The following is a 142,256-nucleotide window of genomic DNA, read 5'->3' as shown; positions in this document are numbered from 1 at the left end:
CATAGTCAATGAAGCAGAAGTAGATGTCTTTCTGGAACTCTCTAGCTTTCTCCATAACCCAGCGCATGGTTGCAATTTGGTCTCTGGTTCCTCTGCCCCTTCGAAATCCAGCTTGCACTTCTGGGAGTTCTCGGTCCACATACTGCTTAAGCCTGCCTTGTAGAATTTTAAGCATAACCTTTCTAGCGTGTGAAATGAGTGCAATTGTGCGGTAGTTGGAGCATTCTTTGGCTCTGCCTTTCTTTGGGATTGGGATGTAGACTGATCTTCTCCAATCCTCTGGCCACTGCTGAGTTTTCCAAACTTGCTGGTATATTGAATGTAGAACCTTGACAGCATCATCGTTTAAGATTTTAAATAGTTCAGCTGGAATATCATCACTTCCACTGGCCTTGTTATTAGCAGTGCTTTCTAAGGCCCATTTGACTTCACTCTCCAGGATGTCTGGCTCAAGGTCAGCAACCACACTACCTGGGGTGTACGAGACATCCATATCTTTCTGGTATAATTCCTCTGTGTATTCTTGCCACCTCTTCTTGATGTCTTCTGCTTCTGTTAGGTCCTTTCCACTTTTGTCTTTTATTATGGTAATCTTTGTACGAAATGTTCCTTTCATATCTCCAATTTTCTTGAACAGATCTCTGGTTTTTCCCATTCTATTGTTTTCCTCTATTTCTTTGCATTGCTCGTTTAAGAAGGCCTTCTTGTCTCTCCTTGCTATTTTTTGGAAATCTGCATTCAATTTCCTGTATCTTTCACTATCTCCCTCGCATTTTGCTTGCCTTCTCTCCCCCGCTATTTGTAAGGCCTCGTTGGACAGCCACTTTGCTTTCTTGCATTTCCTTTTCATTGGGATGGTTTTAGTTGCTGCCTCCTGTATAATGTTACGAGCCTCCATCCATAGTTCTTCAGGCACTCTGTCCACCAAATCTAAATCCTTAAACCTGTTCCTCACTTCCACTGTGTATTCATAAGGGATTTGACTTAGATTGTATCTTACCGGCCCAGTGGTTTTTCCTACTTTGCTCTATGTTATGAACTGGTAAAGTTCATAACGGTAAAGTTTTTTAACTGTCTTCAAGGGCAGCCCAAGGGGCGATTTATTATAGTAATCAGGTTGAGAAGACACTGGGATATGCAAGCCAGGCAGGATTGTTGTTTTCCAGAAAGGGATGCAGGCAGAATATCAGGGCACATGATACAAGCAGTCATGTTGCTGAAGCTGAGCAGGTCTGGACCTGGTCCACGCTTTGATGGCGAGTTTGCCTGAGAACCCCATGAATGCTAACCTCGAGTTCCGTGATGAAAGAAAGGCAGGATATTGTACGCAGGGACAGCCATTATGGTGCCCTTCAGATGTTGCTGGACTCCCAACCCCACCAGCATGCCCAATAGGCAGTGGAAATTCAGTAGCATCTGGAGGGTACCATCCTGGATACCCCTGTATTAAAGGATAGTATCAGCTGAAAGAAGGTACATGTCAAACCACTATAGGTCACCTGGAGAAGGAAAAGCACAGGTCCAGGAGATTTTGCCTTTCCAACCTGTTATTCAGCTCTAAATCAGAATAAACATCATTCCACAGAAAACCCACTTGACTTTGATCTGGTCCAGAGGTAAAAAGTGGGTTCGCCCCTGGGGAAAGTGGTGGGTCAAGCGGATGATGTCTAAGTCAACCCTAAGTCATAAAGAGACTGATTCATTGCTCACTCAGCCATTTTAGCCAAAACTGTTGGACTTGAAACTGGTCCGTTTTCCAAAATCACCAAGTTGAGAGGAGGCTTCTTCAGTAAAGGTGTGACTACTGCCCCTCTCAGAACAGATTTCTTGCAATGTTCTTCTTGCAGAGAAGCACTGACCACAACCAAGATAGAAATCAAAATAATTTGTCTTGCAAGACAACACTATAATTCTAAATTTTAGGAGCTGCTTTGCTAGAGGTACTGATCCTGATTTTGGAGGCTGAACTTGCTTGGGGACTAGTAGTGCCTGGCTGGCTTTATTTCGTATGTGTGCATCCACCTTCTGCTTATTATGTTCATAACAGCTAACAACATAGCTATTTGCCTCTTACCTGCTCTGCCTGCCTGTTTTAAAATACTGTTTTCTGTGGGTAGAGTTATCAGTATGGGCTGCCCTGAGGCAATACTTGGCCAGAGCCTTGAACTTGACAAAAGAGAGTTAATAGCCCAGCAATGTGTTTCCATGGGAACTAATTATAAGGCCATTTTCCTTAAGACTTCTGAAATGCCTGAAAGCATATTAGACATCCCCACTTTATGGATGATGTAATCTAGGTGTCTGTGTACCAGGAGAACAATAGACTGCAGTGTTTGAAACCAAGAAAGAGAAAACTCTGGTACAAACTGTGTGTGATGCTAAATGTACCCCCAGCAACTATCTCAGTTTCCCCCAAAATTTAATAGCAGGTAGAGGCGCCGAGTTCCACCTGACATATGGGGAGGGGCTCGTTGTGCACATGCGTCAGGAGGAGGCCATGAGGCCCCACAAGGCTCACTGTTGCCATGCGGAGGCCCACCGCCACCATGGGGAGGCCTGGCAAGCCCCAGCCCCACATACTGTATGCCTGGAAGTCTGACCAGAGAAGTGGAGTGAGTGTCACAATACAGTTGCACCTTGGATCCCAAATGCCTTGGTACTCGGATGTTTTGGCTCTCGAACGCAGCAAACCCAGAAGTGAGTGTTGGTTTGCGAACATTCTTTGGAACCCGAAGGTCTGACGGGGCTTCCACGGTCTCCGATTGGTTGCAGAAGTTTCCTGCAGCCAGTCAAAAGCCGCAATTTGGGTTTCGAACGTTTTGGAAGTCGAACGGACTTCTGGAACGAATTCCGTTTGACTTCCAAGGTACAACTGTATAAGGTATTTCAAACTCTTCTCCATCATTCTCTTCTGTCTTGAACCAGTGAAACAAGGGGACTTGTGAATATTTTAGGATACGTAGTCTAAGATCAGACCTTTTAACATCACAGTAATCCAAGTTTATGCGCCAATTACCGGTGCTGAAGAAACTGAAATTGACCAATTCTATGACATCAAAAAAACTAAGATCATGGCCACTGGTCCCATCACCTCCTGGCAAATAGAAGTGGAAAAAATGGAGGCAGTGAGAGATTTTACTTTCTTGGGCTCCATGATCACTGCAGATGGTGACAGCAGTCACGAAATTAAAAGACACCTGCTTTTTGGGAGAAAAGCAATGACAAACCTAGACAGCATCTTAAAAAGCAGAGACATCACCTTGCTGACTAAGGTCCGTACAGTTAAAGCTATGGTTTTCCCAGTAGTGATGTATGGAAGTGAGAGCTGGACCATAAAGAAGGCTGATCGCCGAAGAATTGATGCTTTTGAATTATAGTGCTGGAGGAGACTCTTGAGAGTCCCATGGACTGCAAGAAGATCAAACTTATCCATTCTGAAGGAAATCAGCCCTGAGTGCTCACTGGAAGGACAGATTGTGAAGCTGAGGCTCCAATACTTTGGCCACTTCATGAGAAGAGAAGACTCCCTGGAAAAAACCCTGATGTTGGGAAAGATTGAGGGCACAAGGAGAAGGGGATGACAGAGGACGAGATGGTTGGATAGTGTTCTCGAAGCTACCAGCATGAATTTGACCAAGCTGCGGGAGGCAGTGGAAGACAGGAGTGCCTGGCGTGCTCTGGTCCATGGGGTCATGAAGAGTCGGACACGACTAAACGACTAAACAACAACAAGTCCAAGATAGTTGGTGGAAGAGATGGGGTTAGTCACTGCATCACTGTAGATAGATGGTGGAAGGACCATGAGTGAGAGAGGCAGGGAAGTGGAGTCTCAGGGTGAGAGACTTGGAGAGGACAGGAAAGCTCCCAGCTGGGAGCTGAAAGAGTTTGCTATTTTCTGCAGAGGTGGGGATTAAGAACTAGTTTTGTACAGAGAGAAGTAGAGGCACTTGCCCACTGTTTCTAAACTTTAGATATCCTGCAGCTGATTCCCCCCTCCTTTTATTTATTTTTTTAGCATGCTAATGTTAAAAGGGGTGGAATTCATAGTCGCAGAATGACAGCTTGCTTCCGTCAGCATAGCCATTTCAGCTTGTCAGATGGAAGCGTCTCCCTTCTCTTCCCCCTGTGTGCTGTTCTAGGGGTTCTCCTGACTCCCTGAGCCAAACTGAGGTGGAGCGGGGGGGGGGGCAGTAGAGGGGATGCACAGGGGCCGGGGGGGTAGGGGAGAGGGAAAAGTCCCATTGCACTAGCAGAAATTCTAGCACTGGCTCCCGCTAGCACAGCTGTTTAGTTGAATCTGGCCCTAGATGTATATCATGTTTTATCTTTCACCTGAGATAAGCAGGTAATCACTTAAGTTATGAGACACTGTTTTACAGGGGTTATTGCTGGGATGATCTTGAATATAATTAGACATTGCTGTTTATTATATTTTCATTACGTTTATTATGCATAATGTACAAGTATGTATTATGAACTATTTTGTATTATTATGTATTGTATTTATACAACTGTTTAATTATTATTTTTTGCATTGTATGGTTAGTATGTTGTGTAATGACATATATTGTTTATTATGTTCTATGTCGTAAACCGCCTTGTGATCTTTTGACAACGGGCAGTATATAAATGTTTAAAATAAATAAATAGTTTCAAGGGGGCGAACAAAGTTCAAGAGCCCTGTGTGTTGAATTATTTTAGAAATCCTATTAATCAATGCTCTTGGAGGGAAATCAGTGGGGTTTTCACTGGTAAGAAGGAAATTCCCTTGGACAACTTGCAGCTGCAGAAACATCACAATAACTTGACAATGAAAAAAACCAAAGGGTTTCTTTGGGGGGGGGGGGAATTAGAGAGAAGATTTTGGCCTTGATTATCAGCATTCTACCTACTGTTTCCAGGATTAGAAAACTCTATGGGAAATATTTCCCCCAGCATGCATCTGCTTGGAAATCTCTGCATAGAAATGTTAGCAATACTTCAAGGCCTTCATCAAATGGTAGAGCAGCTTCCTCCAGAGACTTATTCCTGCAGATCATCCCTCACCCTGCCTGCCATCCTTTCTTTTTTTGCATTGGCCAGCCTTGTAATGAAGGGGTTACTGTCTCGATGCAGTGTAATAGTCAGTGAGGGCTGACTTGGCTGGAACAGACGTTAACTTCCACAGTAAATCTGGCAGGAGCTGGTAATTATGGAAAAAGCAGCCAGGGGTCATGCCCAGCCAAAGCTTGGGAGTAACAGAGCAGAAAATCAAAACAGGGGGGAAGGGAAGTTACGCTCATCATCGCCTTGGGCCTTCCCTGCTCTCCTCTGAACTATCAGGGGCCTGTCATCGGTTTGTTATGCTTAGAAGCAGCCCCTGGAAGATGAGGTAATAATCATGTTAAACATTAACTGCCTTAGCACTCGCTGCACTGTAAACTCACCTTCATCTCTGCAGTTTGACCATGGAAAAGCTCTCTGCGGTGGCAGACGGAGTGTTTGTTCCTCTGGTTTTGTTCCGAGACCTGCTGTACCTTTGCACAGCCAATATGTTGCCCCTCAGGGTCTCATTCTGCAAATGATTAGCATTAGCACTCACTAACCAAACAGTAAAATGGCAGTGAATCAGCAAGCAGGCCTGCAGAAATCTGGAGTAACTGTCCACCGTTTGATTGTGTACTTTCTGTTTGATGGGTAAATATGTTCAGCATATAAATGTAACGTGTGTTTGGGGAGGGAGGGTGAACTCCAGCTGCACTTGATCCACATAACCCTTTCCCCGCTTCCTCACAGGTTAAACTGATCATCACCAAACATAGGAAGCTGCTTTATACCAAGTCAGACCATTGAATCATAGAATTGTAGAGTTGGAAGAGACACCAAGCTTCATCTAGTACAACTCTCTGCAATGCAGGAATTGGTCCATCTAGCGTAATATTGTCTCTGTTGACCATCCGTGGCTTTCCAGGGTCAGTCCTACCTGGAGACACCAGGGATTGAACCTGCAACCTTATGTGTGAAGAGCCTGTGCTCTTCCACTGAGCCATGGCCCTTCCCAACAGGCTGTGGTTGAGGCACATAAACAGTCACAATGTATAGGCTGAGGCAGCAGTAATGATCTAACTGGTATCCTTTATTGCAGATATTAATATTGGGCAGCATGAAGCAATTGGATGCATAAAAACGGAATCCATTTGGAATATAAATTGTCCAGACCCAATTTCAAGCTTTTTTGCAGGAATCTGGTTGGCCACTGTGAGAACAGGATGGTGGACTAGATACAGCAGGCTTACGGTATTTTATGTATCTTATAAGCTAATGGAGATTTTGTGATCCAGCAGGCTGTTCTTATATTCTCATGTTCACATGCATAAGTACTCCTTGCGACGACATTCTCATTCAGAGATGCACCACAGTCTCCTCTGAGCTGGAGACAAGCACAGGAGCCTTTTCGGCTGCCCAGCAGAGTCCCGTTTCAGGCTGAGTGGCCATGGATAAAGCTGAAGGGGGAAAGGGAGAAAGAGTGTTTACTCATTAAACCTTTAACAAGCTGCCCACCCTCTGCCTTGTCTAGTGCACTATAGGTTGTTTAATGAAGCAGATATACACTAAAACAGAAACTCCCTTATTAAGAAGCTCAGGGCCATGAACTAACTCAAAGGAAAGGGCTCAGCCTTAGCAGCAGCTGTGGGAAGGTCGAAGGCCACCCATAGGTTATGCCGAATGCTTTTGTCCGAGATTTGCAAGCTGCAGTGCCGTTTGCTGGCTCAGTTTACTTTGTACAAAATGTTGGTTTTGCAGATAAAGTGTCCCACACCTTGAGTTTCCATTGGCACATTCATGAGTGCAGTCGCTTTTCACGGCCTCTTCGAAGGGTAATTGGGCTTGTTGAATGTTCTCAGAGCCCCGTGCCAATGAAAGGGGGGCCCCTCCATATTGTGTATTCATTTTCCATATGTAGTTTTGTTCAATCAAAACATTGTTTGGAAGGCTTCCTAGATAAATGTCCAAACACATCCATTAAGTGCTTATTCTAGTCAATTGGTTGCGGGGGGGAGGCTATGCCTCTTCCACTGGATCAGAGCCAACTTTTAGCCTACATTTGCATCATAGATTGTCTACAGGTTGTAGCTTGTCAGATACTGAAATCACACATAGAATCATAGAGCTGGAAGGGACCCTTAGGATCATCTAGTCCAACCCCCTGCAATGCAGGAATATGCAGCTGTCCCATACGGGGCTTGAACTTGCCACCTTGGTATTATCAGCACCACGCTCTGATCCAGCTGAGCTATCCAGGCATACATTTTTTTAAGTGTCTATGACCACTTGGAGCATTCTCCTTCAGTCCACACAAACTAAGGCAGAGCAAGACTCCACATGATTATTTCGCATTAAAATGTCACATACACCCTCTAGCTAGGATAGGAGAAGACATCTCTCTGCGGCCCTATCCCAGGTGGTGGCTCACATTGCTTTTGACTAGAGGAAAACACTATCCTATCATGTCATGGATGCTTTAGCAGTGCAGGGAATTGGACTAGATGGCTCTTGGGGTCCCTTCCAACTATACAATTCAATGATTCTTTGATCATACTGTGATTGGTGCCATGCTGCTAGTGTGATAATTTGTCATAGAGATGTTGTTCTGAAGGCCGGCCCAAAATTGTTTGCCATATTTGCCCTGCCCTGATTTTCAGATGTTGCTACTTGCTAGGTTTAGATCAGAATAGATGAGACTAGAATGTGTGTGTGTGTGTGTGTGTGTGTGTGTGTGTGTGTGTGTGAGAGAGAGAGAGAGAGGGGGGGGGGCAAGCCTTAAAAAGGATTGTTTAGTTTTGGATAGAGAAAGGCAGCTGCTATAGATATAAGATTTGCAGCCTGCCACAGTTCAAATATAAGAGAGAAATCCAGAAAAGGAAAAGTAGATTGTTCTGATAATAGGAAACAGACCTTCCTCAATAGATCATCAGTTCTGATTGCAGCAAGTTTGGCCCTGATCTAATTAAATATCAGTGTGACAGCTGTTTACAGTTTTCACAGTATAGCCACCAATATCTGGACATGCCGAGGTACATGAAATTGCCTATGGCCATGCGACACCTGGGACATGGTGTATGTTGTGTGTTTGAGTATGTGTGTTGATTGTGTGCATAAAGCATGCCAGATACATAGTGGCATGAGTCGTAAAGTAGGCTGGATAAGTAAAAGGATTTCATTATGGAAACTTCCCATAAATAAATCTGTATGTGAAATGAGCGGTGGCTGTGGTCTCATCTCAGCTTGGAATTAATTACTTCAAAAATGTGGGGAAATGGTTATAGTTGCATCTATCATTCATATTAATTTCCCGGCCAATTAGGGATCAGCAGCAACAGCAGCCCAGCTGTATGATAGCTGTGTTCCTTTGAGGATGGCAGTGATGGAAGCATGTTCTTGAGCCCCTCAGCAGAATGTTAACTGGTTTCATGAATCAGATCACAGGATTCCTGAAACAAAAGAACATTCTTCATACAGCCTCTAAGTGTGGCAATCCTGAAAAGAAAAATCCAGTAAGAAGTTTGTTGCTAGTTTCATAAGTTTTAGTGTTTCATATTCACTATTGCCTCTTCATTTCTAGTTTTTCCTTGGCAGAGAAAAACACTCATACAGTATTTATTCTCTCTCTCTCTCTCTCTCTCTCTCTCTCTCTCTCTCTCTCTCTGTGTGTGTGTGAGAGTGAGAGAGAGAGAGAGAGAGAGAGAGAGAGAGTTATATGAGAAATCCCTACTCCCAGAGTAGTTATTTCTTAAAGATTACGCTAGAAGAAAGGACTTTGTTTCTACAGCTTGCTCTTTTTGAATTCACAAAAAAACCTGTCCCCTTGATTTTTAACAGAATTTGCTCCCAAATTCTGCTCTGCTGTAGGGTGCCACTGCCAGTTATTCATAACAATACATGAAGAGCAGTGGCCCAGTTAGGCTGTTCATTCTGATGGGTGTGGGGGCCCCAGGACTCCTGTCCCAGACTGATAGCACCACTGATGAAGAGCCCTAGTGGATCGGTCCAAAGTGCCATCCCACTTCCAACGGTGGTCAGAAAGATGTTCCTGGGAAGTTCACAACCAGGGCAAGGAATCATCACCTCCCTCCCAACCCAATCCCCCACATCTCCATCCACTCCAGTATTCAGAGGCGTTTAGGGACGTAAAGTTTAGCATTCACTTAGCCTGAAAGACCACCTGACCCTGTGATGACCTGTAAGATCACTTAGATCATCTGGAGGATCTAGCCTGAAAGACCACCTGACCCTGTGTTCTTTGCCATTGCCCCGACACATGGAATGCCATTCTCTCTGCAATATGGTTTGGTTTTTTTTATGGCTTGTACGAGGAACAAACCCACCTTCTGCCATACTTGAAGCAAAATCTGTCAGTTTCAGGTGTCCACTAAAGACATTAGCTTTTTGCTCAGGCTTTCCCTGGTCCCCCAAAAACCCTGTTCTTACTCAATTCCTGTTTTTATGTTGTGTTTTGTATGCTGCATGGAGATTTTAAAATATCAAGCAGCTTAGAAATGCTTTTAAATCAATCAATCAATCATGGCTAATAGCTGTTGATAGATGTATCTGCCCCAACCACTTGCCCTGAAGTTGTTAAATCCCCTCTTTAAAAGCTAAGTCACGAGTCAAATTTAAGAGTCACTTGTGTGCTGCATGAAAAGAAAAACATTATTTTATATTTTCTGAATCGAATGGCAATCAATTTGAGTTGTGTAACTCAAATTGGGTCTACTAGACCCCCCCCCCAAAAAAAATTAAGCAACATGGACTAAAGTTGCTTCTGGAGCCCCTCTGGGATTAGAGGCCCTGAAATTTAAGATTCATTAGTTTCATAGTAGATCCGCCCCTCTCCAGGATGGCTTAATATGTTACATTTTCCCTTACATAACTATACCCAAAATTCTGTGTACTGTCATTTGTTGGGAAGCATCAGCACACATAAGTGCCAGAGTAAACAGCTGTGTGGTTTTCACGCATGGTGACTGATGTATACAGGCGTGCGTGTCTCCCAACCACCCACATCCATGTAGGTAAATTCAAAGCTTATTTGGTGGACATGACTTCCACCAAAGAATCCTGGGATCTGTATTTTGGTAAGAATGCTGATAATTACAGTGGCAGAAGCTGTATGAGGCAGAAGCTACAGTTCCCAAGATTCTTTGAGAGAAGCCATGCACTTTAAATAGGTGTTAAATAAACTATGGTGTGGATTTGCCCCCCCCCCCCCAGTATCTGCAGCCTGCAGTTTGGCCTATAAAGGCTTCCCAGCAGCAGTGGCGTAGCGTGGGGGGTGCAGGGGGGGCCGGCCGCACCGGGCGCAACATCTGGGGTTAGGGCAAATCCATGGGCTAGGGGGCGCAAATCCACGGGTTAGGGGGCGCAAATCCACGGGTTAGGGGGCGCAAATTACTTGCCTTGCCCCGGGTGCTGACAACCCACGCTACGCCACTGCCCAGCAGCATCAACTAACAGCTTCAGCTTATTTAGGGTTACCATATTTCAAAAAGTGAATATCTGGACACAAAAGTTGTTGGGTCAAAGCTTGGGCTACATTTGCCAGATGCTCCTCTTGTACTGTAAGTCTTAATGAGCACCACAGTGCCATAGAACAGACTGGGCGTCCCTTATTTCAGATACCCCAAATGACCCTTTTGTGAACTTCTAATCTGGCAAATCTAGATGTCAGTAGTATGGGGCGGGGATCTTGTTATTATGTGGGAAAGACCAATTTAAAGCTATAAATACCTCGTCTCCAGCCACAGAGTTATCATGATTCATCATTTTTTTCCCTTTTGTAAATAATTTACAATACGATAGAAGAGAGATTTTTGTTTTGTTTTGTTTTGTGGGATGAAATTGAAGCTAGTTGTTGCAACATGAGGGCAACTGTTAGGTAAATTCTGATGAAACAGGTCAGCTTAATCCCACCGCTGAGGAAAAACAGTGTTCCATTAAGAAGAAAGAGAGGGAGAGGGAGAACGTGGGGTTGAGTCACTGTTTAATAAACTGAACATTACTCACTGGGGCTCAGATAATAAAAATAATGCCTAATACATTTATACTGAGTCTAGAGGAAGAGCCACAGAATCGTGTTTCTCCTGAGAAACTCTTTGCCACAGAGGAGCCATAAAAATGAACATTAACAAAAGACTCTAGATGAGTTGTTTATGTAACCTCCCTAACCTTCCCTTCTACTCCCGCACCAGCACCTAAGGCCTGCTAATATGCCGATTGCCAATTATGCGACCGATTCCCAGCATTGCTGGTTTTACATGCCCATTTTAGCCAGTCCTTTCCTTGTATTTGTATTAGTGGTCTTGAAGAACAGATGACAGAAACCATATCATTGCATTCCTGAAATGCTCTGTCTCCCAAAGGTCCACAGTTCAATTCCTGTCTGAAATCCTGGAGCAGTCAGGGGCAACAAAACTGATCAACAGTCCGACTTGGTTCTCACTACAGGCAACCAAAGACAACCAACCACACCCTAGGCCACCCCAACCACTCTCACTACCAAGGAAATACCACAAGTGAATAGTAAGAGAACCCACACAAGTGACGCTGACACAAAACCCCACACATACACTAAGCACAAGAACAGAAGCATAACCACCCCACCCCACTCACCATTCCCCCCCTTCCTTCCTAACCTAATACTGCATGCAACACTAATGTCTCACAACTGCTCTGTAGAAAACACAACTTGAAAAAAGAGACAATGCATGTATTTTTGTAAACTAAGAAATCTTTAATTAAAATCTTTTTAAACAGTCTGACTTGGTATAGGGCAACTTGCTATGTTCCCATGAAAAGACCACCGCTCTTCCAATGTTACTATTGCATTCTGCACCTTTCCTTCAAGGATACCAAAGTGGCCGAATAAATAAAATTGACTTCCGCACTCGGCATTTACTCCAGAATGGTTGTGCTTTTATTCACTTGCTTTTTATGAGGCAACTATATGATAGGGACATTCAATCATTCCCCGCCCCCCTCTGTGATTCTCCTGTCTTTTTTTATGGCTGTTCCAGATGACCTGTTAATTCATCATCCTGATTTGCTTGCACAAAACTTGCACTGGAGTTAGGTCCTGTCTTCATTGAGTATTTGTTCTGATCTGTTTACAGGGTGGTTATATGACAATGACCGTTCACCCTGGTTGGCTTGCATGGTCTTTGCACACCTTCCTATTCATCATTCATTCAACCCATACTTTTCACTGCATGTCCCCATCACAGTACTTTCCCAATCATAAAAAGTCCCCACACAATTTATTTGGTGCATTTTCATTATATTATGCTTCCCAGTGGCATCATTTTATCAGGGTCATGGTGTGCTGGCGTGAAATCGTGTGCAACTGAAACACCCCATTCCACCCCCAATCCGCCTTTTAGTGCCATCTTTTATGATGCTTCCAGGTCATTTCCGGGTTTGGCGCCGTGTGCACGATTATGCACATGTTGGTAACGCCTAAAATGGGGGTTGCTTGGGTATTCAGTTGCAGTTCAGTGTAGCTTACAGAGGAAGAGCAATGGGATAGCATTAACAGCCACCAGCCTGGAAGCACCAAAAGCCACCAGGAACCCTCTTGGGTACAGATAAGAGGCAGCTTCCCACCCTTTCCAGCAGAAATACAGTCCAAAGATTTGTTCCAGAAAACGTTACAGACTCCAGAGCAAACTCAAGCCTCAAAGCTCTTGATTTCTTTAGCAGCTGGGAATGTTACACCAGAGCTGCTGCAGTCCGCACTGTGGGAACTGATGCTGCTAAATGGTCCAAAAAGCATCCCCCCCGCCCTTCGTGCTAAAGCATGGCTCCTTCCAACATGTGGTTACATTTTCATAAATAGATTTTCTGCTATATCATCACATGTAGCATTTGCTACCTGGCACTGGAATCAGATTTAATTCAGGTGGCTTTGTTCCAAAAAGGAAAGAAATTCTGTCCCTTTAAGAGCTTTGAAGCAGAGCAACATCAGCCAAGGTGGGGATTTCCTGCCACTGCCACACTGTGATGGGAGAAGCTGCGCCTGTGGAACCTCCACCTGGCTTAGTGCCCTTAAAAGGCCAGTCGTCTTTGGAATATGCACAGCTCTGACTTTATGTGCCAGATCAATGGGCATTTCCAGTGTTCTTATCAATAGATATGTAGTGTGATTTGTGATGCAAAACTGTCTGGCAGAGTCTGAAAATACATTTCCCCCCTTTAAGACCACACACCCAATACTCCTTATCCTTTTGTCTGGCAAGCTTGAATGGTCCTCAGTGGACATTTTCATCACCCTTCTTTAGTTATTATGCTCCTTCTGGTACTCACATGAATAAGTCATTTAGTAATAATCTGTTCTCTTGACTCCTTGACCTTTGACCTGTTGCAGCCAAAGGTGGCCAATGATGAATGAAAGCCAGTATTTGCTTCAGGCATTTTCACAAGTGACCCTAAATTGTGTGTTTGGAACACATGGGTTTGGGTTCTTTTTCGTGTGAGAGCATGTATATGCACTGTTAATGTGGGGAGAGGAAGAAGAATTCAGAAGAGTAACTGAACGCAGTATAGTTTCCCGTTTGCGATAAGAGTTTAACACGAAGCCTTACGTGTGAAAATGCCCTTAGTCTTTCTCCTTCCCTTCTACAACCCGCACCTTGTAGCCATTGAAATGTTGCTCTTGGCAGGAACTAGGCCATGAGGGAGGTTACATTCATTGTTTTCTGAAATGTTTTTCTTAATGTCTCGGGAGGGAGGGGGGAAAGTGTGAGAAGTCAGGCTGAAAGGTCATTTGACCCCTTTGTTTGTTTTGGAATGCCAGATCCAAACGCTTCAGAAATGGTTCAGGCACCGGCACATTTCCATATATCCCACTTTAGATTTTCTCTGCCGTGTTGAGCTGCGCATAGCCCAGCAGAGTATCAAAAGAAGACATAAGGGAAAAAGCCGAAGGCATCTATGTTGAAAATAATAAAAGCATTTGTATGCCTGCTCACAAATGAGTGGAGGATTCAATGCTACAAACCTAAGTGTTGATACAGTGGTACCTCAGGTTAAGTACTTAATTCGTTCCAGAGGTCCATACTTAACCTGAAACTGTTCTTAACCTGAAGCACCACTTTAGCTAATGGGGCCTCCTGCTGCCGCTGCGCTGCCGGAGCACGATTTCTGTTCTCATCCTGAAGCAAAGTTCTTAACCTGAAGCACTATTTCTGGGTTAGCGGAGTCTGTAACCTGAAGCATATGTAACCCGAGGTACCACTGTACTTGAAAGTATATCCTGAAACATCAAAGAAAAGTGTGGGTGCATAGAGGGTATGTTGTAGGCATCCTGTAACATAAAACAGCCCATTCTTCTTCAGATGGTTAGATTCCAGGGAAGAAGTAAATCTGCTGGCAGGCACATTGCAGTGTATGGTACAGTGGCAGCTAGGCAGAAGTGTCTGGCATGGTGAGGCAGAGCAGTTTACCTGACCTCCCAGCAGATGTGTCTCTGCTGCTTACAGGAAGGGGCAAGGTCAGTGCAGTGCAACCGCTCCAGCCAAGCCACATTGACACGCTTGCATTTCATTGCCCTCCTCATCACCTCATCCCCCCTGCCCATGAGCAGCAGTGGCTCACCTGCTGGGAGGTCAGGTAAGCACCTTCATGCCATCAAGCTATCTGCTGGTGTAGCAAGGCCATATTGCACCACACGCTATGCAGGAGAGAGAACCCTGTGGAGATCTTCAGGAAAGGTTGATGGAGGAGATATGACAGGAAAGGTTGATGGAGGAGAAGAAAAGAGAGAAGATTAAGGGAAATCACGAGGAGGGTTAAAGTGGGGGAAAATAAAAGTAACAGTCTGGGGGTAGGAAATGGGAAACCGATGAGGAGTGTGGATTGTTTAATTAGAGAAAAGCTGAGCAAATGATGGCTAGATTCAGAAATGGTTGCTGTTTGGGTTCACAGATGTCCTGCATTTAAGGATTGGTTCAATGCCACGAATATCTTGGAAGTGGTGAAATCTCATGAAATCAGAGGGGTTTATAATATTTCCCTTCACTGATCTGATAGTAGAACCAAAGCTGGAAAAAAACCTGTTTCTCCTTTTAAAATATCTACTTTGGACAAATAATATATTGGGTGTGACAGACAACATATAAGACTTGGGCTGCAGTCCTCCATATATTATGATAATACAACTTCCTCCAGCCAGCATGGCCAGTGGTCAGCAATGGTGGGAACTGTGGCCCAGCAACATCTGGAGGGTTCATAGTCATACTCAGAGTAGGCTCCTTGAAATGAATGAACATGACTAACTGGGATTCATGACTTTCAGTGGTTTTGCTCTGAGTAGAACTTATCATGCAAACCTTATGTTGATTGTTTGACCAGAACTGATAATATTGATATTGCTATTAAAGGGTACAAAAACATAACCACGAAAAAATGTTTAGGATTAGCACATCCCTATGCATCTATGCGGGACGCGGGTGACGCTGTGGGTTAAACCACAGAGCCTAGGGCTTGCTGATCAGAAGGTTGGCGGTTTGAATCCCTGCGACAGGGTGAGCTCCCGTTGCTCGGTCCCTGCTCCTGCCAACCTAGCAGTTTGAAAGCACGTCAAAGTGCAAGTAGATAAATAGGTACCACTCCGGCGGGAAGGTAAACGACGTTTCCGTGCACTGCTCTGGTTCGCCCGAAGCGGCTTAGTCATGCTGGCCACATGACCCAGAAGCTGCATGCCGGCTCCCTTGGCGAATAAAGCGAGATGAGTGCCACAACCCCAGGGTCGGTCACGACTGGACCTAATGGTCAGGGGTCCCTTTACCTTTACCTTTATGCATCTATGCTTAGAAGGAAGCTTCGCTGAGTTCAACAGGTCTTATTCATTGGTTATGTGTGTACTGTATAGGATAGCAGCCATTGTCATGTAGCTGAATGTGTAATGTTGTCTTTGGTTGTGGGTTTTACTCTAGTTAGGTGCTAGACATTTTTGGTGGAAAGCCAGGAGATACAACTGTAACAAAGACAAATGCAATACAAATGACTTCATGATAAAGATGCAGCTGGAAGGACGTGGAAAAGAGCCGCAGGGCAACAGTTTCTGTCTTGCTCAGGTAATGTATGGCTTATCTCTTTATCATGCTACTAATCTGAGTCTATGCATACTTTAAAAAATAAAAACAAGAGTTCAGAGAGGCTTCTGAGAATGACAGAGTGCTGTTACGCTCATGCTCAGCTTTCAGGCTTTCTACAGGCAGAGGCCTACCTAGAGCAGTGGCGGAGCTTCATGCTGCAGCACTGGGGGGCAGAGAGCAGGTGAGGGCAGGGCTGGCACGTGTCCCAGGGGCGTGGCGCGCAGCCCACAGGGGCATGGTGCACGTTCTGGGGGGCAGCCTCGATGGCACCCCCCACATTCCTCTTCCTCCACCACTGACCTAGAGGTTGGCAAAACCAGCCACTGCTAGGGGTGAAGGCCAAGGGATGGCGCAAAAATCACCTATCAGACTCAGGAGCGTACAGTGGAACCTTGGGTTGTGAACGTGATCCTTGCAGGAGGCATGTTCAGAACCCGCAGCTTTCGCAGCCCACAGTGCCGCGTCTGCGCACGTGTGTGATGCGATTCGGCGCTTCTGCGCATGCGCAAAGAGCGATTTAGCGCTTCTGCGCATGTGCAAGCACCAAAACCCAGAAGTAACCCGTTCCGGTACTTCCGGGTTCGGCGCGCCCGTAACCCGAAAACACGCAACCTGCAGCGTTCGCAACCCAAGGTGTGACTGTATGGTGTTTATGTGTGTGGTGCCATGCCTCTGCTGTCACAGCAAGATCAAACACGGGAGGAGCTTCCTGTCCTCCTTGCGCTGTGGCACAAGGGTGTGTGAATCTTTTTGCCCTTCCTCCTCGCCTTTCCCTCACGTAAAATGTAATAATTTCTAATGCGGCTATTGCGGCAAGGTGGTTTCTTCGGGGGGGGGGGTGTGCGCACAGATACAACTCCTTGCCAAAGGAGCAAGGGACCCTATGTATGTCTCTGCCCACAGGCATCTGATCGGCCACTGTGGGAACAGATTTCTCGCCTAGATGGACCCTTGGTCTGATCCAGAAGGCTCTTCTCATGTTTTTATGTTGAATTCACTCAGGAGAAGGTACTTCTACTTCCTTTGGGTATTGATTTTTCATGCAGTTTTATTTAGAAACAAGCATCTATTTTGTACTGATACCGGCATTTTATGGGGAATATACTGGGGAAATAATTTGGCCACAAACAGGTTCCTAAATTCAGTTGCATTTTCAAATACGTGTGCCAGTTTTCTTTCTCCTCTCTCTCTGTGTGCTATGCATGTGTTCTGTTACGGCTCCTAATCTAGCCTCACTTTCTCCATATTTACGACTCCTCTTTGAAAGGGCCATGCCTTCTGGTGATCATTTTTCAGCGGTGGCAGGCAGGAAGTGCTCCTTTTTAAGGAGTCAGTGGACCACTGCAAATCAACAGAGTATCTTTCCTTTCCCAAGAGTTTAGGCCAGGTGCCGAGATTCCAACAATTCATGTCCCAGCCAGGGCCCAACAGAGGGAAAGGCTGTTCCCCATGTAACCTTTCATTATAAATACGGAACTTCATCACTTTTGTTTCACCGCAAAGAAAATAGAATCTAATGTTCCTCCAGCACAGCTGAGGGGTTATAGATTCTTTCTCTCCCAATATTCAACAGATAAAAATAGAATATTTTACAAGCTCATGGAATACAATCCACAGCCATGAAAACCAACGGATCTTTTGCCATGGATCTCAATTAGATGCAGATGATGGCCTCACACCTGCCAACTTTCCCACTTGGGCTAGAAGACTATCAATTTTTATGACAATATCTTTATCCTCACACTTTGTATTTTAATCTTCTAGACTCACCGCCTGTCTTTTTGCTAGGAGGCCTTTCCAGCTCTCTAACCGCTCTTGTTTTTAAACAGCACATTTATTTTCATTTATTTAATATTTTTTATCCCGCTTTTCAAGGAAAATCGGCTCACGAAACAGCAAATATGAATGTGCAAACTAAATAACATGTTCAGAATACCACAGTGTTTCCTTACATGTGGTGGCTATGCTGCTGAGACTGAAAAAATGGTGGGCAGTGTTAGGGAATAGGAGGATGGACTGTTTATTTTTACTTCTACCCTTATTTATCCTCCAAGGGGTTCAGTGCAGCATACATGGCTCTCTTTCCCCTTACAATAACCCTGCTAGGTAGGTTACGAGGCTTAAGGATGGTGGCTGCCCCAAGGTCTCCTGGTGAGCTTCATGGCTCGATAGGGATTTGAAACTTGGTCACCAAAGGCCCTAGTTCAATACTCCAACCATTATACCACACTGGCTCTATTTATATTAAGCTCTTAAGGACCATAACCATTATGCTAGGGGCAGTAGTGCAGAGGGCAGCGCACTGGAAGTTTTGAAATGGAAGAAACATAAGCCCCTGCTTTTATATACTTTTGATGAGTTGGCATGTATTGTAGCAAAGGTAACAGAATGGATGAGTTTCTCCATGGTGTTCTGTCACTGCTTCCTCCTCTAAATGTAGTGGATCTGTTCATTTCCATTGCCTTGCCCACCTGGTGTCCTGCAGATGTTTCGAACTACAAATTTGGTCAGGTTGGCAAAAGATGTGTTGCACTCTTGCAGCCCAGAGGGCCCTGCACACCTGATTTCCCTTTCTCCAAGTGAAAAGCTTCTCCAGCAATGTCCCCAAATTCCTTCTTTGCATGCTGCTCCCTCCAGAGTTTAAAGCAGCATGGGGCTTAGCATGGCAAGAGACAAAGGAGGCCAGGGTTCTGACGGCTGGCCTGCTCTATTTTGCTTGAATTCCTTCAAGATCTGTTTTATTAACTGCTTTGTTATTATTGTGCCTTATCTTGGTGTAAGTAGTTTAAACTTTCTCATGCAAGATTCTCATTCCCACCATAAGGAAGAAGGACTGTGTCCAGGGTCAGACAAGCAGCTTGCTTCCAAACGCCAGTCGCTGGGAAGCACACAAGAGAGGAGAGTGCTGTTGCGCTCTGGTCCTGCCGTTGAATATAACATAACAAACAACACAAGCAACACGAAGACCAGTATACTAGATAGCACTGTAATTATCATTGCATAATAAACGTGATCTAGTACAACAAAACAAAATGTGTACCCTTGTAAATTCTCTAATATATTTGAAAACAAATGAACACACCTCTGTCAATCTTTGAAAGTCCGTAGAAGTATAAGTCTATGGTTGAAACAAAGTAATAGATGCTATCCTGTGGGCTAAGCGGTAAAACTTTTTAGGCGTTCATGGTGCCGAAGTAGTAAGTGGATAACAACGTAGGACAGTGATCCCGGATAATCTGACTGTTTCGCTGGAATCTTCTTCAGCACAACTACAAAAGAATTCAAATATGAAACAATGACCTGTGTACATGGAAGCTATATAAACTTCACACATTACAACTCATATACTACAACTACAATAAGAAGGACAAAGGTACTGTTATGTACTGAGTTGAATAGGATCCAAACTGCAGCAGTCTGATTGGTCCTAGAACAATAGGATCCAAAAGGCAGCAGTCTGATTGGTCCTAGAACAATAGGATTCAGAATGCAGCAGTCTGATTGGTCCTAGAACAATGCAGCAGTATGATTGGTTGGCAGGAACCACCCAATCATGCTCCAGATAGAAGTGAATCCACAACCTGATTGGCTTACAGTAGAATTCTGGAATTAGCCAATCATGTGCAGCCCATTGTGTAAATAATGTATATAAAGCAGATACTTTGAGGGGACTTTCATTTCATTCCTCCTCACCACTATGAGCTGAATAAAGAGCATGAAATCACTTTGCGACTCTGAGTATATTTCAGGTACATACCCCATAGATTAGAAAAATGCACAAGGAGCAGTGGTCATGAGGATATGTATCCACTGCTACCAGTTGCCTGAAACATGAAGCATAAGTAACCATTCCCAGGTGACACTCATTACAGGGAGACTGTTGTTCTGTATTGAATATAACATAGGCATCTGGTTAGACACTGTGGAGGTGGAATTGATGGGCCATTGGTTAAACCACAATCTTCAGTGTGGTTTAAAAACACAGGTGACTGTGTAGGTTTGGAAAGCTGCTGCTCAAACTCCCTCACAAAGGCAGTTGCACGTCCCGAGGGCTGCTTGTCTGCTGCAAATCACCCTTGAAAGAAGGCTTTTTGCCATGGAGAAATGGCAAGTTGTATGCTTAACCCTTTCCCAATGTGGGCAAGATTCAGCTAAATTGTTGCTTGTGCAACAAGACTCCCCTGCCCTCTGCCAGAGAGGGTGTTTTTGGTGTGTGTTTTTTTGCAGGGGAACCCAGAACAAGTTTGTGGGAGCAGTGGGGAAGGCAAAGTCTGTTGCACAAGTGGACCTTGTTTCCTTCCTGCACACCCCACTTAGTGCTACACTAAATTCCACACCCTGTGTGTGTGTGCCATGCACCCCCTCAGCTAGGGTTGTTTAGCTTTTTGGGGAAAGTTGTTGAGCTTATTTTGGGGGAAACAAATGGGAAAATCTGGATGTATGGCAACCCTACCTAAACTAGCCCACTGTCCTCAGGTGCATGGAAAGATTGTCAGCGCTGAAGTGAGTTTCAACCGCCTTCCCAGCCAGCGTCTGTACATGAAATCGGGAATGCTGTCTTGTCCTTGGCCAGCCCTGGAGGGTACACTGAAAATTACACTTAAAAAAATAAAGGTAATGTCCACATTGTTCGTTTAATATCGATTCTCCCTGGGAAAATTGGGAGTGCCAGAGTTAACATACCTGCACTTGAAACCAAACTGCATCACCTGAGAACTGCAAAGCGTACCTTGGCAAGCCTTTCCAAGGTTACTTAGTAAACCAGAGATAAATTGCTGGTGTAAGCACCCTGTGGTGTTTGGAAGAACAGATCCCTTTCCTTTTGAAAAAAGAAAATCACTGCTTGTTACAGGCTGTACTGTTGCATGTTACGAAGGTAATGTGTGCGTGCGGCTGTGAGCTTCAGAAACAGAATTTTGACCCTCTCTTCAGGCACAATGGCCAACACCCTGGCAGCTCACTGAGCGCTCCGACTCTGTTACCTAATCTCCAGCTGTGGGCCCTGTTTCGTGCCAAGTCTCCTTTGGCTCTGTCTAGTAATAATAGTTTCTGGAGTCCGGCCAGGGACTCCTGCCAGTTCCAGTCACACTCTGCTAATGCAAGAGGCAGAGTTTATTAATTCACCGCCAAGGCCCATTGTCTGGGACACTGCCTGGCTGTTTATTTACTCCAATATGGGCCGCATTTATGCAGAAACAGCAAGCGAGGGGACACTGTGTTGAAGACGGTGGACCCTTTTTCTGGAAGAGACGTGGGACCTTCTGCAGAGCTATAGAAAACATTCAGAAAAGAGGTCCGCTTTGCAAGAGCCTGTTTTTAGTGAACCATAGGGGGAAAGAGTAATAATCTTCCATCATATCCTCATCCCAAAGTGCCTTTGTTTTCTTTCAAGAGCAACAGACACACACACACACAAATAAATAAATAATAATGATCAGCATCAGTAGAAAGCAGAGATGCTAGAGTGTCTGTTTGAGAATAAAAGAAGGAAAAGCTGAAGACAGGGTTGTTTGGGAAATCTTTAACTGGCTCCAGAAATAGCAGGTCACATTAACATCAAGTGCCATGATACCACTTTAAACAGGCATGGCTTTCCCCAAAGAATTCTGGGACCTGTAGTTTATTAAGGGTTCTGGGAATTGTTAAGAGACCCCTATTCCTTTCTTAAAGCTACAATTTCCAGTGTTGCCTATGAAGAGGGATTAATTGTTAAAGCACTCTGAAAACTGTAGCTCCACACTGTACTAAATGCTTTTTTCTGGGGGTACCCAAGGGTACACAGTACAGTACTGACACTCCCCCCAACCCAATGTGAAAAGTGTGGCACTTACTGTAACAACTTCAAATGCCACACCTGTTCAACAGAGTGCATTCAAGTGTTCTGGTAATTTAAGCAGACTTTTAAAATAATAATAATAAATAAATTCACCCTTAATTGACTTACATTATTCATGTAAACAAATTGTCATGGGGTGGGGGGGTGGGATGCGGTTTGCAGAACCTGTGTTTGCCATTGTTTGGGTCAGTTTGAGTCTGATTCTTTTCTTGCTATTGTAACCTAGTTTTGTGTTTAATTTCCTGTGTTCGTAATTCCAGACACAGACTTCTAGTATTGCGTGTGAGCTGGTTGGTTTTTTGTTTTTTGGTTTTTTTTTGGAAATGAGCTTTCTGTGGCTCGAAGCTACGAGGATTTAAAAATAGCTCTTATCACTAGGCTCTTCCTGCTCACAAAGAGACTGCGAGGAAGAGCCGCAGGATATGCACCTTGCACAATAAGGAGCAGGAAGTGGGTTGTGATGGCAGCAGAAGGTCCAGGTTGCTCAGAGTATCTTTCCTTATCTTTGTCCCTTCCTGAGAGCATGGCTAGGCGTATGGGTATTAAGGGTGCCACCAGACTGCATGCGGCAGCAGATAAACTGGGAAAAATGAAATTGCAGAAACTGGAGCACACGCAACTCCAGTGTAAATGCAGGAGGCTCTTCTATAAAGCATAACTGAAGTTAAACTAACTGAACAGGAGTTGGGAACATGGCAAGCGGGTGGGGAGCTCACCAGTAGATTGGGTGGCTGTGTCTCCTACTTTACAGAGGACAGTCCTCTATTTGTAGGGTTGTCTGGTCAAAGTCCAGTTGCATCTTCTATGACATTGAAAAGGATCCTGTCTTAAGAACATAAGAAGAGTTCTGCTGGAACAGACCAAAGATCTATCCAGTCCAGAAAATGAGTGAACCCCACTGAACTCACTGGGACTTTCTTTTAATTAGACATGTACAGAATTGTGCCATTAGTGTGATTGCTGACCGGAAAAAAATCTTTCTGAAATATGGATATTTAATGTCACCTGCCACTTTCTACTTTCCCAGAGATACCGTATTGTTCTGGAACTTTTATTTGGTGTCTTAGCATTTCGTTTCACCAGCACTTTTTGACATTTCTCTGCTCACGCCCTTTTCAGAGCCTTTGACAAACTATGTCAAAACAAAACAAAAAGTGCATGTTCCTTCCTATAAAGATTTTGGGGCATTGCAAGCATTCTGACCAAATGCAGTGAAAGAACTGAGTGCACCAGAGAAGGCTGAATAACAGGTGGTGGAATGAACAGTTGATATGGGACGTCTTAGACTAAGCGCAGGCCAAGCATCTCACTGGGTTCCTTTAAACGACCAGAAGAGGTGTGAAACGTCTTCTGCTTTCTTGTTTGGTGTGCAGAAGCCAGTAGTTACTGGAAGTGAAACCTGGATTTTGTTGGTGTCCTTCTGGTGCAAAGACTGGAAACATGCCTTGCCCTTGTGTCCTTTCAGTGCAAAAAGAATTGAAGTATCTTAGAGTCATGTGGTATAAAAGATGGTGCTCTGAGGATAAAGATTCCATTCTGAAAGGGGGATAGGGACAGTCGCAACCCCCTGTTGACATGCTCAGAGATGTTGATCACTTCCAGATGACCTGTTTATTGAGCATTCATCCTGTTTGCAGGGAGATTAGACAACACCAGCTATTTATCTAACATTAATCCTGATTTGCTAGCAGGGAAGTTAGATGGCATTGCATTGAGGAAATGTTATCGCACATTTTCCAGTACATTTTGTCATCACTTTCCTTATTGCAAAAAGTCTTTTTTTTAGGGGGAGGGAGGGTATTCTGTCCCATTTTAGCAGCACCAAAAACAGTAACCAGGATGTAGACAGATGAAGAAGAAGAAGAGGAAGAGTTTGGATTTGATATCCCGCTTTATCACTACCCTAAGGAGTCTCAAAGCGGCTAACAGTCTCCTTTCCCTTCCTCCCCCACAACAAACACTCTGTGAGGTGAGTGAGACTGAGAGATTTCAGAGAAGTGTGACTAGCCCAAGGTCACCCAGCAGCTGCATGTGGAGGAGCGGGGAATCGAACCCGGTTCACCAGATTACGAGTCCACTGCTCTTAACCACTACACCACACTGGATTCTCAGTGGTTGGAGAGAACAAGAGTAGGGAGAGGCTTAGTCTTCACCCATAGTTAGAACCTAGGGACATCAGAACACAAGAACCTTCTGGATCAGACCAGTGATCTATCCTGTTCTCACAGTGGCCACCCAGGTGCCTTAAGCAGGACCCAAGCACAAGAGCACTCTCCTCTTCTGTGATTTCCAGCAACTGGGATTCAGAACCATTACTGCCTCTCACTGGAGGCAGAACATATCCATCATCACTAGGAGCCTTATCCTCCATGAATTTATATGATCCTCTTTTAAAGACATCCAAGTTGGTGGTGATCACTGCCTCCTGTGGGAACAAGGGCCATAATTCAACTAGGCACTGCATGAAGTAGTGTCTCTGAGAGTATGGTTGTTATTCAGGCCTGTGGAGAAAAGTAAAGATAGAGATCTTTTTGGAAATACTACTGCAAGGAAGGTAGTCACCCACCCTGACAGTGGGTGACTGTGCCCACACTGACAGGAATCCCTTTGCATGGCACAAGCCTTCTTTCCGCTCAAACGCCAGTCATAATAATGGTGGCTATTTTGCTCATACTTAACATTTTGGAGTGCCTCTTATCTTCACTGCCTTTCGTAATGGAGAACTAGAATGTTGGATTGGGAGAATGGAAAGATTCAATAACAATCTTTCCATTCTCCAAATCCAACTTTCTAGTCCTTGAAGGATTGCAAACTTCACTGATGTGACTGGGAATTGTAGCAGGATTCCCTCCTCGATCTTTTAAACTGGCACATACTCTCTTGCTATTTAACATAGGTAAATGCTGGCTCGGACAGAATAAAATATTATATCTGGGGTTGATTTCAGGGAAGCTCTTCTGTCTTCCTGTGGCTGACAGATCAAACCTTCAGAAATGAAAAATAGTCAGCAGCTGTAGATTTACCAAAGAAACTGGAAGAAATACAACCTAATGACACAATATATTAATCATGTTTGGGACTTTAAAAAATTAATGCAATGTGTGTGTGTGTGTGTGTGAGAGAGAGAGAGAGAGAGAGAGAGAGAGAGAGAGAGAGTGTTTTGGGAGTTGTTTTCAGGAGCACAACATTCAGCAGTATTGGTAGGGCTTGCCCTACGTCCCTATTATTGGTAAAAATAACTTCTTTCTCTGGTGTTAATTACAACACAGGGGAGTGACTCTTATCAATAATATGGATGAGGAGGACAACTGCTATTGCCCATGCCTCATATTTAATTTTTTTCAACCCATGATGTGATTACTAATCACATCATTAACATGTAGCTAGGTCCATACAGGACTTGTTTCCCTCCACTGGAATATTTTGATGTCCGTTTCCAGACTATATATATTTTTAAAAGCCTGTTTGGCCAGACAAAATCTAGTGCAGCATCCTTAACCCACCCAGTGGCTATCTCCATGCCTTGATAGGAAGCCCACCTGCGGGACATGAGCACAACAGCCCTCTCCCCCTATTTCCTCCCAGTGACTGGCATTTGTGTTTCAGATGCTGGGGGCAGTATAGGGCAGTATAGGGCAGGGGCAAAACTAGACTTTATTTCACTCGGGTCAAAGACCCAGTTTGGCACTCCTCCCCATGTGCATTTGTACACACACACACACACACACAGTCCAGGAGCCTCACTGGCACCCCTCTGGAGTCAGTAAAAAACCTGGCTAGCCCCACCTCCCACCCCGCCGTAGCTATGGCTCTGGTATATAGCCATTATGAGCCATAGTCACTGACAGCCTTATCCCCCATTAATGCAAGCCCCCTTTTAAACAGTGTAAATAATTGGTCAGGCATTTGCTTGAGCACACAGCGTTTAAAAATAGGGGCAGGAGGATGCACACAAGCCCTGCCTCCACCGTGTGCATTGCCTCCTCCTGGTCAGCCCATCACCTTCCAGTGCTGAGGGCGGAAGGTCTGCTAAGGGCTTTTTCTCCTCTTTGCTTGTGTGTGAGTAGATCCCTCAGCTTGATCGGGGTGGGGGGGCAGGCTGATAGAATATGCTCCCCAATAACCCAGATGTTTCGTGTGCCTTTTGTGCTCAACACCTGAAGCTCAGACCAAGGAATGTGGTGATGGACATGCTCAGGGGCACTGGAATTGTCCCAGCTAGCTCTGTGACCATTCAGGTTGCCCTTTTCTGCTGTGGTCTCTGAGCAGGCAGTCTGTTAGGATATTGACAAAGATGTTATCCTAAAGAAGGAAATTGGGCTGTACCAGAATTCCCTGAAACAGCCTGAGCTACCACTGCTAACAAGTGCAGGTGAATCCAAGAAGCCTAACCACCTTGCTCCAAAGGCAGTCCTGTTCTTGAGCTGCAGCTGACTGGGGAAAGGGGGGTACAATGGCAGGAGGAGATATTATCCAGCCATTCCTCTGGGTCATACATTCATCTGATCAAGAAGGATGCTCATTCCTTTTGTTAGGCAGGTTATTCTTAAGAACCCAGAATGACTGGTTGATGGGAACTAATGGCTACTTGTGAAACTTTCTGCATATGAATGAGAAACCCATCAGAGCTTGAGGTAAGGTATTGTGTTTGTGTGTGTTTGTGTGTAGTGCAGTTTGCAAGAAGCAGAAAGAGAGGGAGAGCAGGTGGATGAAGGGGTACAGTTCCTGCACAGCATGCAGGAAAGCATGTGATTTATGCTCTGCTTGTATATTTTTTGAGAAAGCAAATGTTGCCTAAATGGCTTAAGCATTCTATCTAGTCTTCTCCCATCCAACTCAACCTGTTAGCGCCAAGAACGCACTGCTAGAGAGAATAGCAAGTGTGTATCCATCAACACAATTCCAATTTTAATGAAGGAAAAGCCTGACCTGCAGGTAAAAAAAATTCTACAGACAGTTAGATAATATTGCCCATTAGAAAATTGATTTTTAAAAATATATATCCATATGACAAGCATTTCCATATTAATGCAGCATATTGTTTGATTTTTAACACAGTATGGTATATCTTAAAATTTCACCAGAAAGAAGGTCTTATGCTCTTGTTTTTTTCTCCAGCTAATATCTGGTCCTACTTTCTCTTTTTCCTTTCATTCAAGCAGTGGTTCCCAAATTTAAAGCACGGCATTTCAGGACCCTGCCAGATTGTCTAAGTTTTCTTAAATTCTCATTTCCTCTGGGCACTTGCTTCTTGCTTATAGTTACACTAACCGGCGGAGGGGGAGGGGGGAGGGAGGGAGAAGATTTCCAGATTGAAATTTCCACTCTGTAATCTTCATTTTTAATATTGTTTTATTCTCATGTTTCTGCGAGCTGCACATGTACCTGCTTGGGCTTGAAAATGTCAATTCACTTCAAAGCCTGATCCGTATTGGTCTCGTCTTCTGAAAATTTCCCTCGCTGTGCAGAGGCTTACATTTCTCTTTGTTGGTTTTTGCTGTTTATTTTGGTATTACGTGTTCCGTGGGCTTCCTAGGGTGCACCTCCTGCTCCGAAACTCCTCCATCTGTTGTTTGCAACATTCTCTTTCTCCACAGAGTTCCTTCACTTCCCTTAGTGGGATTTGCCTGTTGTCAAGAATGGGATGAATCCAGACTGTTAGTTGCACTTAGTTCCCATAGACATCAGCGAGATCAACTTCCTGAGAAATGTGTCCAGTTGAGTAGCAGTTACAACAAACACTAGTTTTCTTCTAATAATAAATTTTTATTTATACCCCGTCCTTCCCAGTTCAGGAAACCGGGCTCAGGGCGGCAAATTTAAAACACTTAATTGATACTACAAAAAAACAGCATAAAATACAGTATAAAGCGTAAATAACAATTAAATCAAAAATCAAAAATCAATTTAGGGGGGAAATCCATCCAATAAACATTAGATGATCACCAGGGCTAGCTGGCTAAATTAGTCCCACTTGGGCCAGCAAGGAGACCAGGGGAGAACCAGCTGTGGGATCCCAGAGTGGGCAATCTTCACAAAAAGGGGAGGGGGAGGGAATGAAGGGGAACAAAAGATCAGGCCAGGTTCAAATTGAAAGCCAGGCAGAATAGTTCTGTCTTACAGGCCCTGTGGAAGGTAGTTAAATCCTTCAGGGCCCTGGTCTCATGGGACAGAGCTTTCCATCAGGTCGGAGCCATCACTGAGAAGGCCCTGGCCCTGGTGGAGGATAATCTAACTTCCTTAGGGGCCGGGACCTCTAAGCTATGGACCTTAAGGTCCTCTGCGGGGCAAATGGTTCCCCATTTTTAAATACAATATACTCCCATAGAGACTCCTTACACTGTGTTTAAAACCAAAATCGCATTTGGGTAGAAACTGTTTCTCAGACGGCTGGTCCTAGTCTTTATAACCCTGTACCTTCTTCCAGAAGGCAGAAGCTGAAAGAGATAATTTCTCGGGTGTGCACTATCTTGCGCTATCTCTGCAGCTTTCTTATGGCACCTGGAAGCATAGATTTGATCCAAGGTGGGAAGAGTGCACCCAATTATTCTCTCCATAGTCTTTACAACCCTAGACAGCATTGGTTTTTCCCTGACCGTGCAGCTCCCAAACCACACACACAGACCATAAATTAATATACTCTCCACAGTACAATGGTAAAATGCCATCAACAGGTCCTTTGAGAGATTGTTTTTCCGGAGGATTCTCAGAAAATATAACCTCTGCTGTGCTCTCTTCATCAGGTCTTTGCTGTTTTCTCCCCAGGTTAGGTCATCTCTCAACTCCATTCCCAGAAAACGAAACACCGAGACCTGTTCCACGCACTTCCCCTCAATAATAAGTGGCTGAATATTCAATTTACATTTCCTAAAGTCCACAATAATCTCTTTTGTTTTCTTTAAGTTAAGGAGTAAGTTGTTTTTCCAGCACCACTCCCCCAACTGCTCAACTTCCTTCCTATAGGCCGCCCCCCCTCCAGCCGTGATTAAACCAAACTTAATGATCTTATTACTGGGGTATTTGGGGGCACAGTCAGCTGTATAGAGCGTATATAAAAGCAGGCTCAACACGCACCCCTCCGACATCCCCATATTCATGATGAGATCCGCAGAGACGTGGGAGCCCATCCTGACCCGTTGGGGACGGTTTGATAGAAAATCTAATATCCACTTGCACAAACACGGTGGAAGTCCCAGGTCTAATAGTTTGGGCACCAATCTATGCGGAAGAATAGTATTAAATGCAGAACTAAAGTCTACAAATAACAGTCTCACATAGTTCCCTTGCTTCTCCAAATGAGGCAGGACAGCGTGTAAAGCCATTGCCACAGCATCCTCCGTGGATCTCTTTGCCTTGTATGCAAATTGGTAAGGGTCAGGTCCCACTGGCAGACAAGATATGATATGGTTCCTCACCAGTTTTTCGAAACATTTCATTATAATGGGTGTCAAAGCCACAGGGCAAAAATCATTCAGACTGTCTATCTTTGATTTTTTTGGCAGGGGTATAATGGTAGCAGATTTCAGACAGGGTAGAACGGTGGCTTGGGCCAGAGAGTGGTTAAAAATCTTCATAAAGATTCCTGCCAGTCCTTTTGCCAGACCATCAGTGTCCACTGTCTTGCTGGTATTGTTTCCCTCAACTCTCTGAAGCCTCAAACTCCCCTCCCATTATTGCCATTGCCCTAATTCTTGCTATCAGATTCATGATTCTGCAGGACCTCAAGTCTAGCAAGCAGAACAGATGCACGCAGTATTTGGCTGTATTGTGCTCATTCTGAAAAAGAATCAAACCCCACTCCCAAATCATCCTGAATAGAGAGTTGATGTTCTTTTCCTCCCACATGCAGTTCTATCCCAGCTTCATAGTGCACTTGAAAAAGCTGATCCCAAGAGAACCTATGAGAGTCCATTGAGAAGGGGAGTCTTCACAGGCTGTTGACAGGAGTGAAAGGCTTCTTGGTAACAGCGCTGAAGAGGAGCCCTCTTAATCTCCTCGCTCTTAATAGAGATAGACAGTTTCCATGAGGCTCAAGGTTTTTGAGGGGGAGAAGAAGAGGCTTCTTATGCAGTTCATGGGAGCTTGGCCTCAGTAAGGTTTCCTCATACTCTCCGGACAGAGTCTTGGCAGATTTTCAGGGAATGGAAAACACACGGAAGGTTCAGCAAAAGCAGAACATAGGAAAATGGATTGCGGTGCAGTGAGTACATTAAAATAAAATAAAATATAGTAATAAATTTTGCAATGTTTGCTTCTTCCTGTTATGGGCCCACAATTTCAGCATGTTACTCGCCACCATTCCATGCCTGCTTGGCAATATTGGGTGATGTAAGGCTGCAAGCCTAAACACACTTCCTGTCAGTTTCCTATTAAACATATGGTCTTCTGATTCGTGAATCATTTTTTCCCCTAATAAAGTTGCATCCCACCCTTACCTGAGTGTATGTACCTTCTCTCTGAGGATCCAGAGCTCTTCCAAACCTCACCATCCCTTTTTTCTTACCAACAGCTGAACAAGTGCTGAGGATATGGGGAGGAAAATGGACCTTAATCTTCACAGACAGCAGTGGAAAATGCAGATCCTTCATGCAAATCTGAAACGCATCCAAAATAAACATATATGATCTGGAATAATTATGGCTGTACATCTCAAAGTTTATATGTGAACTGGTGCCAAAAGCTGATCCTTTACAACTGTGAAATACATACCCTGATGAACCGATAAGTGAGGTGTAAGGGCATCGGCTTGTGCACTAGGCAAGAAGACTCCAGCAGAAATAAAGGGGCTATGAGCACAAAGGTCTCCAATCCTGACGAATATTCACATTTACTGTGGTACCATTTGGCTGCGGTTGTACCAAAACCTTCTTCTATTGTAGCTGCAACATTCTTTTTCTTGTTCTCACTCCAAATGCATATTCAGGATTATATATACCCTGTGCTGAAATAATGTAAACTTCTGAGTCAAGGAAAGCTTCTCCACTATTAATTTTTCCAAACTGAAATGCACTTTTTAGGTGGGTGGGCTCATATTATTTTTTCATAGTATAAGGAATAAAGTTATTTTCCACAAGAAAATACAATTCTGATTTCACTAGCCATTTGATCATAAGTATCTGGTGGATAAGCTGTCGACATGCAGAGGGCCGCAAGGCCCACTGGCTAGCCCTAGTTGGGCCATCTCCTTCCAATCTTCCTGCAGCGAAGACCATTGACCTCTGCCTGACATAAATCATCGACCCGGGCTTCAAAGCCAGGGCACACTATCAGCAGAGCGAACTGCGCACACAGAATAGGTGTGAGGCTTGTGGAAGTATACTACAACTACAGATTTATTAATCATAAACCAGGACAAAGAAACATGTCGTCTCTCTCTCTTTGTCTTCTCAGAGACACAGGGAAAAGCAAAAGCTATACACACAACAGAAGTTCCCAGCAAGCTGTGCTGGAATGTAAACAGACATGTGACACGCAACAGTTCCACACGTCTGCTCCTTAAGGTGGAATGGAAATGTCAAAATGTCTCTGCTATTGCTATCTTCCAAGGCTTCCTGCATCAACAACTGATGGAGAACTCTTCTGGGATCAGCGTTATAATTTGCAGTTATCGGTGTCTGCAGTAAGGGACTGGAAATGGGTCTTCTGTTGTCTTTGAAGAGTAAAAAAGTATAATGAGGTTATTTTGCGACTGAACTGCTTGCCATCAATAGTTCTGTATTGTAAACATTCTTAATTTTTTTAAAAACGAAAACAAAACAAAAAAACCCCACAACACGATGGAGGGTGATTCCAGATGGGTGTTTATTGTCAGACTAGTTCAAGATTTTTGCAGTGTCTGTGCATCATTGTTATCAAAATGTCAGACCATTCCCCCCCCCTTTATATAATCTGAATTTACCCTTTCTGGGCAAAAACGGTTAAGTTAAAAAAAGTGTTGCGAAATAACAACAACAACAACAACAAAATGTTGCCAACACCCTATCTGCAATATCTGAACAATCCATTTAAAATAAACCCCCATCTGGAAACACCTGGGATTTGGATGTATAAGGTATGTAGCTGAATAGAGCACTTTTCCACACTAGGGGTTGTAGCCCAAATTAGTCATGTCCGTTCAAGAGTTACTAAGAGTTACAAACTTGGGCCCATCAATTTCAATGGCTTATTGTGCGTTAAACTTAATTGGATACAAACCTAGGTGTTTAGAATGGAATTGCCACACATAGTCTACATATTATTTTTTTACAGGGCATCAGTACACCACCATTATTCAATCATTCCTGTCTTGTATTTTCCCTGTGATCCTTCTGTCCCCGCCCCAACCAAACCACAGAAAATCTGACATTTCTCAGAAGAAAAAGAGACTAATAGTCTTCACAGATTGCATATTCCTTTAGCACTGATCTTCTGTCTTTTTAAAGGGGAGGGGTTTCAAAGCGGGCTGTAATGTACCAGGCAAGCTCAGCACGACGTCAGTGGGCACCAAGCAGAATGTCAGCAGACTGATTTTCTCCTACTCTCTTAACGTTAAAACTTGGGGACATCCAATGAAGCTGAATGTTGTTAGATTCTGGAGAGATAAAAGAAAGTACTTCTTCACACAGGGAATAAACTATGGAATTTGTTCCTACAGGATAGGGTTGCAATATGTCCAAAATTTCCCAGACATAGCCAGGATTCGGCTATCAGAAACAGTGACCAGGCAGCAATCACCGTAATGTCTGGGAAAATCCAGACGTATGTCGGAAGTGTAGATTTTGGCAAACTTCCTTTTAAAAAGCCAAAAAACTTCCAAAAAAATAGATTTTGCAAGAAAACACAAAACTTTATCAACAACTTTTGTGTCCGGATTTTCACTTTTTGAAATATGGCAACCCTACTACAAGAGGCAGTGATGGCCACCAACTTGGATGCCTTTGAAAGAGGATTAGAAAAATTCAAGGAGGACAAGGCTGTCAATGGCTACTAGCCCAGATGTCTATGTCCAACTTCCACTGTTTGAGACTGTGCTTCTGAATACCAGTTGCTGGAAACTGCAAGAGAGGAGAGTGTGCTGTTGCACCCAGGTCCTGCTCGCAGGCTTCCTATAGGCATCTGGTTGACCACTATGAAAACAAAGTGTTGGAGAAAATGGGCCACTGTTCTGACTCAGTAGGCTCTTTTAACATTTTTATGTCAAAAGGGCACAGGGAAAGAGCTTGTGGGATCCAACGTGTCATAAGCAACACATTTTCTTGAACATTGTGAGTTTAATCAATTCTGAGAGGACAAAGCAGGTGGTTCATCCAGTGTTGTCTCTGGGATTGTGAAACAGTGAAGAGAAACTAGATTTCTGCAAAGGAAGGAGAAACTGATGCATAAAATACACAGTTTAAATTAATAATCAAGCTACATAAATGCATGTGCCCCTCCATGATCTCTGGTAAGCGTACAGGAAAATGCTGAACCTGCAATATAGCTGCTTAATCAGTACCTGGCAAGGTGAAGAAGGGCTGCACGGTGCCAGGGAATTAAACGGCTGCCAGCACAGGAAACAAGGCCCTTGAAATCAAGCCCACATCTCAGAAGTTGTGTTATGATTAGCAAAGGACGCTTCATGTATTACACATGCAGCGTCACAGGCACTACCAAAACACGGGATTCACGTACAGATGTTTGGGCGAGAGCCTGCTTAATACATGTTACATGGTTCAGGTTCTTCCCCGCTTTGCATGTTCTGCTATCAATTTTGGATTCTTTTGCATGAAACTCACTACATATATCCTCTCACTTGGCAAAATATAATAATAATATTCATGTCAATAATGCTCATGGGGCTAATTCTGTTAGACACTTTTCCTTTGTCAGCTCACCAGGCAAAGTGAAACCTTAAGCCTGCCTGTGCGCAGTGTACCAGAATAAGCTGGGGAAGCTTTTTATCACCCAGAGGTGAGTATGATTGCCTGCTAATGCACACAGAGCACACTGCAGCAAAAGGCACAGCTAGATGTGCTGGGAGAAAGGTTGACAACCGAGCTGATGGTTGCTGCCACTCTGTGCATGCATGCTCACATGGACCTGCACCTTGCAGTCCAGTTTCCTCAGTGACACCACTAGTCCCCACCATATCGGAGAATTCCATCCAGCCATTCATGTTTCAGAGGCCTCATTCTCTGAACTCAGAGAACTAGTATCCAGTGATATTTTTCTAGAAAAAGAGGTGTTGGAACTCACCATGAATGCCTCCCTCATTCTCTTAGAATGGCAGTGTTGCCCGCCTGATGCCAGAACTGAGTTCTGGTGAGTTCTGGCTGAAAAAAGCCCTGTGTGTATCTCAAGCCAGCTTCTCCTGAGTAAGCACAGTAAAACATAGGAGACCTAAAGTGCACAGTGGAGCCTCGGTTGTCGAACGTAATTCGTTCCGGAAGACCATTTGACTTCCGAAACATTCGACAACCGAGGAGCAATGGGCAGTTGGAGAATTCAGTTGAAAAAATTGAGAAATGTGCTTTGGCCTTACTAGAAAAATTAACCAATAAACTGAAACTGACACGGGGACAAATAGAAGAAGACGCCTTCACCCCAGTATGGCTCCCCTTTATCACATATACAGCCCAACAAAACGACGACAAGAATCCACCAACAGCATACGAATCAATGCGGCTAACCTGATCCAAAACACCCACCCACTCCACTCACACATGAAAACAAAGTTCACCACAGCCGATCACAAACAAACAACCACACTGTAGGCCATGGGTAGGGAAACTAAGGCCTGGGGGCCAGATCTGGCCCAATTGCCTTCTAAATCCGGCCCGCAGATGGTTCAGGAATCAGTGTGTTTTCACATGAGTATAATGTGTCCTTTTATTTAAAATGCATCTCTGGGTTATTTGTGGGGCATAGGAATTCATTCATTTCCCCCCAAAAAACTGAAACGTTCAGCTTCCGAGATGCTCGAAAACCAAGGTTCCACTCTACTTCTGTAGGAACGTATGGACAGATTTGATCCTGCATGCTTGTTTGGGGGCACAAGATGAAGCACTGTTTGGTTTCATTCCAGATGTCTGCTCCTGTTCATTTGTGAGATCATTTGCTGCCAAGAAATTATTTATTTCATGCTGTCATAATTCATATCACTGAATGTCATATTATTACAAATAGCATAGGTATGAATTCTGTCCGGTGAGAAATTCGCTGCTTATGTGTTTGGGTGGTGGCGGCAGTGTGGCTAGGGATAAAGGTAGAGATTTAACTAGCACACTATTATTACCTCAATGACATGTTGCAGAATACACCTGCAGACACCCCCACCAGCCTGGAGGGGCCTTTCACTATCAAAAAACCGTAAAATGCAAAAATAGGAAGAGCAATTTAACAGGGGCAGACGCAAAAGAAATAAAAATAGATACAATTGGAGTGTGTGACTCTTGAGTCAATGGTTCCTTCTTGTTTCTCACACAGTTTCCCCCACCCCAACCTTTAAAAGCCATTAAGCTGTGCAGAAATAAAATTGGTTGCCTGTGTACTGAAACACTCAAGAAAAGAGAGGAAAGGAAACTCCCCTCTTTTTTGTGTTTCTTGGTGGGTGCGGTCTTCAGTTTCTACTTGACCTATTTACTGAAAGCCAATTATATCTGCTCAATGTGGGTTTGTTGTGTTCTCTCTCTCTCTCTCTCTCTCTCTCTCTCACACACACACACACACATAAACACACAGGGTTTGAGTGTCAGCTGCAAATGAGGTCTCTCCAGCAACAGAAGGATGGGATTCTTTTGGATTCTCTTAAGGTTAGAGTGAAAGCATGTGACAGCGAGGGGCAGCAGACACAGAAGCTTTTGTATACCTCAAGAATCCCGAGGCAAAATTGGGCGAGGCAGAAAATACAGACAGATCTCTGTTGGTAGACAAGGGGGCGATAAGACTGAAAAATTGAAGATAAAATCAGAATTTTACAGTCCCTTCACAAGGGAAACCTACATTAGCCTTGGCTATATTTTAATGAAGAAGATATTTAAATTAAAACACAGAAGGCCCATTCTCCCACACATTTTGTAGGCAATAATTTGTCAAGGAGAGAGGTCACTGGAGGGAAAGCTGAAAAATCATGTTGCATGTTTCCCTCGCTGCTTTCATTCCAAGTGGAGAAAAAATTCAGGGAAGAATGCCTGGCAGCTTTCAAAGGACATATTGGTTTCTGAATAGCCATGGCTACAACGACCACCTGCAAATCATTTGAGCCTTGTGGGTGCCCAAACAGTAACAGCAGGATTGCCTCCAGTGTGATTCATTCCCTCCATCATTTGGTACTTCAAGAACAATCCTATGTTGGGCTCCCAATGCTCACCCGTCCCAGCCAGCATAGCCAGCGGTCAGGGATGATGGGAGTTGGGAGTCCAACAGCATTTGAAGGACCACAGTTTCCTCACCTTTCCTATACATGCATTGAACTGTATCAAGTTACCGTACTCTTTTGTAACAAACACCAACAGATGGATTCAACTAAGTAGGTGCACTAGCAGGAGCAATGGGACTTCCTCCCTCTTCCTACGGGCCCACCACTCAGCTCAGGGGGGCAGGGAATCCCCAGCAGAGTGCATGGGGGGAGGAGAGAGGCGACAGTTGTGTCACACGTGCTGGAAAAGCATGTTATGGCTTTCCTCCCTAGGCATCTAGTGGGTTCTTAGTGTGGCTTGAATTTATGTCAGATACAGTCTGCTCTGGAAACTGGTGTGCATCACATATACAGTGGTACCTTGCTTCGCAAACTTAATCCGTTCCAGGAGTCCGCTCAACTCCTGAAACCGTTCAAAAACCAAGGTGTGGCTTCTGATTGGCCACAGGAGTTTCCTGCACTCAAGTGGAAGCCACGTAAGACGTTCGGGTTCTGAAAAACATTCGCAAACTGGAACACTTAATTCTGGGTTTGTTGAGTCCAGGAGCTGATTTGTTTGACAACTACGTAAGCTGTTTGAGAACCAAGGTACCACTGTATTACTAAAACTTAGGGTAAACATTTTTTATTTTTTTTTACACAGGGTGGTGAGTACTATTTTTACATAACACAAAGTCCTACTAGCTTCATGTCCTAGATAAAATAAAAGCACAAGATTGAAGCAGCCCTATAAAGCAGCAACAGTTCTGCCATCACAGGAGGCAAGTGGCCGTTTTTCCAACCTAAATTATAGCAGAAGGGAGAACAGCAACCGACAGTTTGACTGCACTGAATTTTGACATGCGTTCAGGTTTATATTTCGTTAGTATGTGGAGAGGGGGACTGGAGCAACCTCTGCTTGAATTTATCCTCTGTTGATTTAAAGAGATCCTTTCAAAATAAAAGACTGCATCATTGACATTTTGCCCAGTGATAGCATTGGAGAGCATTAGGAGAGTCCAGGTTTTGCTTATCTGATCATCTCAGGTTCTACAGAGTAATACTTCTCCTTTCAAACCACTTTTCAGTATTCATACGAGCACAACCTGCGATAGCATCTTTATTCTTACAATTGAGTAAAGATGGGCTTGGCCCTTTCATGGCAGAATTGTTTATTATTACAATGCTTGCTCAATGTGCCAGAGTCCTGTTCTGTCTCCAGGGGAAGGACTTGTCATCAATTTTCATTGTATTTTTCTATACCAACACCTGCACACTCAGCTCTTTAAAAACAAAAAAACACTTCATCAACTACAACCCATGCTAAGATTTTTTTTTTAAATTTACAGGGGAGTTTGAAAACAACTCAGATTGAATTTCTTGCTGTCTGAATCAATTCCACCTCTTTCTCCTCCTGCAAGCAGGATTACAGTCAGAGCTTTCATTAAGAGCTGAGACAAGGCAGGGGGTTCTGAGCTGAAGCAACCCCTCTCAGAAAATTCAAGGAGAGATTTCCCCTCCTTCCATAATTTATTTATTTTTAATGAGTCAGAAGCCAGCTAAAATTAAGCCCCATTCAATCACACTGATTTGAATGTGAGAAATTTAAGCACACGCCTAACCCTCTCATGGAAACAGATGGCACTTCAAATGGTGCTTCCGTTTACCTGGATTGTGCCCTGCTCTCTTTTAGAGTGTTGGCTGCAATTTGTGCATAAGAAATCAAGCTGTTATGGGCTCGATTCATGTTGCCATTGTGGCACGGGATCCGGATATCATGTGGATTTGTCCCTGGTGCACTGATAACGACACTTACAAAAGTCACATGAGATGAGTGGATCACGCACTTCCTTCCAGCATCAGGACTGCAGCACAGTTGTACCTTGGATCCTGAACACCTTGCGAGTCAAACGTTTTGGCTCCCAAACACCACAAACCTGGAAGTGAGTGTTCCCGTTTGTGAACATTCTTTGGAACGTGAACATCCAACACGGCTTCCAATTGGCTGCAGGAACTTCCTGCAGCCAATCGGAAGACTCACCTTGGTTCCCGAACGTTTTGCAAGTCGAACAGACTTCTGGAACAGATTCCGTTCAACTTCTGAGGTACCACTGTAGTTTCTGAAAGGCCAAATGAAATAACCCATCAACTCCTTTAAAAGTAATGACACTTTTATCTATTCTAGTTGTATAGTTGAACCAGGAGAGATTGTTCGTGTATTTGAAGTACAGGATGCTGCTGAAACCTCCTTGTATTTGACATTAGAAGCAGTACTTCTGTTGTTGAGCAAATAACTGGATACAGTTATGGGCTGGTTGGGTCCAGGAAGTAGTAGAAGTTTCTGTGAGGGAGTAGTCCTTGCCTCTTTAACAGGGACAGTGATTGGACTGCTCCTGCAGAAACCTAACATAAGAACAGCCCTGCTGGATCAGGTCCATCATCCTGTTCTCACAGTGGCCAACCAGCGGTTCATGAGAAGCCCACAAACTGGCTTCTGATTGTCTTGTCCTCCATGAATTTGTCCAGTCCTCTTTTAAAGGCATCACAGCCTCTTGTGGGAGCAAACTTCAAAGTTTATGCACAGCGTTGTCTCTCCTGAATCTTCCAACATTCAGCTTCATTGGAAGTCCACAAGTTCTAGTGCAGAAGAGGATAAAAATCTTCTCTGTCCACTTTCTCCATGCCGTATGCATAATTTTACACACTTGCATCATGCTGCCTCTCACTCTCCTTTTCTCTAAAGTAACCCCCCCCCCAGATGCTATAACTTTACCTCATGGGGATATTCTGCATTCCCTTGATCATTTTGGCTGCCCTTTTCTGAAACTTTTCCAGCTTTACAATACCTTTTCTGAGCTGAGGTCACCAGAACTATACAGTGTATTCCAAATGCGGTCACACCATAGATTTATATAATGGCCTTATGATATCTGCCGTTTTATGTTCAATTTCTTTCCTAATTATCCCTAGCGTGGAATTTGTCTTTTTCACAGTTGCTACTGTCCTGATCTGGCCACTCACTGGCAGTTCAGACCCCATGAAAATATATGTGAAATAAACTTGGCCACCTCACTAATTCTAGATAAGTCTATGAACAAGTTAAAAAGCACAGGTCCCCCAAAGCAATCCTTGGGAGGGGGGACTCCTCCTTCTAAACTCCTCCATTCATTCCTTCTCTCTGCTTCCTGCCACTTAACCAGTTCCTAATCCACAAAAGGACCTCTCCTCTTACTCCTTGACTGTAAACTTGCTTAGGAATCTTTGGAGGCATACCTTGTTAAAAACGTTTTAAAAGTCCAAGAACACCATGTCAACTGGATTGCCTCTACTTACTGTATATTTGTGTTACTTCTAGTAAGTTAGGGAGACAGAACTTACCCTTGCAGAAGCCATGCTGCTGCTACTGCTGCTTCAGCAAGCCTTGTTCTTCTATAGGCTTGGCTATTTTGTTTAACAATACTATCCACCAGTCTTCCCAAACAGACTTTACACTAACTGGCTTGTAATTTCCAGACCACCAACCTACCAACCCAGATCACTTAATTGGTGTTACGTTGGCTATCTTTTCCAGATCTTAGGGACAAGTTACCTATTTTTGTTAGCATATTAACAATTTCGCATTTGAGTTCCTTGACAATTCTTGAGTGGATGCCATGCAGTCCCAACAATTTGTTCACATTTATTTCGTCTATTAGGCCTTGAACTTCTTGCAAATGTTCAGGAACAAGGACCCACCCTATTTATTAATTATTACTATTACTATAAAGAGAGATGCAAAGAATTCAGTCATCTTCTCTTCTCCTTGTCCTCCTTCAGCACACCTTTCACTCCCTTGTTATCCAAGGGTCCAACGCCTCCCAAAATGGTCTCCTGCTACTAATGTATTTAATGTCTTTATGTTTTTAACAATGTGCTCCTCAAATTCCCTTTTAGCATCCCTTATTGTCAGCTTGCTTATTTATTTATTTTGGCCAGAGTTCATGTTCCTTTACCTCCCTCCTCATTTGGACAAGACTTACCTCTAAGAGCTCCTTTGATTCTGCACGTCAAACACACTGGCATCTTCTTGGTCCTGGTGGTAACCTAAACTGGACTTAGAAGATGTAAACAACTGTAGGCCAGTCGCTAACATTCCCTTTCCTGGGCAAGGGGCTTGAGCTGGATGTCAGGTACTTGGGAACCCCATGCAAGGGATTTTGACTGGCATAATGATCTCATATGATTGACAGGCCATCCACCTGTCACAGATTTGGTCCGTGAGGCTAATACAGATAAGGATCTGGTCCATGGAGCCCAAAAAGGTGCCCCACCCATGTCTTAATACAAATATTTGACCTCAGAGTTCATTTTGGCTAATTTCTCAAGTCGATTACTGCAAGATGCTCTATATTGAGCTGCATTTCCAAAACATTCAGAAGCCTGTAGTACTGAATGCCCAATTGAAAGTGCCAGTGATGACCTTCAACGCCCTTCAAAGACTTGCAGGGGGAACTATGTACCCTAAGGGGCACTTCCTCCCATATGCATCCCTCCATGTCCCCTCCAATCCATAGGAAAGGTGCTGCTTGCATCTCCCATCTTTTACCGAAGTGAAAACTAGAAGAACTCAAGAGCAGCTATTATTAACACACAGAACGAGAGGATTTGATTTAAGCATTTTATTAAAAATTGTACCAGTTATGGGGAAAAAATCCAAGACGAATTTCAAATATATTTAAAAGCACCAAAACAGAGAAAACCCAGAGCTAAATATATTGCAAAGGTACCAAAAACTAAAAGGGGGGAGGGAAGGATCTCCTCTAAAGTTGCCACAGGTCAAGGCAGAAGAGTCCTGAAGGCACACAACCAGGATAGACAAAATGCTACATTCTCGCTGGGTCTCTATGGAAAAGGAGGTTTGTGTGCTTCAGGACCAGGTTTGCCAAGGATCTGGCTGGAGAGCCATCTTGCAAGCTGGGAGGATCGGAGGGGAGACAGCATGAGTGAATTATATGCTAAAACTAATTTTAATTTTAGAAAGGTTACCTGCTTTCCCAGTGCAATTGGCTATTGTCAAGTTAACTTCTTTCTATAAAAAGTACAAGAGTCCAGTGCGGGAGCAACACACACTTCTGTTTCTATACCACTCCTGAAAGAATCGTGGCGCATATCTAAATCCCTTTTTTAAAAAATCTGCAATTGGGAAGGGAGAGGATTGCAAAAGAAAAAAGAAAAAGGCACAATAACCAAATTTAAACTTCACCTGGAGGTTACACCATTATAGTAACAGGATTTTCTAAAACCCCGAAAGAAGGCTGATGCTTCAGTTAGGAACCCAACTTTTCAAAACATTTGACTTATATTTGGTCTTCTTCACATCGCTTGACCAGACTATCTGTCTGAAGAGGGTAGAGAAATAGTATAGCCTTCTTTAATGGATATTACATCAATGTGATGAATATGGTGTCAAGGAGTTGGAAAGGGGAGGCACAGTGGCCATGTAGCCTTCTTTACAAGGGACAGTCCTTCATTCTTTATTTGTTATTCATCCCTGTATGACAAACTAGACCTGCCTATTTTTTCTTTGGCCAAGACGACAGCTTGGCTTTAAGTGGCTCTTGTGAAGTTGAACACGATTGTAAGAGTAAGAATAAAAAGCACCTTGCACTTTGAAAAGTGATCTAAAAAATGTTGTGTAACAGTTGCCTTCCGGGTTGTGTATGCCTATATCTGACTCCTTGAAGCTCTTCAGAAGAAAAAACCATACAGAAGAAATAATTAGGGTTTTTTTTATAGAAAAAGCGTTGTACACGCAATAATTTTCATAACACCATTTTAAACCATCTAAACAATTCAATCCCCTTAGCACCCTTAAGTTGCCTCCCCCATCCCACACCCCGCTTTACTCAAAGGCTTCAAATAGACAAAAGCCCTCCTCATAAACACAGGAAATGGCTTCCATAATCTCCAGTGCCTGAGACACAGGCCCCACCAGAGACAGTTGCGCTTAAGACCCATCGAAATCAATGGGAAAAGTTAGGCCTGAGTTACTGATGTTCACTTGCTTTCAGCAGAGCTTCATTTAAGCACAACCAACCTTCGCTCAGATTTTAATTTGGAAGATGCCAAGTTCCAAAATTAATTTCAAAGGGAAAGTGTTTCTTATACAAGTGTGTGTTTGTGTCTGTGCAGGCAGAGGGGAGGGTTGCCAATATTTGAACTAGTCTCTGTAGCTGCGCCTTTCAACAGCGGCTTGGTTGGAATGAAATAACAGGGTACAGCTTTTTACAACATGGAAATGAACACCAAACCCCCTTCTAAGCCCAGCAAGTCAAGCTGCTGATAGAGATCCAGGGCAACAAGGCACTTGAAACAGGAGCAACCATATCTCAAGCAGAGGTATAGAAGAGACTACATTTTATTTATACACATAAACAATTATATTCCAGAACATTTCGTGTTTGGGCTATTTCCCAAAAGGGGCTTAATTTGCAAATGGGTTGTTGAGATATTGCAAATGGCTTGTTGGCAACAGGGTTTTGTTTTCATTTATTGGATTTTCCTCCAGAGAGAGGGCAGGGGAGACAGGCTGGCATTTAGATGCTGACAACATAGTGTGGCTGCTGCATAAAACTTGCATGCATGAGGAGCACCAATTCCACAATAAACACTCATCTGGAGACACCCTTGGCCTGTCTTCTCCCGATACTTACAGCTAAGAACTAGAACTTTGTACCAGTTCTGAGCCCATGTACAAATGAAACAGAATGATCACAAGAACTCTTTCGGTCAGGGGTGGGGAAACCGTGACCTACTAGATGTTGCAGGATTACAACTCCCACAATCCAGGCTCACTAGACATGCTGTCTGATGGACACTGCAGTCTAGCAATATCCAGAGGGCCACAGGTTCCCAGTCTGTGCTTTACATGCTGAAAGAGTTCTTGGACAGCTCACTAAGAAATTCTTTTTGATGCATTTCCCCCCTGACGGCTAAACAATCAAAAGCAACCTTTTATTATTTTTAATGGCCGTATTAAGCAGTTTTGGATTATAATCACTGGAATGACAACCAGGGATGCCAACTGATGGGGTGGAGAGCATTCAGACTTTAACATTTCAGAGCAGCTAGATGTGCAGAAACCAGCAAATATACCTTTTTATAACATGGGCTGTCGGCAGCTAAATCCTGCAAATCAAGCAGCTTTTAGTGGCACACCAACAAGCCAAGAAGCTGGCATCCCTATCAACCTCCCCCCGTCCCCCAAGCTATGAAATAGATGAGCTGTAGCTAAGGCACGTGAGCCCTCAACTGAGAAGGATGCCTCAAAAGGAGAGCGGCTCGCAAACGTCGCACCTTGAGAACATATCTAGGTTTTCAAAGGTAAATTTCTGAGGATTTGCTGAAGTGCTCTGAAGGAGCCGCAGAGATACTGGTGTGACATGGGCCACAACCCCCTACCAACTTACTAAGTAAGTCCTACAAAGCTCAGTAGGATTTACTCAGTCAGGTGTGCAACGGGACTGCGCCTTCAGCTCACTTTGGATTTTAGCTGCTACTTTGAGAACACACTTTCATCTGCAACTAATACAAAGCAATTCAGATGCAACAAGCTTGCCAATAAAGGAAAGCCCTCCATCCCATTCAAATAAATTGCCAGCAATTGGTATCTTCCACCAGAACACTCCTCAGGCCCGCTTTGCGTATTTCTAGCTCCCCTACTGAGTTTATCATCCACAGTGGAAGCAGCCACTGTCAGTAGGGTGGAGGCATGTAGCTGACCTCTCATTCCCAGGGGTGGAGTGGGCACATTGCCAGTGCACTGGCGTGAGTGTCGGATTGGCGTTTGCACAGTGCTGACCTTGTTGCTGCATATCGCCCCCTGCTCCGTTCTGGTAAACTGCAGCGACATTCTTAACGGGAGATCAGGTAAGCTCTGCCCACTGCTAATATGTGGAACTCAATCGTTTAAAAATATGACGTAATAGGAGAATGAGCAACAATTCCTGCTTTCAGAACACAAAACTGGGCGGGTTAGGAGATAATAAAACAACACCCAGGATGGCTATCCCCACATGTCATCATTAACATGCTTGCTCTGCAAAGGGTATTAAAATCCATGCCAGAAAAAGCGGTGTGTTTGGATCGCCAGGTTACCACCCAGAAACCTACCCAATACCTTTAAATCACCTGATGCACCTGGTGATAAGGCAGTAGCCCAATCCCAAGGCATTTTTTAACTCCAGGCCTGTACGGCTGTTCCTTGCTCACCAAGGTCAAGCTGGCTGCCCCATTTCCCCGAATGGGCTGGCCCTGCAGTGATTTCTTCCTTCCACCCCAATCCCTGCTCCCTGGACGGTGGGTGTGCGATACAGGTGCGTGGTGGAAGAGTAGCTGGCAGCACACACAGGCACGTTCAGGTGGGCAAAGTCTCTACGGATGCATTTGGTTTTTTAAAAAAAGGGCATAGGCAGGCACGTGGTCACAGGAACAATCCCTCGTATTTCTAGGTAGGGCTGGGAAACCCCAGAGAACCAATCAGTGTAGACAAAGCTAAGCTGAAAGGGCCAATGGGCTGTGTCAGCAGAAGACACCTTCCCATGTTCCAGAATGCCATTTGGCAATCTGTGACTACAATGTGGAGTAGCAAATATATATACTGGTTTCATATGTGGTGCTTATAGCATTTTCTCCATTGAGTATGCACTTACTCTGCTTATGGCTAGTGGGCAATTTCTATTAAGCCCCGCCATAAGTCTTTGTTCAGTGGCATTGTCACTTCCAACTTTATGCTCAAGATTCTCCCAACCATTGTGCATGTCAAATTCCATGAAGCACATTCGACCTGTTGTGCCAGGTTCAGAATGTGCGATTAATGCCATTCCCGGCCCACTTCCACAGGGCAGCATTGTCAAAGTGGGCTTGAAGCCAGCTATTGCTGTGAATCGGGGGCTATGTATGTGCTTATTTGTGCAAAGTACTTATTAATGTGAATCAATACCGGCTCGCAGTTCCTTTTGAACAGCATCTTGGTGCTTTATCTAACTCAGGCTTTATCGCCATGCCAAAACAGCCCTTATTCATACTCCACATGGAGCAAAACAAGACCAGTAGCCAATCTGAGGAAAAAGCAAAGCTACAGGCATGGCCTCCTATGCAGGCACTGGATTACCCTTCCTGCTCCCTTATTCTAGCAGCTGATATGGACAAAGCTCGCAAGCGGCGGAGAGGCTGGAAGAGCAGGAAAGCCTTGCTTCAGGGCCAGCATGCAAAACGAGAGAGTTCCATCCTTCAGAAACACAGACAAGAACTTGCTGCCAACAGGCTGCTTAGGTTGGCAGGGGAAGACAGGCAGGCCTGGTACAATGGGAAAAATAAAAAGGCCATGGAACATAGAGAAACCTCAGAAACCAACATAAAAACGGTAGCGGTGCATCTGTAGCCACAGAAGTTGTGCAGCAGAGCACTGCTAGCACCGAGACCATCAGCACTTTGTGAAAAGCCGGTCTTCCCAAGGGCTGCTCTTTTTATCTGAAGACCATTTTCCCTCCTCTCTCCCCACCTTGCCCTAATTCTTGGCAGCTGGAAACTACCTTAGGCAGTGCAGTTTGTTATGATTTCTGTCTCAGTTTCCAAGAATTGCAGCAAAAGCACTATTACTGGCTTTAAAAAATCCAAGGGAAGTTTAAAAAGGACTGACAAAGAAAGAACAGAAAATGAGAAAGAGATAGAAAAGGAAAAGATGCCCAAAATTATTATTATTTAAATCCTCTTTTCTGAGGATGCTTCCAGATGGGGACTTAATTTGCAAGTAGGCCCTGGAGATACCACAAATGGGTAGTCAACAATAGGGTTCTTTCTCCTTACTGGATTTGTGCCCCCCCCCGAAAGGGTAAATCCGGATTATATTTTGGCAGCTGGGGGCAGGGGGCAGTGAGGGAATATGAGCTGGTGTTTCGTTGCCAATGACATTGTGTGGATGCTGCCTACAAACAAAGTTGGATGCATGACAGTACCAAATCCACAATAAACTCCTGCCTGGAAGCACTTTTAGTCAAGGACAAATATGCTGATGAAGGGTGTGCAGAATGCAACTTAAAATAATAATAATAATGTCAAATTCACCTTAAAACTTGTGCTTGAAAAATGGGGCACATGTATGAAATAAATCAATGGCTTTATGGAAACATGCATAAAGATACTTTAAAAGGTACAAATTTCACTATCTTCCAAACAGTCCAATGGTGATAGCTACCACTCCAAAACTCTGACATTTGCAAATGTCTAACTATAATGTCTAACACCCCAATGCTACCACCACATTCATCGCAAACAACTGGAGCAGTTCTGTTCTGTCACATGTTATGGCAGTGGGGCAGGGCTGGCTTGGGAACCAGTGGATCCTAAGCCATCTTAGCCCTGTTCCCTCTCCTGTTTGGGGGTTTCCTGGGGGCTGCCACCAGCAGGCACATCACCTGCAGAAGAGAAGCTCTGTGCTAGAGAGTGATGCTAGCAACACTCTGCAAGTGGAGGCCACATGCCCATTCTGCCTCTTCCTCCCAGCCCAGGGCAATGGAGGTTGGAAATGCAGCCTTACAGCCTGAAATATTGACTTGAGAGAAAACAGAGAGGTCCTCAAATGCACAACAGAGTACAAACGTATGCCCTCCTGCATTTCACAGATGGCAATAGGGACAAGTACTCTCTGAAGACCACTGGGAAAATCCTTCTCCAGTGCTGTACAAATACAGGGGCAGTGTGTGCAATGAATGGTTATACATTTACACACTTGAGCACTCACTCCTCCCAAAGATTACACTTCTAGACACTTGGAGAAGACAGCTGACTCCCGGAGAGGGCAGCCCCAGCATGTCACAATAACAAAATGTTAATGCAGCATCACAAGGCAGTTAAAATATGTACACTATCCAGAAACAGAGACCAGAAAAAACAGACCAGCTAAAGTATACAAACGAAACATGATGGAGCTGCAGAACTCATAGGGAATACCCATAACAAGCCAAGTCTTTCTAGCCTGTGCAGTTGAGTTTAATATTTTAAAAGAGCCTAAGGACAGTGGAGGCAGCAAATGTGGAACTCCTCATTTTCTATTACCATATCTTAAGTAGCAGCTTTTACTGTTCTCCAGGAAATGAGAAGCTGAAATTCCTTGTAGGCTCCCCAGATCGTCACTCAGGAATGACATTTGCGTCCTTATATATTCAAGATAGGATGGAGCCCCTGTCTGCTTTCATCCTACAAAGCAGCCCAAGCTACAGGTCTTGTTTCTCGGTCACACTTTTAAATATGTATGTATTGATTATTATAATTGTTCAGTATTAACCAACAGCCAATACTGACAATAATAATAGTAACTAACACATGAAGGATTCTATCCAATGAAGTCATCCTTTCAATAGGAGTTCCTCTCCCTCTCCACCTCCCATAGCTGGGCATTCCAGGTAGTTGGAGGAACCCCAGAACAAATTTGGGGGAGGGGGCACAAGGAGAAGAGGAGCTGTTGAGCAAGTGGAAGCCCTCGTGCTCTCAGGACAATTTGTTGGATGCAATCAAATATTATTTATTACTCAACGATAATAATTCTGTATCAATATTAACTAAAGACGCCCATCCTTTGTTCTACATAATCCGTTGTTCCATATTGCTCAAATACTGTGTATTATTCAGATTCAAAGCCAACGAGAACTCTCATGACATTTATTTTTTGCTAGCCAATATTCACTCATGGCAACCTCCAACACTGCTGGCAAATGGGGATATATCAAATGGACTTTAGGCATTAGCTCTGTAACACATGGGAAAGGAATTAGTTTTATTGATCAGGAAAAGCTGTGAAAGGGGTTGCCAAAAATGAAACTAGACGAGTCCTTAAAAAAGAAGATATAATCCACCGACACCATCACTAACTCCATAGGCCATTATAGGTTGCACAATCTCATTCAGCAACTGATTTTGCCAGGGAGTTACTCTGAGAAGCATAACTTCCTGAGTATGCATATATTTATATGGCCAAAAGCCCAAACTTGACCTCCCAAAGGAGTCTGCCAACAAAGTCTCATCGTCACAACCACACCTCCTAAATGATCCATTTTCACATTATGATGAACTATTAGAAATTCTCCAGGGTCTGGAATGGGTCCAGGGAGACCACTTTCAAACAGGCTGAAAACAGTCCTTTGAGCAGTAAGCTACCAAGTCATCCTGGAAAACGTTGAGAAATAATCTAACAAGAAATAGTTGCACTGATTCGTGCAAATGTTGCAAGGTCAGCTTCATGAGAGCATGAGGCAGCAAAGGCAGAGGGGAATATGAAGTAGAATTAAGGCCCCCGAGTGGCGGGGGGGGGAACTCTCTCTCCCCATGCCCTGCTTTCTCCCCAAAAGGAAAAGTTGAAAAATTAGAAATTTGGGATGATAGCAAATCAAAAACCCTTGTGAAATAAATTTTCTTTCACAAGAAGTGAACTGCTTTTAAAAGCAGCCTTTAAAAATCATACTGACACAGTCAATTAATTCAGTTTTTATTTTCTTAGATCCGATATATTAGAAGTAAGTAGAGTTAGCAAGGATATAATTGCTATTAATCTGGGCTGGATCACCAAATGGGGAACACTCTTAGATGTTAGCAAAGAGACCTCTAAATGTTGCAGAATGCAGAACATCTTCGGCGATTTGGTGCAGGAGTTCTGCCAAATATCTGATATATTGTTTCTGCAGTATTGTGGAAAAGAGACCCTCTGACTTTTTACTTGCATAAGATTGAAAATGTCACAAGTCCCAAACTTGCCCTGGAGTACCAAACTAGTTTCATAGCTCTGTATCAAGGTCTCTCTATCTAAGTCCTGGTAATATCCCACCCCCACCCCCCAAGTTCACTGTGATGTTTCTGGTTTCTGTAGTCCATCAATAATATATTTGTTAAAATGGGTAGGATTCAACTAAGTAGGTGTACTAGTGGGAGCTAGTGGGGGGAGGGGGAAGTCCCACTGCACCCCCAGGACCCTCTCAAACTGGCTCTGGGGGGATGCCAGGAGAACTCCGGAACAGTTTGCGCAGCGATGGGAAGGAATATCATTCCATTGGGCAAGCTGAAATTGCTTGTGCTGATGGAACGACTGGAAGATTGTGACGGTGAACTTCTCCCATCATTTTTACTCCTATTTTTCCCAACTCACAAAAATAAAGATAGGTATCTTAGAGGCAGTAGCTTGCAGCTCCACCTCTAATGCTGGATATATTTGAATAAGATTAAGGCAATGATGCTTAAAATTTGCATAAATATACGATACAGCACAATTTTATCTGCTGGGTTAATCACAATACACTTTTGTGTTCTCAAAGTAGTGCAGTTAGTACTTTAAATGAGAAGGTGTTGCTTATTTTTCGATTTCCCCCCCAAAAATAAAAGATGGGAGGGGGACCCAGCTTCATGGCTTCGTGAATTCCAGAGAAGGTATATTTCCAGTCAAGCTTTGCTCCTTTTTTAAAACCAGTGTCTTCCAGCAATAAAATGTAAGGATTCAATATTCCCCAGCTGTACACGTATGCCATTTCATAGTTATTCCTGAACAGAATTTTTTTTTTAAAAAAAAGGTTTCCCGAAACAAGTGTGCCTCATTTGCAAAATACCCCAATTCATTGTGACTCATTGTCCCTAAATTCTAACCGGCAAGCAATGTTGCAAAATGCTGCATGCGCCCATCACTGGCTAAAACCAAAGCTTTCCTATACCAGCCCCTTCCTTGCTCGCTTGCTTCTTGAGTGGAAGCCACACACATCTGATTGGAGGATTGTTCTTCAACAGTGTTGGACCAAAGCCTCCCACCTCAGAGGACAGGAAGCCGCGGAGAGAGAAAGCAAGTCCTTTGTACAAGCGTCCTCAGTTTCACAGGAGCCTCACATCTGTCTAGTGGCATACACATGTCTGCCCTGGATTTGTTCAGTGCTCCCAGAAGACTGGATGGGACCCGGAAGAAGCAGGGTAGCTCTCACCTCCGACCCGCGTGGTGTCTGTTGGCCTCCATGTTCAACGCCACGTTATGGAGGAAAAGGAGGATCTGCCACCAGACCTGGTTTCGGTTCTGCTGGTGCTGTAAAAAGGGGAAAGGGTCTAAACAACGATTACTCATATTAAACTCATCGCCCAAGTTTCCAGTGAAAACTCCAGTTATGCTTTCAAGGGCAGGCCCAAAATGTGAAAGAGGGAGAAGAAGAAAGAGAGAGAGAGAGAGAGAGAGAGAGAGAGAGAGAGAGAGAGAGAGAGAGAGGTGTAGATCCTCCAGGAATCACTGTAGCTCCAACATTGTAAAAAAGAAAAGAGCAGACCCTTTATGTATTGTGCACAAAAGGATTAAGGTTTTTTCTTCTTCTCCTCCTTTCTGCAGGATTCTGCAGAGTTTAGCCAAGTGCTGTTTTTAATCAGATTGGCTTCTGAGCCACTCAAAGCCCCAGCTGCAAGAACAAACAACTTCTTTCCCCTCCTTTTTTTTTTAAAAAGGAGGGTGCCCCCCTCCCCACCCCCAAAACATAGGAGAAAGAGAAGGGGGGAAAGAGGGTAGGGAGAGAGAGAGAGAAGTGTAGCTGGTGATCCATCTGTAAGTGATTTGACACCGTGAAGGTCAAAGGGTTAATCTTCAATTTAAACCACACTGCTGAGACAGCAAAACTGATTTTATCCAGTACAAGAAAACACACTCCTATGCGCGCTCTCTCCCCACCCCCCCATGCTTTGCTTCCCAGCATCTCCAAGATAATACTGCCCCTTTTTATAGCTCCTTTTGACAGTAAGCCATAAATAATCAGTCTTGGAGCCCTTTCCTACTGACTGGAGCCAATTAAACCTTAAGCAAGAACACACTTGAAAACAAAAACAGGGGGGGAAAACCTAGGGGTTATTTCAGGTCCCATTATCAAGCAGCAAATGTAGAAAATCGGTTTGGGGTGGTGGTGGTGGTGGTGGTGAGGGAGAACCTGAAACCCTATGCTGCTACCTTTGGACAAGAGCACCCAGCCACTCATCTCCTGTCAAATGCCGTAATCAGGCTTTGAAAATTAGGCACCATTGGATGCCAGATCCCAGTTTCAAAAATCAGAGACATGTGCAGAGACAGGGTTGGATGGAGCGATCCAGTGAGTAGAGTTGTGCTCACAGCATGCTGCTGCTGAAGGAAGGGGGAGGAGATTTATCAGAGTTCCCCCTTCCCTTGCAGCCCCCCAAAATCTGCTCCGGAGTGTCAGAAGGCCATCCAGAACAGAATGGGAAGCAGTGCAGGAAACAGCAGGGGCAATTGCTGGATTGTACCTCCTTCTGCGGGTGGAAGGAGCTCTTCCATTTGTGGAAGACCGACTCTGGATTCAAGCCATTGTCATTGTTCTACACAGCTGCACGTTTATGACGTGTGCTGCCTCCCTTATATCCCATAACGCTGTGATGTAGATTAAAGGGGAAGCCCCCTTAAAACAAAGGACCCCTGGCAACTCCAGGACTGTTTCTCTTTCTGGTTCCCTTCAGTTATCAGCATGAAGTCTGCTTATTCTCATTCATAATGCCTCATTTGTTAACAATGGCCTTTTATTTCCTTCCAAAGCGGCAGAGAATGGAAGCCTGGTTTAAGCTGACCAGGGTTGACCCAAGACATTAAGAAAGCCCAAGCAGCTGTGCCACATGACCGAAAAAGCTCACATCTCAGCTGTGCAGGCTGAGAGAAGCACTCCAGTATCTTCTGTGACATTGAAAGGATTCTGAAAGCATACCAGTTGGTTCCCTTGCAGGATCACCAACTCCCCCAATTGACTGCTTGGGTAAATTCAGGAGTCAGGTCTGCTCTAATGATGGATATAACTCTGAACTCCCAATAATTACCTTTTTGGAGAATATATATACATATATATTCACTCTACAACAGGGGTCAGCAACCTAAGGCCCATGGGACGGAAGCAGCCCGCAGAGGCAGTTTGACAGGCCCACGAGCCGCCCCTGAACCGAACCTCCCACTCGCGCACTGCGCTAAACCGGCGCAGTACGGCATGGGGTCTTGCTTCCGTGGTGCCGAAAATTGCATCTGTGCACGAGCAGACACCAAAAATTGAGGGAGCTTGCGTGATCCGGCCCACAGAGGGATCTCTGTGGAACCAATCCGGCCCAGGCAAGATAAACCTGGCTGACCCCTGCTCTACAAGAACCAGGAAGTGACAACCTTTTTACCCAGTTAAGAAGAGTGGGATTATGTGTGCAGAACAGCAGTTCTGGGGAGAGGCAGAGAGTTTAAAAGAAGGCAAGAAACACTTTGAGGTGTAGGATATCCCTCTGTCTGGGGATGAGCTGTGAGGTAGTATATTGGATGCACAACAGGAGTGCAATGCTGCTTGTTTCTCCATTTATGTTCTCCTTGTGTATTTTGGGAACATTGCTGCAGTTACAGAAAGCATTGGGAAACTGAGGCCCAGGGACCCAATGTGGCCCTCCATGCCTCTCTTCCTGGCCCTCAAGATTCTCCCCAGACCACACCCCTCTCCAGCCTTGCTCCATGCCCTCCTTGGTGGAAATGTCTCCTGGCGCTGTGATCATGCCTGTTGCTTGCCTAGATGGAGAAATGCATTTGTAGAAACCTCTGAGTTCTGCTGACTGGAATGAGCCCTCCTGTATATAGCTAAAAGTCTGATGCACTTTTGCCTCTGCCCACCCCACTCCCAAATTGCGCCCCTGAAAGGTTGCCCACAGAAAATGTGGCCCTGGGGCTGAAGGTCCCCACTCCTGTCCTATGGAAACTTCTCACTGCTGAGGAAATGGGCAGCATAGAACAGTATGCATAAAATAAAAAGAACCAGCTTCCCGAACTTAAAAGTGCTTAAGTGTCACAGGTCCAGCTTCTCCCATGACCACTGCAGACACCTCACCCCACCTCTCTCTCAAAAAAGTGCCCTTCAACCTTGTCCTACACGATATAAATTATGTTCCTTTGTGGGATACGGTCAATCCAGCAGCTGTTGTAAATACCAAGGAATCCGTTATATGTTATTCCAGTCAGTGTCGAATTCAAAAAACTTCCTAAGACATTTACAGGTGTGCAAGTGTGTGTTCTGAAGATAAGGAAAAAGAATTCAGAAGAAAGGAATAATGTTGGATGAAATACTCACAGAGTGTAATCTAAAAGTAATTTTTCAAAATATCTGAGATCTTATTTCCATCACTGTGTTGCTAATTGGGACATCTGGTGCAATGAAATAGATTTTTTCAAGCAGCTGAGCACTTTACACAAGAGAGCAAACTTTTATTAATGGCGTGGATGTAAAAAAAAAAATCATTTTGGCCCAATCTTTAAAAAAGACCAAGGTGTGGCCACTTCCAAACTTTCAGCGAAGCTTTTATCGGACTAGACGGAGTCAGTGTTAACTCTGAAGTTGCCATTCCAACAACATAAAATGGAACTCTGAAGACTGGAGCAGAAAATCAAGGGGACTCCAACAACCAAAACACAAACCGATGAGTATGATATGCAAAACAAAGTATGCAGCGCACAGAAGCCAGAAGCTGAGTCACTTGAAAAGTTGTTTTGCCTGCCAGGGGCCTGGAGGCAAACTGTGCTGCCACAGGACAGATTACACATTAGGTAAAACAAGGAAATCACTCAAGTTCCCCAAGGCAACAGAGGTCAGGAACATGGAGAAGGAAGTTGGCGGGCAGTGGGCAGAGTGAGGGGAAGCAGAAGTAGTCACAGAACAACAAGCACAACCGTAGACACCTCTGTTCTTACTATTAAAAAGAAGGTAGCGAACTAGGAAGAAAACTGTCCAGCTGTGCTAATGGTTCTCTAATATTTAATTTTCAACCCAAACTCAGAGGGGAAGATGAGAGAGATCCTTCAGGTACCATGCGCCTGTCACATAAAATGCAAGCTTATGAAAAGGGTGTGTGTGGAAATGCATCAAACACACAATAGTCTTCCCATTAGACTTGAAATTAAAAAAAACCCCACCTAACTATTTTAAGAAGGACGCCACTGAGCATTTCAGAACAGTGCAGTATATTTCAGGAAAAAGTGACTTGGTAAGCAGGGACGGGGGAGGGGGGAAAGTTATATTCTGGCCACATAAGCAATAATATGGGCCAACACAGAGTCTGTACAGGGAAAGATACTGCCCAAGGGTTTTTCAGGGTGTGTGTGTGTGCAGTGGCAGACCTCTCAAATGTCAGAGGCACCCCACCTCTTGCCTTTCATTCTGAATCATAGCTGCAGCCCTCCTCCTCCTGAGGACTGAACTGGTTGTGCTCCCCTAAATCCACCTTTGATGTGTGACCCAATGTATTTTCTGGAAGATTGTATAAGTGGACTATTCCTCAGTATGCTTACAATTAAAAATAACCATTCTCTTCCATCTCTGTGTTTCAGGACTGAGGCTGCAGGAAGTGGTAGCAAGAGCCAGTTGACTTCCAAGCCAGAGAAGATAACCGCAGGCCACCATTTTCCCAGGCCCACAAGACGTGGCCCTTCTTGTCTTGCTTAACTCTGATGGTTTGTTTAGTTTCTTGCTCTGTATGCAACAAAAAGGAAGGAAGGGTGCTCTATACCCAACACAGGCTCTCAACTCTGTTGGTTTTGGAATTGGCAATCCCCGAGACTCTGTTCAAGGGTTTTGAAAAAAGGGTTCCAAGTCAAGCAATACAAGCATACAAGCCTCACAAACTGTTGTTGTTGTAACAACAATTTATTGCCTGCCCTTCACCTGAAGGCCCCAGGGCCAGTTATAACAATTAAAACACAGCCTTAATATTAAATAACATAAAGGCAAGTATACTCACGCCTATCCTAAAAAAAAAAAAAAAAGCAATCCCAGCAAAAAAAAGAGGGAAATGTGGCTTCATTTCATTGGCCCAAGGTATGCTTTCAGATGACAAAGCAAAAACCTTTACGAAAATGGTTGTGAATTTTTATGTGTATAGGCCACCAGATGGCTTCCCCATTGATCCTACGCATTAAGAATCAACAGCAGGATTGGCATGGAGTTTGCCCAACTGAAACATATTCTAGGAGGGAATTAAAGTGCAGCTCAACATCCTCTGGCAACTTCCTCTGCCTTCCTCAAGCCATCTCTCCTCTCAACCTACAGCACAACTGCACAAGTATGGTCCTGTGTATGTATGGTCATAGGATACGTGCTTCAGACTACAATTCATTTTCCAATTGCCTTAAAAAAAAAGTTCTTTCCTTCTTCAGCTCATCCTCTCCCTCATCTGTGCTTCTAGAATGGATGTCAGATGCTGGCCCTTGGTAGTTCCAATGTCTTCACTAAAAGAAGATCCACACTTTATACTCCACTACGGTACAGGCGTTAACAATCTGCCTCAGTGATGAAGACCAAGTATAAAGGATAAATGCGCATTCAGAATGCTCACACCAGGAAGAAGCACCTGCACTTCCTTTCCAAAGCATTTGGCGATGTCCTCTTTACACATATTCACAGCAGCTAATACTGGTCAACTACTACCACGGCGTTTCTGTGCGCTGCTCTGGTTCGCCAGAAGTGGCTTAGTCATGCTGGCCACATGACCCAGAAGCTGTACACTGGCTCCCTCAGCCAGTAAAGTGAGATGAGCACCGCAACCCCAGAGTTGTCCGCAACTGGACCTAACGGTCAGGGGTCCCTTTACCTTTACTACTGCATAAAGGGATGCGGGTGGCGCTGTGGTCTAAACCACATAGCCTAGGGCTTGCCGATCAGAAGGTCGGCAGTTCGAATCCCCATGATGGGGTGAGCTCCCATTGCTCGGTCCCAGCTCCTGCCAACCTAGCAGTTCGAAAGCATGTCAAAGTGCAAGTAGATAAATAGGCACCGCTCTGGCGGGAAGGTAAAGGGTGTTTCTGTGCGCTGCTCTGGTTCGCCAGAAGTAGCTTAGTCATGCTGGCCACATGACCTGGAAGCTGTACGCCGGCTCCCTCGACCAGTAAAGTGAGATGAGCGCCGCAACCCCCGAGTTGTCTGCGACTGGACCTAATGGTCAGGGGTCCCTTTACCTTCACCATACTGCTGCATAAAGAGTGAAAAATGGCAGTTTGCCAAGGTAGCTATCTGAAGGCAGCAAGACCCCTGGCTGGAGACCAGATAGTCCTAGGAGTGCAAACTTCCTTCAGTACTACTAACTTGCAGTGGTGCTTCCTGCAACAATCCAGTTCTGAGAATCGATTCCTAACTTGCTCTTAAGATTTTGTATAAGCAAGTCAATGGAAGCAGGTTGCCAGAAAAATTCTCAGTAGTGGCGCCCAGTGGCGTAGCGTGGGGGGTGCAGGGGGGGCCGGCTGCACCGGGCGCAACATCTGGGGGTTAGGGTTAGGGTGCGCAAATCCACGGGTTAGGGGGCGCAAATTACTTGCCTTGCCCGGGTGCTGACAACCCACGCTACGCCACTGGTGGCGCCCTCCCTGTGGAACGCCCTCCCACCAGATGTCAAAGAGAACAACAACTACTAGACTTTTAGAAGACATCTGAAGGCAGCCCTGTTTAGGGAGGCTTTTAATGTTTGATATATGACAGTATTTTAATATTTCTTGGAAGCCGCCCAGAGTGGCTGGGGAGGCCCAGCCAGATGGGCGGGGTATAAATAATAAAATTATTATTATTATTATAAGCACACGGCTTTATTTTGCAACACACACACACAAAATCCTTCTTCTCCTAAGAAGCCAATGGACGAGGATTCTTTCACTTAAGCCATCTTTTAGCTGATGCCCCAAGGAGAATGAGGAAGGGGGAGTGGCCTGTGTTTACACTACACAGAACTGGAGGTAGAAGTGGAACTTTCAGATCTACCGGATGAAGCGACTCAGAAAATCTTGAGACAGAGCTACACTCCTTCTCTGTTGGAGACACACAAAGGCCAGCAGTCAGGTGCAGCACCAAAGTCTCAGCTAATTCAGCCTCTTGTCAGCAGTTGTGATGACTCAGAGGCTAAATATAGAGAGCGATTTAAACAGTGCTGGCCGCAGAGCAAATACTACCCAGCTTCTCCATCTCTCACGCACAGCCATACACATGCATACGCCCTGGACGTTTTTTCTTCTTCCTATGTCTAACTTCAAAAAACAAACACTCCCCCCCACCAAAAAAGCCCCACAAGCAGCCTAAAGAGGTACATTTCTTGGCTCTGGTGTCTTTTCGTTGTCATCGCCTGGGGCTCCATTGCCTCATACTAATCAGGGTTAATAAAAGCAACATTGGAAAAAAAGGGGGGAGATTGTGTGCAATGCAGAGTTTCGTTCTGCATGAAACTGCAGCAAAGGGTAAAGGAAATGATCCCCTTTTGGGGGGAGCCCTTGGTAATCAAAGCTCCGCCCATTTAGATCCACTGACAAGAGCACCTTTGAAAGGCTGTGACAGGTTTGCCTCCCTTGGTGTGTCTTCTGCAGAAGCAGGGAGAAATTTAACAGTTTGTGTTTCTCCCCTTCTTGCCTCACTGCCATAAACTTTTATTGGTCAATATATACAGCTCTCAATTACAACTCATTTTCAACATAAATGTCCCTGAAGCCCCAAAGCATTATCTCAGCAAGATCTGGAGGCCAGAGCAGGGGGACTGGAGTCAGGTCTCCTGGATTTTATTGACAGTTATGCAGCCCTCAGTACCGCGAGAATAAATTGCCTCCCATTTCTTATAGACTCCCTGTCTATTACAGGAGACTCTAGCCAAAATACAGTCAAGTGGAAACTGATTGCTTTTGTTGCTGTTCTAAAGGCTGCACACTGTTGAGTTAACATTTGCAAGAGGTCTTACCCATCGCTATAATCTCATGCATCCTTATTTGGGACGGATAGAGCAATCTAATATCAAGGTGTGTAAATTTAGAACAGGGAGATCTTGGGCTGTCTTTGCTGAACCAGAGCTACGCAAGCATATTTCCCTCATCCCAGCTCGGCCAGCAACATGCCGGCATGCGTCCCTTAACATGGCTATTCTGGCTTAGCCTGTGTATCTTGAACCAACTTAAGTCCGAAATAGGGAGTGTTGTAGAAGTGGGGCAGGACAAAGATAGACCTGCACCTATTTGAAATCTCTTCCAGCCTAGTCACGTGACCTGGCAACCCGGTGGAACATACGCAAGCAAAGATAGTTGTTGTGTAAGTCAAACTCTATTTTAAAGGCCAGATCAGCCAGTGGTAGCCTTGCTGCTGAATGGAGTTTGGAATAATGGTAACTTAAAGGTAAAGGGACCCCTGACCATTAGGTCCAGTCGTGACCAACTCTGAGGTTGCAGCGCTCATCTCGTTTTATTGGCCGAGGGAGCCGGCATACAGCTTCTGGGTCATGTGGCCAGCATGACTAAGCCGCTTCTGGCAAACCAGAGCAGTGCACGGAAACACTGTTTACCTTCCCACCGGAGCAGTACCTATTTATCTACTTGCACTTTGACGTGCTTTCAAACTGCTAGGTTGGCAGGAGCTGGGACCGAGCAACAGGAGCTCACTCCGTCACGGGGATTCAAACCGCTGACCTTCTGATCAGCAAGTCCTAGGCTCTGTGGTTTAACCCACAGTGCCACCTGCGTCCCTAATGGTAACTTAACACCAGCTTAATTTAATCCGTCATAAATTGCACCAGCTTCCTATACTTAGGATTGCACCATGAGCCACAGTGAGCAGGTCTTACTTGTGAGCAAACACTATAGGTCCATGTTCTGCACACAAAGGATCCAACAGCTGTTCCTTAGATGGGTTGGCATCCCACAATCAGTTCTGAGGCCCTGTAGATAAAGAACCTCAAAATGGTTCATTTTTTTTAATGTTTAAAAAAGATGGATTAATGTACTTTGGTATCCTGCAAATCAGAATCTGACTTTAACATTACTTTGCCTACTTACCCTGTATCAGTACTGCTTGACTGCATTTTTATGCAGTATACGTAAAAATAAATCCACAGAAAATGGGACAATGAGAACATATCATAAAGCCAAACACTACCTTAAAATGGAGCAAGAAAGTATTAGTTATGTGCAAGGAGAGAGCCTGTCTAATCTCAGTTAGCATGGAGTTCCACAGGCTTGGGCCCACTACACTGAAAGCACATAAACTGAATATTAAAGAGAGTGTAATTTGTCTAATAAATTAACAGAGCAGTTGGGTGCATCTTTTTGAATATGAGTCAGCTCAAACCCCAATGAAACTACTCCCATGGAGAATATGCACATGGAATTATGTACATTTTAAATGCTGGAAGCCTGGTTTTGGATAGTCTTCTACCTCAAAGACCAGCTCCATAGCTTATCTTCTTTGATAAATTTACAGAGAATCTTGGTCTCCAATATTGACAAGGAAAAGGTCTCTGCTTTAGGTGTTCATCTTGTACTGTTTTTAGGCCTATCTTCAGTTGTTTTTAAAAACTGTTTTAGCTGTTTTGTGGTATATTTGCAAATCTCCTTGAGACCTATCTATGGTGGCTGCCATAACATCAGGCCAGATCTATGAGCATGTAGGGGAATGGGGGAGATTCGCACGCTGTGGATAGAAGGCTGCCCTGTCTCACTCCTAGATTGTTCTACTTTCAGATGCTGCCACTGGTGGGACGCCACCAGAAGTGCATCTACTCTAGTTCAGCTTTCGGTTGGCACCCTGGAGGCTCCCCCAGCGGTTTACGTGCTGTCCTGTCAGCGAAGCAGAACAGAAGCTGCTTGCCACGGCCTTTGGCCAACTTTTGGGTTGCTCCAAAAGTGCCATTTGGAGCCATTGAACCAGACGGAGGCAACTGCACGGGCAAGACAAAGTCTCCCTGGCCTCCGACGTCCTTCCCAACCGAAAGAAAAGCGACTGGACAGCGCTCCGTTATCTTTGCCAAAAACGAGAGGAGAAAGTTGGCAAAGAGCGAGGCGGGAAGGAAAAGACGGTATTAGCATAAGCGTAGCGATAAATAAAACCTTCAATGGTCTCAAACATCGCTCCGTACAAACACAAAAAGCCTCCCTGCCAGCAGAGTGCCAGTTATCAGTCCAAAGACTGAGCGGTGAAGACCCAGCGCTTAAGTTCTTCCCCACCTGTGTCCAGGGCTTCTCTCTCTCTTTAAAAACAAAACAAATGTTCAGCTAGGGCTCTCCCTCTCCTTTACAACACTCTATTATTTCAGCTGAAAGGGAAAGAGCCCCTCCTCTCTTGGCTGCATGAGGTCGTAGTAAAGAGGGATGCTTTTGTTTACTAACTCTTCCACATGCTTGGCTGACACGCGATTCTCCGGCCTCCACAGAAAGTCTCTCTCTCACCCTCCTTTTGCTCTGCAGTCAGTTCCTCAGGGACTCGGGTGCCACGGCAACACACACACTCCTTGCCCGAAGATGAAGAAAAGGGAGGGGACCGGCCAATTTTCTTTTTTTGGTTACAGGTTTTATTTCCCCCCTCCTCCTGGGGCATTCTTGGACACATTTCCCAGACAAAGACATCGGATAGCTACACTCCCCAGATGGAAAGGGTCGAGTTACAACCAGTTCTGTGGCTTCCCTTCAGGACTCTTTTGACAGAAGAAGGAGGGGAAAAAGGCACCCAGTTAACCTTTACTACTCTGGGCAAAGTTAGCTACGCCACAGATGAGTTCGAGGACGCATATTGAAGAAATACTATCTAAGGGCAGGAGTGAAGGGTGGGGGAGATAATGATGTCCATAGTGGTGGTAGGGGAGATTTTTTTATTTTTAAAAATCCCTCCCCATGTGAACCTTCCACGTGCACACAAAGCAACAAAATGGGATGCCACCAGACAGTATGAACAGTTGGTTTTAAATGTTCCAGTTAACCTTTTTTCACATCTGCTTTCTTAGATCAAATAACTTTGGGGACTGCACTCTTTTGCCTTGAACACACACACCCCCCCCCCAAAGAAAAACCCTAGCTCAAGTGCAACCATACCCCAACCAAGAATGCAGAAAGAAGTCCTGGGAAGGAAAGGAATAAATAAGATGGGTATGCAACAACAGCAGCAAGAATACTCATTGCAAAGTATTGGAAGACCCAAGATTTACCCACCCTGGAAGAGTGGCAGATGAAGGTGATGGACTATATGGAATTAGCGGAAATGACTGGCAGAATCCGAGACCTGGGAGAAGAGTTGGTGGAAGAAGATTGGAAGAAATTTAAAGACTATCTGCAGAAACACTGTAAAATTAATGAATGTTAAAAATGATGTTGGATTGAAAATAAGTGGCAATAGCAACAAAGTTAATGAGAATATGCAAAAATGAATTGATAATGGATGAAAATATAGAGTTATAATATGTTAAGATATAGAGTTAAGATAAACGAAAGAGGGTAAGGATTTGCTGATTTTGATTATTTAAATGGGAATACAAAAAGGGGAGGTGTGAGGAGGTCAAGGAAACAAGCTTATGAGTTTAAAGTTACAAAAAATGGATTTGTTTTTAATTCTTTTTTATCTGTTTTTTGTATTTTGCATTTTTATTTTTATTTTTTATTTTTTATGTATTTTTGTATGTTTTCTTTTTTATCTTTTTCTTTTCCTATGGTTTTTTTTGTATTCTGTAAACCTACGTTTTTGTAACATTTCAATAAATATTAAAAAAAAGGAATAAATAAGATAGTAGCACAAGACTCTGAGATAAACAATGGGCAGCTGGAATGTGAATGTCTGGCCCCATGTGGGACATGAGCCAAAAAAAAGTGCATGCACATCCTTCTCCCTGGGTTGATCCCGAATCTGCATAGACAGCTGTCCCAGAATGCCTAAAGGAAACATCTATGGATGCAGAATGTCAGACTCTCGCCTTCCACAGCCACTGCCCACATCCATTCCGCACATGACCCAAACCCACAAGAACTTCCTGAATCTTGCTCCCACTTCTGTCCAGTTGGAAACAGCCACAGTGAGACAATGCGCCTGAATTTATGTCCCTTAAAGCAGCTCAGATGAACATCTTATCTTACAAAGAGACATCCACATTATTAAAAAGTGCAGGTTTCCTTTTTAGAAAGCTTGGTATGTTCGGTTACAGAACTCTCTGGCCCCGGACCAAGGCTTTGGCCCTGTGACACAACTTGCACTCATCCTTGGAAGAGAAGCAGAACCCACAGCAATGATAAGCTCTGGCATGCAAGTCTTCACAGCTGAAGTGGAAATCTGCCCAGGCCCAGATAGCATCATTCTGGGTATGTTAAAACAAACTGGTTTTAACGGTCTTGGCTCTCCCCCAAAGAATTCTGGGAATTTTTATTTTTGTTTCAGCACTGAGATTTCTGTTTAAGAATGTTCCACAGGGGCTGAGGAGAGACCAGCCACAGCAACAGTGAGGGTAGTTTACACAGAAGTAACTGGGGGTCTGGGCGAGATGTAGAGCAGAGGGGCCACCCTATGCCCAGAGGTGACCTTAGCTCCTCTCAGACTGCAAAGAAGAGAGGTCTGAAGCTCAAGACCTTAACTTTCTTCCTTTGGTTTGAAATATTAAAAAATCAGAAAAGCCCAAGGTGAAACTTCTGACACCTTGTGGTTATACAGGTGCCTTTCCTTGCAAAGAAATTAAAACACAAAGCAATACTCCTAAATAGTGGGTTGGAGCCAGGATCCTTTAATGTGGCTATCAATACTGTACACTGCAGTCCAGCCCAAGGGCACATTTACATCAAGCATTTAAAGCACTACAATACCACTTTAAACAGTCATGGCTTCCTCCCAAAGAATTCTGGGGGCTATAGTTTGTTAAGGGTGCTGAGAGTTGTTAGGGGTACTCATTCGCATCATGGCTTGCAGATCCTGCAGTGAGCAGGGGATTGGACTAAATCACTTCCAGCTCTATGATTCTACAAGGGGAATTTGAGTGAGCAGGAGACTTTGGGATAGTTGAAGTGAAAAAGCTAGAGGAGCAGGAGGAGGGGGAGAATGCATGTGAGAAACCAAAGGTATGCACGGTACGGAGGCATATATCTGGGGTGGGGGCTAAACTCGCTCTCTGGCATGAGCCAACCCACAGTTTATTGAGAAGAGCAGACAGGCCCTTTCCTCAACCATTTTGCTGACTTCTCAGTCGGTCCTACAGGATTTGGTGAGGGCCATTAAGAATGAAGCCCGCTCCTAACTTCATAACTCCTCATGAGGCCTATTCGTTAGTCGTGCTGCAAGAGAAATTGGCTTTATGTAAAGAAATAATATTGTTCTGCAGACTGATGCTTTGTGCGAAGGAGGGCGGAAAAACCCCCGAAAAATAAAACAGAATGATTATTTTTAAAAAGACCATTGAACAAAGAGGAAATATGGTTCAAAAAACAATTTCCCAAATGTATATTATTAAAACAGTAGTGTGTGTGTGTGTGTGTGTGTGTGTGTGTGTGTGTATAGGCTATCTAACGGAAAAAGAAGAGAGAACACATTTGGCCAAACCAAATAAAGCATCCTCAACAGTGAATAAAGTCCCCCCCCCACTCCACCACCAACACTCCACTTTCCTTGCCCAAAAGACAACCTACCCTCTGTAGGTGCAGCCTGTGAAACTGGTCCGCAATGCACTGTAACTTCCGTGCAATCTGAACTTCAGTTCGCAGTTCCTGTGGGCTTTCCCGAGGTTCCTCCCGGAGGTGTGGACTCAATGAGAAACCAATGGGGTTGACATGTAAACGGAACCCGGCGTTCCCTGCCAAACATCAGAGAAGAGTCAGGGGCTTATAGCCTCTCACATATGTGAGCAATCCTTCTGCCATGAACAGCACACCGGAAGAGAATACAGCAAGAAAATAAAATGTCTCATTTGAATTAAGCAAAGCACTTATAGCTAAACTTCAATCACCTTTTAGAAAGCTAAGGGATCCATGACTGGCAATACCTGCTCAGGACCCTCCACATTGGGCAACTGAGTCTATAAGACTCCATTTTAATTTCCCACAATGCTCTAGAATGACACTGCACTGGGACCTCTGGGTTTTTGTAGGAAACTACAATGACACTCACAGCCACCCTAGAGTACTGCCGCCTCTGCTGGGTAAACCTAAGGATGCTCACAGGTAAAAGAGGAAGCCCTCCATGGGGCAGTTTCCCCAGTGGCTCCTCTGAGGGAAGTGCAGAGGTTGGCAGTGCAAAAATGGGCCACTCTGTTTGTGGAATGCTGCCCCCAGGGAAACACACGTGGCACTATCACTGTCAGCTTTTCAACACCAGAAGACTTTCCTGGTTGTTCAAACTTTTGGTTATTAATTGGCGGCATACTTCAGCACGATTTCTGGCCTGTTTGTGGTGTTCATCTTATCACAGGGTGGGGTGGGATTTATCCTTCTTATAGTATTGTTGGATGAGCATTTGGTTTTACTGTATTTTTCCAATGAATTTGTTCACAAACCTTTGTGTGTTTTATGGACTTGGATGTGCCACATTATAGGTCACTTTTAGTCTCTAAGCCGACGACAGGAAATCAGTGGACCTCCAGATTTTGCTTGATTTTCCAGCTCTCATCACACCCAACCACTGGTCTCGCTGGCAGAGGCTGATGGGTGTTGGAAGCCCAGCAAACATCTGGAGGACCACGGATTCCATGCTTTATGCAACAGCAGTTCATAGAATTTCATGAGAAGTATCACGGGGCCAGCTGGACACCTTTTTGGAGCAGATAAAAAGATTCAACCATCCCCTTAAACTGGGGATGGGGAACTTATGGCCCCCCAAGTGTCCTTGGACTCCAATTCCCATCAGCCCCAGCCCCATTGGTCAAGGATTATCGGTGTTGTAATCCAATAACATCAGGAAGGCTAAAGGTTCACCACCTCTGCTTTAAACTCACAGAGGAACATGCAAACACTGTAAATGCTACATTATTTTTCTGTAAAAACAAACAAACCCCCAGACAGAATCATGGACCCTGAATTGCCCCAGTTATGTGATTGTTTTGATTTCAAATAGGCCCAACATCTGGGGGTTGTTGGATGCTGTGGGCCTCCCTCTCTGCCAGGCACAGGCAAACTCAGCCCTACAGATGTTTTAGGACTACAACTCCCATCATCCCTGGCAACTGGTTCTGTTAGCTAGGGATGATGGGAGTTGTAGTCCCAAAAATATCTGGAGGGCCGAGTTTGCCTATGCCTGGTCTCTGCCATCAGATTTGGAAGGTCTGCATGTCTGAGGATGCTGTGAATCTTGTTTCTTAGACTCCCTTCCATAGTTCTAAAGTACGTCAGCCCTGGAGCTGGCACAGTTAATTCTCTACCAAGTGGGAAAGGAAAACCTGTATCCCACTGCCCCCTCACCCACCAGTAGAGTTTTGTATTTGGTGCCAGATCCACCTCTGAGTTGTCCTTCCCATTAGGATTGCCATGTTAAATGATGGCATCTGCATATGGATAGAACAATGGTGCTCATGAAAAATGTATTCTCTGTTTTTAGTTGGTACCTGAATGTGTCCCAGCAGGCAATCTCTTTGCAGAGGCATTCCCTCCTTCATGAGGCAGAAGAGTATTTACTCCAAGTCCCCACACTTCCTAAGCACTGCTGCTTTAAAAATAATTAACACCTTTTCAAAAGATCTCCTGCCCAGTTCACCAGGTTCCCCTTTCCAACAAAAGATTTTCAGTCAATTAGACTGCAGTCCTGTACATACTTACTTGGGAGTAATTTAATGGGACTTCCTTCTGAGCTCCGTGTGAGAGGAGAGGGGATCGCAAATAAGGAGTGGGGCAGAAATTTGTTTCACTATGAAGAAACTTTTAAATTGCTAAATTGCATGAGCTTGCATAGGCGAAAAGCTCTTCAGATGCTAAATTGAAACCAGGGAAAGCCAGGTAATTTAGTCTGTTAAAAGCTGATCAAAAGAAAACATTGTATGCAGTTCTTAAAGGGATAGCAACTCAGTAAGACCACAACTTTGGGGCGGGGCGGGGAGTACATTTCATGGATCTCACTTAAAATTGCGCAGTGGCGTAGCGTGGGGGGTGCAGGGGGGGCCGGCCGCACCGGGCGGAACATCTGGGGGTTAGGGTTAGGGGGCGCAAATCCATGGGTTAGGGGGCGCAAATTACTTGCCTTGCCCCGGGTGCTGACAACCCACGCTACGCCACTGAAATTGCGTATAGTCAAAACACATTGGGTTCAATGGTGGGTGGGATTGCCAAAGTCTTTTTTCCCAGATGCCCATCCCCTTTTGAAAAAATTTTAAAAACTTGCCAAGTGCATGAAGCTGAATGAGCACAAGTTAAATGTGCATAAGGTGCAGGCTTAGTGCTAATATTGTGCAAAGAAACCACAATCTCTATGAAGGTCCAGGCTAATTCTCTCACATTTCTGAATGAATCTTGGTTTTACTATCTCATGCACCATTTATCCCCATGGTTTGGTGTCCCTAAGAACAGTAACTCTAAGATCTACAACACTGTGTCCAGGGAAACTAACATGATAAGCCGATGATATCTTACTGTTCTTGTTCTTTATATCTGACATTATAGGTCTGTGTGCCTCATATAAACTGCTGATGGGTGGATATTTGATGCATGAACTTAATTGCATCCCATTGGTAGACATACAGGTATAAGTGCCATATATGTGATGGACAGAACCACTGAACCAACACATTTTTTTATGTTGAGAAGAAGCATTCAGGTATGCTGCAAGGTTTTGTTCCTTGTTGTGGAGTTGGTGAGATGTAGTGGATTATATGGGACAGGCCTCTCCCACCTTGAAATATCCACACTTCAATTAGATACTGTAAGCCAGGGTTTCCTGGACTTGGGTCTCAGGCTGTTTTTGGAATACAATTCCCATTATCCCTGACCACTACTCCTGCTAGCTAGGGATGATGGGAATTGTAGACCAACAACAGATGGAGACCCAAATTTAGGAAACCCTGCTCTAAGCAGTTTGTTGCCTTTAGAAGAAATACAAAGGAGCTATTTTGACAATAGTCTAAGTTCCATGAGAAACGGAACTTGCTTCTTTAAAATAGCATATATATTTTGAGGTTTTCAGAACTCAGATGAATTGTGGTAATGAATTGTGTTTTTCCCAAATCCAATTTCATGAATCATGGTGCAGTACTGACCATATAGATATTAAGATCCTCCAACTTCAGTCCTTTGTCCCACACAAAGAGAGAACTATATTTCTTTAGAACAATAAGAAGTAACCTAATAATGCCATGAATACTAACACATGACAATTCATTGAGTGCAAAAGTATAGAAACATCCATCATTCTTACCATAGAAGAGTCTCTGGGGCTCTTCAGTGACTCCACAAGGTAACATGACATCCTGGCTAGAAGAGGATGGGTTGAGGGTTTGAGTTGCCTTATCTTGCTGCTTGGCATGCCTGGTACCTGGGCCGCAACAGTGTGTAAGTGGGAAGAGCTGGAATCTCCCCAGAAGGCAGTTGTAAGATTTACTCTGTGTGAAAATGCCAGGAAATGTCATCTCATTGGGTTGACTGGCAAGTCCACAGTCTTCAGAGTGGAAGACATCATCCTCCAGCCCATCTAGATTGGAGAAATCCTCCTCCAGGTAGTCAGGGGAATCCATTTCACCTGCAATTTTTTTTTAAAAAAAGAAAATAGATAAAATGCCACTGAATATCCTAGAGAGGATGCATGGTTTTCTTGGCGCCTTCTTCACAAAACAGCCTATGAATTAGGCTTGGGATAAGAGATAAATGATGGAGGCCAACTGGACCATCTTCCCTCCTTTGCACCCAAAGGTTCAGACTTTTTATGAACTAGGTAGCCACAAGGAGGAAGTCCAAGAAAAGCCTTCAATGATGAATGTTTTAGAATCCAAATACCATGCTAGCTCGTCACAACCACATATACATGTATAAAGACCTTCCATACCCAGTGCTTAGATTTCAAAGTCCTCAATAAATCTAGAGGATTATACAATCACACAAAAATGTTTCAAGGTATTAGTCGTGACTGGTGGATGTACCTGAAGAATAGAATTGGGGGACACCAGGTGCTGGAACCTAATCACAACTAGCAGGATCTACAAAATGCTGGGATTTCGTTGCAATACACTGCTGAAACTAAAAAAAAAAATTCCCTTCCAGTAGCACCTTAAAGACCAACTAAGTTAGTTCTTGGTATGAGCTTTCGTGTGCATGCACACTTTTTCAGATACACTGACACAGAAGTTGCCAGATCCTTCTATATAGTGAGAAGGTAGGGAGGGGTATTACTCAGAAGGGTGGTGGGAATGGGTGATTGGCCACCACCCTTCTGAGTAATACCCCTCCCCACCTTCTCACTATATAGAAGGATCTGGCAACTTCTGTTTCAGTGTATCTGAAGAAGTGTGCATGCACACGAAAGCTCATACCAAGAACTAACTTAGTTGGTCTTTAAGGTGCTACTGGAAGGAATTTTTTTGTTTGTTTTGACTATGGCAGACCAACACGGCTACCTATCTGTAACTGCTGAAACTCTTGAGGATCAAGTAGGACTGGATGGTGACTGTTTGGTAACCAAGCCAAGAAATCCAAAGTGTGCCCCACATTGATAAAATATTCCAACCGAGATCAAAATGGATCCAGAGAACCCTTATAATCCCATAAACACCTGGAGCAGATTGGTCACTGGCAACTCAAACCACCTTAGCCAAAAAGACAAGACAGAAGATGAACTTCTTATTGCCACCGTAAGGGGATCAGATCAACAGAAGTTCTTACTAAGAGGCTTATAACTGCTTCTTGGTGGGAGACAGCATTACTTCCTTCTTGAGTAACAAGTTGGGAATTGCTGGTGACTGCTCATAACTGCAGCCTCTCCTCCAGGTTTAATGGCATAGCAAGTCCGGGGGAAAGGCCACATTTCAACCACAGTGTTGTATCCTTCATGAATTGCTATAAACTATCAAACACTGAACCCCAGAGAAAAACCCCACTGAACCCCCACAGAAAACTTGTAACATACAGACATCACAAAACTACATAATAGAGGTCCTCAGTCTTCCATATACAGCAAGCAATCCCGTAGAACATGATGAATTGTTTTCTCCATCCTACAAACCTCACAACATCCAGAGTACAAGCCACCCCAGAGAGCACAATGCCCCATGAAAATTATTGAGCCAACTAACTTGCATGTCATTGTAAAAATACAAAAATCCTCCAATACTGGAGAAAAGGAGAATAACCTCCAACCTATAGAACCCACCTTCCACTGCTTTTACTGTTCACCTGTGTCCATTTATGTCCAAGATCAATGTCCCTCTATCCCAAAGCCTTCCTAGCCATCTGATCAGCCACCTGATTTCTGAAAACGCCCACACAAGATGGAACCCAACAAAGTGAAGGATGTTGGGTGCTGTTGCCAGTCTGAATGATGTAGTCAACAGGGGGAAAGATAGGATGAATGAGGGCTTTGGGGAGGAAGAGGCTTGTTGGGATGTTGCCCAACAGAATTGGCCTTTCAATCATCAGGGAAGAAGAAAGACCAAGCCCTCCTCTCAAAACTTCTGCATCCACCAAAATGCCGGCAGACTGAATATAGAAATACAGAAGAGCCAACATGATGATGGCCCTGAGTGGTATATTAGAAATATTGAGTGTCCCAGCTGCCAGAGAAGACCACCCGCCACCTCTGTGCAGTGGACGGACGTTCAACAACTTGTAATTCTCATTCTTCTGTACAAAAAGATCAAAAGGCACTGAGATGGACAGACAGAGCATTGCCACAAGTCTAAGACAGAAAAACATAAGAAAAGCTCTGCTGGGATTGTGTCAAATGCCACCATAATCTTCTGATAGTGACCAAATGGATGCCAGTGGTAAGCCCACCAGCAAAACATGAGTGCAACAGTCCCTATTTCCACTTTTGATTTCCAAAAACTGTTATTCAGAGGCATACTGCAACGGAGTAGAACATAGCCTTATCTTCCAAGAAACTGGAAATTCTGATGAATTCCCAAATCCAAATATCTCTCCCTTCTCTGTTAAAACTGAACTGCTCAAAATAAGTTGTTTTTGGTGACCACCTCTGGAAAAAAGCTGTGGCGAAAAAGAAAAAGCTTCAGTTCCTTTTAGCAGTTCCATAAAATGTTGAACATATAAAACCAGAGATGTCCACGGGCATGTCCTTGGGTCAGAGATTACAAGAGCAGGCAATGTAGTGTTTTTAAAGCTCCTTACAACAGCAATTAAATCCCTTGTTATTCCTTTTAAAACTAGCATAATCTAAACGCATACACACACACACACAAATAAATGCCTCCAGACCCTAAACAAGGAAGTGAAATTCAAACTTTGGGTCATTTGTTTTGCGGTGGTTTGTGCAATATAACCTACAAGACTTTTATCAAGAGCCTTGGCACAGAGGAGTGTTGCATGCTTCTCCTTTGGAATAAGGATTCAGCTGCAAATACAGTCCAATTCCAGATAAGTTCCACTCTGCTGTGAAGCTGTCTTATGTCTAAATGACTCAACCTATGTGATGTATCCTCACTAAACAGAATACTGCTTCTGAATACCAGTTCCTGGAAACTACAGGATGGGAGAATGCTGTTGAGCTCAGCTCCTGCTTGTGAAAACAGGAAGCTGGACTAGTTAGGATGCTGGCCTGGTCTTCTGATGTTCATATGATTTGGTTTTCAAGTCAGCTATGGCCTGCTATTCAGATCCATGCAAGAGGCATAGAGTTGTAGTTTAACTAGCAGTAAGAAAATCTTTAAGACAGACCAGAAGGCAGCAACATAAACAACACTGTTTCTGAATTCACTGCAAGAGAAGTAATGTAAATCCAGAGCCTAAGCATAGGATGTCGCTACTGGAGACCATTTAACAATCCCTGTTCCAAGGTCTCTGGGGAAAGAAAAAGGGAGAGACACCCCAAACGTCTGCTTTAAAGTTGCAATTGGGAGAAGCTTCCGACTGAACTCAGCGGAGCTTACTTCAGAGTCAAGATGTGCAAGTTGATACTAGATGGCTTCAATCATAAACACCCTTACCTGGAAATAAGTCCATTGCCACTGAGGTTAATGTGACTTCTATATAGGAATTCATAACACTGGGCTGTTAAGCTCAAAGTTCCAGAACATGCACACAGCATATCTACAGTACAAGAGGAAAGATGAAGATTACAGATTACAAGTAAGTGGAATAGGAGTAAACATTTCCTGAAACAGTAAGAGTAATATCTTGTTGGTCCAGGCTGAGGGGGGGTGGAGAGAGAGTATCAAATGCTTTGCTTTTCCTTCTAGTTGCACTGGAAGCTCGCAATACACATTGCAGAAGAGAATCTTCTCAGCTTTTCCTTCCGCTTCTTGGGAAGTGCCTTCGGTTACATGAATTCAGACAACCTTCCAAGTGAAAAGTCAGCAAGGGGCAAATGGAAAAGGACATGTCTTGAAACTGCAAATGGAAGGACAAGTGGCTGTAAAAGTAAAAAAGAGGAAAAGAGGAGAATTGGCCATGTTTTGAACAATGGGGCCTGGGGGCAGGAAGGATATTGCTGGCCCTTGTTATCACTCGCGGTACTTCTGACCGGCCCTGCACCCGAGCTCATGACTGAAGCATGGTTATCTAGTAGGGTAGGCCCCAAATCCCCATAAATGTCTCAAGACACCTGCTGCCACTGTAGTCAGGGCCTTATACTATGTATTTCACTATAAAAAACGTGCTTGCAGAGATCTATAAAAGTGGTGGAGAACCTGAGGCCCTCCAGAGCTCGTTGCACTACAGCTCCCTTCATCCCTGATGACTGGCCATGCTGGCGGGGGCTGATGGGAATTGCAGCCCAACACCACCCACCCATGGACAGCTGTGGGCAGGATTATTGCATTGCAGGGGGTTGGGCTAGATGACCGTTGGGGACCCTTCCAACTCTACAATTCTGTGATCCTATGAAAACTTCTGGAGAGGCACAGGTTCCCTAGCACTTGTCGAAACATTCAATAAGATTCTATGCACAGCAGATCTCAAAGCCAAAGTGTTCCCTTACAATGGATGCACGGTTACCAAGAAGCAAGTTCAGCTGTGTTCCGTGGGGCTCAGTCCAAGAGAAGAGACCATAGGGCTGCCTGTGTGGGGTTTTTTGTGCAGTGACTAGGACACTGGGCTTCGTTGAGCATGAAGCTTGGGAGAAACTCTGCACTCTCCTTCAGGCTATCCACCTCACCAGACTGGGAGGCTGACAAGAGAGTCTCCGATCCTTGGAAGTAGGACAGGATGCAAAGAAATAAGCTTGGAGACGGAACAGGTTTTTAAAGGGAGGAAAATCTTTACAGTGGTTATTTAAGGATAAGGAATACAGAGCACAGGCATGGCCTACCCTAGAAATCACTTAGGAGGGCAAGTTGAGGGCACTTGATGCTGTTATATTTATAACATTATAGAAAATTCCAGCCTGGTCAGCAGCTGGGAGCCCTGCATAAGCTGCTCTACATTTCCTGAAAGAGCTGTCAAAGCATAATAAATAATAATCATATCCCTTTGAAAGAAGGAAGTCAGTTCAGCAAGCAACTTCTTTAAAAAAAATCATGTAAAATTAGAATAGTGTTGCAGTTCTCCCAACTTGGAAACACCTGTTGGGAACTATACAATGCATACATTCTTCCATCTCCCTCCAGCACTCCCTCAGAAAAAAAGAAGCCTGGAACAAAACATTGCAGCCACTTGCCTGCTCTCAAGAGCGAAGCAAAGAGGAAGGCTATAGGACACACATGCACTGCCAGTTAACCAAAACAAAGCAAGCTGGACTTCACAATTCCCTTTTTAACTCTTCCCTGCGCCTTCTGTTCCTCAGAGATTTAAGACTGAAATGCATCAATTCAATTCAGGATGAGGCCAAAATACATCCTTACAAAACACACACACACAAGAAAGGAAGAAACTCCAAAGTTATTAAGACCATTTGACAAACGCAGTACTTTGCAGAGCACATCTGGTATATAAAGTCATTTGATCCTTTAGTTAAGTATTTGTCTTGCAGCACATTAGTGGCCAAACCACCTAAAGGAAATGACTCCTTTTTTATTAGTAACACAAAGCAAATAAGCAGTTTTTAAAAAATCACTCCTTTTGGCACCTGCCTGATCTGTTGCTTTGTGTAAAGAGCTGAAGATCTGTTTACTACGGATGTCTCTCAAGGGAAGGGGCTCAAGTATTTCTATTTCAAGATAGTGAAAGATGAATTGAACTATATTATTTACAGCATGCCAAGAAGCCACAGTGAAGGAAGCGATTAGGAACCACTGAGATGGTTGAACTGTTGGTATCCACTAGTTCACTTAATCTGTCTGAGATAGGAGTTGTCCCAGAACAAAAGTGGCAGTCCTAACAGCTAGCTGACAGGTACAAATCCAACACATTTAAGTTTTCCCTTTGAGCTTCTGACTGCAGAGTAGTTGTTTTAGAGGCACAGAAGCCTTGCCAGAAAAAAAGTGGCAGCCTTTATCAGAAACTCAGTGATCACTGATACTTTCCATTCTGCTCAACTGTTCAGAGGAATGAGGTTATTCCCTGGAAAGTTAGGTGAAAAAGTGGAAGGGGTAAGGCTGCTTGACCTCATGAGCTCCCAGTTTTCTGGTGCATGTAAAGAAAAGGTGAAGCAGATATACATTTACCAACAAACGTTTTTCTTAACTGTAGACGCTGAAATTTTAAAAGTAAGATAAAAAAAACTCCCAAAAGCACCACCCCCAAACTAATACAGAGATTGTGGGGGGGAGGGTGTGCTCCCCTGCTCTACTTATCGGCTCACAGTGCACTGAGATCGCAGAACATTAAGATTCGTATACCTCCAACGAAGCCCTTCGGAGAATTCATTCATTCATTTAAACTTACAGCCCACCTAATCGTGAAGGCTGAAGCCGAGTAACAGTAGGTACTTAGGAAATGCAACAGTCCCGTTAAAAGTTGAAATGAAGGCGACACATGAGAGCGATGGGGTTAACTCGCCTCCCCGTCTGTAGGCAACGCCTGTCACGGATCAAATAATATTACACACCCACAAACATCTATATATCAATATACACACGCGCGACTAACACTAACACACACACACTACTGACCTGGTGCCCTACTTGCGACTCCGCCTGGGCGGGACTGTGGTCGGGGCTTTGCGGCCAGCGAGCGTCTCCTTTAGGCAAGAGGCTCGGGAGCCGCTGCAAAGCGGGATCAGCGAACCCTGAGAAGCGGAACCCTCGCCTGATCTGATCTGATCCGCTGCTGCAACAGCAGCGCCAGCGAGCGCGGCCAGCGGAAAGAGCGGGAGCCGGAAAGTCCCCGGGCTGCAACCTCAGGCGCCGCCGCCGCCGCCGCCAGCCGCACACGGCATTGTTTCCAAAATACACTTGCTTCCTGGCATTACCCAAACAGCTGATGGGAGCTCCGCCCCCGCCGTGACGCGCCCGACGGAGCCGGCCAATGGGGATCCCCGGAGGCGTCCCGGGCTCCCGCGAGCGGCGCTGGGGGCGACACAACGTGGCTGCTTCGCCCAGTGGCGCTCGGGATCTCCACTCACAGCGAGGCGGGACGGGAGAGCGGAGCGGCTTCCAAGCGAACGCCAGCTGCCCCGGTGCTTTCCCCTCTTCGCTCCCGGAAGGTCCCCTTCACACGACCGGACTTCCCCCCCTGGAGATGGGAGAATCGATGTCGTGGGAAACCTGCGCTCCCGCCCACCCGTGTGCATACAAGTCGCTTGGACTCTCATTCACGAGGCCCCCTCATCTCACTTAGAAGGCAAAGTTTGTTCCCGAGTCCCGATCTGGGACTCGGGTATACTGATGCTGAACAGGGATGTTCCATTTAGTTGTTACACATCGCGTGGCTATGTAGATCAGTCCTCCCTAGACTGGGCTCATATTTTTTTAAAAGCCACCAAGATGGCACAATTCCCAGCGGAGATCCTTTGGAGACTCCATTGCTGACTTCCCTCCATTGTAAAACCTCTGTCCGTTCTTGCCTTTGCTTCCTGTTTTGAAACTGCTTGTAACTCCACGAGTGGACTTGGCATGTCCTATGACTCTTGGCACCTCACTCCTGTAACTATACATGTATCCCCCAAGACAAATAAAAAGCAAGGAAGTCATCCTGGTCCATAATGTGGGACAGGAGACAGAATCTTGCTTTCTATTTTCAATGCTAAGTGAGAATTTCTTTATTATTCTCTATATTTCCCATAGATTTTGATGTTTGGGGTTTTAAAAGTTTTTACAGCCTGTTTTGATTTAATTTTGTTGGTCATCTCTGCTGCGCTGTGTTTTATACTGTATATTGTTTTCTTAAAAGATGTTCATTGTTTTAACAATTTTTATATATGCCGCCTTCAGAACTTCAGAACGGAGCAGCACAGTAATGCTGCTAATTATGAATAACAAGTCAATTATCTCTTGTTTCCCTTTCCATCTGTGTGTGTCGCTTAAGCGTTGGAGAAAGCTCCAGATAACTGCTGGGTTTTATACTTTCATAAACGGGGATCAGCCATCATTTGCTTCTTTGTCCCGGCAGTCCTTAGGTGCAACTTGAAACCTGCACAGCACCCAGCAGACATCATTAGATTAGGCTCTATTATATCTCATACATGCCATCTTGGACTAAATGCAGACGTGGCTTCAACATACAGTCAGCTCCCCCCCATCTGCTTACTATTCAGTCCAATGAAGAATTCTGGAGAACTCAAAAGCTTGCTCACTTTTGTGACATCTTGGTTGCTTGTAACAAAGGTGCAGTCCATGACCTATACGTTAAGTAGTGTATATGTAACTGCACTCATTCCTTGCACTATTGCTACCCTTTTCCTAAGTCTCCCTTTTCCACGTTTCTTCTCCCCATTGTCAACATTAGCTGGTGAGCTCCATAGGATATCCCACTTTGCTCATGAAACTCTCTGAAGCACAATGCCCATTGATGCAACACCATGATAGCAATGTTTATTCAGGAGTAAATCTGATGGGGCTCAGCAAAGAGCTAGTCTTAAGTAAGCATCCTTAAGAGGCTTTGGTCAAGGTCTCTGTCCACTTCAATGGGACTTACACCCTTGTAAATGTGATGGGATTTCAGCCAAAGCATATAATCGTCTGCAAGACTACACTTTTCTAAGGCTGGAAACAGATTACAGCCTTTCCATAGAGCTGGAGGTGGTTTGAGAGAGAGACAGGATTACTGCTTGAGATATGCACACTCCTTATCATGTTTGCTTCTGTAAAACAAGCTGTTCAGGTTTCCTGTATCTGTCTTGCCTGCTGATGAGCAGCTGCTGAGATGCATCAGTCCCTGGAAAGTTTGGGCCTGGGGGGGGGGGGGGCTGCTCTGCACTGTGCAGAGCAACACTTCCTCCCCTTCCTACGGTTAACCCTTTAACTCCAGAAGATTGGGGAAGCAAGGGATACAAAGAGCACCTACCACTGCTCCTGATCATTCGCCTTCTTCTCCCTTTGGGATTCTCTACCTGCTTGCTCACCCTGCCTCTGTGCACAGTCAGGAGTGGGCTCAGAAGGAAGTACCGCAGAACAAATGCAACGGCAAGCCTCTGCTTGCTCACCCTTTCTTTCCCTCTGCATAGTAAAGTAGCAAGGATATTTGGCTAGGGTGCCAATCCTCCATGCTGCAAGGGCAGAAATTAAGTGAGCAGAAATTAAGTGTTCCTTTGCAAATGTGGTTTGCATTTCTTGCCATTTAAATTCGGTACCAAAGGCAAGCTGCACAGCTAGGGTCAGATCCACTCTGCGGCTCCTGATATTAGCCCCCCAGTAGATCCAGTGTCTGCTGGATGCAACACGGCTTGTTTTCAGTGCCAAATTTAAACAGCGCCAAAGGCAAGCCTTTGCTCCCAATTTTTCTTTGCAAACCTGGGTTGCATTCTGTGCTGTTTAAATCTGGCACTGGATGGAAGCTGTGCTGCTTTTGGCCTAGGCTGGATCCACAAGGAAGCTTCACTCAGAGTAGATCCAACTTGGCAGTGTGGCTTGTATTTGGTGCTAATTTAAACTGAACCAAATGCAAGCCACAGTTTGCAAGCTTTGCAAACCATGCTGCTTTCAGACTGTGTCAGATTCACATGGGAGCTCCCAGTCAGGAGCTCTCAGTGGATCCGACCTGGTACAGTGGCTGGCATTCAGCATCCCATTTAAACAGTGGTGCGTGCAAGCCACGCTTTTAAAGGAACAATCGGGAGCAATTTTATGTCTCTATTTTATTTTAAAAACATACAGCCCATCTTTTTAAAATGCAGCTTAGAAAATAAGAAGCACGGAGCAGCAATTACAAAAGGGAACAGGATTGAGTCGTGACTTAAATAACAATAATCACAGAACAATAATCATAAAAGGGACAGCATTAATGTAACATAACATGCTAAAAAGTACTACTCAGCAAAACACCACTTTAAAACAGTCGTAGCTTGGCAAAATATCTAAAGGACTATAATAAACCAGGGCCTAACAGATCTCACTTGAAAAGGCACTCCACAAAGTGGGTGCAGCCACTGAGAAGGCCCTGCTTCTGGTAATTTTAGAACCAACTCCAAAACTGGGAAGGGAAAGGATGTGCACAGAGCCTTCAGAGAATGGAATAAAAATAATGGTAGGCTAGTGTAGCATTGTTAAGTCAAAGAGATAACCTTGCTGGCATTTACAATTTGATAACAGTGTGGGAAAGCAGCCTCACTTGTGCTTGCCAGTTGGCATTGCTGAGAATAGGCTAAGATATTGTTACAGTGGTACCTTCGTTCTCAAACACCTTGGTACTCAAACAACTTGGAACCCAAACACTGCAAACCCGGAAGTAAGGGTTCCAGTTTGTGAACTTTTTTCAGAAGCTGAACATGCTTCATTTTGAGTGTTACGCTCCCAATTTGAGTGCCACACCTCCGATTTGAGTGTCACACTTCCATTTTGAGTGCCACACTTCCGTTTTGAGTGTTACACTGAGGTCTGTCTGTTTTTGCTATTTATTTTGAGTTTTTTGTTTTTGAGGCTTTTTTGGTTTGTTTTTGTGACTGTGTGGGACCCAGTTCAGCTACTGATTGATTGATTGTGTGACTGCAGTACATTGATTATTGCTTTCATTTCGTGGATCAATGGTCTTGTTAGATAGTAAAATTCATGTTAAATTGCTGTTTTAGGGGTTGTTTTTAAAAGTCTGGAACGGATCGATCCATTTTGCAATACTTTCTATGGGAAAGCACGCCTTGGTTTTGGAACGCTTTGGCTTTGGAACGGACTTTCGGAACGGATTAAGTTTGAGAACCAAGGTACCACTGTACTGACGTTTGACATGCTTTAAAAAAGAGCTAGATGAGCACTCCTGCAGCAGAGTGTAATATAACAGTGGAGTGCCCCTCTTCTAAGGTATAAAGTCACAAAAGCAAATTTTAAACAAAAGTCTCTGTATGAGTGGGAGTGGCGGGGAGGGGGGACAGTTGCTGTTGTATCACTTATCCCTGTGTGGCATTGCAAGCAATTCTGGGTACAACTCTCAGGTTAATAACTGCTTCATGGGCACTCTGAGAATATTGCTGTTGCGTGTGACCATTTATGTTGCAGTGTGTAAAACAGTTGCTGTGATACTCATGCAATTATTTTCCACAAAGCAAGAATCCCGTCTCCCTGGGAGAAGAATTGCATTTTCCCCAAAGGCAAAATGTAATGCAGCCATAGTGAGGGAAAATGTGATAGCCATGTGGCTGATATCCCTACAGTCTAGAGAGCGGATGTCTAGACTGCGTGCAACAGAGCAGTAGTGGCTGCACATTTACTACAGAAAAACTAATACTATAGTTGGGAAATGCCCTCTGAAATACACTATTTTTCTCTGAAACTACCAGTAGAGGGCAACATCACCAACACAAAACAAATGTACAATGGCTGGGAAAATGCACTATATGCGCTTTAGCATTCAAATAAGATAGTTTTAGACACACAAAGTTCATTTACAGTACAATTATATTAGCTTATGAGGCAGATTAGAGCCTATCGAAATCAGGACTGATGTGCAAAGGATGTTGTTTGTGCTTCCAGGATCACAACCGCATTTCCAGCTAATTGAGCCAGCATTTAAAATCCATTCTAGTTCCCCTTTTTATAATGTGTTTTAATGGCATTGGCCACAAAAACAGAATTTCTGCTTCCTAAGCATATTTTCAGTTTGGATTGCTGCCTAAAACCATTGTTCCATTTCTAAAGAAACAGGCGGTTCTTCAGTCCTGTGATGATATTATTTTGCAGGTGATTTCAGGTAGCTTTGCCATTAAAGCAATTCCATTTTCTGAAGAATCCCAAGGCGCATTAAGTGGGTGGGCATGGCTGACACCCTCATTTCTTTTTAATGAGAGAAATAATCATCCTTAAATCAGAGTACCTGGATCTCCACTAGCCTTGTAAACACAATAAAAGTTTTTGCGTTCAAGGTCTAGGCCAAGGATGGAAGAAAGCCTCTTGGCAAAAAAGAGCAATGGGCAGCAGTGCGTGGGCAGGCAGAGGCCACACACCAAGGCAAAACCAGGCAGCACAAAGAGCCAGGGACAGCATCCACACGGACATAGACCCTTCCCTGCCCCACTCATGCATATGCACCCAGACATACACACAGGCATACAACCTCCCCACTCTCTCACAAATGCCTCCCTTCCCCAGAGGCATCAGGACTGCAGGTTCCAACCTATTCTAGTTCCCAGCAATCCCAGTGCAGCTAAAATTGTTGTTCCTATGCAGCTAGCTATCGGCAGTCTGGGGCCAGAGATCGTGGCTGCGTCAGGAGTGCTGGGGTGGGGAGCGGGGCAGGTTAAAATCTACTTTCCCCTGCACTGATACAGCTAGTATTGCTGATCCTCTGCTGTTCAGCTGCAAAGGAGCACAGCAGTCTTTTTCCTGCCACACGGCTGATGGATGATCAGAGGGGCAAGGGGGGCAGGGGACTGGAAGACTGCCTTGGGAGCTGCATGTTCTCCTGGCTCCCACTTGCAGGCACATTCCTTGGACTCTTGGCTCGATTATTACCCAACCAAAAATCACTATAGGGCCTAAACTTAGATCAGGTTGCAGGTGACGCGGCTCAGTGGTGCAAAGCAGAGCTCTAAGATGCATGGCTAGGCACGATGTGAGATGTTGTCCCAACACCTGACATGCCCCCTTTGCCCTCCTGTGGAAGAGCAGAGCAAGCAAAATCATCTGTGTGCTCTGCATCCCAAACAACATGACTGGGCAAGCAAGGCAGCTCTTTGGCGTCTGTTGTCAGCAGGGCATCTTTGGAGGCAGAGGGTGGGGTCTGCCCAAGTGTAGTCTAGCCTGCCCGTGCAAAAAGGCTACTGCTACCACAATGTCTAGGGCTGCAGGGACGCAGGTTCAAACCCTCACTCAGCTGTGGAGCTCACTAGATGACTAGGGGCTGCTCCCCTGCCCTTAGACTAACCATGGAGAGCATGGGATATGCAATGGCCACAGCTGAGAGATGGGGGGAGGCAATCTAGGTGTAAGGTGGTTTGCCAAATCATTTTGTTGGGTTTTTGGAAGCTATCATTACTGGGCTGACTATTGTAGACAGTGCTTTTGCATGCTCTTATTTCAATATCTATGCAGAGCATTGCCCTGATTTTTCTTAAGTTACGTTTTCCCAAAAATTGTTGCTGAAATGTCAGTATGATGAAAAGAATTCCAAAATCCATGGTAGGGCTATGCCGTTACTGGGCCAACGAAATGTTTTCTTATGGGCCAACATGACTATCTTTGTTCGTTGATGCTGATAGGACCCTTTAATCACACAAATCTAAATTTCCTGGGAGACCCTTGAATCCCTCACACAAAACGCTGACAGTTTGGAGGGGATCATAATTGCTGAGGTGATTTGAAAGGAGTTTGCGTGCTGCCAGATCCCAAGAATGGAAAACGCACAGAACTGAGAAACTGTCTTTGGTACGGAAATAACTAGTTACAGCGTTGCTCTTGAGACAAAAGCAAGTCCTGAACTCAGTAGGAGAGGAAACATTTTAGTGCAGCTACATACTTAATATGGATATTAGTTGCAGGTCTGCTTTACTTACCATATATGAAAGACCATCTGCTGAAGAAAACCAGGTCACAGAGACATCGTAGTCAGGAAGTTCCCCTCTTCAGTTTGCTGCTCTTATGCACTATGAAGTACTTCTGGGATAGAGGCATGTCCAGACTTGCCATGCACCCTCTGATGCTCTGAACTACACTGGAAGCCTTAAATGCTATGTGCTCTCAAGGCTGCAAACCTATAATCCCTTTGCTAGTGAGCAGGGCTTTTTTCAGCTGGAACTCACCAGAACTCAGTTCCAGCACCTCTGAAGTGGAAGCCACTGCCATCCCAAGAGAACAAGGGAGGTGTTCGTGGTGAGTCCTAGCACAGTTGGACTGACTTCTGATTCAGCATGCATAATAGTGATCTCTAACATGCACCAAACCAAGCTCACTATACAGTTTTGCTACTTTCAGTAATTTTTGTTCAGAATTACAGCTTGGGGAGCCCGAATCATAATGTCTGGGCAAGACCCCAAAAGGTGAAATAATTATTTATGTTTTCATGATGAATTCTACCTCTCTGCATAATAAAGGTTGCCGTGGTGGTTTTCCTGCAATGTTAGTAAAGAAATAGAATCAATATTGCTCTGATTTAGCAGTAAAGAGCAGGTTTTCCAGGGGACAGTGGCAGGGCAAAGTCAAAACAGCTCAGGCACAAGACAAGTGGAATTGTGGGCATAGTCCCAGATTTGTCTATTCACTGGAATAGGCATGTGTAACCTTTGCAGCTGAATCAACTATTCCATGTCACAAGTACTGAACTGAAAACCAGTATCATCAACATCAGAGTAGGAAACACGTTTCTTCCCTATTGTTGTGTATTCTGGCTCCAATACTGATCCCATTAAAAATGTTTGAACAACAGGAGCTGATTCTGGCAGTTGTGCACTGCAAGGCAAGAATATCCTTAATCACTTGTGAACTGGAAATAAACGAATGCTGAATATTGTTTTGTAAGGGGCAAAAGAAAAACACCAGGCCTTGCCGTAAATCTCAGCAAAGGTATGAAAGTGAAGACTCACATCTGACAATTGTACCTTTCTTAAAGGCAAGCTTTCAGGCACAATAATCAAAGTTGTATTACCTTTTTAAGGCGGTCTTTTTCCCCAGTAGTCAGGCTCTACACAAAATCCAGCTGCAGGTCTACACCAGGAATTTCAAATGATTTCAAGCATGTATTCTAAACAAGGAACCCTGGGGTTATTTATTAAGTGGCTAGAGACTAAGAACAGAGAATCACTTCCCAGAGTTATGGCAATGTGAAACCAGTTTAAAACTGTGAGTTTTAGGACAACACCTAAAAATGGAAGTTGTCCTGCTCTTCTAGAAGCATACTCATCACCCTGATGTCAAATTATCTTACTCTTTTCTAGAACTTATTTCAGTGAGATCTCTCTGGGTGAGCTAGAAGCAGAAGCTGACTGTGTTGTCTAGCAGCTGGCTCTGACATATTTATCCCACCCGCACTATCTCCCTTAAGTTTTGCCTTTTTTAAAGAGAAAGAAAGGTGGGGTGTTTTCTAATAGACATCATACAATCTTTTAATTGCATAAACAAATTTAATTAATTAATTTATAATCCAAGGCTGGGGAACCTGTGGCCCTGCAGCAGATGTTGGACTCCAACTCACGTCAGCTCCAGCCAGCGTGACCAATGGCCAGGAAAGACGGAAGATGCAACCCAACAGCACCTAGGCAGCCACAGGTTCCCACTCCTGATATAAATGAAAATATGCCAATTAATGGAATCTTTTGAGAGTGTTTTCACCCACCCACTTTCCCACTGACCTTGAATTTTATGAAAAATTGCTGGTCTGACACTAGCTTGTTTAGATTTGTCCTTTTCCATTCCTAATTGTTGTGATCCTAATGAATTGAAAAAAATGCATGACTAACAAGAATGGAATGCAAATTACAACATAATGGATATGCAGCAAAACAAAATTGCATTTGATCTTGCTAGTCAGATATCACTGGGCTTAAAGCCTTGGATTATTCTCCACTTTTGACAGCCTTGGTTCCAGTTCTGAAAGCAGTGCCATCATAACAGATGCTCTGGAAGCTCTTGGCTGGGCCTGCAACTGATTTCAGACTTCTGCTACAACAGCCAGTCATTTTCAAATCAAACTATTGTTTGTTTGGGCTTTTGAGGCTCCCAGAGGCTTTTGAAGTCTGAGCAGTGCATTACTAGACTAAAGGAAACAATGAAGCACATTAAAATGTGTGTTTATGTGCTTTTATGCTGATGTGCCTAATATGAGGGGGGAAATTAATGATCCGTAGGAACAAAAGAGGTTAGTAATGGGGCAAAGATTTCTCGGGAGACTCCTTTGTGAAAAGCCCTATCAAGCAACACCAAAAAATGAAGAAACAAAAGAGAACAGACGCTGCACACAAAAGTCCTTCTTAAATAGGGTTGACTCAAAACATTTTACTGCCTAAGGCAAAGACGGCATCTCTCTCCATTTCGGACACAGAAGCTGATCAGAGTGGCAACTAAATCTTACTTGAACACTGCTGAATGGACAACTATATGCCCCTGAGGGCGGCAGGCTGGCTTAGGGGTTTTGTGGCACTCACAGCTCTGCCCATTCCTGCCCCTCAGCACCAGCCACCTGATATATACACATAAGAAGGGAGAGCAGGGGTCTTGAAGTTGCCCATCAACAGTTAGTACCTGGATAGAAGACTGCGCAGGGACACAGGTCACAGTCTTCTCCACAGTGATGAGATGTATTGTTTCTAGATACACACACACACACATTAGTGTCTGCAAATTTATGTCTTGTTTTTGTGATGTATTCCTTTTTTTTGCAATGCATGTGTCCAGCCATATAGAGTGGCCTCACAGGTGCTAATTAAATCTGCTGTTTCTGATGCTTGCCTGGAACTGCACAAACAGGGAGAGGGCAAGGGATACATCTTGGCAGCTCATAACTCAGTAACTCATAGCTGGTGGGCATTTAGCCCAGCGGTGTATGCTACAAAGACTGGGTCATTAAGATTTTCCTTAGACTCCCTCTCATTTACAGAGCCAAGGCGATGAAGTTGCTTCATCAAGCCTTGGACTCCACTGGCATGGGGTGAAGACACATGATGCACCCATTTTGCTGAAGCTAAAGGTAGAGCTAGGTCTTCTCGGTGCCTGGAGGAGAGTCCGGATGGGAATTCAACCTGTACTACCTTAAATCCATCAAGGAAGAAAGGTGGCATCTAACTTATATAATACAGGGACATGGGCATAACCAGGATTTATTGGGGGGGGAGAACCTCAGTTAGTTAAGTACAGTGGTACCTCGGGTTAAGAACTTAATTTGATCTGGAAGTCCGTTCTTAACCTGAAACTGTTCTTAACCTGAGGCACCACTTTAGCTAATGGGGCCTCCCGTTGCCGCACAATTTCTGTTCTCATCCTGAAGCAAAGTTCTTAACCTGAGGTACTATTTCTGGGTTAGCAGAGTCTGTAACCCGAAGCATCTGTAACCTGAGGTACCACTGTGTTTTTATTGATTTACCTGATTTAGGGGGGGTAGTTGCCCCCCCCTGCCCCCATGTACAGGGATCACTAACCTTTTTAAGCCTGATTGGGCACACTTGGATTTTTTGAGCAGGTGTTGTGGACATGGCCCTCTGGTACTTCCCTCCCACCTCCCCGAATCGGGCCACTCGCCAGAACATCCCTTCCCCTGCTGAAAGTGCATGCATGGGCACATGTGCCACTTTTTCAAGCTATCTAGTAGTTTGATCCAGTAGAATTAATCTGAGGGTAGAAAATCGTAGGGAGCTGAAAGAGGAAATGGAAAAGAGTGCCACTCTCCAACTTCCTTCTTCAGCTCTATGTACTTCTCAAAGAAGGGGGCGGGGTGTGTGTGTGTGGAGTCACCACCTTCACCTCCTCATGATCAAGGGTACTCCGTTTTTGTGGGCATAAGGGGAATACCTGAAGGGTATTGTTACACTCACAGGCACCAAGTTGGTGACCTCAGGTATAATAAGCAAACAGAATGTGAAGAATAGGTTGTGGTCACCGATTTTAGTGAGACTGCTCAAAGGAAAAGATTCGAAGCCTGCACCTTAAGATGAGAAGTAAAAGTTGCACATCTGACAGCCTAATGCAGTAATAGAGGTCTGGAAGGATATTTTGCCTTGCAATGATTTACAGAGAGATATGGCAGGATTTCATGAAAGGATGGACTCGGAGGAATTCCTTGAGGAAATTAGTCATTGTTAAGCATTGGCTCTGAGTAAATAGACCCAAACCAAGACCGAGACAGTGTGTCTGAAAGAGAAAACAGGGAACTGAAGCAAGTTGTGCAGCGGTGGTTTTGCTCAAGGTCGATAACGAAGCTGCCACAATAGCAGAGGGGAGACAAAAGGAAACAATCGGCTGAGAAGTTTTCCTGCACGCGCAAGACCCATTCAGGATGAATGGAAACAGCACAAGCATAGCGCTCTTGCGCGGTTGCTTTTCATTGCGCTGGAGCTTCCACAATGAACAAATGCAGCCCTGTTTGTTGGCACCTTGCTAGCAGTAACTGATCCTAGAAGCCAGAATTGTCCACACACACACACACACACACATTCAGAATACTGTATTGGAGAAAGAATATCGAAGTCTGATGGTAATAATATCAAAACCAGGCAAACACATTAGTTCAGAAGTGGCTGCGGGGGGGGGGGGGGGAGAGCTGTGTGTGTTTGTTTGTGGGTTGCTGAAGTTGATTGTAGCAGTAGGATGGAGGGAGGGGTGATTAATTGCTTTATCATCCCTAAGGGGAAAATAAGGCAACTGCTGCCTGTGGTATAAACCCGTAAATGGGCATAGTGACTGTTTCATCTCTGTGACAACATTGCTGTTCTTATTATGATCTATTAATAAATAATCACAAATCATCTTACAATATACAGCTTGCTTTTTCAGCATTTTCAAACTTGAATTTATCCAAGCAGGAGCATGTGGATTGCTGTACATCTTATTATTATTTTTCAGACCCTCCATCTGAAATACCGCGTCTGATCTTGCACTGGATGTAGTACAAGTGGCGACCATTGTAGGTAGGCACGTCCAGTTGATGCGCAATCGCTGGCACTGTGTGGGTCCTTTTGGAACCAGAAGATGACAAAATGAGGGTGGGGCTGTGAACAGACCCCCCCATGCAAAATGGCCGTTGCCTGTATTGCTGGCCTAAGATCAATTGCTGAAAGACCTACAGTAATAACTGGTTCACAACTCAAGACACCTGAGTTATTTGCATGGTTTAAGGCTGACATGGAGTAGGGGAACAGGGCCTTTGTCCCTTTAACAGCTGGGTGGCAAGTAGAAATTGAACAGGGAAATTGTTTTCAGGTGTGGAAATACAATCAAGGGGAAGTTTCAACTGTTGACATCATATCTGTCAGACATATTATTTCCTTGGGCCTGCCACCGCCACCTACAAAAGAGGGTACACATTTGCAAGTGTAGGCAAATTTCTATCTTCTTTTTGAGTGCCACAGAGGGCCCATATTAGGTCCAATTCTGGATGCAGAAAATCCTGTTGGCAGCCCTGGTGATCATCTGTGTGCAAGCCGTTCTTCTGCCAGCACAAAGTAACCATTGGATTGTTAGGATATTTCCGTTCCACCTTAAAAGGGAGCAGACTTTGTGACTCACAGAGTCTGCGTATTTCCTGTTCACAGGAAGTTTATGTTTTGTCTTTGCTTTTGTTTCTCTCTCTCTGCCTGAGCAGACCGAAGCAGGCAGTCATGTCTTTTCTTTGTTCTGACCAACGCTGAATAAACTTGTAAATATGCTCTCCTGCTGTGCATCTTTCGCTGTGTGAATTCTGCTGATAGAGCGTGCATCAGTTCTAGAATGTGGCAAACTATTTTCTGGAGCTCGTGTCGCTAATTGCTGATACTGCGTGTCTACGGGAGATCGATGGACGTCCGGAGACGACGTGGGGGCCATGATGGGCTTTATCTCCCTGGCAGTATCCCAACAACAGGTTTCGGGCCCAGATTCACGGCACTTACAGGAGAGTAAGACTGCGACAGACTGCTGAGGTATGTGTGGGAAAAGCAAAAGCAAATGAGACTTTTCTGTTTGCCGCGGCAAGAGACTCTTTGAACTCCGGCAGCCTAATTGGCCTGGGAGCCGAGCCAAGATAAGGAGTCTCTGAAGTGAGAAAGACTCACGGCTCAAGAAAAGAGCTGGAATGGAGTTTTTCCAAGCCTCTGAAGCTGCTGAGTGCCCAAAGTTAAATCGGCACAATTATGAGACTTGGGCAAGTTGCTGTGAGAGCTTGCTGCGACAGTTTGGAGTGTGGCATACTGTGTGTAAAGCCCCTCCAGTTCCTCTGACAGATAGATGGAAGGCCCAACATTCAAGGGCCATTGACCTAATCTTCTTATCCGTCTCTCTGGAGGATATTGCTACACTAGCTGGCAACAAGACAGCACGTCAGATGTGGAATGCTTTGAAAGTTGCCCATCTGCCGGTCATCCCAGCCCAGAGTTTGACTGCATCGGAGGTCCTGGCTGTTTCCCAGAATGCGAGTGAATGCAGGGATGCTGAGGGCACCGGTTGCAAGCTGCAGGGGGAGCTGACTGTGATGTCATCCCAGGCAGCATTCCAGTCTCCAGGGGGAGCCAAGGAGTTGGCAGCTGAGAGCTCTGTTTCTCATGGGAGCCAAGGTCAACTTTGCAGAGGCCGGAAGGCCAGAAGTAAACAGAGACGGTTTTGCTTGCTGGAAAAGCTGCTCCAAAGGCCAAGGCCAGATTTATCGTAGATTCGGGATGCACGCGCCATCTAGCAAAAGATAAGCACCTGTTTATCTCCTTCAAGCCTCAAGATGGAGAGATCCACCTGGCAGATGGAAAGACGTTGCGAATTGCAGGAGAAGTGACTGTGAAACTGGCAAGTCTGCACACTACCATCAGAGATGTACTTTATGTTCCAGGTGCTGCAGACAATTTGCTCAGTGTCCCACAGCTGACTGGGCGTGGCTTTGAGATTTCCTTCAAGAGGAGCATCTGTGTCATCAGGAAAGGCAAAGAGGACATTTTGCATGCAAAGTTTATAGATGGTTTGTTCTGTTTAGCTTATGATGACAATGCTGTTGCTGTGTCTAATGTTGATTCTTGTTGTGTTGCACAAACTAACAAAGTTCTTCATGCAGGATGCATTCATGAAGCACATCGAAGATTTTGTCACATGTCTTGGCAGGCGCTGGCCAAGATGCCTGAGCTGGTTGAGGGTTTGAACATCAAACCCTGTAAGTTTCACATGAAATGTGTATCTTGTGCAGAGAACAAGGTGAAGGTTGCTCCAAAAGGCAAGGAGTCTAGCAGGCAGGCTTCCAAACCCTACCAGCTAGTCCACGCAGACCTGGTTGGTCCACTTGTGCTCTCTTTGGGTGGAGCAAGGTACTTCATGGTTCTAATTGATTCTTTTTCTAGGTACATTCATGTGTTTATGCTCAAGCAGAAATCGCAAGCGTTTCCTAGGTTCAAGGCATTCTGTGCTTGGTTGGAGAATGTTCACAGTAAACGTATCGGCTGTCTCTTTACTGATCGGGGCGGGGAGTTCACTTCTCAGCAGTTTGAAGCTTTCCTGACTGAGAAGGGAATCCAGCATGACTTGTCAACGCCTAGATTGCCATGGATGAAGTGACTTGCGGAGCGAGCAAATCAGACTTTGCTTCAAGGCCTGAAAACCTTGTTGCATGATGCCAATCTCCCTGAGAAGTTTTGGGGGGAGGCTCTGTCGACGGTTGTTTATACCTTTAATCGCAGACTGTCATCACCTATTGGTTGTACTCCCTATGAAAAGATGTTTGGTAAGAAACCTAACGTCAAGCACATGAGAATCTTTGGTTCTGACATGTGGGTACACACCCCACAGAGCAACAAGCTTGGGAAGCGTGGGGCACATGGTTTGTTCATGGGGTACGAAAAAGGTGCATACAGGGTATGGATGACTGACTCTAAGTCCATTAAGTTCACAAAGAGTGTTGAGTACAATCCTAAGTGGGGGGAAAATGTGGGAATTTTCCAGAGTTACCCAGAGGAGGATGAAGGTGATGTGAAAAAGGCAGATGGTGTTGAGGCAGAAGAGGAAGCTGAGGATGATGATGATGATGATCAGAGTTCGGATTCCAGGTCAGTGGGCGGCGCTGCTGCTGGTGTCAGGGACAGTGATGACACAGCAGACTACAAGAGCGCAAAGGCCTCAGTCAGACCATCTGATGCGTCTGACAATGAACTGGAAGAACCACTGTTCACCATTGGTCACTTTTCTCCTAAGAAGGAGGAGATGAGTCCAGAAGACTTGCGTCTAGTACGCAGGTCTGAAAGGGCGACCAAAGGCAGACCTCCAAAGAGATTTGCTGATGAGTTTGCTAAGACGGCAACTGCTGTTCTTAGTAGCTCAGAGAAGGTGTGGGAACCTTCAAGCTTCAAAGAGGTTCAAGAGTTAACCTCTAAAGATGCTGAGCCTTGGCTTAATGCCATGAAGGCTGAAGTTGATTCCTTGAATAGGAACCAAACTTGGGAGCTGGTACCGGTAGTCCCAGGAATGAGACTGGTTGGCAGCAAATGGGTCTTCAAGGCCAAGACAGACCAGACTGGCAAGGTTGTCAGACACAAAGCCAGATTGGTTGCCAGAGGTTTTTCACAGGTACCAGGACAGGATTACCACGAGACCTACTCACCCACCGTCAAATATGAGAGCATTCGGCTGATGCTCAAGATAGCTGCAGAGGAGAAACTGCATGTTCCCATCATGACATTAATACAGCTTTTTTGTACGGGATTTTGGGGGAGGAGCTGTACATGCTTCCACCTGATGGAATGCAGATACAGAAGGGAATGGTCTGTAAACTGCGGAAATCCTTATATGGTCTCAAGCAGAGTGCCAGGTGTTGGAACACAAAACTCACTGAGACGTTGCTTTCTCTAGGTTTTCACCAGGGCAAAGCTGATCCATGTGTGTTCGTCAAGGAGGAGGGGCAAAACAAACTGTATTGTTTATGTTTTGTTGATGATCTTCTGATGTTTTGGAAGAATCAGGCTTTCTACCAAAGCACCCTAGCTCAGCTGAAGGAGCACTTTGACATGAAGGATCTTGGTGAGGTATCCAACTATCTTTCTCTGCAGGTGGAGAGGGACCAAGCAGGTAATTTTCTGGTACACCAAACACAGAAAATTGCTGATGTATTAACCAGGTTGAATTTGGTTGATGCAAACCCAGCAGACACACCGATGGTGACAGGTTACCAGGTAGATAGTACTGCTGAAGCGTTTTCTGACACTACGCTGTACAGATGCATTCTAGGCAAGTTGAATTTCATTGCTAGATGTTCAAGACCTGACATAGCTGTAAGCACTAACCTGCTTAGCAGACATGCTAACAATCCTACTGTTCAGGATTGGAAAGCTCTGAAGCGCATAGCCCGCTATTTGAAAGGGACTATGCACTACAGGCTGAGGTTCACCAGTCAGAAGACTGGAGGTCTTGAAATCTTTGCAGATGCTAGTTTTGGAAGTGACACCACGGATGGTACAAGCACTTCTGGAGTATGCTACATGTACAACCACTGTCTGTTTGACTGGCTGTGCAAGAAGCAGACGACAGTAAGCTTAAGTTCCTGTGAAGCAGAACTCAATGCTCTGTCATTTTCACTCATGGATTGTGAATGGTTGATGCAACTGTTTAAGGACATAGGAGTTTCTGTGAAATGTCCTATACAAGTGTATCAAGACAATAGATCCTGTTTGGCTTTGCTGAACTCAAGAGAGTTGCAAGCAAAGAACCAAGTACTTGCAGATTAAGCTACATCGTGCAAGAGAGTGCATTCAGAAAGCACTCATTCAGGTGTCCTACATGGCAGGAAATGAAATTCCTGCTGATCTGTTGTCTAAGGTTGTTAACAGAGAACAACTTAAGGTTTACGTACAGAGGTTGCAATTGGGTTGTAACTACAGGTTACACGGAAAGGGGGAGGATGTTAGGATATTTCCGTTCCACCTTAAAAGGGAGCAGGCTTTGTGACTCACAGAGTCTGCGTATTTCCTGTTCACAGGAAGTTTATGTTTTGTCTTTGCTTTTGTTTCTCTCTCTCTGCCTGAGCAGACCGAAGCAGGCAGTCATGTCTTTTCTTTGTTCTGACCAACGCTGAATAAACTTGTAAATATGCTCTCCTGCTGTGCATCTTTCGCTGTGTGAATTCTGCTGATAGAGCGTGCATCAGTTCTAGAATGTGGTAAGCTATTTTCTGGAGCTCGTGTCGCTAATTGCTGATACTGCGTGTCTACGGGAGATCGATGGACGTCCAGAGACGACGTGGGGGCCATGATGGGCTTTATCTCCCTGGCAGTATCCCAAGATGGATAAGATCCAGAAAAGTGTGCATATTGTTTAAACAGCGTTTCCTCTGTGGCCCTGTTCTTTTCAAGCTCATCTGTTCTCATAGAATTACAGAGCTGGTAGTAATCTTTGAGGTCATCGAGTCCAGACTCCCATTCCATGCAGGGTCTACAATGGAACTATGTTGTGGGATGGGACTACAGCATCCCTGATACATGGCTACCCAGCCTCTGCTTAAAGATCTCCAGCAAGTTTTAGATTTCTGCCTCCTGATTTTCTGTCCTTTGCTTTCCTGATTTTGCAGGCCAGATTTTTTGATCGTTGGTAATGTTTTATGCTTTTGGAAACAGATTTTGCAATCTGGATCAAATTTGGGCTTTTTTCACATGGTTAAGAATTGACTTCTTGTGCTTCTCGTGCAGCAGTTAAAATGTGATACCTACACTGGCTAGAGAATGCAATTTCTTTTTTGTTTTCTCTCCCAAGTTAACAGGATTGGTAGATGCTTTTGCAGTGCTCTGTATGAACCAAGCCTTAGGGCTCCTGCACACGCCCACTTGTCCTGCTGCTTTCCCGCTCTTTCCCGCTGAATTGAAGCAATTGGACCCATGCTTTCTACTCACAAGAGAAGGGGAAGTGTGGACTAGCCCTTATTCAGTACAGTGGTACCTTGCTTCTCAAACGCCTTGGTACTCAAACGACTTGAAACCCAAACACTGCAAACCCGGAAGTGTTCTGGTTTGTGAACTTTTTTCGGAAGCCGAACGTGCTCTGTTTTGAGTTCCACACCTCCGTTTTGAGTGTTACGCTGAGGTCTGTCTGTTTTTGCTATTTATTTTGAGTTTTTTGTTTTTGCGGCTTTTTTGTTTTGTTTTTGTGACTGTGTGGAACCCAGTTCAGCTACAGATTGATTGATTGTGTGACTGCAGTACATTGATTATTGCTTTCATTTCGTGGATCAGTGGTCTTGTTAGATAGTAAAATTCATGTTAAATTGCTGTTTTAGGGGTTGTTTTTAAAAGTCTGGAACGGATTGATTCATTTTGCATTACTTTCTATGGGAAAGCATGCCTTGGTTTTGGAATAGACTTCCAGAACAGATTTAAGTTTGAGAACCAAGGTAACACTGTATAGTGACTAAGGATGACAAATAAGCATTCAAATATCAGAAATAGAAGGAATCAATCTATTAATAATTTAAATGCACTAAGATTATAACCCGGCAATCAATTAGACTACAGTATTTTGGTTTAAGGCCATTACAACACAATTGTAAAGCATATTTACTCCATTACATTGAATGTGATTTATACCCTAATAAATGTATGTAGGTTTGGCACCAGTGGGAGAATTCCTCCCAAAGCAGATATTATCATCAGAGGAGGGATTTTACTCAGGATCATAGAACGGAAGGAAAGAGCTAAATTCTGCCTCCATGCATGCTCTGAAACAATTAATTCTCAGCCCCACGCCAAGCTGATGCAATTTGCATTTTTAAAAACCTTCAGGTTAAATTGAAAGACATACTGGTAGTTAGCAACACATCTAGCAATGCATGGAAACGAGTGAAGGAGAGGGTCTGTTTTGACCTAAGTGTATTGCATATTTATTTTTTTAACCCCCCCCTTAAGTTTTAATGTAGGATAACAGTAAATTTGTAAAACGCTCTCCCCATTTTCCCATTCAAAATGTTATGCATATACAAATGTCTGCTTTTTTGACTGTCTGTTGTGCACGAATGTTTCCCCTTTCCTAATTTTTTTGTAAATTTACTATCATTTCATCTCGTTATGCTTTACTCAAGGTGCTAACATAAATTAAAGACCTAATCTTTGTAGCAGTGAAGTGTGGCTACGGAAAAGTTCCTCCGTTTTCACTGGGGATTCACAGCACCCTTTTCTGCAACGTGCTCCACCCTAATCCTAAATGTGAAAACCAAAAGGAAGCTGAAAACAAATATGAAAATCTCAGAATGTCCTTGACAAAGTATATACACTTTACTGGGGACTGGGAAGAAGTCTCAGTGAACTCTAAGGGACTTACCTCTGATCAGACATACATGGGGTTACTTTGTTAGCTAGTGTGTGGTTTTTTTGAAGCCACTACTAATGGCCTTTGATTGAGCTTTCACTCCCATAAATACTAAAAGCTTCTTTGGCCGAAGGGCACTTCCAAGCAGTCACTTTTGGGATGAGATTCAGTCACAATCTGGCAGATTTAAGCACTGCAATTAAAGAAGATTTGGAGGCCTTGTGAAACAAACCTGCTTTCTCCAAAGATCTATCGCCAATGCAGAAATTGACAGGGAAATGGATTGAACAGTGTCGGTTAACACTTGCTGGGCCCATAGTTTTATAATCTCCCCACAAACAAATCAGGCTGAATGCTCTTTAAACAAGTCATCTGAAAGTGACCCTAGGAATAATAGGAGGAAGCTTATTTTCCAGACAATGGCACCAAGCAGTATTCTGAAATTATAGTTTGTGCTATGGGGTAGGCAGTAATACTCAGTGGGACTTACTTCTGAGTAAGCATGCATAGAATTGGCTGGCACAGCTGCTGGGACACATCCTTTACACTGTGCGTGAAAATGGAAATATACCATGTGTAAAAGAAACGAACGAGAAGAGCTCACCCTTTTTCTTTGTCCTGCCTGTTCTTAGGGTTGTTAGTCACAGATCCCCGTGTCAGGAAGGCTCCTCTGTCCTTTCGCTCCTTTTCCTCCTCTGCTCCTTTTAAGCATTTGTTGTTTCTACAAAATTGGTTGCAAGGCAGAAACAGATTTTCATTTTTAATAACAACTCAGCTTCAGGTTCCCAAGGGAAGAAATGTTCTCCATTGGATACAAGAAGGTCTTGTGTCACCCAAATTCTTTATTTATTAAAGAGACAGAACAGATCCTCTTACTACCCCCTCTCCATCCCACCCCTTGTAAAGACACCTCCCTAAATCAGATAAGATGTTTACAGGGCCTTCATCTCCTCCACCCATCCCCAAGATCTTAGAAGATGCCCTTCTGAAGAAGTAGAACAAGATATTTTGCCCTCATTTTGTTGCATCCCCTTAGCTTGCCTTGATAGTGCTAAGAGAGGTAGCTTGCTAGCAGTCCATCAGTTAAGCATAGCAGAATGGTCCCCTGCATAGTTTGTACTTTTTGCATACAGATGGAATTCTGCCCTCCTCTTTTTTGATCCAGTAGACCTATACTCCAAAGAATGGCTATGAGTATTAAACAGCAAAAATTCACAGCTATTTGCTTTTCTGATGCCTCTTCCGCAGATGCTCACGTTTTGGCAAGAGTAGTGGCACCTTCTGATGGGTAGTGCACATCATACCACACACACGTTTTTGCCTTTCCATTTAAAACAATTACACATGCACACTATTGAAATAAATGTATATATTGTGCTTTATCTGTAGTGCACTTTCACACCAGCTAAATGAATTATTAGACTGCACTTTAATGATGCTCAGCATGCACAGTCCATCACTAACTAAAACAAACAGCAGGCCTGCCAGACCAGACATGGATCACTGTCTGCGTCGGCTCAGGGTTGGTACCCATGCCCAGTGCAGGTTTACAAGCGAGATTTGTTCTTTAGCTGCCCCTACAGATTACTGTATGTCAGGCCACTGCACTGATGCCAATGATCTGGAGGAAGGAAGGAATAGGTAGGCTGCTTCAGTGATGTGAATAACAACTTCTCGTGTCTATCCTGGGGGTCGTTCCTATGTCTACAGTTTTGGATTATGGAAATGATCAGCAGCACATTTCATCATCAGGCTGCAGCTGTTTCAGATACTAATCTGGCGACTATCATGCATAGCTGTCAACTTTTCCCGTTTCTTGCGAGGAATCCTATTTGGAATAAGGGAATTTCCCTTTAAAAAAGGGAAACCTTGACAGCTATGCTATCATGCATCCTGACTTTCTAGAGTTATACACTTGTCCATATGTGCTAGGATTTTCCTACAGCATTTGCACATTTGTGTGTGCATGTCATCATAATCTCTACGCCAGGCATAGGCAAACTCGGCCCTACAGATGTTTTGGGACTAGTCATACCTCGGGTTACAGACACTTCAGGTTGCGCGTTTTCGGGTTGCGCACCACACCGAACCTTGAAGGGGTTACTTCTGGGTTTCAGCACATGCGCAAAAGCGCTAAATCGAGCTTTGCGCATGCGCAGAAGCGCCGAATCACGACCCACGTGTGCGCAGATGTGGTGCTGCAGGTTGCGAACACTGTGGGTTGTGAACGTGCCTCCCGCATGGATCACGTTCGCAACCCGAGTGTCCACTGTACAACTCCCATCATCCCTCACCACTAGTCCCACTAGGGATGATGGAGTTGTAGTCCCAAAACATCTGGAGGGCCGAGTTTGCCTATGCCTGCTCTACGCTGTGTGCTTCTGTGTATTGTAAATAAAAGTATTCATGAATGTACTGGGGTGGAGGTGGGGAATGGGGAATGGCTCTCGTCTATTATGCTTGGCCTTCTTGGAACACCATTAAATTTGCATGGTGTTTTCCTCAAATGTCTCCTTACCCTTTTGTTCAGCTCAGGCCACTGCTGACCAAAGTGACTCCAAGGCTAGACAGAGTGATGGGTTGTAGTTGGGTTCCGCCAGTCTTGCTGTATCTAAGGAGCTGTCAGTCAAAGACCAGTTTCAGACTGTAACCTGCTACTGCCGAGAGGGGCCAGCACCAGGGATTCATTCTAACCTGAGGCGATACCTTAAAGCACAGTATGAATTAAAACACCATCAATATGCATGCCAAGTCAGTGATACGACTGAAAAAATGCATCATTAAAGTATTATTAGGGCTCATCTTCCTTTTACGTTTTTCAACTTGCTTTTTATGCACTAATAGTTCATTGAATTTTTAACGTTAGAAATGTTTGCCTCTCACTGGATAGTGACAGAACAAATAAATCCCTCTTGATCCGGTATGGCTGAAATCTTAGGCACTTTATTAAGGAGCAAAGTCCCATTGAATGTAGAGGAATTTAAGCTCAGTAGCCCTCAATGGTTTTTGACATAATGAAGCAATGGGTTTTGTTTGTCCAGCTTCCTGACATAATTGGTATTCAGAGGTAATAGGCTTGCAATGATTCTCTTCAGTTTTGTCTGAGAATCTGAAGGAAGTAATTCTGAGAAATGCTTGTTCTGGTTTTGGATACACCTGGAATATAGCGTAAGGCAGCATTCACATCAGTTTTCCCAACGTTTCCTTAATTTAATTTCCACATTATTAACCACTCTATTCTGCCTTGGTCAGACCACACCTGGAATACTCTATCCGGTTCTGGACACCACAGATTAAGGAGGATGTTGACAATCTGGAATGTGTGCAGAAGAGGGCAACCACAATGATCAAGGGTTTGGAAACCAAGCCTTATGAGGAGTGGTTGAGGGAGCTGGGTATGTTTAGCCTAGGAAAGAGGAGACAGAGAGGAGATATGAAAGCCATCTTCAAATATCTCAAGGGCTGTCACATGGAAGGGGGAATAAGCTTGTTTTGCCCTGCGCTGGAGGGTAGGACTTGAACCAATGGCTTTAAGTTGCAAGAAAGAAGATTCCAACTAAACATCAGGAAAATCTTTCTGACAATAAGAGCTGTTTGACAGCGGAATGGTTTCCCTTGGGAGGTTATGGACTCTCCTTCCTTGAAGGTTTTAAATCAGAGGTTGGATGGCCATCTGTCATGGATGCTTTAAGCTGAGATTTCTGCAGAGTAGCAGGTTGGACTAGATGACGCTTGTGGTCCCTTCCAATTCTATGATTCTATGATTGTATATTTGAGCTTTCATATTACATAAAAGTCACTTCCAGAAATATAGTGTAATATAGCACAGGTTTACCGCTCATTTCCATGTTATTCGAAAATGGAATTTTGTTTAAAGCAAATAACATTCGCAAATAACATGGAAATGAGTGCTAAATTTGTAATATATTCCACTATATTTCTGGAAGTGGCTTTTACTTCACGTGAAAGCTCAAATATAAAGTGGAAATTAACAGCTAGGGAAACGTCGGGAAAATGGAATAAACTGATGTGTAAATGCAGCCTTTGTGTAAATATGTTAAGGATTGCAGCCTCAATTTGTTAATTAACTCTAGCCCACAATGTTTGCTGCCCCAATTTTTAGCTGTAGACATCTTTGAGCAAGTGGAGGAGGGGAAGGACCTAAAAACTTAGGAAAGACATATTTGATCGGTATCTCTAGACAATATTGTTTTTCAGACAGTTTATGGAATGTATCTCAGACTGATTTATTTTTTAAAAAAAGAGGTAGAAACTAAAGCTGAGGGATAAATACTGGTGACTCTTCTCTATGTTTGAGCACGGGGCATGTCTTATTTAAAGAGAGAAGCAAGAAAGAAAAGTGAGATAGAGACTATCTGAGCGAAAGATACTGAAGTACAATCCCGGTGTGAATAATTGAAGTGGAATCTGGAATGCACACCACATTATCAGGGACTTCTTGAGACTGCATCTGATCGGAAGAGCTGACTGTTACCTGAGAGGTAATGGAGAAGTTGTTGGCCTCAAGCTTTGTAGTCTCAGCCTGTTGTGGAACAGTGACACCAGGGATTGAGCAGCAGGCGGAGGGAGGAAATCCTTCAGGGGGCACCTTAACTCACTGCACAAAGTGCGTCGGATTTGAAAACCAGGCACCAGTCCAAAGTCTAAACACAGCCTCACAAAGCAATTGTTCAGCGATGCCAGGGGCAGCCAAGAGCTGGCCTCTGAGGAAAGAGTGCCAGGATTTCAACGGCAGAGATGCCAAAGGAGATGACAGACTCAAGTAATCACTTCTCACTCACTTTTGCTACTGAACACCCTTCCAGCAGAAGCTGCTGAGAGGCTGTTTGCACACCTCCTGCCTGCTTTTTGAAAGATAATGTTTTTATAACTGAACCTACACAATATGTTCTCAAACACAGAACCGTCACACATCTCTTAGGTCCAGTTTACATGTGGGCTCAACACAGTTTTCACATGCGCTGAGGCTTGGGAGTGAACTTTGAGCTCACAACAAACAGAACCGGCAGTATGAACTGAGGCCTGTACACACAACTGATATATATATATATATATATATATATGCAGGATATAGAGGTCCAAACACTTCCAAAGCTTTTATTTTTAGTACATGAAAGACGGTGCTTATGGACACATGCAGATGATTACTCACTAACCCTTCAAAAAGAAAGAGCAAGGCACTTGAACCTGCCTTAAGTTATACTGAGGTAGTTCATGGGCACACCTAGCTCAGTGCTGTAAACTGACTGATAAATGCTTGCCAATGATTTATGTATTTATTTATTAAATATATAACACCCCCTCCCCCGTGATCTAAGGATCAAAAGGCAGTTTACAATACTAAAACATAAAAAATAATCTTCTTTGGCAATCACCTGAAGAGAAACACGGTTTCAAAAGTGAGTCTGTAAGTGACTGTGGAGGCCAATTCTGGATCCACGCGTCCTTCCACAGTGAGGACATAGGTTTCTAGAAGGGAGTTGATCATGGTGAGGATCTGCCAGCCGTGCCTTCCTCTTAGCTCGTTTCTCCCTTTCGGCCTGACTTTGTGCTTCTTCAAAGTCCATGATGCTTTGGTAGTGGCTATTATCCAATTGGAGCACTCACAGGCCAGTATTTCCCAATTATCAGTGCTTATACTTTAAACCTCTTTTGTTGTCCACTGGTATTTCGCTTTCCATTCCTAAATTGGGAACAGAGTAGTTGCTTTGGAAGACGATAATCATGACCAGTCCAACAAAGTTGAGTGCTAAGTTTTAATCTAAGTAGCTTTTTAAAAACAGAATTGCCCTTAAGATATTTTAAATTCCAGTTTTAATGTATTAAGTGTTTGTTTACAATATTGTAAGTCGCTTTGAATTGCTGTGGCAAAAAAGCAACCAATAAATTTAATGAACAAATGACGTGGAAGTGCTTTCACAAAACAATTCTCTCAGATACATTCTGAAGGTGTGTGGTTGTGCAGTGGCGTGTAAGCTTCAATGTCTGAGACTGAATGCAAGGGAAAGTATGCATGTTTATGTTCTCGTAAATGGTTAATGTTTGGTTTCCTTGGAGGACAACTAAGGAAGGAAAAATAAATGTACTTCTGTGACAATGTAGATCCATTTACTTTCCCAAGATATTTAAAGACGATGAGCGTGAATAGTGGGCAGTCACCAGATCTTACGAGACAGGGATCAGTGTAGCTAGAAATGTCAATCAAAAGATGATAGCTGATATTTCAGCATCTGTACTACACTGTTGTGTAAGGAGTAGATGGTTTATTCAGTGGCTTCTCAATGACAAATGTCAGTTGTAAACCTTTCTATGGTGCATATCATAGTCGTATCTGAGCTCTATCTCAGCTGTCTGGAAGTCAGTAACAGAAAACGGCCATTTGATCCTGGCATTTTTAAAACTCTAATCTCATCTATCTATCACATGCTCTGCTGAGTGGTACCTGACCACCTTAACAGAAATTACACAAAGTCAGCAACCTTCCTGGAAGAAGCATTGTGTGTTAAAGTATTATTTACCCCAGTAAATAATGTCACCCTAATTATAATTAGAATAGCGTCTGCTGCATTGAAAGAAATTGAGACCCAGGTGGATATCTTTTGGTCATCCGTATGCAACCCTAGTCACACAGAATCTAGTGCACAATGTAACAAGGGTGTGTTTATCGGATCTATAGTGTGCCCATACCACTAGTAATATGTAACTGTGAAAACATACTGGTGTGGCTATAACTGATAGTATTCAGTTGCTGAGGCAGCAGGTGTTATTTACATTGCCGGCATATCATCAATGTAATTAACTCCCTGCTGTTCACAGATATGCATCTCATCTTCATGTTGAATAGAGATCAATTGAGGTGGGGGGGTGGTTTCCTCCCAGCCTCTAGTGAATACTGAATGCTAGCCAAAATAGCCAATATGCTCCTTTTATATTAGTTTATTTTATTTTAAAAATGATAAACCACCCACCTTTCAAAAAGACTGTTATGGCATACCAATTTTTTTTTAAAATAAAAACAAAGTACAAAGTTAAAGGGGGGGTGGGAACCCCACATTAAATCTATCTGTAAAACCAGCAGGAACAATATCCAGTTGTGCTGCCCTGGAATAGTCTGGTTGAATAAAAAAAGTATTTAGTAGATGCCTAAAAATTGTTGGCACCATCCTAATTTCCAGGGTAGCTGTTCCAGAGTATTCATTCTGTGCACAGACCATGCAGAAAGGAAATCTGCAGTGAAGGAGGAGTTAACATTAGCCCCACTGCTTAGGGGGTCTGTGTCTCAAACTGTGGTTGTCTATAATGGACCATCTCCATGTTCAACATGGAAAATAAAATTTTGATGCTACTGGGGTTTTATTATTGTAGCCATCTTAGAATCATAGAATCATAGAGTTGGAAGAGACCACAAGGGCCATCGAGTCCAACCCCCTGCCAAGCAGGAAACATGACAGAGCTAAACATTCCCCAAGTCAAAATATTTTTTTAACCACCTAGGTCTGCTGCACCAAAGAGCCTTGCCACACTGCAAATAATTCGCAGATTTATTATGGCATACAAATCAACATATTTCTTCAAATCTTGAAGCTATGATAAAGCAAGATATAAATCCAATGAACAAAGAACATTACTTCCTTCATTGAGGAACTCCAGGCTTCCATGGAATACAGTTTGAACAAAAAAAATATACAGTGGTACCTCGGGTTAAGTACTTAATTCGCTCTGGAGGTCTGTTCTTAACCTGAAACTGTGCTTAACCTGAAGCACCACTTTAGCTAATAGGGCCTCCTGCTGCCGCTACGCCACCGGAGCATGATTTCTGTTCTCATCCTGAAGCAAAGTTCTTAACCTGAAGCACTATTTCTGGGTTAGCAGAGTCTGTAACCTGAAGCGTATGTAATCTGAGGTACCACTGTATACGGTGCAGAGATAACGGTATGTGGCTGCTCCCTAGTCCTTCCTTTGAAAACACAAGTCAGAGCACTTTCCAGATGTTGAGGTCATTTCCCTGAATTTAAACTAGCATTTGGTGATTAAAGTTTAGGACAGGCTGGTTTACAAATGTAATCCTATACTTCAGGTGTAGCCAAAGTGATGTCTTCCATATGCTGTTGGACTATAACTCCCATCAGCCCAAGCCAGCATGGCCAGCGATCAAGGATGATGGGAGTTGTAGTCCAACAACATCGGGAGGGGAGCACTTTGGCTATCCCTGCTATACAGGTATACTCAAATGTAACTCCCAATGCATTCAGGAGGGCTTACTAGCATGTATTGTATTGAACTTTATTACGGCCACTGGCCCATCACACAACAGTTTCCCATACCAACATAATGTACTTAAAACTCCAATTTTAAAACCGCCAAAACTTACAAAAAACAGACAAGAACCAAAGCAAAACAAAAACAAAAGACCAACATCATACATTACACTAAATTTGTAACATAAACATCGCCCTCTACTCATAAATTAGTAGAAGACATCAATGGTGATATCACCTAATTACATCCTAAAACATAGATCATAGTTTAGAGGGATTATCCGAGCCGCACAGGAGTCCGTTTCTCTTCTTTAGGGATAGAACGCTGATCAAGAATCTGGCAACCATGAGTGATCTTAAGGGGTCATCATCATTTAATAGATATCTCAGTTTGGCTTCATTTGTATCATCGGCAATTCCCTTTAGATATTGAGCAAGAAACTTGCTCCTGGCCGATGAATGAAATGCACAATCAAAAATTATGTGATGCAACGATTCCGGTGCCCCACAATTACAATCACATAAGAGCGATATCTGTCCATTGGAGAATCTATTTCTCAGCACGTTCGATGGGAAGGTGTTGAATCTTGCCTTTACAAAAGCATATCTATGAGCCGAAGAAGTTAAGGAATTCAAATAGTTTGGGAGCCTTAAGAGGGGTAATAAACCAAGGTTTAGAGGTGAGCAGGTACCATTGCCCAAGACCATTTTCTGCTGCAAGTCCATCTCCTCTAGTTTACAGGCTACTGTTCTTTTAGCTGGAACTATATCCTGCTCTAGTAATTTGGATGGGGAGATTCCCATTGCCGTAATTTTCAGTTGTAAATTTTTTACCCATGGGCTCTGGAAATCATCTCTCCACATGCATTGTATCAAGTACAAGTTTGGGAGATTGTGCCATAGAGATAACCAGTGACAAAGTATGTGCTTCCACAGAGCGTTTTCCAGGGATACAATATTAAGTTCCATGCGTAGCGCTGTATTACTTACACAGTTGGGCAGTTTCAATATCCCTCTTAAAAACTGATTTTGAATAACCTCTAGGTGGGATAAGTTGACAAAAGTCCCCCAAATTGAGATGGCATAAGCAATTGTTGGGATCACCTTGGCCTTGAAGACTTTCAACGCCGATGGGATATGAAGGGCCCCATCGGTGAAGAAAAATCGCAAGATCGCCAAGGAGATAGCTTTGGCTCTATTTGTAACATAGGCTACATGGGCCTTCCATCTAAGGTTATGTTGTAACCAAACTCCCAAGTATTGGAATCTATAGACTTGTTCGATGACTCTCCCATCAATTCTCCAATTATGGAGTTTCCGGCTCTTTGAGAAAATTAGAATTTTAGATTTCTCATAATTGATTGTAAGGGAGTTTGCATTACAATATGATCCAAAAATTTTTAAGGCCCTCATAAGACCTACTCTAGAAAAAGAAAGGATGACAGCGTCATCCGCATATAGTAACAAAGGGCAGCGATAAAGTGCTAGGCGGGGTGCGTGGATCTTTTCTTGAGCCTCTATTAGGGGAGTCCTCATGTCGCTTATGAACAAATTGAACAGGAATGGAGCCAATATACAACCCTGTCGGACACCTCTGTTAATGGGAATTGAATTGGTGAGATCACCCTCCGGGGTGAGTCTCACTCTAGCCGCTGAGTTCTCATGGAGTTTGATTATTAGCCAGAGAAGCCTTCTGTCGATGCCCCAGCGGGTGAGTTTTTCCCAGAGGATGCTCCTGGAGATACTATCGAATGCTGCCTTTAGGTCAATGAATGCCACACAGAGTTGGCCACCCTTTGGGGTGGAATATTTCCAGGCAAGATGCTGTAAAATTAGAATATGATTTATTGTTGACTGTTTTGGGCGGAATCCAGCTTGTTCGGGCCCAATTAATTTTTTCTCTTCGGCCCATTGAATAAGTCTGTTCAACAGGAAGCGGGCATATAGTTTCCCCACTATTGAGAGCAGACTGATATTTCTGTAATTCCCCGGGTCATCTGGTGAGCCCTTTTTGTGGATTGGAACGATAACAGCGTCCTTCCATACTTCCGGGATCATTCCAGAGTTGTTAACGGCATCGAAGATGGTTGCCAGGGCTTTGGCCCACCAGTCCGCGTGGTATTTTATAGCTTCTGCCGGGATCAGGTCTGGTCCAGGCGCTTTCCCTGTTTTAAGTTTAACGATCAAGTCATGGATGTCTTCCGGATCGGTGGGGGGCCAGAGGGGAAGCTGATCTTGAGATTCATCTCTTGTGTTAACAGTACAGTCAGTTGTGGCAAAGTAGTTTTTTAAGTAAGATTCCCAAACCGGGGCAGGGATAATAGTTAAAGGGTATCTTTTAGTTCTTTTATTTACCAGGAGCCAGAATTGTCTGGAGTTCCGTGATGATGAGGCTTCTATGATTGCCCGCCATTGATTCGCTTGCCATTCCTGTCTGGCTCCCTTTTGAATTTGCTTGTAGGCCAATTTTGCTTGGAAATATTCTTTTGGCAGGACCGTTGCCCCGGAGGCTTTATACTCTTTGTATATGTTACCAAGAAGTTGTCTAGCCTGTTTACAAGCACTATTGAACCACAGTGCACCTATCTTCCTTTGTGTTTGATTTATTTTATGCGTCGGGACAGAGAAAAAAGACGTTAGATCTTCCGACAGGTTCGAGAATAGTCTTAGAGTTTGATCATGATCGTAATAATCCTCGATTAAGCCTGAGTATGCTTGTTTTAGTCGTTGTTGGAAATATGCTGAGTATTTTTGGGCCTGTAGTTTGGACCATTTTATACTTTTGATTTGCAATGCTGAGTTCGTAATCAAATGTGATGGGTGTCTGTCTCCATCTGGGGTCCAGTCTATAGTCATTGTGGCGACCAACGGTAGGTGATCGCTCAGATGAATATTTTCAACTTTAAAGTGGGAAAATTTGGGGAATATGTTATGAGATACTAACATATAATCCAGGACACTGTTTGCAGAGGAGCTTATGTGTGTAAACTCACCCGGTACGTCAGGCGGGCAGTTCCCGTTTAGAATCACTAAGTTTAGACGTAGTACCAATTGGTAAAGAAGGGTTCCTGCTTCATTTACCCTTTTGTCTTTGGAAAGTCTTTGATTATGGAGGGAGAGGTCATTAATGAATTCTGGGCTTATCCACCATTTGGCTTTGATTAAGGACTCCCAGTTTGTTGCAATGCGAGCATTGAAGTCCCCTGCTATAACATTGGGTATATTGGGGTATTTGGAGTGACAGAGAGTAAGATGTTCCTCCAAGATTCCCCATTTATTGTATAAGTCTGCAATGTTGCCTCCAGGAGGAAGATAAACATTTGTTATAGCAAGTTCAAAGTTTTTCCCCGTAATCAGGGCTGTAATTGCAAAGGTGGAAGCATTTACAAGCGTGAGTTTTGCCTGTATTTTCAAGGAAATTGCTATAACTAATCCTCCACTAGGCCGGCCTCCTTTAGTAGATGGGCATGCCGGTAATGATGTAACATCAAAACCATTAATATCTACTCTCCCCTCTTCCCATGTTTCCTGCAAGAGAATTACTTGGTGTGAGTTTATTAATTTTACAAGGTCCGGGTCAGATTTTTTCCCCTTCCAGCCTGCTATGTTCCAGCTTAAAAGGGAGAACGGGAGAGGATTTGACTGAGGTTTGGGTAGTCACAATGGAGAAGGGGGGAACGCTGATCTTGGTGGGCTGTCAAATTTAAAGAAGTCAGTAATTTTCCTTTGCCTAATAGTAGGTGACTTCTCTCCTTTTGGCACAGGTGTGCTTCTTGAGCTCTGCTCGCCCGATCCTATAGGGGTAGTGTCCTGGTTTGGTCTAGTCTCCTCTCTGAAATCCCTTATTTTATCAGAGAGCTTATCACCTAGGGGAGCAGAGATTAGGTCAGTACAAGTTTTAACTATTATTGGATTTTCCTTCCGTGGGTATATCATCTTATTTATATGGCCCAAGGGGTCTTCTGTCCAGTCCATATCGGTAGCGGATTGAACTTCTAAATCATCAGCTAGAGATTCTCCGTCCGATAATGATGACTCCAGGTCAGGCATTGAGGAATGTGTCGAGATTTTGTTTACATTTTGCTGTTCTTTAGCAGGTATAACCATTCCAGCAGGTGCAGGAAGAGCTGGTTCCAGATTAACTAATAGGGGTGGCGAGACGATTGTCTGTATCCTTGCCTTGGAATTTATGGACCTATTTTGAGGCTGTGGGCTAAATTTGAGAAGGTCCACTGAGCCTCCAATGGCCCTGTTGGTTTGAATTTCTTTGTTTCCTATTTTGCTTTTGGCCTGAGACATCTTCTCCCTTAATTTGTCTAATTTATTTATTATTTTTTCTTTTTCTTGTGACTGTAATTCGTCAAATGAATTCATAAGGGCGCTTTCATCAATGGATATTCTGGAACCACCCAAGTTCGTTCCTGGTTGTGGACTGCAGGCAATCTCCTCCGTTCTCTGTGGGGAAAGCAACATCTCTTTGTCTGACGATTTTGTAGAACTTGTTTCTGAATCTAATATCTCTTTCTCTTTTTCCACAAGTAGTGGTTTTACTATGCTATCCGCAAAAACCCTTGTGGGTATGATTTTTATTTTTATAAATTTCCATTTTTGTCTTATTATTAATAAGGGTAGTCTCAGTGAATGGAAGGCTAAAATAACTTTGTAAGAGCCATTTGATTGAGTTAGCGGAAGTAAAGCATAAAGATCAATATGAACTATGCTTATTCTCAGGATTTTACTTAGGGCAATTTTGGCTCCTTCCAAGCTTGACCAGTCCCATATCTCAGACCTTATCGTTAGGCATATCTTCTTAGGTTGCAATGTTAGATTTTGCTTACACATGAGATCGTTTAGTTTGTATTTTCCCATCCCCTTTGCCCCAGAGTTTGGTGGGGCTATCACTGGAGGTCCCCTCTGGTAGTTATTTTTGAGGGCAATTTTGGCATCCATATCCATCACTTTTTCCGTTAGCTTGGAAATTGAGCACGTCAGAAAGTCTATCTTTTTAAATATACAGTCCAGTGTCCTAATGACTAGTTGTAAATGGGAGGACTCATTTCCCGGCTGGTTTTCTTTATCCAGGATCTTTTTCCCATCCACATCGGGCCCGCCCTTGATGGGAGTGCTCATTAGATTACAAGCGTGTAAGGTGGTATTTTGGGACTTGGGAATGTTATTAGCTACATCCAAGTCACTTAGTGGGAGAAATCTATTGTATGTAGTAACTGCTGCTTGAAAATTTGACTGGTCTCTTCTTTCTTTCGCTTGTAGCTTAGGGCTAGGGAGAAGCAGTAATTCCTCTGCTTCTCTGAGGCGTTTCCTCTTGCCCATAGCTACAGTGGATATGAACTAAATAATGTAAATAATATAGAAGAGAAGAAGGGGACTTCCTACCGCAGTCAGTGATTTAGCTATACAGCTGAGTATTTAACTCCAAGGATTTCTCCGCAGTTTGTTAAGGAGCTATAATAAGAGTCAAGATCCGGTAAAGATTTACCCCTGTTGAGGGCTCTAGTAGATCATTCCCAACTCAGCCCTCTTCACGATCAATTGTTCAAGGGAAGGGCTCTCAATTTGAGTCTTTATCCAGTCCCCCGTCCCTCCCCTATTCGGTCTCCGGGAAAAGTGCAGGCCGGCTTTACTTGGAGCAGAAGGTCTCACCGCTTTGTGAACTTCCAGGCTTTTGTTTGATTGATTTAAACTTCCGTCGCCTCTCACTTCACCCCTCTCTGTCGAAAACTTCTTCTTCACCTCTCGGAGTGTAATTTCAACACCCGAAGCCTCGCAGCCTTGCAGCTTTCCACTCTCACCGCTTTCTTTCAGCCTCGGGTGGTCGTGAGACTGTGGAGAGACCCGGCGGGCAGGGCAGCGTCAAAGCTGCTGCTGCTCTAGGCAAGTAATTAAGACCAGTTGCTGAGCTCCTTTGCCGTGGGAGTCACAGGCTTTCAAGATTAATGGTGTCGTCTATTGTTCCTTATCTGCAAGGCGCTGACTCATCCGGCAGTTTCTCTGCTCACAGCTCAGCATTCTTCTGCTCTCAAGCTCCAGGTTAAAAGAAACAGTTGTGATTAAAAAAAAATAAAAAAATAAAATACTTGGTCTAAAACGAGTTAAAACGAGATAAAATCAATTAAAACTCAGTTAAAATTTGTGGAGCTCTGGGGCTGACTGCCTAGCCTGCCGCCATCTTGACCGGAACTCCCCCTTACTAGCATGTAAATAAGTACAACCAAATCCTAACTATGTTTATTTGGGATTTAGAGTGCAATCCTTAAGTGCTTATCCTTGCAGATTTCATTGAAGCTGGCAGGGCAATCCTATTCATGAGTAGTCAGAAATAAGTCCCACTGAGTTCAGTTGGACTTACTCCAAGGTAAGCCGTGTTGGGGCCTTACATTCAGATAAGTATGTTGAAGATTGCAGTGCTGCAAAGAAAGAAAGGGAACCAGGCAGAGGCCTTCTCGGTAGCGGTGCCTGCCCTGTAGAAGTCCCTCCCATCAGATGCCAAGGAGATAAACAGCTATATGACATTCAGAAGATGTCTGAAGGCAGTCCTGCATGCGAAAGTGTTTAATGTTTGATGTTTTACTGTGTTTTTATATTCTGTAGGAAACAACCCAGTGTGGCTAGGGCAACCCAGTCAGATGGGTGGGGAACAACAACAACAACATTAATTACAGTGGCTATAACTTTCAATGAAGGAATAAATATTTTAAAATACCTTAACAACTCATGCAACCCTCTGAAAGATTTAGAGGCCCTCATATACAACAGGATGCTCAGCACTACCATCTTTGAGCAGGCTTGTTAAAATATTCCCATTCCTGAATAAGAGCATAATATTTGGATCCTAGCTGCTTGAAGCGTTTTTCTCCCTTGTAGCACCCGTTTCTCTGCCTCCAGTGCAGGGATCCACATCCAGAAGCCTGTGGCCATTGATAGATCACACTTGCTGGCATGGAGTGGAAGTCTTAGTCTTGATGGCCAGTGCCAGACTAGTAAACAACCACTTGCTTGATCATCTGATTTGTACTCGTGAATTAGAATTGCCTTCAAGTGATCAGGGAATATTATTAACATCGTCCTGTGCTTGGATGTGGGTTCTTTGGGTATGCTAAACTTTCTCTATGAACAGACACTCTCGTTCTTATGCCTTTTGACACCTTGTCCTTAATACGATTTCTGTAATTTCTGAACTCGCCTGTAGGTTAGTTTCAATCTGTCTGCCTCCAATGCCAAATGAAGAATAAACGTTTTTAGAACTCGCATGCCTATTTTGTGGGAGAACGCCTGCCACTTTTGGGGTTTGGAGCTTGATGATATAGGCTTGAGTTAATATACCAGCCTACGGCCAGCTAAGAGGCCTGGAGCCAACACCACATTATCTCAAGTCACACTAAGCTAACAGTGCCTGCAATTAACAGGGGATCATGTGCCTAAGTCATATAAATAAATGAAAGGGACAGAGTCATCCTTCAGAGGCTTGTCACCTTTTAGGCACTCATGCATACCTTAAACACACCAGGCCAACACAACAGCCTGAGAACAAAATGAGCAATTAATTAAACAAATGCACAGTAACAGAGTAACTATCTGAAGAGTGGGAAAGGTTCCCAGAGCTGTATCGCCTAACTGGGGCCACGGTTCAAAAGAGAAAATAGGGGTAGATAATAGCAACTCCCTGGGAGTTTAGGAAAAGCCAGTGTGAATGTGTGCCCATCATAAACAAGGTGAATTCTATTTATTTGGATTCTATTTATGTTTGTTTCCGGGTAAGGTGTGTGTGCATGCATACAGGTTGTTATCATCATACTTCATTATTTCTGCAACATGTAATGTGCAGGTTGTTACAGTTTTCTGATATCACAAGCACCATTCTGTAACAATATTAGCTCCTAATCGCAGTTTTTGGTGATGATATACTGCTTATGATAAGCTCTGTGGCTTGTATTATGTGGATAGTCAATTGGGTGAGATGTTAAGCACTTAATGAAACAGGCAGTTAATACAACAAGCCCTCTAATCTGTGAACTTTATGTCATTGTTACTGCTTTGAGTTGCAGCCATGTGAAATCCAAACTGGGCTAATAATTTCAGATAAGGCATATGAATGTTGCAAACCCAATGATGCTTGGTACTCTTTAAAAATTTCCAGTTCCTGTACAGTACTTTCTAATTAAAGGTTAATGTTTGAGGTGAGGCTGTTCCTGGTCATCATTACCAAACTGCAGAATATTTGTTACAAGTGAAAACAATGAAATAATGAAACCCCTGGTCATTTTGAATGGCTTCCCAAAGAACAACTATCAGCTCTACATCATTCCCTTGTAATACATCCTTCACTGACAATTTTTTGTTAACAGTTTAAGGAGAAGACTTACAACACATTAATCCAGACTTTGCCAACTTGGTGACCTCCTGATGTTTTGGACTACAACGCCTATTAGCCTCTACCTGCTGAAGTACTTTTTGAATTTCAGCAGTATTCCACAATTACTTCAGTGTTAAAGGGTAGAAGAGAAAATAAACTTTAAAAACAACAACACAGTGATAAAAATAGTAGTGAGCAGAAAAAAACAGAATGGCAATTTTCCCTTTTAAAATAACAATGCAGTTTCTAAAATTTATGCAATCATCCTATTTTATTTAAACGCTATTGTACAAATATTTTAATAATAAGAAATGTATCAGTAATAATATTAAAAGATTACGGTAATTAAAATATGCAGCTGATATGGTGCTGACTGGAAAGGTAACAGTGAAGGTGATAGACTCACTTGCCCAGTATGTCACTACACACATCTTGAAAAAGCCAAAAGAGCAATAAGAAGGGTCATCCACACCTATGAAGGTTGTGCTACTGCCGTTCTTTTAAAGAAAATAATAATAATAATAATAATAATTTATTATTTATACCCCGCCCATCTGGCTGGGCCTCCCCAGCCACTCTGGGCGGCTTCCATAGAAACCAAAAATACAGTAAAATATCACACGTTAAAAACTTCCCTGAAGTTTTAAGATGTCTTCTGAATGTCAGGTAGTTGTTTATCGCTTTGACATCTGCTGGAAGGGCGTTCCACAGGGCGGGCGCCACTACCGAGAAGGCCCTCTGCCTGGTTCCCTGTAGCTTTGCTTCTCGCAATGAGGGAACCACCAGAAGGCCCTCGGCGCTGGACCTCAGCGTCCGTGCAGAATGAAGGGGGTGGAGACGCTCCTTCAGGTATACTGGACCGAGGCCGTTTAGGGCTTTAAAGGTCAGCACCAACACTTTGAATTGTGCTCGGAAACGTATTGGGAGCCAATGTAGGTCTTTCAAGACCGGTGTTATATGGTCTCGGCGGCCGCTCCCAGTCACCAGTCTAGCTGCCACATTCTGGATTAGTTGTAGTTTCCGAGTCACCTTCAAAGGTAGCCCCACGTAGAGTGCATTGCAGTAGTCCAAGCGGGAGATAACCAGAGCATGCACCACTCTGGCGAGACAGTCCGCAGGCAGATAGGGTCTCAGCCTACGTACCAGATGGAGCTGGTAAACAGCTGCCCTGGACACAGATTTGACCTGTGCCTCCATGGACAGCTGTGAGTCCAAAATGACTCCCAGGCTGCGCACCTGGTCCTTCAGGGGCACAGTTACCCCATTCAGGACCAGGGAATCCTCCACACCTGCCCGCCTCCTGTCCCCCAAAAACAGTACTTCTGTCTTGTCAGGATTCAACCTCAATCTGTTAGCCGCCATCCATCCTCCAACCGCCTCCAGACACTCACACAGGACCTTCACTGCCTTCACTGGTTCTGATTTAAAAGAGAGGTAGAGCTGGGTATCATCCGCATACTGATGAACACCCAGCCCAAACCTCCTGATGATCTCTCCCAGCGGCTGCATGTAAATGTTGAAAAGCATGGGGGAGAGGACAGAACTCTGAGGCACCCCACAAGTGAGAGCCCAGGGGTCTGAACACTTATCCCCCCCCACCACTTTCTGAACATGGCCCAGGAGGAAGGAGCGGAACCACTGTATGACAGTGCCCCCAGCTCCCAGCCCCTCAAGACGGTCCAGAAGGATATTATGGTCGATGGTATCAAACGCCGCTGAGAGATCCAGCAGAACTAGGAAACAGCTCTCACCTTTGTCCCTAGCCCGCCGGAGATCATCAACCAGTGCGACCAAGGCAGTTTCAGTCCCATGATGAGGCCTGAATTCCGACTGGAAGGGATCCAAATGGTCCGCTTCTTCCAGGCGTGCCTGGAGTTGTTCGGCAACCGCTCGCTCAATCACCTTGCCCAAGAATGGAAGATTTGAGACTGGGTGATAGTTGGCCATCGTGGCCGCATCTAAAGATGGTTTTTTAAGAAGCGGTTTAATAACCGCCTCTTTCAGCGGGTCTGGGAAGGCTCCCTCACGGAGGGAAGCATTCACCACCCCACGAAGCCCATCGCCCAGTCCTTCCCGGCTAGCTTTTATAAGCCAGGATGGGCAAGGATCCAGGAGACAGGTGGTTGGTTTCACTCGTCCAAGCAGCCTGTCCACATCCTCGGAGGTAACAGATTGGAATTGATCCCACTCAACTTGACTAGACAGAACTCTAGCACTCTCCCGCCCCGGCCCTGCTCCCACGGTGGAGTCTACTTCTTCCCGAATCTGAGTGGTTTTATCTGCAAAAAACTTTGCAAAATCATTGCAGGAGAACATGTGGCCCGTACTGGGCCCCAATGTTGCAGGTGGTTCCGCTAAATTGTGAACCACCTGAAAAAGTCTCCTGCTGCTGTTTTCTGCAGATGCAATAGAGGCGGTGAAGAAATTCTTCTTCCCCGTCGCTATCGCCACTTGGTAGGCTCGACGTTGAGCTCTAACCTGTGTCCGGTCAGATTCGGAATGAGTTATCCGCCACCGGCGCTCTAGCCGTCTCAACGATTGTTTCATTGCCCTCAGATCCATGGAAAACCACGGGGCTGTCTGGGCTCCATGCAATCGGAGAGGGCGCTTCGGAGCCAAACAGTCAATAGCCCTGGTTAACTCCACATTCCAGCGGGCCACCAGGGAATCAAATAGGATTTTCAACAGTCTATAAAAGATGGAAGCAGCGGGACGGGGGCAAGGAACACAGGAATGCAGCAATTGGATGATGTTGTGTAGATGTCTTGTATCATAGAAACACAGATTTGTAGAGTTGGAGGGGATCCTGAGGATGAAAAAGAAGAGTTTGGACTTGATATCCCACCTTTCACTCCCCTTAAGGAGTCTCAAAGTGGCTAACAATCTCCTTTCCCTTCCACCCCCCCCAACAAACACTCTGTGAGGTGAGTGGGGCTGAGAGACTTCAGAGAAGTGTGACTGGCCCAAGGTCACCCAGCAGCTGCATGTGGAGGAGCGGAGACGCGAACCCGGTTCACCAGATTACAAGTCCACCGCTCTTAACCACTACATCACGCTGGATCATCTAGTCCAAATCGCTGTGATGCAGGAATCCTGCCCACATCCCTGGGTGGGCTCAAACCACCAATCTTTTTGTTAACAGCTAGACAAACTGACCCACTGCAGTGAATGAACGAAGTGTGACTATTCCACAATACATGCCTCGTGTAGAAACACAACTCCACTTAGTTCAAGATGATAATGAGGTTCAAGGGAGCCATGCCAGGCTTTCAGGAGGATGTGAAGGACAGTTCATCTAATGGGGCTGAGGCACAGCACTAGCCTCCCAACAGCAGTGTTGCTGCTGTTTATCAGAAGGAGGAGGAGGCAGTGTGGTTGAGGCTGAGCCGGTACTAGCCTACCTGCATGGCCCCAACCTCACCACTACTTCAACCTTACCCTCCTAGTAAACAGCAGTGACACTGCTGTTGGGACCTCTGCTGCTGCTTCTACACCCCACTGGATGAGCCACTCCAGTGTGGCTATTGCACAACCAGCTACAAAGCTGCTTCAGGGCAGAATGATGTTGAGACTGGAGGCTATGTAAACTTGCCAGCAGAGCCAATCTGGTGCTATTGCTCGTGTGCCTGCACAACTCTGTTCTTACTGCTGTCATAACCCCACCTCCATAGCATCCAGGTAAGCTGCAGCAATGCCAGTTTTGGGATGGCAGCTCTGCAGCTCCGCACCATTGGTTCCTGGCTTACTGCGTGTCCTTGAGCAGTCATTCTCATTTAACCTAGCCTACCTTGCAAGATAAAATGGGGGGGGGGGGGCAGAACCATGTTTGAGTTCCTTGGAGGCAGGGTGGGATATAAATGAAATTAATAAATACAATTGAAACAAAAAACAAAAATAAGTACATGTGCAATGTAACGTGGAATGTGGGGCAATTGTTCCATGCCTAAATAGTGCCTCTGATATGTTTCTACACACTGCTTTTGCTTTTGATCAAGAATGCAGGACAAGTTTATTAGGTCAAACAATTTGCTTCAAGTCACAATACATAGTACCAATGGTTGTGGATAGTTAATTGAGGAAGTCTTTCTCTTATTTGAAGTAACTTTCGAAGACATCTAGCCTAGTAGAATAAATGTGAAGGTTTTAATTTCAAAAATATGAATCCTGTATCTGATCTCATCTTCCTGTGCTAGAAGGGATACCAACCCGCACTATTGTAACGCCATTTCACGTGGTTGACATAATGTCAGGTGAAGAGATACCTGTTGCTTCATGAAACTCACCAAGTGCTCCTGGATTAATAATGATTTCCTACCAATAGCCATATGGACAGGCCCCTTATTCTGGACTGGCCCTGTTTATATTCACAAGAGATATTCCACAGGGTGAACATTGTACAGTTCTGAACACTTGTCTTAGGAAAGAGGAAATGTTTGCAGCTAGATTGTGACAAAAAATATTTTGTCTGTAATATATTTGTGTGTGTGTGTGTGTGTGTGTGTGTGTATCCTAACCTAACAGCAGCACCTAGCGGCCAGACATGCAAAGAAACAAACTACAGTGAAAATGTCTTGCTCCACATACTATACTTTCAAAGCACATTTGAAGTACATTCCCTCCTCAAACTGCCCAGAATTTGTTGAGAGGAAAATGTGCTTCCAATGTAATATATATAGATATAAAGGCTAGGCATCATCATTCATGGGGAGATAAATAATGAGACTGACTTCCTGCTTCCAATAATCAGCTCTTACTTCTGTATGCTTCTCCCCTCTGCACCACCCAATTATCTTCCCAAATGACCTTGAGAAAAGGTTTAAAGGGTCAGGTAGTTAGTTACAGGACTGGAAAAGTTAGTGGGAAATGCTCAACAACTTTGCTCCCACTTTTTGAAATATGGCAATCCTAATCATAGCTGGCAGTCCAGTATATTTGTATTAACAACTGATATGGTCAAAATACCTTAACACAGAGGTTGGTAAGGTTTACCTCGCCTGGGCTGGTTCACTCCAGCAGAGATCCCTCCGTGGGCCGGATTGTGCGCATGTGACTGCGCGCATCCGCGATTTCCAGTGTCTGCATCTGCACAAACGTGATTTCCAGAGTCTGCGCAGACGCAATTTCCAGCGCCGCAGAAGCGAGTCACCACGCTGCATTGCACCGGTTTAGTGCAGCACGCGAGGATTTGCTGAGCGGGCAGCTTGGTTTGGGGGCAGCTCATGGGATGGTTAAACGACCCCTGTGGGCCGCTTGTGGCCCACGAGCCTTAGACTGCCTACCCCTGCCCCTCTTTCCTATTTTATTTCCCTTTTTATTTTATTTTTTGCATGTTGCTTAAATTGTACTGTTCAAAAACTGTAACAAAAAATAAAAATAAAAAATAAAATAAAACAAAGAACTAAAGTTGCATTCTTCCCCACCCCATCAATTGCAGTATTCACTGTAATTTACTCCCAATATATACTGCTAAACCGTGACTCCTTTTCTCTGGGATTTAATTTGACCATATGAGTGAGCAGTAGGAAATGAAGTGTGGAGCCAGGAAATCGTTCTGCTGCACCCAGAAATGCTTTTGTCATTCAAAAGACTGCCCAAAGAACTACTCTTCTTTCCACGAAGCGTTTGCCACAGCTCCCTAGCTCCTGCCTTAGCTTAATTCACTGAAAAAAAATCACATATCTCAGGTGTGTGGGGTCCTTTGATCCTTCAGGCGTTGCTGAACGGCCACTCCCATCAGTCCCAGCAAGGATAGCCAATGGCAATGGCCAGGGATGATGCGAGTTGAGCAACACCTGGAAAGCCACTGTCTCTCCCCACCTGACATATTTCACCCCTGGCAACACTAGGAGCAAAATGCAAGAGCGTGTGTGTGCATACATATGTGCAAACCTGGCGCTCAGGTGTCCCCATACATGAACATGAGGCACAGTGCCAGATTTCTGTATAAGCTAAAAAAGCTGTAGCTTAGGGCCCCGCTCTCTTGGGGGGGGGCCCAAAAAATTTAAAAGAAAAAAAACCTGGATGTACATTTCCAAAATATAAGATAAAAAACAAATAAAATAAAACCTACACACAGCAACAGTATTTTGTGTTGTATAGGCTGATGAAAGTAATAGGCCCCGCCTGCTAGCCTGCTCCCTAAAATATCACTGGTTTGCTCATTTCTAAATACAGTATAGGGTGCCTACATTCTGCATGTGCACATGGCTTTAGATACCTATTAGGTCCATAAATTACGACATAGCATATATTCAAAACACAGCGACAATTTGTTGTTGACAAAGGACAGCTGGACTTATAAAGGGCCCCATTACCTTCAGTAGCTTAGGGCCTCATCAAACCTAAATCCGGCCCTGACGAGGCATGTTCTTGACTTCCGTGTTGGCCCCTGCCCGCTGCAACACACTATTCCCCTTCTCTTTCTCTGTACCGTACTTTAAGATGGTAAAGTCCTCGGGGCAGGGACCTGCTCTTTTGTACTCCGTAAAGCACCACGCACGCTGCTCGGTCACCGCCCCCCCGAACCTGCGCCTGCTTACTCGGAAGCCCCACTGTGCATATTCCCAAGTGATAGCGGGCGTGCTCTGGGAGTGAATGTCCTGCAGAAGGCGGCACTGCGAAGCGAGCTCCCTTTCGCCCGCTCTCCTCGCTTTCAAGCGACACCCAGAGAGAACTACCGTTCCCATCATGCACCGGCGGACCCGTCATGCTTTGCATTCCCTACCATCCAATGGCAGGCGGCAGTATTCGGAGGCAGCCAATAAGGCGGAGCGGGGTCTCGTGAGGGGTGTTCGTGTGTGCGGCGGTTAATATTTGAACGTGGACGGAGGAGAGACTTGCTGAGGAGCCTCGAGAGTTCGGAGCTGGAGCCCGGAGAAGCAGCTTCCCTCGGAAGGCGCCTCCTCCCCCCCCCCCCGGGCCCAGGCCGTGCGAGAGGCTGAGGTGAGCGGTTGTCGCTCTGCTTTTCCTTTAGCTGAGCCGGTGCTTCTGCGGGGCAGGGAAGCCGAAGGGTGGCGAGTCTCTGCTTTCTCTCTGTTCGTTTGTTTTTGGCGTGGAGAGCCAGTTCTTAAGCCGGTGGACAAATACGGCGCTAGGGAGGGGCGAGGTTCTTGCTAACCCATTTGCTCCCGCGAAGGGAATGGCAAGAGCGTAAGAACCTACACGCTTCTTTCTCCTCCCACGTTTTTGCTTGCTTGCAGTTGCGACACGCAAGTAGACAGTGGAGAGTTGTGTGTGAGAAAGGGTGAGCTAGAAGCAGGTAGCAGGCGGAAGCCTGTAAGGGAGAGACATGCCCGACTACTGCTTGAATCCAAGGCTGCGGCTATGGGAGAAGCAATATCCTCTGGGGTGTTAATGCTGTGAGCCCCTCCACCGTAAGCTCAGGTTGTATATATATGTGTAAATAAATAAGCCATATATCCTAAAGACTGTCTCTCTGGTCCCCATTCTGAGGAAACATGAACCCAGGGTAAGCACCTGGAACCCCTGGAATCTTGCACCACTCAGATTGGGGTGGCCTGCAAAAGTATACTGTCAGGTTGCTAGGAAATATACCAGCAAGCTGAATTCCTGCTTTCATTCCACACAAATATCCTCATTGTTTTCATTTCTCTTTATCACTAGGGTTTGCAATCCTGGAGTCGTGCACCTAGGCACTGTTGCCTTGTGGGCATAAAATACAGTTTACCATGTCTTCGGATGGGAGCGAGTGGGAGCTGAGCAAGGAGAATGTGCAACCTCTTAGGCAAGGACGAGTGATGGCTACCCTACAGGAAGCTCTGGCTCAGCTGGATGTTTCCAGCCATACAGCCATCCAGCAGCAAAAGCGGTGAGCATAGTATGGTTTGTTTGTCTCTCTATCCATTAAGACAGAGGTTTTCAACCTTTTTGAGTCCACTGCTCCCTTGACCAACTACATTCTTTCTGTGACACCCCTGTGGGGCTCAGGAGCCCAGTTATGTCAGCAGTTCCCTCAGCCTCCCACCCTCTCCTCTTCCTTCTCCTTGGGAGTCTTCTGGGCTGCTGCCCCTGGTCTCTGAGCTCCCCCCCCCCCCCGCCCCAAAGAGAAATTCCTCCTCATACCACCCCACAGGGGCCTGGGAAGAGGATGCTCTCAGCCTTAGTGGCTCAACGGAGAGTGGCTAAAGGAGAACGTGAGGCCAGCACCTTACATTAATTGGCAGCAGCGGGTACTACTGGGCCTGCATGGCAGAAAGGCTCTCCTTCAGCACTGGGCACTCAGCTCCTAGACAGGCATTGCACAATTAAGCACAAGAAAGTCCAGTGCAGCGCCTGCCTGCCTGGCCTCCCATTTATCTGTCCATTCCCAACAGCAAAGGCTGGTGGACTGGCTGGCTGGGCTTCCTCACGCACTTGCTTGCTTACTCAGAGGCTACCTCACCTCCTGGCAACCAACACTCCCTGGCCAGCCCCAGAGGCACCACATTCACCTGAGGAGCTTGTAGCCAGGGCTGCTGCAACAAACAGCCATGCAAGCCTTTGGGAGACAGAGACATGAAAGGGTATCAGAGGAGGCAGGGAAGGAAAGAGGAATGGAGGCCAGTGTTGCCCAAGGCACCCCTGACCATCATTCAAGGCACCCCAGGGTGCCACACCTTTTGGAAACCACTGCTTTAAGGTCTTTGTTTTTAAGTGGCCTTAGATTCAAATAGAAATAAAACATGGCCGCCTCTCTGCCTTTGCAGTCTGCAGCTTTTCTTCCAGCTTTGGGCTTACATGACTCCTAACTTTGGCATTTTTTCTTTCTAACAGTCAAAGGAGGCCCACCCATTTCCCCTCTGGCGCAGTCACTCTCTTTGTTCTCTTAAGGATCCATAGGGCCATTACCAGGCTGGCCTGGCTATTCTAGCAATTGAATCTGCGCTGGATCCAGGAACCTCATATTTACATAGGCTACTATAAGCCAGCTATAAGAAGCTATCTTGTATTCATTCAGACCATTGGTCAATCTAGTTCAGTATTGTCTCCTTCAACTTTCAGTGACTTTTGATCTGAATTTTCCTAGCCCTGCTACCTGAGATCCAAACAGCACAAGTTAGTCAAGTAAAACATTGTCTGTTCTCCTCAAAATAGTATTTCAGACCAGTGGCGTAGCGTGGGTTGTCAGCACCCGGGGCAAGGCAAGTAATTTGCGCCCCCTAGCCCATGGATTTGCGCCCCCTAGCCCATGGATTTGCCCTAACCCAAGATGTTGCGCCCGGTGCGGCCGGCCCCCCCTGCACCCCCCACGCTACGCCACTGTTTCAGACAAGCTAGTCACTATTATAAACCTGGAATCTTTACTACCTTTTGAAAAAGAATTTTCCAAAATGTGGTATCTTGCTAATCAAATACTTTGTATATAGTGAGGAAAAGTAGACTTAACTGAGAAAAAATCTCTGATGCTAATTTTTAAATTATGCTAAGAAATAGTAAATATATATTTCTAGCTACTTAAGTACTGATTACTTTAATTCCAGGGAATTTGAATCTGAAATTCGCTTTTATAATGGAGATGATCCACTGGATGTCTGGGACAGGTAAGCTTTTGTGAAGGGGGGCATTATTGGTTTGTTGTGGGGGGGTTGTTATTTGTTCTTGTTCTGTTTTATTTATTTTGTATTTATATCCTGAGGTTTTCAGATGATCTTTGGATAAAAAACTTAAAATAATAAAATGAGAACATGGGCAATTCTCAAATAGAGGTGTCATTTCCTTGTGCTCATAATTGTTCTGATATCTCTAGGTATATTAAATGGACAGAGCAAACCTTTCCTCAAGGTGGTAAAGAGAGCAACCTTTCTGCTGTTTTGGAGAGAGCTGTTAAAGCACTGAATGAGCAGCAGAGATATTACCAAGACCCCCGCTATCTCAGTCTCTGGCTTAAATTTGTGAGTGATAGATATATTATTTGAATTTTCTCATGTGTATTCTGTTCCAGCTTGCTGAGCTCTAAGCCTTGTCAGACTGTAGTAGGTTACTTTATGCTCTGAACATCAATAAGTTTCGTTGACTTTCTTATTCTATCACAGAAGTTATTGTACTTCATGAGTTTTCTTGAGGCAGTTCACTCCACATGAACTGTCTCCATTTATGGGAGGATGTGTGCATTCATTTGCACTGGCTAATTCTTGCCCATGCTGAAATGACACATGCGCCACAGCAAAAAAGTTAGATTTGATTGGGGGGCGGAATCTAACCTTTACCTAGTTGATCCTCTCCTCTGAATCATCCAACTGTATCATTTTTGGACTTACTTAGTTTTCCAAAAGAGTTTAATACTAATAGGACATATCTCTTGTACTGTATCTATTACAATATCAAAACCGTACATTTCAAAACTGATGACAATGCCATGAGACAGGCTAGATGCTAAGCAACTATAAAATGTAATAATAAACTGAGAAGGAGCCCTGATTAAGCAGGTAGTTTATATATATTATACATTTGTTGTTGATTGTTAATCACCTTTGAAATATGTCTCAAGGCAATGCGCACAATATAATAAAAATGGCTGAAGAACAGTACAAAAAATAACAGCAGGTGAATTGGAAAATAAGGAGATGCCCATGGCAGGGACTTCTTGACTCAACTGGAGAAGCTTGTCAGAATAAAAATGCCTTCAATTGTTTCTTGAAAGTGTAATAGATAGTGATCACCTGCCATATCTCAATAGGAATGCTGTTCCACAGAACAGGAGCAGATACACTGAAAGCCCTGCTCCTAATTACTGTGGAGCAGGCTTCTGATCTCTTTGGGACCTTTAGGAGAAACTCCCACACTATATAAGGGATATGGTGATCTCTTAAAAATCTGTAGGTGCCGAGTAGATTCTTAAGAAGCATTCTTCCTCTCTCTCCGTCCAGGAAGGGATGCTTGCTATGTCATGTGTGAATTATCTAAAAACTAAGCATGTTTCTTGCTTTAGAAACATTGTTTTAACCATATGTAAATATAACCGTATTAATTTCTACTTGATTACAATAAAACCTCTAAGCAGCTTACAAAAAATAAAAATATTAGAATAACAAATAAGCCAAAAAAAGAAAAGACTAAGGGCTAATGATTTGAATTTAAAATTGCTTCTCATGTTTTGATGAGGGCTAGTTTGAATGTTGAGCACAGGTCAGACTGAGCACTGTTTAGTATCCTGGTGATCATGCTTATCACAGAATGAGAGTGAACAGCTTAAAGAACACTTCATTCTCCCATAGTCCAATGTCTCTGAGACCCCAAGGACTAGAAGTGTGCTTTGTTTTGTTCCATATTGCTGCAGAGCATTCCAAGTTGATGAAGTCTAGAATTGCTCTGAAAAAGAACATTTGTACCTCCCCCTTTTGATACAACAAAGCCTTACTTTTCTATTGCATTTTGCAGGGTAGCTGTTGTAGTGAACCGCTGGACCTATATAGCTATATGTACAGCCAAGGTATAGGCAAATCCCTGGCACAACTCTACATCACTTGGGCCGAGGAACTTGAGGCAAGAGGGAATTACCAGAAAGCTGACTTGATATTCCAGGATGGGTTGCAGTTCAAAGCTGAGCCTTTAGATAAACTAGAGTCCCATCACAGGTAACCTATCACAAGAGAGACTGGGCCTGTGGGAATACGGAAAGCAATCCCCCCCCCCCAAAACCCCTAGTAATGTCATTTACACTGCAAAGAACTTGCTACTTCTGTGTCTAGGCAGTTCCAGGCCCGTGTGTCTCGACAGGCCTTGCAAGATCTAGAAGATGCTGATGGGGAAGAGGAGTTGGGTGCTCTTGCTTCTGAACCCCAAAGAGCTACACTGGCAGAACTGAAGGGAAGAGGAAAGAAAATGGTGAAAGCGCCAATCAGCCGTGTAGGAAATGCTTTGAAGCGTAAGTGGAGCTTGTCTATGTTAGAAACAATAAGTCTCACATGTGAACAATGAACACTTACCTTTAACCTCAGTGTCATCTTCTAGTTCCAAGCCAAGAACAGAGACTCCATAATTCATCTCAGCAAGCATCACATCGCCCAGGCTTTGCCATATTTGATGAGAACAGAGTTGTAGCTCCTAGAGCTGAGGTTCCTGCACTTGTGCCACAGCCATGGGTTGTACCGCCAGCAGTAAAGGCTAAAGAGAATGAACTGCAGGCAGGACCTTGGAACACAGGCAGGGTAAGGAAAAAGGGTGAATCTTCCCACTACAGTTGGAACATAATGGGTGCCTATGTAGGAATATCTTTCAAAAGTAAATGCTTATTTTGAGTGTGGGGAATTCACCTTTGTTTTCTTAATGTTAATCTTGGGCTCAGTCTAAAACTAAAGCTCTTCTCTCTCTGACTATTTCAGACCATTCAAAGTTTTTGGTCTGAGTATTTCCTGTCTTAATGTCCTGGTAGTTAAATCTATCTTGCAATCCTTTTTCATGCAGCACTGGTTAGCATGCATAAACCAGGTAGCATCTGATGTTTTAACCTTGGGTGTGGGCTTCTGGAGAATCTGCAGCTCCTGGTTATTCACTCTCTAGGCCTTAGATGGGATATATAAACGCTTTCCAAAATGCTTTGCCATTCATCCTTGGACGAGAGATGTGTTCTGTGCATTGTTTTGCATAAGAGGAAATGTGGGGAAAAGAAATTTGTTCTATAGGAGGCAATACCCAAGGTATACTTTGCGGCTTGGATCAGAAGGTTGAAGTCATGGTTTTAACTTCAAAGTAGTGGGTTCTACACAGGGACAGAAAAGGCTCTTGCCTTGTATTTAGCTTTGATTTATCTTACTATAATGAACTAATGAAGAAGAAATTTCAGTCTCTAGTGATACTGCTTCCCAGGTTTTATATTTAGGTACTCTTAAGGAATGCTCGCAGGGCTGATATGGTGCACTTTTTTTTGTAAAGGGCTATCTGATGGAAGCTCCTGCCAACCTAGCAGTTCGAAAGCACATCAAAGTGCAAGTAGATAAATAGGTACTGCTCCGGTGGGGAGGTAAATGGCGTTTCTGTGCGCTGCTCTGGTTCACCAGAAGCAGCTTAGTCATGCTGGCCACATGACCCGGAAGCTGTCTGCGGACAAACGCCGGTTCCCTTGGCCGGTAAAGCGAGATGAGCGCCGCAACCCTAGAATTGTTCATGACTGGACTTAACGGTCAGGGTTCCCTTTTTCTGATGGAAGTATCAAAAAGGCCACTGTGACAGACTGGTGTGGTCATATGTGAACATACTGATACTGGTTTTCTTTCCCTTTAGCGTCCTCGGAACAATTTGGATTCTGCTACTGTCTCCCCTGCTGTAGTCCCCAGCTTTACTCCATATGTTGAAGAGTCTGCACAACAACAAACAATGTAGGTTTTATGCCTTCGTATAATAAAAACAAACTCAGTATTAACTAATGTTCAATCTTATGGGTTAGGGAAGGCCAGGACAAAAGTATGTCTTTACAAGATGTCGAAAGCTACTGATGATGCTTCATGCATGGTAAAGGGATGCAGGACAAATAGCAGGAAAATGCCTGAACCTGGGTAACACACCCACTCAGTGATATTCTGTAGAGTGCTATGATTAAATGATCGTATAGGGAAATAAATGAGTTTATAGGTTTATAAAGGCACATGCAGTATCACAGGTAATCTGACCCCAAGTTGTTGAGGGCTCTCATGTGTTAGTAACAAGACTTTGAACATGGCCCAGTAGGCAGTTGACTTCCGGTGCAATTCCTTCTGGTATAATCTCAACTTGACCACAGCATTCTGCAACAGCCACAGCTCCTGGATCAGTTACCCAACTGTGATGTTATCAATGCTTGAATCACAATGGCAAGTTATCCCTGTCCAGAAAAGGACATGGTTGGTGTATCAACTTATATTGATTGATGTTCCTTTCCCTAGAAGTTACGGTGGCTTTCATTGACAAGGATAGTTCTAGAACACCACCACCACCCCGCAAACACCCCCCTGTTATTTCTGAGGGAGTGCCTGGAACTGGGAACCACTTGCCCACAGAGTCTTCCTCTTAACAGAATTATGTTTCAACTTGCTGGTCTGCACCTAGCTCATCACTGCATCCAGGACCAGTTCAAAACAGTCACACCCTCTCCTGATTCAAATGTTGCAGAGAAAGAGCTGGATGTCATCAGCTTATACTCCTAATGAGTGTTCCTAGCTGCTTCAAATAGGTATTAAATTGCATTGGGGACATAATAGCACCCTGTAGCATCCCACATAACAACTGCAACGGCATGGGTGCATAATCCCCATTAACTGAAGTAGAACACTGAAACACAAAGTGCCACCAACCCTCTACTCACAGGGACAGTTCAGGAGGATACTGTGACCAACAGTATCAGTAGTTGCTGAGAGATCAAGCAGGAGCAAGTGTTGCACTTGTCCTGTCCCTCTCACGAAGAAGGGCATTTATCAGGATAACCAAGACAGATTTTGCCCTTAAATTGCTCCTGAACACATAGTAAAATTTTAGTTTATGATTTGATTCGTATGAAGTTGAGTATGTTGCTATACCATATCACCATTTCCTCCTTTTGGTTTCAAACATTTGCTTGTTGAACATGACTGTAACTTCCCAGTGATATTTGTGTTAACATAGTTGGCAGTTTTAAATACCAAAATTACAACCCTGTTTACTTGTTCCATTGCATAATCCCATACCCATTAGATAGAGAGCTTGTCCTAATAGTTTGCACTTAAGTACCTGGTCCAATCCTCACTCTTGCTTCATACTTCCCTCCTTAGGACTCCTTGTAAAATAGAGTCTAGCATAAACTGTGTACTGAGCACTTGGAAGCCTGGAAAGGAGGAGGATCCCCTACATCGTGTGCAAAGCCATCAACAGGATGGCCAGGAGAAGAAAGAAAAGCCAATGTATTGTAAAGAGAAAGTGTATGCTGGAGTGGAGGAGTTTTCCTTGGAGGAGATCAGAGCTGAAATATACCGACAGAAAGCAAAAAAGAGAAGAGACGGTATCTATTAGAAATGGGCAAATACAGGAAAATCTTCCAGTGTTGCTTAATGTTAGTCAGAAAATGCATAGATTTCCAGAGCCTGTGCTAGTTTCTTAGAAAGAAATTGGTTGAAAAGCACTTTTGGATCATGTTACAAGTCAAGGAAATGCTTTCATCATCAAATACTCTATTTCTTCAAAGAATTCTCGTCCTATAGATTATTTTTCTAAGCTGGCCAGAGTGCACTGTAGTGTCCTGCCTTGTTTGCTAGTAAGCCCTTCTGTGTAAGTCTATGCCTTGGGGCAATCCTCTTTCTAAACAAAAAAACAGAGATGGAAGGTGAGTTAGTCAAGGAAGAACAAAGTATGTTCCCCCTTTCTCTTTACTCTAGAATACTCAATGTGTAAATGCCTTACAGTATTTGTTTGTTCAGCAACCTTGTTTGTGTAGGATCATTGCAGCCTTCAGTTCAGTTTCCCTCTCCTCTGAGAAATGTGTTTCAACTTAGTCAACAGCAGAGTTCCACTGCATGTTGCAGGTGGTAGGAAATAAACTTGACAAGGGACTAGCGTCCATTTTCTTTTCTTTTGGTTGGGAGCCTTGTGTTTCAGATGTGCAGTCCCTTTCCCACCCCAAGTCTACAACAGGGCAACCTGGGAAAAGGTTTGGGACTATACATGGTCTTTCTAGCTGTGCTTCTATTGTGGAGAATATGTGGTGATTTGTTACCTTCTTTCATACAGAGGAACTACAGGCCTTAGCACAGAAAAAAGCTGAGTTACAAAGGAAAATTGAGGAGTTGGAGAAGATGGGGAGAGAGCAGCAAGGAAATGATAAGCAGAGATCATGTGCACAGGTAATATCCCACCTTAATTTCTGGTAGGCTATTTGTTTGCAGTGGCCTTTCTAGAGCATATGGAACGTAATTTGGAGTATGGTTTGTGAGCAAATTGTTCTCTTCAACTATTTCAGCAAGTAGTGGAGCAGGAGCCTGCAGGTGTGTCTTCTGACAAGGCAGAGGCTGAGATTCTGAAGGAATCTCCTTTAAAGGAGAGACAGCTCTCTCTGGCCGATGATGAAGCATTTGTTGAAGAATGCCTTTCAGATGTTTTTTCATTGAAAAGGTAAAGTGGGAGTTGGCTCTGGAGAAAAGAAAATTCTTTTTTTAAATTGTCAGATATGTAAATGATATGCCAGTTCAAAATATGTTTCAGAGTGGTGTGGGGTGGCTTACTATATTGTCTGCTCTTGTGATCTGAACGGTGCCCTGTATTTTTTTTTTTAATCCAATGCTTTCTTTATAGCAATCTTGATCTGGTTGGAAATGTTCCACACGAGAAATCAAGTTCTAGCGGTAAGTTTTGTTCGTTGGCTTCTGCCTGAAGGAAGTCTCTTGACTTTCCTCCTATGTGTTCAATAATACCACTTAGAGGTTTTAGTTACAATTAAGCAGTATGCACACTCTGTTAAATGACTGAGGCTAATTTTAATCATTTGAGGAGCAGCAGGAGGGGGCAATGGGCAGTGTGTGTCTGCCTACTTGTTTTTGAGGTTTTTCTTTACCCTGGTGGAATAGAATCTGAGACTGCCTCTAATCTTTCTTTCTCATTTCCCCCTACTTTTCAGTTCCCCCCGTTACTTGACCCCTATGTCTACTTATGCTTAATTTCTTTTGGGTGACCAATATTTGACTAATTACTGATACTTAATTGTCTAAAGCCTTGCTTGCTCTTTGACTCTGGGCCTACCACTTTGGAAGGCTTGCTATAAGGCAGTCTGGCCCTGGACACACAGAAGTCAGCAACCCATTTCTTCTTTCCAGTATTGTTCCTTCCTGCTTTACTTTGCTTTGATCCATCCTCACCCTCACAAAAACAAAGCAGCAAGCAAAAATGAAAACTTGAAAGTTGCTGGTCACAGTAGAACAGCATGTTTTCCTCAGATGAAAATGAGTGTAAATACATGAAATGATAAAGTTGGTTCCTCATTTGACAAGAGGAAGTCTCCTTTAGCTCAAATACGTTTTGTAGATTAACTGTAGGAGCTAGCATGTTTATCTAAATTGTTTAACAGAAGTGTAGAAATTACAGTTTTAAAAACAAACCCATTTTGTTTTTAAAAAATCTATTCCTAGCCACTGTGAGAGCCACAAAACTGTAAGCATGTGACCTAAGTTAGGCCAAGAGAACATCTAGTCTGAGTTCATCATGTTACTCTGTCTTGCAACCTTTTCACTAATCAGGACAGTAGATTCTATGTGTGTTCATTTCCCCCTAATTACCGTTGCTTATTCTCCCCCTTTTAGTTGCTAGACTTGCCATTTTCCTTTTGTGTGTCAAGTGTCATAGGAAGAACTTCTTGTCTTCCTGCACAGAAAGCTCTAAACCTTTTACAACAAACAGAATGTAAAATGGCTGAAACAGTTGCATTATTTCACACACGTGTTGCTTTGAGAACTTCTTTAGTGGATACCATGTGCTTCCTGCTATAGGTTTTCATCCTCACTGTTATAGTAGAACTTGCTGGTGAGCTAGATGGTCAGCTGATGTGAAGATGGGCTACTGGAATTGGCTGATTGCACTGCACCTTTGCAATGTGTTCAGTAAAAAGTATATTCTCAAATAATTCCAAACAGCTTTTAAGTCTATTGGCTCTCCTCTCCACAGATTTTGAGATTCCTTCTGCAGTGAATCCTTTGACATTTTCTATATTTGTTGAGGAATCTGCATCAGAAAATGCGAGTACCAGGTAACTGTGTGTAACTAATTTCTCAGCAGGAGACAGAGTGATCTCAATTTGTTTTAAAAGCATTCTATGTTGGGATCAATTTCATGATCAAGAAAATTCATTGATCTTTCTTTATGCTTTAATAATAATAATATTTTATTTATACCCCACCCTCCCTGGCCAGAGCCAGGCTCAGGGCGGCTAACACCAATGAAATTACAATAAAACCTAATGGGGGGGGGGAGACACAAACAAATAAACAAAAACCAGTTTATTAAAATACGGGTTATACCACCTATAATTTTTTTTTAAATGTACGTGTAGAGCTGTATTTGTACAGTATGTTTGTAATCCTGTAACCCAGAAGAAAATGAATGCAAGTGGTGAAATTCTTGAATGGAATGAATTGGCATTCGAAGTCAACCTGTTCATATATTTGTTTTTTCCTTTAGTCTTTCTACTGGCCCTCCAGTGGTACGTTCCAGACGAGTTCTTGCTGTTCGCAAACCTTCAGAAAGTATAACTGCCAAGGAAAATATATCCCCTGAAAAATTTGTAAGTTTTTCATAGCTTAGAGTCATTGATTCTATGTAGAATATCCTGTTACCTCTTAAATGAAGGCATACACATGAACACTTGTGGCATCTTATCACTAAGGACCACTTCACACATTGACCAAAGTGTACATATGTATGCACTGCTTACCTTTAAATATATGTCACCCATCATGTGTGAAGGATCTGTTGTGTTAAATCAGTTTCAAACCAGTGTAGACTTGCGGGGGGTGGGGTGGGACAACTCTGAGCTGGGTCAGACCACTAAACCAATTTTGTCTGGCCTCCAGCAACCCTATGAGAGTATAAGTGTGAGAGATAAATTTCAACAGTTTTAAAGATAATTCTGTTTCCACACTTTAATAATAATGTTCTGATTTCAGTAGCCTAGGCATTCCCAAGATAAAGCTCTTATTTCTTGAAGCTGCTGCTGTTGACTTTGTGAAGGGGCTGGTTTGTCTAGTGCAGGGGTCAGCAAACCTTTTCAGAAGGAAGCCGGTCCTCTGTTCCTCAAACCTTATGGGGGGCCAGACTATATTTTTTTGAGGGGGGGGGGAATGAACAAATTCCTATGCCCCACAAATTAAATAAAAGCACACATTCTACTCATGTAAAAACACACTGATTCCTGGACTGTCCGCGGGCCGGATTTAGAAAGCGATTGGGCCAAATCTGGCCCCCTGGTCTTAGTTTGCCTACCCACAGTCTAGCGTAATTCCTTCTGGCTTTCAGGACTAGTATCTGAGAAGAGCATGTCCCCTGAGAAATCCAAAATTGATACTCCCTGACTTAAGACATATGGGTGACCTAATTCAGACTCCATCCTAAGGATGTTTGTTTTAAGAATGTTCAAATGTTTAGCTGTTTGTGTGTTGCCTATAAAACCCTTGTACTGATGCCCCTTGTGGCAGACTTTCGTAACTGGTGATTCAGCTAGAATAACCATGTTAAGTTGAGGTCTGCCCTATTGCATAGCTGTTATAAACTTTGGGTCCCTTCTGGATGCTGGACTTGAATTAATTTCCCTGGTTCCATGTTTCATTTAGAAGGTGGTCTCTTACTTGGGTAATGAGCAAAGTGGTGCAGAAGTAAATTCTTACCATAGATGTACCTGCATGCTGTTCAGCAGGTAGATTTTTTTTTTGGGACAAAATTTCTGAAAACAAAAAATACCTTTTGGTGGTGGCTATTATGTGTTTCTCTCTAGGCTGAGCTCAATGGAATTGAACCGTTGAATGAAGATGCAATTCTTACAAGCTCGTATAAGAACAAAACCCTTTGTCCTAATCCTGAAGACACCTGTGACTTTGTTAGAGCTGCCCACCTGGCATCAACCCCTTTCCATGGGATAACAGAACAGAGAAATCAGCTTGATGACAAGCTTGAAGACAAACCAAAGGAAGAACATCCAGAATCTAAGCCTACATCTCTGAGCCAGCAGACAATTCTTAGTGAAAATCAGTACGCTGAGGCCCTCTCTACGAAGAAGCTGAGGTACCTGAAGAGGATTCAGTGGGCTTCATGTGGTTTTATCTAGGGTGGGACACATGTCTGCCTTGCCTTCATATACTAGGAACTGCATGATTCAGTGTTCCATGGTGGCTCAAATTTTTCAGTGGCCTTCTTTGCTTACTGGCAACCATGCAAGCTGCAGTATGGAGACATTCTTTCTATATACTAAGATATTACTTACTATTTCGCTCTCATTACCCATACATCTTTTTTTTTTTTTTTTGCCTGTATTGCCTTTTTCTCTCTCTGATTCTTTTCCAAAAACAACTTCTTTTTCTGTGGGTCCTGTGAGAATTTTGAAAGCTTTAACGGATTCATGATACTGAAAACCCAATCTGCTTTGATGCTATTTCACCCCCAGGTTTGTATCAAAAATGTGGTAAGGAGCATGGGTGATGAGTGCACAATCTTGAGGTCCACTCCCAAAACAATCCTGTGCAGAATCCTGGGTGAAATAGCTTCCAAACAGGTTCCAAGTAGGACAGTTTGGTATGAATATTGAAGCACCTGTTAATATTTTCTTTAAAAATTGAACTATTTCATTTCTATTTGTGCTTTATATCGGGGGTGGCCAACTCCGGAGGTACTGTGGTCTGCTTTCAGAATTAAAATCTGACAGTGATCTACCCCCTTTTTTTTGGGTTCCGGTAAAAGTTGTTGACTTTTTTTATGCCCAATTAGTTGGGGTTCTGTTTGGGGGGGAGAGACTTTTAAGGGGGAATGGGATTAGTCGCTTACCAAAACAGCACTGTGAAAGCGTTTGCCTCGCAGCAAAAACTCCATCTTCCGTTACAGATATCAGGAGAAAATCCAGGCAGGGGAGAGGGGCCAGGTGCATTTAGGCAAAAGCAAAGGAAAATGAGCCCGCGATTGATTGCAACCTCCTGGGGATCGACCAGTCAATCCCGATCGACCTGTTGGACACCCCTGCTTTATATGATGCTTTTGAAACTTCTTTTCATTAAAGGGATAGGATGTTAAACTGTTGCATTATGAATTGTCAAGAGAGTGAATAAATCTGTCAGATACAAATCTTAATATCTTTCCCCAATTATGTATAGCCCAATTATGGAGGCAAGTCAGGAAGATACCATTTCTTCAGCATCTTCAGCGTCTTCATGTTCCCCTACACATATCTCCACCATTAAATTTCAACAAATCCCAGAGAAGCTGGAGTTGGGTCATACCTCAGCTGATGAACTTGTCAGTGACGTTGAAAATGGCTCTAGTGAGTATGCTGCTGATGACTTGCTTTCTACCTCTAGGATCTTTATAAACGACCATAGGGAGTGGGTGGTGTTGTGGTCTAAACCACTGAGCCTCTTGGGCTTGTCGATCGGAAGGTCAGCAGTTCAAATCCACCCAATGGGGTGAGCTCCCGTTGCTCTGTCCCAGCTTTCTGCCAACCTAGCAGTTCAAAAGCATACCAGTGCAAGTAGATAAATAGGTACCACTGTGGTGGGAAGGTAAATGGTGTTTCCATGCTATCTGGCTTCCGTCACAGTGTTCTGTTGCGTCAGAAGTGGTTTAGTCATGCTGGCCACATGACCTGGAAAGCTGTCTGTGGACAAATGCCGGCTCCCTTGGCTTGAAAAGTGAGATGAGCAGCGCACCCCATAGTCGCCTTTGGCTGGACTTAACTGTCAGGGGTCCTTTACCTTTAGCTTGATAAACGACCGATGGAACAATAAGTATTTTTATCTTAATGATTGACAGTATTTTGGTATGGGGTGTATCCTACAGCTTTATCAAATGACAGTGAAAAATCAGCTAAAGCTAGTAGTGTAAGCAGAGGTTAAAAGAGAAGTGATCTTAAGTGTTAAGGCAGAAAAAGCAGAACTCATTCTAGAACAAAAATGTTTAAATTGCTTGAATGATTGAATTTTGAGAATGTATTAGGAAATAAAAGAAATATTAATATCTTCAGTGGAGAGAGATGCCCATGCAGTCCTTATCAATAGTTGTAACTTGTAACTGATAGTTTTGCTTGTTTGCCTGTTTTAGGTTACTCTCCTGACAGGCTGTGGAATGCCGAGCAGCGCAAACAACTGTTGCAACCCCTTCCAGACTTGTTGACAAAGTCTCCTGACTTTAAACTGGAGGCTCAGCCTATGCCTTGGATGGAGCTAGGAAAAGAAATTTGTATTGGTAAAAATGATTAGATTTTTTTTGTTATGCTAGAATTCTTCTGAGCAGCCTAAAACCTGTAGCCTAGTTTGCACATGATGTTTCTGATTTCTTTTTATTTGAAATATAAAAAATGTGCGCACACAAGCTCCTCAAACCAGTATGCTTTATTTTCCCACCTAGTTCACTTTGCTTGGTCTCATAATGCTGCTGTGTGGAAGAATAGTTATCAGTAAACTTTGTAATATTATGAATACTGTATTTTTCGCTCCATAAGACGCACCTAGTTTTTAGAGGAGGAAAGGAGGAAAGCCCCATTTTGGGGGGGATCAGCTCACACTTGTGCAGCTTCTTTTGCAAAGGGGAAAAGCCCCCTATTTTGAGGATCAGCTCAAAGTTGTTGAGCTTACTTTGCAAAGGGAAAAAAATCCTGTTTTTATGGGGTTCAACTCACAGTTCTGCAGCTTCTTTAGGAAAGGAAAGGGAGCCTTTTCTACAGTTTCCAGATAGATAATCTAATCAGCCGGTCACATGTCGTTGGGGAAACAAACAGCCTCCGTCTGCAGAACATTCAACAATGGAGGCCTGGGCAAGGGGGCGGGGCCAGAAAGGGAGCCACACATTTGCTCCATAAGACGCACAGACATTTCTCCTTACTTTTTAGGAGGAAAAAAGTGTGTTTTATGGAGCAAAAAATACGGTGTTTCTTAAGCCTAGCTTGTGGTATCTTGAATGGATTACTTATTTGCTTGAACTAGTATTTTGTTATGTAACACTAGCAGCCTTGTACTTGGCATTGCTCAGAAATTCTAAGAAATACCAAAACTAGTACAGTTTTGAAAGGTGAAGCCTGCAGCTTGAAGCAAAATTGTCTAATTGTATCCAAGCAGACAAAAACCTGCTCTTTGAGCTTAGGAACCAAAATGCAAAGTTTGGTTACAATATCTTAAGAGGTATCCAAAGGCATAGAGAACACTTGGGCCATTTTCCAAAATACATAGTAACTAAGCAAAGCGAGCTGTAGCTGTCCGAATTAATTAAAAAATATATGACAGCACCTGTCAATTCTGGGCAGGAATTTGATGTCATGGTAAGACAATTTATGTCAGGGAAAGCATTTTGGCTTGCCAGATGTAATGACCCCCTCCCCAAATCTCCTCCACATGCAGTTCTGTAGGTTCTTTTCCCTCCCCAAAGCCTTTTTTTGGGGGGGGGAGCAAGTGGAAGTCCTTGCACAGTGCTTCTGCTGGTGGGACTCATTAGTTGACTCCTGCCCATTGTGAGGCAGTGATTGAAAAACATGTTATTTGCAAATTTGTAGAAAGGGCTGGATGATCTTATGCATGATTCACACTTCAGGTTTGAAAACATTAAAGGCAACAGAAGTCAGCTTTCTTAAATTTTAATTATCTATATTGTAGAATGTTCTCTCCAGAGATTGTTTTCAACATGTGGTGGCCATGATTACTTCAGTCTTAAAATTATGTTTCAACAGGGGGTGTGAAATACTCTATCACTCAGGAGCATCTGATCAGTGAAGGTGACAAGCTGTTTTCTGCTGTAGCAACCAGCTGTGCAGATGAAGACTCAAATACAGTTTTAATAAAGGTATATAAGTGTCCTCCTTATAGTTCACCCAACTCCACAGTATCTTCACTACTCCTTTATCAACCCCCTTCTTATTTTTCCTTGACTTGTGTTTGGGCCCTCTTATTTCTGTTCTGAATAGCTAGATGCCCCATTTTTCAATTTGTTGAAATCTCCAAGGTAGCTCCCAAATTAGGAACAAAAATACACAATAAAATGTTGCTGTGTTGATATTATAAAGTATCTTAAATTTACAACAGCATAAAAGCAGAAAGGCACCATAAAACCAACTTTGAAATGTAAGGGCATAGCCTAGCCAAAGAGCAGCAGTTATAAAAAATCATAAGTTCAGTTCAGCTAATAGCATGTGAGAATAAAACTGTATTAACCTGGTGTCCATAACAGAGACTTCATACCAGTTGAAGTTTTCTTGGGAAGGGACTTCAACAACACAGGTTTTATAGTGGAGTAGGCCTTATCCTTGATCACCTATGGTTAATGTCCTTGGTTCCTTTTCTTTTTTTATTGACTTCTTGGGGTTTTATAATGTTTAAATGATATACTATTTCCGTCATGTGCTGTTTTTACTAGTTATTATCTTATATTTAATATTCTGAATGGGCTCTATCATGCTGTTGAAGGCTTGCTTGTTCCAGACATTATTGGTAGTGGGGTGTGTGGAAAACAGCTTTTAGCAGTTCAGTTTAAATAAGCAGTATAACATAACTTTACTTTTCATTCACCTGGGTGAGAGTCTTGATGAAGATTGCAAGTTTTAATGAGGAGTCCTTGTGTTTTGATTTCTCTTTTTGTTTACCATATTCTTGCATCTTCGTGAAGGAGAACATTCTAATTCAGAACAAAATAAAAAAAATTCCTTCCAGTAGCACCTTAGAGACCAACTAAGTTTGTTATTGGTATGAGCTTTTGTGTCCATGCACACTTCTTCAGGTCATTTATAACTTCCCTGTAAGATGTTTAGGTTGGGATGGGCCACTTTGCATTCACATCTCTTCCAAACTGCTTTGGTGGAGCTGTGCTGTGTTATCCAATATAAGTTGTATTGGCAGTAATTCTAGAGCACATTGTAAGCATGGATGTCGTTGGGTGAGATGACAGTATAAAAATAGCCTTCCTAGTTATGCTGTGAGGCCTGTCATGTCAGCTCAGGATTATAATATGCTGCATAGAGGCTGCCATCCAGCACAGAAGTCATCTGGATTCTGTGTGAACAATCATTTAGGTCAATGGTGCAGTTTCAACTATAGGTATTTTTATTTTCCTTCTGTTTAGGTGCATTCAGAACCTCTGCCATGGGACTTCTATATCACACTGCAACTCCAAGAGCGTCTAGGCACTGAGTTTGATCAGAGCTTTAATGCAAACTGCTCTTGTTTCTTATATCACAATGGCTGTGTGACTCTGCACAAGGGGATAAATGATTTTACTGTCCAGGTCAGTGTGGATAACCCTAGTATGATGGGCAGAGTTGAGGTGCATATTGAAAATGAGTCTGAAAATGTTGGTTCCACTTATCCTTCTCCATGTGGCCATGTGAGCATAGACACAACCATGTGAAGAAACGTTTACTATGAACTAGGCAGTGCATAGACAGAGCTGGAAGCCATTTTCTCTAGTTTCCCCCACCAAGTGATTATAGGAGTCCCCCATATCCCTACCATAACTAAGCTGGAGGAACTGCAGTAACAGCATACAGTATTCTTCTGTTTAGCCCTGCCTTCAGTTCCTTCCCCGTCTCCCGTCACCTCCCATTTGCCTTTGTTTAAAGTGTAAGTCTGCTGTGGTTGGGCAGAAAGTCACCTCATTATTTGCATCAAGTATGATGTGCAACTTGGATGGTGCCACATAAATAAATCCCTGAGTTTACAGTTTGCATCTTCAAGCAATACAGTGCAGGAAAAAGCCAAGCAGGACTTGTATGCGAGAATCAGTCCTAAGGTGCGGGTGATATATGCATCTTCTTGGCCTTGTTTTCTGGCGCACTCAGATTTTCCATGCTTGTTATCTAGAGCAGGGGTCAGCAACCTTTTTCAGCCGTGGGCTGGTCCACCGTCCCTCAGACCATGTGGTGGGCCGGACTATATTTTTTTGGGGGGGGTGGGGTGGGAATGAACAAATTCCTATGCCCCACAAATAACCCAGAGATGCATTTTAAATGAAAGGACACATTCTACTCATGTAAAAACATGCTGATTCCCGGACTGTCCGTGGGCAGGATTGAGAAGGCAATTGGGCCACATCCTGCCCAAGGGCCTTAGGTTGCCTACCCCTGATCTAGAGTATGACCATAACCCCAATTGTACCAAAGCACATTGCTACAATGTTGAGTGGTTCCCGAGTCATATAGTTAATAATGCAGATCCCTTTGCCCTGAGCTAGTAGAATGCTGATGCTTATGCATGAACTCAAATGCTTCCAGTATAACTTGTGCTAAATGGTTTAAAGTACATGTTTCTGTTTAAATGATCCATCCAGAGTCTTGGTCATATAACTGCGGAAAAGTACAAGAGACTTGTTTTATCAGTGTGATCACTTGGTTGAGTAAGGGGAAGCCAATTCTGAGTCCTTATAATACACATTACACTTGCTATTTTCCATGTTTTGACAAAATCACCCTCTTCAAGCCCAATAGGTTCCCACCTATGATCAAATGTACCTGCTTGGAGCATGATGGCATAGTACTGTAATAGATTATGTTGCTCTTTCCTTCTCAGGATATGATTCATACCCTGCCCCAAGAAGCAGTCACGTGGATTGTCAACAATCTTCTAGAAGTGGTGGAGAAATTACACAGAGTGGAGATAGTCCATGGAAATTTGCATCCAAGGACACTATTCTTGGGAGACAGGTTGGCTGCTCCTTTCCAGTGACCCCATACCTTGGGCTTTGTGCTTTCTAAAGTTAATCCTGAATTGATACAAGTCATTTGGATCGGGGTGGGTGGGAGGAGAAGGTGTTCAGATGGCTGGAATTTTAAATGTCGGATGTTTGTTTTGTACTAGTGCTGTGAGTAAATAGAATATGCAGAGTATTAATATTATTATTAATATACTGTATCATTACAGTATCATAATGTAGAAAGTTGTTGCTAGTAAATTAAAGCTTTGTGGATTCTATTTTTGTCCTACCTTTCTTTGAGGCTTCTAAGCAGCTTGTTGACCTGGCTGAAGCTTTCAGTAGCCTTTGATGGTCTTGATCATAAATATGTAGCTATACTATGCGCTTACTTCTACAAGTACCCTGGGGATGTTGGCTTTCAAATGTAGGAATTGTAACAGAAATGGTCCTATACTGGTTGATGCCAACAGAGGGTGAGATTCTGATTATTCTACAGTCTGTAATGATGTGTTCTTATAGGGAAAAAAGCTAATGTTGGTTAAGTGTACTTGCACTAATGCAATGAGACTTCTTCCTTCAACTCCTTCTCCCAAACCTCTGGAGAAGATTTTACGGGGAAATAAGGGGACAGAAGGAGAAGGAGCAAAAACGTGTTTTTCATCCACATTAATTCTACACTGAGAACTATAATAGAATAATTTGCTGTTAGTGTAAACTCCTTTTAGTACCAGTTCTTAAGACAAACACTAGAGGGAGTTAGCAGCATAGCGAAGTGCAAGTGCAATGGAGCATTCGAGAAACTTGTGTCCACAAATCTTTCCTCAGAATCTGCAATCCGAACGCTGTTGCTGAAACCACCAGTGCTCTCAAAATAGTGGATTTCTCCCACAGCTTAGACCTGCAGCTGCAGCCAGCAGTGAATTCACTAAAAAGTTTTCCAATAGCTCAGACCCAGAACGGGAAACAGATCCTTGATGATAAATCACTTCCTCACCAGGTGAATACATGTATCTGTAGAAAAAATACTGTTGATAGCCCTTGGCCATTATGAAAAATCAGATGTGCTGACCTTTTATGTAGGTGGCATGTAGTCTGGATTTGTGGAGCTGTTTGCACAAACCATGCAAGACTCTCTTACATGGGAACACCCCTTTCACCTTAGTCTTCATTTCTTCTATTGGCTAAAAGAAGGTGGCAGCCTACTTCTCCTGTTGTTTTATTCCCATGTGCAGCTAATTGCCACTATTTGCTTTTTTATATTTAATTTGTAAGAATTGTTTTCTAAAAAAAAAATTCTTGCATCACTTACTGGAAGACCCCATAATGACATCATAGAAGCTGATAATGGTATTTCTGGAGTAGTTTTCAAATTGTTTTACTGTGCAACTTAAATGATGGTGGGTGTTAAAACTGCAGGTGAGGACAGTACCAAGTCTGACTAATGATGTTGTGATTTTAGGTGGACTTGCTTGGCATTGCAGACACAATACATCTAATATTGTTTGGGGAGCCCATGAAAGTTTATCAGGAGAAAGGCCACTGGAAAACTATGAGAGACTTATCTCAGTAAGTATTAGACTATTAGTTCTATCTCCTGTATTAGACTATTAGTTCTATCTCCTCTATTGACTGGTTCTGATTCATAGTTGTAGAAATGATAACGTCTGCCAGCTAATGGTATGTGCATGTTTGAGTTAGGGCTACATGTATTGATCAGTTGATGAACAGAGCAAATTGGAGGCTCCATCTGCACTGTATAGTTAAAGTAATATACCACTTTAAACAGCAATGGCTTCCCCAAAGAACACTGGGAAGTGTGGTTAAGGGTGCTAAGAGTTGTTAGGAGATCCCTATTCCCCAACTATTTATATTGTAAAGTGGTGAGGGATGCTAACAGGTCTTGAGGGAGGAGAAGGGATACCAATGTAGCTGTGCAACTGAATTTCAAGCCAGTTTGATGTTTGATTTTCTGGAGCAAATTTATATCCACACCACTGCTACATTCTGGTTCAGGAATGGCCAACATCTTTAGCTTGGAAGCCAAGGTGTCAGAGGCCAGACATCATCAGCTGTGACACCATTGCTTCTCTGTTTCCCAATGCCGTATACCCAGGGATGAGGAACCTGTGGCCCTCCAGATGATAGATTCTGACTCCTTTAGCCTCATCCAATATGGCCAATGGTCAGGGATGATGTGTTGGAGATCTTAGGTGAGATACCCCCCAGGTGGAAGTTGCCCCCAGTTCTAGTCACCACATAGAGATAGCTTAAGGTCCCAAATTGTTAACCAGTACAGAAGATCAAGCTTCAGTTTTGGACGTTGCTGTATACATACAGTTTGTAGGCTTTGCAGATACATCTGTATGCAAGTAGGAAATATTTCTTTGCTCCAGCAATTCAAGACATAACACAGACTCCAACTCATAGACAGCACTCACTGACTCGCCTTACTTATAAAGATGGCACTGGGCCATTGCCATAGTAAACTGACTTGGCTGACCTTGCACCTGCTGACTTATCTCAGACATGGAATGATATGTATTTTAGATCTGTAGTATACCAATCTTTTCTCTGAAGGAGGAATGTTAACTTTTTGTAGACTGGTTTGGCTGACTCTGATGGGCATTGCAGTGCAGAACATCCATAGGGCATCAGAATGGTGAAGGCTGCCCAAGAGAGTGGTCTGCTGTGCAATGTTTACCAATCAACTTATCCTGTCTCTTTATTATATTTTGCTTTTAATCCCCTACATAAGTAGAATCAAGGGGGTATATAGATGGTTGATGCAAATTGATGCCTTTCCTTTTTGCTGTCAACCATCCTGGCAATTCCTGTTTAAGTCTGTTCCAATGCAGAAGAAAATCTGTTGCACTTTATGTGTTCTAAAGAGTTGGAACAAAGCTGCCTTTTTATAGCCATCTGCTTTTATAGATGGGCTTAATATAGATAGTTTTACATCAGCAGCAGTTCTTCATGGAGCTGGCTCATGGTGTGGGTGTGATGGGTTTGCAAGGAGCAGTATATTCAGCGCTTTCTTACGTTGATTGGAAGGTTCAGAATATTGCAGAAAAAGAGATGCCTTTGCCAAAAGTGTTTGTGTATGTATGCAGGAACTCCTTGTTCCTGTTCTTAAACTGAATCTTAAATTACGTAGATAGAAGATTTCCAGATAGGCAAAACTGACTAAGGTGTTTCAGTTAACACTTAACACTCTGTCTAGGCAAGCCTGGTTCTCTAAAATACAGATACTAATCACATTTGCACTACATGGGGTTTGCAGCTGCTGGTGTTACGCTTTTTGTTTCAACTTGTTTCATTCCTGGTTCTTGGATGAGGTTTTTCTTGAGAGCTGGTAGGAGGAATGCTTTAGGTCAGGGGTGAGGAAGCTGTAACCTTCCAGATGCGGTTGGACATCAACCCCAGCCAGCATGACCAATGATCAGGGATGATGAGGGTTGTAGCCCAACACTTCTGGAGCGCTCATAGGTTCCCCATTCCTACTTGAAGTGCCACAGAACTCTCACATGCAGAATTTGATTTCTTGTGCAAAGGTTTATACTGAATGTTACCATGTCCTCAAAGGGTGGCGCTGTGGGTTAAACCGCAGAGCCTAGGACTTGCCGATCAGAAGGTCGGCGGTTCGAATCCCCATGATGGGGTGAGCTCCCGTTGTTTGGTCCCACCTCCTGCCAACCTAGCAGTTCAAAAGCACAAAGTGCAAGTAGATAAATAGGTACCGCTCCGGCGGGAAGGTAAATGGCGTTTCCGTGTGCTGTTCTGGTTCGCCAGAAGTGGCTTAGTCATTCTGGCCACATGACCCGGAAGCTGTCTGCGGACAAACGCCGGCTCCCTTGGCCAATAAAGCGAGATGAGCGCCGCAACCTCAGAGTCGGTCACAACTGGATCTAATGGTCAGGGGTCCCTTTACCTTTACCATATCCTCAAAGATTTCCAGTGCTGCTGTTTAAGCAGAAAGCTGTAGGCTGACAAAGTTGAGTGACCAAATATCAACTAATATTTGCCAAATTGCGCTCCGTGCGAAAGGGTTTAGATTGTTGGATTAAGCACAACTATATTTTCCATTTTAAAGGGATGGTCAATACTTGGCATATACTATCTATGAAATTAGAAAGGAGATCTCTGCATGCCTGTAGCATTAAAGCAAGAACTAACTTTCTAAAGAGCTGTATATATAGACTATTGCTTTTGAAACGTGGCAGAATATTAGTAACCAGACTTAAAATTCAAATTCCATTACGCAATGCACATATCTTATAAGCAAGTTTGAATTCTGTTCCACTACTCTGAGTACATATCTTGAATTAATGAAGCATGTGAATGCAAATGTGGTGGTGCCTTTTTTAGCCAGTGAAAATTATTACAGTATGGTTTTTGTACAACCAGTACCCTTTTTTTATAAAAAAAAATGTTGGTTAACAGGTAAAAGGTGCATGGCAAGAGGCAAGAGCTGCAGTGAATATATACCTCCTTGGAGTTATTTGTCTTCAACTGGGCCTGCCCTTTGGGTAAACAAACTGAATGAAGCAATATGGCATAATGAAGCAAACAGTAAAGAGTGCGCAAGTTTTTCAGTTTGTAGCTCTGTATTAGTTACTGGCAGCTAGCTGGTTTTTAGTCCCAGGTGATCTGCAGTAAATTTCAAATCTGCCACATCCAGTCAGTGTACAGTTCACAGTATTACTGTAAATTATGTTCTAAAATTTGTGTTAAAAGTTGTAGGCTAGAAATTTAATAATTTTATCTACTCTTAACTATGGACTCAAAATACCCTTTTCAGTGAAAATTGAGAGATTGACATATAAGCAAGAATCCTCAAGCATCCATGTGTGTGACATTCTGAATGAAAATTGCTTTCCTATCTGGTTTTAGGTCTGCTGGCAGTGACTTGTGGAGTAAATTCTTTGAAAGAATTCTAAACGCAAAAGGCGAGTCTACTGTGCCTCTGCTGAGAGAGCTAAGACAAGAACTGACTGCTGCATTTCACAGTTCTTCCTCAGTGATCCCTAGGCAAAGCTGGAACCTCTTCTGATTTAAAGGAAATACCCTTCTAAAACCACCCAGTTTTTCTACACCCCTCCTTGCTTCAACCTCCCCCACCCCAAGCACAAGTGAGAGTTCTTGCTTGATCTTCTTTTACTTCGAGGTGTATAAACAGTTGAAATACTGCTTGCATTTATTTCTTCATGTAAAAGAGCGTTTGTAAAAGATGCCTTACTTACATGTACAGTTCGTCTATTCTTTGGAGGTACCTCTCTGTGCCACATTAAAAGCTTCCTTGTGTACAGCTGCTAAAATGTCTGTAAATATCGTTTCATGGCAGCTTGAATTCTTTATCCTTGCATTCTTATAAATACGTGGCCTGTTCTGTCCACTCCTTGTAAACACGTTTCAATAAAACTACATTGTGCTCACCTGTATTCAGCCACTTGGATTTCAGAATTTGTCACCTGGTTGCTGAGGCTATTGGTTTTTTTTGTGACTTACAATGGGATGAAATGTTACGCTGCTGGTGGCTCTTGCAACAATTTGCTTTGGCAGTTTATTTATTTTAAAGTATTTATTTGCCAGTTTATTTTGAGTAGGCACAACAACTAAAAGTGTGTTTGAGCTGTAACAAAATTCAAGAACTGAAATATCAGGACTTAAGTTAAAACTAGATATAATAATTGTTTACATAATTAAT

The 142,256-nt window shown here is 43.8% G+C and overlaps 2 protein-coding genes across 7 annotated transcripts; one reads left to right on the top strand and one right to left on the bottom strand.

Annotated features, from left to right (window-relative positions):
* Positions 1-27,271: 27,271 nt before the first annotated feature.
* On the bottom strand, positions 27,272-110,767 carry BMF (Bcl2 modifying factor). 5 transcript variants are annotated; one of them, XM_083620046.1, is made up of 5 exons: positions 74,264-74,525; positions 67,468-67,788; positions 63,762-63,925; positions 30,402-30,560; positions 27,272-27,593 (listed from the first exon to the last, which is right to left on the bottom strand). In XM_083620046.1, the coding sequence occupies exons 2-5, from the start codon at positions 67,781-67,783 to the stop codon at positions 27,468-27,470; spliced, it is 765 nt and encodes a 254-aa protein (XP_083476172.1). In that variant the 5' UTR covers positions 67,784-67,788; positions 74,264-74,525; the 3' UTR covers positions 27,272-27,467. The 5 variants fall into 5 exon arrangements, with proteins under 5 accessions (XP_083476172.1, XP_083476171.1, XP_083476175.1 ...); XM_083620045.1 differs by lacking the exon at positions 74,264-74,525 and adding an exon at positions 71,201-71,303; XM_083620049.1 differs by lacking the exons at positions 27,272-27,593; positions 30,402-30,560; positions 74,264-74,525 and adding exons at positions 40,963-50,408; positions 94,215-94,331; positions 110,601-110,767.
* A 6,160-nt stretch (positions 110,768-116,927) lies between these two features.
* On the top strand, positions 116,928-141,990 carry BUB1B (BUB1 mitotic checkpoint serine/threonine kinase B). Of its 2 annotated transcripts, XM_083611730.1 has the most exons (23): positions 116,928-117,202; positions 117,884-118,088; positions 119,740-119,799; positions 120,006-120,150; positions 121,637-121,833; positions 121,948-122,123; positions 122,210-122,406; positions 123,479-123,573; positions 124,978-125,204; positions 125,930-126,042; positions 126,159-126,310; positions 126,491-126,540; positions 127,853-127,934; positions 128,366-128,468; positions 129,675-129,961; positions 131,041-131,207; positions 131,984-132,127; positions 133,602-133,714; positions 134,987-135,148; positions 136,429-136,562; positions 137,378-137,549; positions 138,012-138,118; positions 141,443-141,990. In XM_083611730.1, the coding sequence occupies exons 2-23, from the start codon at positions 117,949-117,951 to the stop codon at positions 141,600-141,602; spliced, it is 3,183 nt and encodes a 1,060-aa protein (XP_083467856.1). In that variant the 5' UTR covers positions 116,928-117,202; positions 117,884-117,948; the 3' UTR covers positions 141,603-141,990. The 2 variants fall into 2 exon arrangements, with proteins under 2 accessions (XP_083467856.1, XP_083467857.1); XM_083611731.1 differs by lacking the exons at positions 138,012-138,118; positions 141,443-141,990 and adding an exon at positions 136,854-137,025 and having other exon boundaries at positions 117,038-117,202; positions 137,378-137,516.
* Positions 141,991-142,256: the final 266 nt, after the last annotated feature.

Source organism: Podarcis filfolensis (assembly GCF_964270895.1).
Source record: "Podarcis filfolensis genome assembly, chromosome: 1".
Lineage (NCBI taxonomy): Eukaryota > Metazoa > Chordata > Lepidosauria > Squamata > Lacertidae > Podarcis > Podarcis filfolensis.
This window is presented reverse-complemented; position numbering and strand designations above follow the sequence as displayed.

What these genes read in the sequence shown, in the direction of transcription:
- BMF (XM_083620045.1), bottom strand. Translation starts at nt 71,255, where the DNA reads ATGAATTCCTATATAGAAGTCACATTAACCTCAGTGGCAATGGACTTA. An exon ending in GCCCCAGAGACTCTTCTATG is followed by an intron (nt 63,926 to 67,467) that starts GTAAGAATGATG and finishes GATGTTTGGCAG; the next exon opens with GGAACGCCGGGTTCCGTTTA. An exon ending in ACAGGCTGCACCTACAGAGG is followed by an intron (nt 30,561 to 63,761) that starts GTAGGTTGTCTT and finishes GATGCGTTTCAG; the next exon opens with ATTTGCATGAAGGATCTGCA.
- BUB1B (XM_083611730.1), top strand. Translation starts at nt 117,949, where the DNA reads ATGTCTTCGGATGGGAGCGAGTGGGAGCTGAGCAAGGAGAATGTGCAA. An exon ending in TAAATGATTTTACTGTCCAG is followed by an intron (nt 135,149 to 136,428) that starts GTCAGTGTGGAT and finishes TTTCCTTCTCAG; the next exon opens with GATATGATTCATACCCTGCC. An exon ending in ATAAATCACTTCCTCACCAG is followed by an intron (nt 137,550 to 138,011) that starts GTGAATACATGT and finishes TTGTGATTTTAG; the next exon opens with GTGGACTTGCTTGGCATTGC.